Raw genomic sequence first — 144,179 nt, 5'->3', positions numbered from 1 at the left:
GGCAATTAGCCGACAGCTGAGCGGCCAGCCCAGAGGAGAAAGGGCTAAGCCAGCCCTGACACAAATGCAGCCTCACCAGTGCCCATCAATGCAGTCTACCAGCACCCATCAATGCAGCCTCACCAACGCCCATCAATGCAGCCTCACCAGTGCCCATCAATGCAGTCTACTAGCGCTCATCAATGCAGTCTACCAGCGCCCATCAATGCAGCCTCACCAACGCCCATCAAATGCAGCCTACCAGTGCCCATCAATGAATGTTTGCTTGCTTCTATTCATTCAGGAGTTGGGACGCAGTCACACTTTTAACGCAACCACTAAGCATCAGTGTGAAGAGTTCCATAGGATTTAAAGGGATACATATTTCATGCATTTTTGTTCCATATTTAAAACACCGAAAGAACATTAAAAATGGATCAGGGTGGCCCATGACTCCCTTCTTTGGGACCCCGACTGTACATGGAACCAGATTTTCCTGTGGAATAAGGAATATCATAGGTGTCTAGCTCAGGTCCTTCGTGCTGATCCTTCCTTAACGACAGGATCCCCTTCCTGGTTAGCCTCCAGCAATGTGGCTGGAGTGACACCAAGTCTTATCTTACATCCTGACTTATCCTTATATCTTGACAATAGGGTGAAACTTGTCATGCGATTTGGACCAATGCAATGTGACCAGGGGCTTAATCTGGGTTATGATCCATATTTTTATGTCGTTTTTATAGTATGTTGATATTATGTTAACCACTTCCCACCCGGGTGGGAGCTGTCTACTTCTGATAGGACATTCAGGAACGTCCTTCAGAAGGAGCGGGATCGTGCGCGCGCGTGCCCGTGCAGCAGCGCGATCCCGATGTGCTCGTGTCACCCGGACACGGCACATCTCAGATCGGCAGGAGGGCTCTGTGATTGGCCCTCCTGATCCCATGACGGCCGTGTCAATCACGGCCGCCATGTGATGTAAACAAACAGCCGGTTGCTAGGCAATCGGCTCCTCCTCTCCTCACACAGAAGTCATCGCTGAGGAGAGGAGAGCAGATCGCTGCAGCCGGCTGATGATCAGTGAGTATGAGCTGTTTTTTACAGCTTTTTACTCACTGATCACCAGTCTAGTGTAAACACACAACACACCACACAGTATAAACACAATGTCCCCACATATGTTCCCAAAACACACATGTCCCCAAAACATACATGTCCCCAAATAATAAAACACATGTCCCTAATAATAAAAACATGTCCCCCACATATGTCCCACTAAAATCACATGTCCCAATGATTATCACCTGCACACATATGTACATGATCATTTGCGTACATATGTCTGTGATCACACAAACCAATTATTATACACTTACCGGAATTTTTTTTACCAAAAACATGTAGCAGAATACATTTTGGCTTAAATTTATGACAAAATTTGATTTTATTGGATTTCTTTTAAAATAGAAAAAAGAAAATATTGTTTTTTTTCCAAATTTCCGCTTTTTTTGCGCTTATATCGCAAAAAATAAAAAATGGAGTGATGAATGAATAATGAATAAATACCACCAAAATAAAGCTCTATTTGTGCGAACAAAACGATAAAAATTTCATTTGAGTACAGTGTAGCATGACCGCGCAATTGTCACTGAAAGCGCTAGAGCGATGAAAGCTGAAAATTGGGCTGGGAAGGAAGGGGGCGAAAGTGCCCTGTATTGAAGTGGTTAATTATTATTTTGGGCAATGCTAGAGAACGTGGTGTGCTATTTGTATTTTGGTAGTCTGATTTTCTGTTAGTTTTCAATCTGTGTTATTTATTGTTGTATTTTATCTATGTTACCTTTTGTACCACCACCTCCTCCCTTTAGAATGTAAGCTCTACGAGCCGGGCCCTCCTGTATTGTACTGTAATTGTGCTGTCCCCCCTCTACATTGTAAAGCGCTGCTTAAACTGTTGGTGCTATAGAAATCGTGAATAATAATAATAATAATAGTTTAATATTATTATTATATTATTAGTAGTAGTATTTTATTTTATCTATCTTGTATTTTAATAATATGGATAACTTATTAGAGTATAATTTTATTTGGTACTAATTGCTGTTATTGGTAATTTTATTGTGTCCTTGTGTCTTGTTCCATTTGTTATTGTGATCTTGTGTTGTCTTTGAATGTATCTGTATTTTAATAATTTACCTTTGGGATTAATAAAACATTCTGACCTCTTTATAAATGTGCCCCATATGTCATCCAGTTAGGGTTTTACATTTACATTAATGATTTTCTCTGCCAGCAGGGGTTTCACATGCCGGGAGGCGGGGCTTAGGATCATGTGACCACCGTGATTGGCTGTCATTACGGTCACACAAACGGAAATCTCCTGATCACAAGCAGCGATTGGGAGTTTTTCGTCAGACTCCGGTTACCATGCTGGGAGCATGCAGGGCGATCATGCCTGCAAATATGAGGCTGCTCGGCGCCAAGGAGTTAAAAAAGAAAAATATGCATGATTAAAAAATAAAAATGTGTTAGGTAGTATTGAACGGATGCTTCCAGGTACAAGAAATGCGCATGCATATTGTATACTGTCATTATGGTAATGCCTAACGCCAGCCAAATATTTTTTTTTTTTGGTGCGGAAGAGTTAACCTTTGCATCAGGTTTTCATTTCCGTGATCCCAGTGGGGAGAGTTTCCCTCACTTACAAAGCAGATTGTACAGAGATTTCACAATCAGATTGTAGCATATATGGTGAGCTTTACATAAAAATAAAAAAAGGTGGCCATTGGACACAATATGTATGTAATAAAATATCAATCTGTTATACAGAAATTTGACACATACATAGAAAAATTATTTGACATGTCAAGCCAAATGAGTTACATACGTCAGTATAAAATATGCATCAAGCTGATGTATTTACAAATGCTTCACACAGCCAAAGTAATTCCAGTTTAAAAAGGGACGCATCTTCTAACACCTAGTATATATCAGCTTGATGCATATTTTATACTGATATATGTAACCAACCGGCTTGACACGTCAAATCATTTTTATGTGTATGTGTCAAATTCTTGTATACAGTGCCTTGCAAAAGTATTCACCCCCCTTGGCATTTTTCGTGGTTTGTTGCCTCACAACTTGGAATTAACATGGATTGTTTGAGCATTGGCATCATTTAATTTACAGAACATGCTCACAACTTTGAAGCAAATAGGACAAAATAACAGAAAAAGTAAATGTGCATAACTATTCTCCCCCCTAAAGTCAATACTTTGTAGAGCCACCTTTTGCGGATATCACAGCTCCAAGTCACTTTGGATAAGTCTCTATGAGCTTGCCACATCTTACCACTGGGGTTTTTGTCCATTCCTCCTTGCAAAACTGCTCCAGCTCTTTCAAGTTGGATGGTTTGCATTTGTGAACAATCTTTAATGCCGTGTACACACGACCGGAATTCCGGCCAGAAAAAGACCGATGAGAGCTTTTCATCGGAAAATGCGACCGTGTGTATGCTCCATCAGAATTTAGCAGTCCGAATTTCCGCCAGCCAAAAATTGATAGCATGTTCTCAGTTTTTCCAACGGGAAAACTTTCTATCGGAAATTCCGATTGCGTGTATGCAATTCCGACATGCCAAAAATCATGCATGCTCAGATTCCACTACGAAACAGAAGCTATTTGCTACTAGGCTATTGAACTTCCTTTTTCTAGTCCCGTCGTACGTGTTGTACATTACCGTGTTCTAAATGAATGGAATTTGGTGTGACCGTGTGTAGGCAAGACAGCTTGATCGGAATTCCGTCGGGAAAACCATCAGAGCTTCTTTCGATTGTGTGCACACGCATAAGTCTGACCACAGATTATCTATTGGATTGAGGTCTGGGCTTTGACTAGGCCATTCCGGCACATTTACATGTTTCCCATTAAACCACTCAAGTGTTGCTTTAGCAGTGTGTTTGGGGTCATTGTCCTGCTGGAAGGTGAATCTCCGTCCTAGCCTCAAATCACACACAGAGTGCTACAGGTTTTGCTCAAGAATATCCCTGTATTTAGCACCATCCATCTTTCCCTCAACTTTGACCAGTTTCCCAGTCCCGACTTCTGAGAATGATGTGATGTGTTGGGTTTGCGCCAGACATAGCGTTTTCTTTGATGGCCAAAAAGTTAAATTTTAGTCTCATCAGACAAGAGTACCTTCCTCCATACATTTTGTGAGTCTCCCACATGCCTTTTCGCAAACTCAAAACGTGCCATTTTGTTTTTTGCTGAAAGTAATGACTTTCTTCTGGCCACTCTGCCATAAAGCCCAACTCTATGGAGCGTACGGTTTATTATCGTCCTATGTACAGATACTCCAGTCTCTTCTGTGGAACTCTGCAGCTCCTCCAGGGTTACCTTAAGTCTCTGTGCTGCCTCTCTGATTAATGTCCTCCTTGCCCGGTCTGTGAGTTTTGGTGTGTGGCCGTCTCTTGGCAGATTTGCTGTTGTGTCATGTTCTTTCCATTTGGTTATGATAGATTTGATGGTGTTCCTTCCTAGGGATCATTAAAGATTTGCATATTTTTTTATAACCTAACCCTTACTTGCACTTCTCAATAACGTTGTCCCTTGTTTGGAGAGTTCCTTGGTCTTCATGGCCGTGTTTGGTTAGTGGTGCCTCTTGCTTAGGTGTTGCAGCCTCTGGGGCCTTTCAAAAAGATGTGTATATGTAATGACAGATCATGTGACACTTAGATCGCACACAGGTGGACATCATTTCACTAATTATGTGACTTCTGAAGGTAATTGGTTTTTGGTTGTACCAGAGCTTTTTATGGGCTTCATAACAAAAGGGGGTGAATACATACGCACATGCCAATTATCAGTTTTTTGCTTCTGAAAAATAGTTGTATGTATATATTTTTCCAATTTTACTTCACCAACTTAGACTATAGTGTTCTGATTCATCACATATAATTCAGATAAAAAAAAAAACATTGTACTAAAAGACTGTAATGTAACAAAATAGGCAAAAAAAAAAACAAGGGGGGTGAATACTTTTGTAAGGCACTGTAATAGATTAAAATTGTTTTATTTACGTACAGTGGGGCAAAAAAGTATTTAGTCAGTCACCAATTGTGCAAGTTCTCCCACTTAAAAAGATGAGAGAGGCCTGTAATTGTCATCATAAGTATACCTCAACTATGAGAGACAAAATGTGGAAACAAATCCAGACAATCACATTTTCAGATTTTTGAAAGAATTTATTTGCAAATTATGGTGGAAAATAAGTATTTGGTCACCTACAAACAAGCAAGCAAGATTTAGTATAAAAGACACCTGTCCACAACCTCAAACAGTCACACTCCAATCTCCACTATGGTGAAGACCAAAGAGCTGTCGAAGGACACCAGAAACAAAATTGTAGGTCTGCACCAGGCTGGGAAGACTGAATCTGCAATAGGCAAGCAGCTTGGTGTGAAGAAATCAACTGAGGGAGCAATAATTAGAAAAAGGAAGACATAAAAGACCACTGATAATCTCCCTCGATCTGGGGCTCCACGCAAGATCTCACCCCGTGGGGTCAAAATGATCACGGTGAGCAAAAATCCCAAAACCACAAGGGGGGGGGGGGGGACCTAGTGAATGAGCTGCAGAGAGCTGGGACAAATTTAACAAAGGCTACCATCAGGAACACACTACGCCACCAGGGACTCAGATCCTGCAGTGCCAGACGTGTCCCCCTGCTTAAGCCAGTACATGTCTGGGCCCATCTGAGGTTTGCTAGAGAGCATTTGGATGATCCAGAAGAGGATTGGGAGAATGTCATATGGTCAGATGAAACCAAAGTAGAACTGTTTGGTAGAAACACAACTCGTCATGTTTGGAGGAGAGAGAATGCTGAGTTGCAACCAAAGAACACCATACCTACTGTGAAGCATGGGGTTGGCAACATCATGCTTTGGGGCTGTTTCTCTGCAAAGGGAACAGGACGACTGATCCATGTACATGAAGGAATGAATGGGGCCATGTATCATGAGATTTTGAGTGCAAACTTCCTCCCATCAGCAAGGACATTGAAGATGAAACGTGGCTGGGTCTTTCAGCATGACAATGATCCCAAACCCACCGCCCGGGCAACAAAGGAGTGGCTTCGTAAGAAGCATTTCAAGGTCCTGGAGTGGCCTAGCCAGTCTCCAAATCTCAACCCCATAGAAAACCTTTGGAGAGAGTTGAAAGTCTGTGTTGCCCAGCGACAGCCCCAAAACATCACTGCTCTAGAGGAGATCTGCATGGAGGAATGGGCCAACATACCAGCAACGGTGTGTGACAACCTTGTGAAGACTTACAGAAAACGTTTGACCTCTGTCATTGCCAACAAAGGATATATAACAAAGTATTGAGATGAACTTTTAATATTGACCAAATACTTATTTTGTACCATAATTTGCAAATAAATTCTTTTAAAAATCAGACAATGTGATTGTCTGGATTTGTTTCCACATTTTGTCTCTCATAGTTGAGGTATACCTATGATGACAATTACAGGCCTCTCTCATCTTTTTAAGTGGGAGAACTTCCACAATTGGTGGCTGACTAAATACTTTTTTGCCACACTGTATTATGCCTCATTTAAAATCCCATGAGCAAATTTTTTGTTTTCATGTATCGTATCTAGCGAGATGGAGGCACGTGGTCACATTTTTGCTATTTCTATATATTGTCAGTTTTAAGCTCACAACACATTACAATCTGATTGTATAATCTCTTTTAGATCTACTAACAAGTATGTATGTAGTGCAAAGGCCTGCCTGATTGGATACACACTGATTTGATAGTTGAGGTAGGTCCCCCTAACACATAGTTTTGGTACATCTAAATTCTACATTTGATTGTTAAGAAATTGCACAATATGATTGTATTGGTGATCATACACACTTTGATAAATGATCGATTTCCTTTCCAATCGATCTATCTTAATATGAACAATCAGTCTATTGTTGATAAGCCAATTGATCAATATGTCACACATTGGGAAGTGGATTTCAATCAATAGTTGGAAGATATGATCGTAAATTACCCATCACGTCTCTGTTTCCACCATGCAATCTTATAATCTGATTGATCAAAATACGATCACATTCATGACGATTGTAGCTCAGTGCTGCCAATAGATGCTACTAGCTCAGTGCGGCCGATTGACACAGTTTGATCAAATCTGGTCTATATCAATCAGAAGGGTAGTTATGGGGGCTGATGGCTCTTTGGGGGTTTCATGGCACTGCAGACCACTATCAGAGGATGGGAGTGCCATAGAAGCTAGGAGGCACTGTGATAGGTTGGGGGATTGTCAGCTGGCTGGAGGTCCTGTAGGAGGGAGGTGGTGGCCCGGCAGCTAGCCATGGCCCGGTGAGAACCACTGAGTTGGACAAGCAGAGGGCGCACTGCACATGTTTTCAGTTTGGACAGCCTGGAGTGACCAATAGGGGGTGCACAATTCTAGTGACCAGTCAAAGGGCACTGGAGGTTCCAGATGGTGCTTTGCAGGGAGGTCTCTCCCCCCCTCCCATAGCTATAAGTGTAGTGGGAGCAGTGATTGTATCAGGAGAAGCGTTAGTATGTAAAATTTATTGAATATGGAATTGCATAGGCGGATTATCGGAAAACTTTGCAGAAGGTGAACTTACACTTTAAATAGAAACTTTAGTCGGAGGCGTCTTTTAAGAAGGTGGAGGAACAAGGAGTCAAGAGAATGTCAGGCTGTTCCCACAAGGGGTTAAATAATCTCCAGTGCCCAATCAATCAATCGACCCGATCAGACCTAGAGCAGCAGATAAGACAGCCACCCCCAGACCAGCAGGGATCATTAATTATTGATCACAGCTAATGGCTGGTAATTGAGAGCGGAGCAGAGGTGGAGACATTAATTATTCAGTGGGAAGAGTGAAGACCTGATTTTTTCTCTTTATTCCTCGTCCACAAATCCCATCCTATAGAGACACTCAGTATAACTACGCCTCCTCCATCCCCCCCCCCCCCCTGTCTGCGCACATAGGGCTATAAATGTTTAACGGGATAACGAGTCTGTCCTGTAAGCGCCGTTGTTGGCGGGACTCTTCCTGTGTCTTCTAGGAGACAACTGCTGAGCTCAGCATATTACATCTAGCATGGCCCCGTACACAAGAGGTCAGCACACACCATACACAATGGCGCACATTTCAAATGTGGTTTTTAATTTTGAGTTTGCAGTGGACAGAGTTACCCGCCATTGGCCAAGGCTTGTGGAAACCTGTGCCAACGCATCAAAACACATAAATGTGTTTCGATCCACTGCCATGGAATTGTATGGGCTCTAAGATGGGAACAGGCATCACCTTGATTATGAGGACATATAACAAAGTGGTAAAAAAATGGTAAACTTCAGAAATAAAATGAACAAAGCAAATCTTTCTATAGTCTGTACTTACAGTGGGGAAAATTATTATTTGATCGCCTGCAGATTTTGTAAGTTTGCTCACTTACAAATGAAATGAAATTAAGGGTCTATCATTTTTTTTTATCATAGGTGTAATTTAAAGGATAGAGACAGAAATAAGCCAAAAATCCAAAGAACAAAACACGATGCAAATGTTATAAATTGAGTTGCAGTTCGGTCAGTAAAATAAGTATTTGATCCCCTAACAACCAACAATAATTCTGGCTCCCACAGGCTGGCTACAGTATGTGCTCATGTGGTACACAGATTAGTCCTGTCAATTTAAGAAGGTGCTCCTAAGGACAACTCCTTATTTGTACAAAAGATACCGGTCCACAGAATTTCTCTTTCATTCAAACCTCACCATCATGGGCAAGAACAAAGAGCTATCTAAGGAGGTCAGGGACAAGATTGTAGACCTGCACAAGGCTGTAATGGGCTACAAGACCATCAGCAAGAAGACAACTGTTGGAGACATTGTTCGCAAATGGAAGATGTACAAACTAACCACCATCACCCTTGGTCTGAAGCTCCATGCAAGATTTTGCCTCATAGGGTAAGGATGAACATGACAAAAGTGTGGGATCAGCCCAAAACTTCAGGGGAGGAACTTGTGAATGATCTTAACTCAGTTGGGCTCACAGTCACCAAACAAACCATTGGTAACACCATACACCATGGATTGAAATCCTGCAGCGTCCGCAAGGTCCTCCTCCTCAATAAGGCACATCTGAAGTTTGCCAATGAACATCTAAATGATTCAGAGAAGGATTGGGGGAAAGGGCTGTGGTCAAAATTGAGCTCTTTGGCATGAACTCGACTCGCCATTTTTGGTGGAAGAAAAATACTGACTATGACCCTAAGAACACCATCCCTACAGTCAAGCACTGAGGTTGAAACATTATGCTTTGGGACTTTTTCTCTGTTTAAGGTACAGGCCAACTTTGCCGCATTGAGGGACCAATGGACGGGGCCATGTATTGTAAAATTTTGGATGAGAACCTTCTTCCCTCAGCTAGAACACCGAAGATGGGTCTGCCAGCATGACAATGACCCAAAACATACCATCAAGGCAACAAAGGTGTGGTTCAGGAAGATAAACATTAAGGTCATGGAGTGGCCTAGCCAGTCACCAGACCTTAATCCTATACAAAATTTACTGAGGGAGCTGAAACTTCGAGTTGACAAGCGACAGCCAAGATCCTTAAGGATTTAGAGAAGTTCTGTAAAGAAGAGTGGACCAAAATCCCTCCTGAGATATGTGCAAACCTGGTCACCAACTGCAAGAAACGTCTTACCTCTGTGCTTGCCAACAAGGGTTTCTCCACCAAGTACTAAGTCATATTTTGCTTGGGCATCAAAGAACTGCAACTCAATTTATAACATTTGTATCATGTGTTTTGTTTTTTTTCTGGATTTTTGGCTGATATTCTGTCTCTATCCTTTAAATTATACCTATGATTAAAATTATAGAGCCTTCATTTCTTTGTAAGTGGGCAAACTTACAAAATCTGCAGGGGATCAAATAATAATTTTTCCCGTTCTAAGTACACAATATAGAAAGATTTGCTTTGTTGATTTTATTTCTGAGGTTTACCGGTTTTACCACTTTATAACATATGTCCAACTTCCTAATAATCAAGATAATGCCTGTTCCCATCTCAGTGCTTTTTTGCAGAAACGCAGGACGTTATTTTAAACATGGGTTCCTATGGAACACATTCACATCAATGCATTTTTGTGCCTCTGCGTTTTTGTAAATTTCAGGGACTTTTTTCCTGCAACAGGTTACGTTTTGCATATAATAGGCTTTAATGGACCTGCTATGCAAAAATGCAAGTACTGCGTTTTTGATATTTTTTTTAATCTCTTTAATAAACTATGTATAGCCAGTTGTTAAGGAACAGGCTGGGAAGTCGGCTGCCACATCCTTAACAACCTAGAAGTCATTAGCTGTCAGCAGGCTTCTCCGCTGACAGTAGCGTTCACCTTACAGAGTTATTAGTTAGTTATTATTTAAGATTTTCAGGTTTTCGAATTTCCGATTTTTTTCGAACTGCAAATTTCTTTTCGAATTTCCGAATTACCCATTTTGTCAAATTTTTTAGACTTTATGAATTTTTCGAATTTAGGATTTTTTTTGAATTTTTAGAATTTACAATTTTTTTAGAATTTCCCATTTCCCATTTTGTTTCAAATTTTTTCAAATTGTAATTTTTTTTCAAATTTAGGAATTTACGAATTGCGATCATAACGAATGACCCGAAAAATGAAAAAACAAACAAACAAATAAAACGAAAACGAACAAATTTTTCGGCAGTGCACATGTCTATCTTAAATCCCAGGAAGCAGTGGGACCGAGTATCAGACAATTTCAATACTGTGCATGCACAGACAATCCGTGGCCTGACTTGTGACATGCATGCGTGGGCAATCCTGTGCATGTGCAGATAAGCTGCCGGTCTCTGACAGGTGTTGGGGACCTGCCAGAGATTTCTGTGGCATGTGTGCGCATGCCCAGGATGGAAAACCAGAAAGAGGATTTACAAGATGGCAGCTGGTAGTGATGCGCTTGGGTTCTATCAAACATGGAAGGCAGCTGTCATTTCCCAGCCACTCAGTTGGGACCAGAACATTTTCTGCACCACAGGTCAATGATGTCACAAGCATCCCTGTCCACCATTGAACAATCCCCTGTCTGCAACTTAGTGGCCGTAAACTGATAAGTGAATTTCTGGTTTGAACTAAAACTGGAGCTGAACCCCAACTCAACTCTAGCTGCTAATAAGCCAACGCTAGACTCCATGGTGAGTACAATTTTTATTAGTTAGTAAGGTTAAATAAACACACCAAACCATCCAGATCAATGTGTGGGTGTGTGTTTATGTCCCTATCATTTCCCACATCTCTGTATATTGCGTTCGTGGAGATGCCCATCTAAAAGTTTTTTGAAATTATTCACACTCCCCGCAGACACCACCAACTGTGGGAGGGAGTTCCACATCCTTACTGTTTCCAGTTTTGCAGAAACACACTACAGTCCATTTAACATGGTTTCCTATGGGTTACATCTGCGCATTTCATGGAAAGGGCCAAGGACCAGCAGCTTGTGTTTTTGGTTGCATAGACTTCAAAAAAGTATATTGAAAAACGCAAAATGCACCAGCAATATGCATCAACTGCAACCTGCATAGGTGTGAACCAGGCCTAAATGATAATATTATTAGTATTATTATACTGGGACAAGTATTAGAAAGGTTAGGTTTATTTTATTCAGTTAGGGTTAGTTCCTCTTTAACCCCAGGGGGCAAGAAGGATGAAACAATCACATGGCCACTGTGATTGGCTGTCACAGTAGTTACATGATCAGAAGCCGGTCCTGCCGCCTCCTAAACATTATTACGGACTGACAGCTCGGTCTCTGTGCTGAGAGCATGCTCTCTGCAGTGAAAGGTTTGCTGCCCCTTGACACACATGATGGCATTTTTGCTGCCATGCCTATGTGTTACATAGGCGGCAAGAGATCAAATACATTTAACCACCATGATTCAGATATCCTTGTTTTCACCCGGCGATTCTGTGCACCATAAGAACGATCATAGAGGCAGTTCCGCCGCTTGATCGTTCTTACAGGCAACAGGAGAGGACACCCCCTCCTGCCGCCATCCGGTGCTTCTGCAGGCTCTCCCATGCCATCGGGGATACGGAGAAAGAATCGCCTGCCGCCGGATGATGACCATAGAGATCTCTATGACATTATGACGTCACGTCCGGGCCACGGATGTAAACAAAGCCGCGATCATGGCTGGTAAGCGTGAGATCGTGGATTTTTTTTTTTCAATCTCATGCTTTCCAGCCTGGAGGAGAGATGTGGGGTCTTATTGACTCCGCATCTCTCCATAAAGAGGACCTGTCACTAACAATTTATATTACAAGGGATGTTTACATTCCTTGTAATAGCAATAAAAGAGATAAAAAAAAAAAGGAAAAAAATAATAATAATTTAAACCGCCTCTGTCCCTGCGTGCTCGCTCTCAGAAGAGAACGCACAGGGTAGTACTGCCCACATATGTAACGCCATTCAAACCACACATGTGAGGTATCGTCGTGTGTGTTAGAGTGCGAGCAACAATTCTAGCATTCGACCTCCTCTGTAACTCTAAGGCTGCTTTCACACTGGGGCGGTATTCAGGCGTTACAGCGCTAAAAATAGCGCCTGTGTAGCGCCTGAAAAAAAACGGCCCCTTTCCCTCCTGTGTGAAAGCCGGAGGGCTTTCACACTGGAGCGATGCGCTGGCAGGACGGTGAAAAAAGTCCTGCTAGCCGCATCTTTGGAGCGGTGAAGGAGCGGTGTATTCACCGCTCCTATACCGCTCCTACCCATTGAAATCAATGGGACACCGCGGCAATACCGCCGGCAAAGCGCCGCTGCGGCGGCGCTTTGCGGGCGGGTTTAACCCTTTTTCGGCCGCTAGCGGGGGTTAAAACCACCCCGCTAGCGCCGGCAGACCGCCGCTAAAACGACGGTAAAGCCCCAGTGTGAAAGCAGCCTAAATATGTAACCTATAAAAAAAGAATTTAAAGTGTCGCCAATGGAGATTTTTAAGTACCAAAGTTTGGCGTCATTCCATGAGTGTGCACAATTTTAAAGCGTGACATGTTAGGTATCTATTTACTCAGCGTAACATCATCTTTCACATTATACAAAAAAATTGGGCTAACTGTACTGTTTTGTTATTTTTTTTAAATCACGAAACTGTTTTTTTTCCCAAAAAAAAACGCGTCTGAAAAATTGTTGTGTAAATACCGTACAAGATAAAAAGTTGCAACAACTGCCATTTTATTCCCTAGGGTGTCTGCAAAATATATATATATATATATATATATATATATATATATATATATATATATATATATATATATATAATATTTGGGGTTTCTGAGTAATTTTCTAGCAAAAAAAAATATGATTTTTACATGTAGGAGAGGAGTGCCAGAATAGGCCCGGTATGGAAGTGCCTAAAAAAGAAGAAAAAGGCAAAAAAAAAAAAAACACCAAGCACTGCAATGCAGTGTACTGATGTATCACAGAGCGCATGCGCATAGTACGCATAATGCGCACCATAACATGTGCCTATTGGTGTGAGCGGGTCCTTACCTTCCAAGGACGGCTACAAGATTTCCATTCTCTCTAATGTGGTGTACACACGATCGGAATTCCGGCCAGAAAAAGACCGATGAGAGCTTTTCATCGGAAAATGCGACCGTGTGTATGCTCCATTGGAATTTAGCTGTCCGAATTTCCGCCAGCCAAAAATTGATAGCATGTTCTCAATTTTCCCAACGGAAAAAGTTTCTATCGGAAATTCCGATCGTGTGTATGCAATTCCGACACACCAAAAATCACTCATGCTCAGATTCAACTACGAGACGAAAGCTATCGGCTACTGGTTACTGAACTTCCTTTTTCTAGTCCAGTCGTACGTGTTGTACATCACCGCGTTCTAAACTATCGGAATTTGGTGTGACCGTGTGTAGGCAACACACCTTGAGTGTAATTCCATTGGGAAAACCATCAGAGCTTTTTCCGACGAGAATTCCGATCGTGTGCACGCGGCATAAGGCCTGATTCACACCTATGCGTTTTTTGGTGCTTTATTGCAGAAAACGCACTACAGTCCATTTAACACGGTTTCCTAAATCGGACACGTTCACATCTTTTTTTTCAGCTGCTGCATTTTTGGAAAGCGTCAGGGACATTTTTTTAAAATCAAACATGTGTTTTTTTTTTTTTTTGTTCCATAGACTTTAATGGAGAAGCTGCAGAAAATCATGTAGTGCGTTTTTGCTGTGTTCTGCATTTTTTAAATCTGCCCAACAAATTGGGCCAAAAAAAATAAAAGCATAAAAAAACGTAAAATTGCGTGTGCAAAAAAGCAAAACACACAGCAAAATGCACTGTAGAACACAGCAATTGCAAACTGCATGGATGTGAACCGAGCCTAAATGGCTGTCAAGCATTGGACTCTGAGCTAAAATACACAGCCAAATAAAAGGAAAAGAAAAATATTGATTGCATGTTTGATTGCCGTGCGCAGCTTATTGTATCTCTGAAGTGTTACTGCATGATGCGGCTGAACCGCGGAGCCGTACCAATGCAGCAATAGCAGAGACATAGAGGAGACCTGAGCGAAGGATGTTGCTGATGATGATTGAGGGAGAAGAGAGAGCACTGTAATAGGAATGAAGAGCCGAGTCTGGGAGCGTGCGGTGGGGGGAGGGAGCCAGAAGTCTTTAAGAATGCCCTTGGCAGCAAAGGATTCTGGGAGTTGTCGCTCCTCCTCCTCCCCATTTCCGTGCTTGCTGCATTATTAATAAAACTAAATTATTGATGCTGATTATTCAATCTCGGCTATTTAAAGGGTCGGATGAGAAGAGGAGCGACAGCAGGAAAGAGGGGGGCGTTAATGAACGGGGTAAAATCCTTTAAAAAAGGGAAAACTTACAACCTGCAGGCGTCAAGCTGTAAAAGAACTCCAATCCTCGGCATGACATGACTTACAGATCTACAATAGCTTTATGGTCACCACCTGACCTAGAGGACAACCCTCTATACAGTGCCTTGCAAAAGCATTCACCCCCCCTTGGCTTTTTTACTGTTTTGTTGTCTCACATCCTGGAATGAACATGGATTTTATCATTTCATTTACAGAACATGCCCACAACTTTCATGCCGCGTACACACGAGCTGAATGTCTGACAGAAAAAGTCAGACGGGAGCTTTTCATCGTATATTCCGATCGTGTTTATGCCCCATCTGACTTATTACGTCGAAAATTCTGAAGGTCCTAGAAATAGAACATGTTCTAAATATTTCCAAATCCTATCGGGAAAACCGCTCGTCTGTATGCTGTTCCGACAGACCACAAACGACGCATGCTCTGAAGAAAGTACGAGACGGAAGCTACTGGCTACTGAACTTCCTTTTTCTAGTCCCGTCATACATGTTGTACGTCACCGCGTTCTTGACGGTCGGACTTTGGTGTGATCGTGTGTACGCAAGACAGTTTTAGCGGAATTCCGTCGGAAAAAAAAATCGGAGTTTATTCCAATGGGAAAACTGGTCATGTGTACAGGGCATCATGCCCACAACTTTGAAGATGTTTTTTTTTTTTTTTTATTGTGAAGCAAACAACAAAGAGGGCAAAAAAACAGAAAAAGTCAATGTGCATAAGTATTCACCCCCCTAAAGTCAATACATTGTAGAGCCACCTTCTGCGGCTATCACAGCTCCAAGTCTCTTTGGATAAGTCTCTATAAGCTTGCCACATCTTACCACTGGGATTTTTGCCCCAACTGCTCCAGCTCCTTCAAGTCTGATGGTTTGCGCTTGTGAACAGCAATCTTTAATGCTGCGTACACATGACCGGCAGACTAGGTCCGACAGAATCAGTCCGTCAGACAATCCGATTGTGTGTGGGCTAATCTAAACCTTTTTCATAAAAAAAAATACGACAGACCTAGAAATAGAACATGTTTCAAATGTGTCCGACGGACTCAATTTCTATCGGGAAATCTGTTCATCTGTATGCTGGTCTGACAGACCAAATACGACGCAAGGGAAACTATTGGCTACTGGCTATTGAACTTCCTTTTTTAGTCCCGTCTTACGTCATCATGTTCAAAATGAACAGACTTTCAAACGGACTTAGTCCTTGCGTGTGTGGTCAAGTCTGTTCGTTCGGAAAGTCCGTTAGAACTCTGCCAAAAGTCAGTCGGGAAGACCGTCGGACCTAGTCTGACAGAAAGTCCGGTCGTGTGTATGTGGCATAAGTCTGACCACAGATTTTCTATTGGAGTGAGGTCTGGGCTTAGACTAGGCCATTTCAAAACATTTACATGTTTCCCCTTAAACCACTTAAGTATTTCTAACCTCAAATCACACACAGAGTGGTACAGGATTTGCTCAAGAATATCCCTGTATTTAGCACCATCCATCTTTCCCTCAACTCTGACCAGTTTCCCAGTCCCGACTGCTGAAAAACATCCCCATAGCATGATGCTGCCACCACCATGTTTTACTGTGGGGATGATGTTCTTTGGGTGATGTGATGTATTGGGTTTGTGCCAATTTTTGATGACCAAAAAGTTACATTTTAGTCTCATCAGACCAGAGCTCCTTCCTCCATACATTTTGGGAATCTCCCACATGCCTTTTCGCAAACTCAAAACGTGCCATTTTGTTTTTTTGATGAAAGTAATGGCTTTCTTCTGGCCACTCTGCCATAAAGCCCAACTCTATGGAGAGTACGGCTTATTGTCATCCTATGTACAGATGCTCCAGTCTCTGCTGTGGAACTCTGCAGCTCCTCCAGGGTTACCTTAGGTCTCTGTGCTGCCTCTCTGATTAATGTCCTCCTTGCCCGGTCTGTGAGTTTTGGTGTGAGGCCGTCTCTTGGCAGATTTGCTGTTGTGCCATGTTCTTTCCATTTGGTTATGATAGATTTTATGGTGCTCCTAGGGATCATCAAAGATTTGGATATTTTTTTATAACTTAACCCTGACTTGTACTTCTCAACAACCTTGTCCCTTACTTGTTTGGAGCGTTCCTTGGTCTTCATGGCAGTGTTTGGTTAGTGGTGCCTCTTGCTTAAGTGTTGCAGCCTCTGGGGCCTTTCAAAAAGGTGTGTATATGTAATGACAAATCATGTGACACTTAGATTGCACACAGGTGGACATCATTTCACTAATTATGTGACTTCTGAAGGTAATTGGTTGCACCAGAGCTTTTTATGGGCTTCATAACAAAGGGGGTGAATACATACGTACATCCCAATTATCAGTTTTTTTTTCTGAAAAATAGTTTTATGTATATATTTTTCTAAATTGACTTTCCCAACTTAGACTATTGTGTTCTGATCCATCACATATAATTCAGATAAAAAAAAAACATTGAACTAAAGACTGTAATGTAACAAAATAGGTAAAAAGCCAAGGGGGGTGAATACTTTTGAAAGGCACTGTTTTAGGATTTAGGTGCAGTAATATTATAACTCTTGCAGCTCATCTACAACCGCTCTTCTCATCAAAAAGTCCATTGTACATGCAAGACTATGAGGCTAACCATTAGTAGGCTTATCACCTACTTATTTTTTTTGGGGGGCAAATAAACCTCCCCCGTCGCTGGGTTAATCACCCGCGATAGGCCCTATGGTGGGGTATGATCCCAGTCCCCCCCAGTACATACCAGTAGAGCAGCCAGTTTCTCGGGGGCTAAGCTCGGTGTGTTGTGGCCAGTTGTGGAAGGTCCCCATGCGGCTGTTGATTTCCAGTAGCTCGGGGTAGACAGTGGGGTCCTCATTCTCCTTCTCCCTGGGCAGTTGGTGCAGCCTCAGCTCAGTGTCCGTCCGGTATGTCCATGTTGCTGAGGGATGGGGACATTGCTGGGCTCAGTTCCCCATTATTTTTTGTTCTATTTTATTCTCTTCAGAAATTCAAATTTGATTAGAAAACGATTTGAATTTCATCTGATATTTTGATTCATTGTTTCGGATTTGTTTAAATTTGTTACTATTATAAGGCCCCTTTCACACTTGTGCAACCTGAAAGCCATGTGGCTTTGCCGCGTCTTGAGGCAATGCCTGTGTAATATTGAGGTCTATGGACCTCAAGTCGCATCAAAGTAGTGCAGGGGCTACTTTGAAGTCACACAGATATCAACGTTACCCATTGGAAATCATGGGGTACGACTTGTCATGCGACTTTTCAGTCGCACAAGTGTGAAAGTTTTGTTAAAAATGCAACAAAGAGTGTATCTCTACTTACATTTTTTGGGGACAGAGTAGGGAAAAAGTTTCTTTTTTTGCTGCCTGTGCTCCTCTGTAAAGAAAATTCCGTAAAAAGTAAAATGTTATATGACAAATATAAAAAATAACCCACAAATTATTCTCCCTGGTAACAACGAAAGGCAAAGATATGTTGGATAACATTGGAGTGTCAGATGCAAGAATACCCAGTTCCTAGAAAATTGCTTGATCCCTCCGTCAGCATAGCCTGGGTTGCTGGGGGGAATCCCTTCCGCTGCACTATTGTTTTCTGCCAACGGGAGGTTACCCCAGCCACCAGAAAACAATAATCACTGCCAAACGAAAAAAAAAAAAAAATGATAGATTAACTTCAAAACAACCAGCCTGCCCATAGATGGACCACAATACAGCCAGTTACTGCTGAACGGGCCAAATTTCAACCCATCTATGGACAGCTTTCCACAATCAGATTGGAGTGGCTTTAGTATTGTATTGGCTTATTGGAATATTTTTGAAAATTTTTACAAAATATTTATTAAAAATAACATTATTTTGTGATCTAGATAGTCCCTTTATACTCCTCTGAATGTATTTATGAGAAGCCTGTTGTGTAGTCTAAGTAGAGATATATTTAGCTGTCCCGCTACCGTGTGGAGCCCACATGATAAATAATGCAGTTACATAAAAATACAAGGTTGGGCAGATTTGCTGAATGGTATTTTTGAGAGATCTTTGCCTATTTTACTGCTCTATAGAGCTTTTTCTGGGTCTTTGTAAAGATTTCAATGAGCCACTTAAGAGAAGGAGACCAATAGGGACCCGCACCTGCTGCACCAGCGGACAAGTGATGGCTCTTCTGATTATACGGGTTAGTAATACACTCAGAAAACTCTGAGCTCCCTTCTCTCATTTCTTTTGGAAGAGAACTTTAGATCTCTAAATATAACCTTCTAGTAGGTTTTTTCTGATAATACAGTGCCTTGAAAATTCCTACCCATACCCCTTGAAATTTTCCATATTTTGTCATGTTTCGAATTTGTTTAACCAAAAACGTAGATGTAGTTTATTGAGGTTTTATTTGAAAGACCAACACAAAGTGGCCCATAATTGTGAAATGGAAGGAAAATGATAAATGTTTCAAAAAATGCAAATTTTTTTACAAATAAATATGTGAAAAGTGTGGCGTGCATTTGTATTCAGCCCTTCTGAGTCAATACTTTGTAGAACGACCTTTCACTGCAATTACAGCTGAAAGTCTTTTTGGGGATGTCTCTACTAGATTTGCACATCTACAGAGTGACATTTTTGCCCATTCTCACACTCTGTCAGATTGGATGGAGAGCATCTGTGAACAACAATTTTCAAGTCTTGCCACAGATTCTCAATTGGATTTAGGTCTGGACTTTGAATGGGCCATGAATATGAATATGCTTTGATCTAAACCATTCCATTGTAGCTCTGGCTGTATGTTTAGGGTCGTTGTCCTGCTGGAAAGTGAACCTCCACCCCAGTCTCAGTCTTTTGCAGACTAACAGGTTTTCTTCTAAGATTGCCCTGTATTTGGCTCCATCCATCTTCCCTGTCCCTGCTGAAAAAAAGCATCCCCACAACATGATGCTGCCACCACCATGTTTAATGGTGGGGATGGTGTGTTCAGGGTGATGTGCAGTGTTAGTTTTCCGCCACACATAGCGTTTTTATTTTAGGCCAAAAAGTTTGATTCTGGTCTCATCTGACCAGAGCACCTTCTTCCACATTTGCCGTGTCCCTCACATGGCTTCTCTCAATGTGCAAATAGGTCTTTTTATGGATTTCTTGCAACAATGGCTTTCGTCTTGCAACTCTTCCATAAAGGCCAGATTTGTGGAGTGCACAATAGTTGTCCTGTGGACAGATTCTCCCACCTGAGCTGTGGATCTCTGCAGCGCCTCTAGAGTTAGCATTGGCTGCTTCTCTGATTAATGCTCTCCTTGCCCGGCCTGTCAGTTTAGGTGGACGGCCAGGTCCTGGTAGGGTGCAGTTGTGCCATACTCTTTCCATTTTCAGATGATGAATTGAACAGTGCTCCATGAGATGTTCAAAGCTTCGGATATTTTTTTATAACCTAATCCTGCTTTAAACTTTTCCGCAACTTTATCCCTGACCTTTCTGGCGTGTTCCTTGGCCTTCATGATGCCATTTGTTCACTAAGGCTGGCCATACATGGTCGAATTTCGAAATAATTTTCTTTTGAAAATCAGAAATTTCATGCATTTTGTGATCCATTATTGGTTTCAAAATTTGCCCACCAAGCCTTCACTTTCACCTCCTGTTGCTACAGAAAATAATTAGTGGCTGGGAATCTTTCTTTACGGGAATTTTCTTTTCTTGCACATTTCTTTTTCGATTACATTTCGATTACGATTCTCCAATTATTGATTAAAAAATCTTTGTTTTTTCAAATTCTAACAAGGCCGATTACTGAAATTTGATGGTCGCACGAAAAACGGCTGTTACTGCAGCACACTAATGGTACGAAATTCGAACGGCATTTCTTGATAAGATTTTCAAAAGAAAACTCTTTCGAAATTCGACCCATGTAAATTACACACTGGTGGGCTCTATTTATTTATTTGTAAAAAATGTTAAAAACCATTTATCATTTTCCTTCCACTTCACAATTATATGCCACTTTGTGTTGGTCTATCACATAAAATCCCAATAAAATACATTTACGCTTTTGGTTGTAACATGAAAAAATGTAGACAATTTCAAGGGGTGTGAATACTTTTTCAAAGCACTGTATATAAATCAGATGATGTCCTAAAGAAGTTTATACTTCCCAAATGAAACAAATCCTTTTATCTTCATTTGTCCCTCAAGTTGATCCAATGTACAGACTGCTATATAAATGTATTATTTACTTCCCAGAATTGTTATACCACAGCAACATTTTTCAACCAAGGTTCCTCCAGAGGTTTCTAGGGGTTCCTTGAGCAGACGGATCTCCCATCTACACAGACTGGGTAATGTTCTATGCAAATCCTGCTTGCCAGCTGTATGTCTTTGGATAGGATAGTGACCCTCCGGACGTGTATGGGGGAAGAGGTTGGTGTCCTTGAAGAGTACTACGGAATAAGCCTCTGGGGTCTCCTGCAGACCCATGACAGCGGAGCTCTGAAAGTGCAGGTCGATAATAAAGTCCTGGGTGATCTTCCTGACAAGTCACTGGTAGGACAGCTTTCGTATGAGCAGCTCTGGGCCTGTTGAGGTGAGGCTTCTTGACTCTGCTGGTGGCGATAGAGCTCTTGCGGTTGGCTTTTTTGGCCAGGTGCTTGCAGGACGCTTTCCCGTCAGTGGACTTACGAGCAGTCTGCTTGGTTCTTGCCCCACCTGATGCAATGCTTCTACTCTCCAGACCTCTCCCACCTGCACTGGCCACCAATGCCAAAGGGGCAATTTTCCACTAACCACCAATGGAGGGGGTGCTATTACACTGATCACTAATGTTAGAGTTGTAGTTCTCAACCTTAGGGAGACCAGTGCCCGGTAAACTCTTAAAAACCTTCCATGCCCCAACATGTCAGCAATTGATGGGTAGATCTCGATCGACCCCCATTCTAAATCTTCCCTACTTTATCCATAACCCCCCAAAAAACAAAGAAAGTTTGGCTTATAAATACACTTCAAATATAGCTTCTTATGAAAATAATCTGGGGGTGATTCAACAGAACTGAAGAGTAATATGCAGGACAGCACAGTTCTGCCAAGCCAGGCCTTCCCATCTGCTCCTACATCTAGAAGCTAGCAGGAAGTCAGGGCCCAGAAGGAAGCCTGTGGCTTAGTACCCGGCCACAGCCCACTGGTTAGAAAACACAATTATTTACTATGTGTGGTTCTTTTCTTTTATTATTCATTCCATTTCAATATTATTACTGAAAATGATGTTGTATATAGCAAGGGGCTGTTAAATGCCCGCCGTGGGTGTCAAATGCACAAGATACGCCACATTATTTTATTTTATTTAAACCTTTCTACAACTTCAGGTTAATGTTCCATGAGATGTTGGTAATATTATCTTTGGCAGTGGGTCCCCAAGAAAATTTATTTTTAGGGTGCCTCAAAATTGTAACCAACCAAACTACTTTTTGCATTATTATTTATTTATTTATTTATTATTGCAAGCTGTTGAAAAGCCAAGAAAAAAGAAAAGGAAAAGAGGTGATTAAAAATAAAAATAAAAAAATAAGTCATAGTAATCTTCACAGTTAATGAAACGCGTCCCTGTTTCTAGTTGGTGCGTCATATTTACATAGTAGGGGAGGTCGAAAAAAGACACAAGCCCATCAAGTCCAACCTATGTGTCTGATTATATGTTAGTATTCCATTGTATATCCCTGTATGTTGTAGTCGTTCAGGTGCTTATCTAATAGTTTCTTGAAACTATCGCACTGAAACCGGATCACATGTACCATGTGATCTGGTGCGGGCAAACGCACAGCATTTGTGACCTGCATTTGTGGTGTGATTAACGTTGTACTGATACCCGCTGCAGATCACAAGGGCAGTGCGATTTGAATGCGATGTGGAAAACAGGCATGGAATGCAGAATTCCCACACTGCGCGTTTTAGTGTGAACTGGCCTTTAGGATTGGTTTGCACCAGGTACTGTGTGACCTATGACATGTGTGTTTTTTGCACATTCCCGAGTGTCGCATGTAGTGCCCGACTCTTTTCTAAAATTTCTCCGGACTGAAGCAGATGGTGCCGTGGCGCCATGCGGGTTGGTGTGCACATTTGCTGATGCGTGCACTCCCTCGCGATTTTGCCCATGTTCCCAACACATGTAACCAAGCCTTATTCAGGTTCCCTCTTTTTTTAGTTATTTGCTCTTTGTCATCATCCTCCTTTAAAATGGAGCCTAAAGTGATTGTAAAGTAATTCTTTTTTTTTTAATAATAAACATGAGTTACCTGCTCTTTGCAATGGGGTCCCCCACTGGTGCTCCTGGCTCCCCCCTCTTCTCGGTGTGCTGCTTCCTATTGGGGAACACCTGCATGGTCGATCCTGAGGTGCGCTGCCTGGGTCCATAGACAAAAGACAGCTGGGCTCAGCCCTGCCGTCCGCTCCCTCGTCACAGGATTTGGCTGACAGCAGCAGGAACCAATGGCTCCCGCTGCCTCAGCACAGCCTATGAGAGTGGGGAGAGCCGATATAGACAGGCACAGCACTGTCAGCGGAGGTGTATAAGGGGGATTGAGGGGGTATATTGCTACCTGAACATTTTTTTTTCTTTTTTTCAAACATTTTTTTATCTTTAATTCAGTCCCTGCATTGAGTAAAAAGTGTTTAGGCTTTTGAACTACTAAGTTTTTTGTCTTTTTTATTTTTATTTTAATGAGGTAGGATTTTATGGCAGAGGAGACTCTATTCTTCATATATAATGCTTTATGCATTACAAGTAAATAAGCAAAAGAGGTTCCCACACCACCAGCAAAAAGGCAGGTGAGATGCAGTTTTACTGCCAACCCACCTTTTTCCCTTGTGCCGCGTACACACGACAGGACTTTTCTACGGACTTGGTCCGGCGGACAATCCGGCGGACTTTGCAGCTGAGGTCCGCCGGACTTTCAAATGAACGAACTTGGCCACACACAATCACTCCAAAAGTCTGACGGATTTGAATGTGATGACGTAGACTAAGGCCATAGCCATAGCCAATAGCTGCCCTAGCGTCGGTTTTAGTCCATCGGACTAGCACACAGATGAACGGATTGTCCACTAAAAGCCGAGTCCGGCAGACAAATTTGAAGGCAGTCTTATTTCTAGGTCCGCGGGACTTTTGGGAAGAAAAAGTCCACTGGAGCCCACACACGATCTAATTCGACTCTGGTCCGCCTGGAAAGTCCGATAGTGTGTACGCGGCATTAGTGTTACTAAACCCTGCATTCACTATATCTGGTCTCCCACAGTATACAGAACATGGAAATGCAATTATTTTAGTAAAATGTACTGCTAAATACCTTTTCTCATCAGCAGTATATAGCAGTCTTGTGACTTCTATCAGTGTCTGGTTAAAGCTTATAGAAGGAGTTTTCATTCTACTCTGACTGTCCTATGAGGCTGCAGGCCCCCTGACCCTCTGTCTGGACAGTGCCAATTGGCCCTGCGCCGATCACATGCACTCTCCTAAGAAAAAAAAACTCTCTAGCGATGTACACAAACTGAGCATGTGCAGAGTGCCCCCGAGGCTCTGCTCTATCAGGAAATGGATTGGGGACAGTGGAAGAAGGAGAGGATCAGAGAAGACAGGATCAAACAGCCTTTTTTTTTTTTACAATGCACAGGATTAACCCCTTAGGTTCCACAGTGAGTATAATAAGCATTATTTACTGCATATACAGACTGATTTTACTGTTGTGGGTTTAGTAACATTTTAACCTAACAGAGACTGGAGGGGGTTGTACTCATGCCATGGCAAAAATGATACCCCATCACATTTTGATGGACAGTATTCAAATAAGTGGGTATGCTCCACAACCACGTGTAGTGCACACGCTTGTGGTGAGGTGGTACTAGATTTTCAGGGTTAAAACAGGCGTTGAGATATCGCTTTCCACCTGCCCTCTGCAAAGCAATTCACCACATATTGCTTTCAGAGGAGCAGCAAGGGCTGCCGCCAGTATAAACGAGCCCTTTAACCACTAGAGATCCGCGCTATAGCCAAATGACGGCTACAGCACGGACCTCCTTTGCCTGGACTACGTCTATTTACGTCGTCCCGTGCACGAGCGGCCTGCGCGCCCCCTGAGGGGCGCGTGCGGCGCACTCTGTGATCGGCGAGTCTATGAGACTCGCCTGATCACGGATCCGAGCAAGGGGTCGACCCCGACCCCTTACCACGTGATCAGCTGTCAGCCAATGACAGCTGATCATGTGATACAACGGAGCCGGTAATCGGCTATTTTTCCTCCTCGCACTGATAGCGCGAGGAGAAAAAAAAAGAGCCGATCACCGGCGGCCGTGATCGGGACATCAGTCCCGATCACGGCCAGCTTACCAGTGCCCACCTGCCCCCTGCCAGTGCCACCTCAGGAATAAATAAGTGCCCCCCGTCACTGCCACCCAGCAGTGCCCATAGTGCCCCCCAGCAGTGCCCATAGTGCCACCCATCAGTGCCCACAATGCCACCAATCAGTGCCCACAATCTGCCTCAACAACGGTGCTGCACCCCAGTGCCACATATCCGTGCCCATCAGTGTCATCTACCAGTGCCCATCAGTGCCGCCCATCAGTGCCACCTGTCAGAGCCACCTATCAGTGCCCATCAGTCCCATCTTTCAGTGGTACCTATTAGTGCCACCCATCCATGCCATCTTATCTGTGCCCATCTTTGCCCATCAGTGCTGCCTTTTCTGTGCCCATCAGTACTGCCTTATCTGTGCCTATCGGTGCCACCTTATCTGTGCCTATTAGTGCCGCCTTTACTATGCCTATCAGTGCCCACCAATGCAGCCTATCAGTGCCGCCTCATCAGCGCACTTCAATGAAGGAGAAAAATTACCTGTTTGCAAAATTTTATAACAAACTATTAAACATGATTTATTTTTTGCATCTTTTTTTGTTTGTTTAGCAAAAAAATAAAACTCCGAGCTGTAATTAAATACCACCAAAAGAAAGCTCTATTTGTGGGAAAAAAATGATAAAAATTTCATTTGGGTACAGTGTTGTATGCCCGCGTAATTGTCACTCAAAGTGCATCAGCGCTGAAAGCTGAAAATTGGTCTGGGCAGGAGGGGGGTTTAAGTGCCCAGTAAGCAAGTGGTTAATGTTTAATTTTGACTTAGGTGCACTTTTTTTTATAAACATATATTAAAATCTCTGAGATTGAAGCTAAAAGCTGCTTCCCAGGACACCAGACACCACTATTGGCTGCTATTTGACTTTCCACCAAAAATGCCAGTTGACTGGCTGCCTCTGGCTCTAGTACCTTCTGAATGCCAGAGCTGCAATTATCATATAGATAGGGATCTCATGAAGAACCCAAGCCTTTGGATCAGCATGAGAGCCAGTTTACGAGCATTTTCTAAACAGGAATTTCAACAAGGGCATTCTACATGTTTCTCTCTGTTTTCCTTAAAGGCAATCACTAAAAACGAATTGAAGAAATATTTTAACATCTGCTGCTGGAGATCTTACGCTTCCTTCTATCGGGAGACAACGCTCTGTCCCTGTCTACCATTTGCACACCTGTGTTGTCACCCTGTCCTATGGGCTTCCGAAGGTGGGCTATTATAATGGACATTTTGCAGGTTGGGTCACTATTGTCACATTGGGTACCTCCCTGAGAAATGGCATGCAGCCATTACTGTAATGCATGTAGACTGGAAGTGGCTGCAAAGTGGGGTCGGGAGACCAGCAGCACTGAGATTCAATAAAGAATGGAAAAACAAATGAAAGCAAGGGCTTTAATGAAAAAAAAAAAAAAAAGGGGGCAATAACCGTGCTAGAAATCTATCCAAACGCCATTATTTTAATATGTTCAGATGTGTTATGATCTAGTTAGCTTTGCAGCGTACTTTATTTTTTAATATAAAATCAATGAAAAAAAAAAATTGGTATGATCATTTTGCAGGTACTGCTTGCACTGTGCTCCCACCCCCAGGCTGCCATCCACGCAGATAATGCGTTTCCACCGATAAGTACGCTTTGCCCTTTCGCAAAACGCATGGCTGCACCTTCATTACAGGCTGCTTTTATGAATGCGCAAAGGACGCAAAAAAGGGGTGGAGACACGACGCCTATATTTTTTTGGTTTTGGTTGGAGGGTGGAAGTCCACCGAAACTGTACCAACCTGCTAAACGATCAGACACCTTTTTTGTATATTATTTTGGGGTAAGAAAAAAATGGGACACTATGGGAGGCGGTTAAATCATAAAACATCTAAACATGATTTAATAAATGGTGTCCGGAGTTCAGCTTTAACAAAAGACTTGATCAGCACAGAAATACGCACAACAGACGGCTAATAATTGTATTGTGGCATAGCAAACGTAAAGCAATACTAAATATTGCCAACCCAGAAATAATGCAGTCACAATGACCAGGAGAAAGAGGAAAAAAAACAGATTTCTACATCCCATAATCCCCTCCCTTCATCCATTTGCTTTCTATCAAAACCTCCTTTTATTGTGCTGTAGCAGCACGTGGATTGCAATTATAATGAAGTGTGCTTGTTCTGCCTAAGCCTGCGGCGCCCTCTGCTGGGCACATAGCATAGATGTACATTATACATTATAAAGCAGACAGGTTATGGTAAAGCAGGCCAAGAGGGTCCAGAAATCCTTCCTGTGAACCATTGTGAAGCACAGAAGTCCCTTAATAAAACAAATAGGCATCTGCATGGCAAATGAGGTTCAATGTAGAAAAATGTAAAATAATGCATTTAGGTGGCAAAAATATGAATGCAATCTATACACTGGGGGGAGAACCTCTGAGGGAATCTAGGATGGAAAAGGAGCTGGGGGTCCTATTAGATGATGGGCTCAGCAATGGCATGCAATGCCAAGCTGCTGCTAACAAAGCAAACAGAATATTGACATGCATTAAAAAGGGGATTGACTCCAGAGATAAGACGATAATTCTCCCGCTCTACAAGACTCTGGTCCGGCCGCACCTGGAGTATACTGTCCAGTTCTGGGCTCCAGTCCTCAGGAAGGATGTACTGGAAAAGGAGCGAGTACAAAGAAGGGCAACAAAGCTAATAAAGGGTCTGGAGGATATTAGTTATGAGGAAAGGTTGCGAGCACTGAACTTATTCTCTCTGGAGGAGAGACGCTTGAGAGGGGATATGATTTCAATATACAAATACCGTACTGGTGACCCCACAATAGGGATAAAACATTTTCGCAAAAGGGAGTTCAAAAGGATTCGTGGCCACGCATTAAAATTAGAAGAAAAGAGGTTTAACCTTAAACTAGGTAGAGGGTTCTTTACTGTAAGAACGGCAAGGATGTGGAATTCCCTTCCACAGGCGGTGGTCTCAGCGGGGAGCATCGATAGTTTCAAAAACTATTAGATAACCACCTGAACGACTACAACGTACAGGGATATAAAATGTAATACTCACATATAATCACACACATAGGTTGGAATTGTATCTTTTTTCAAACCCACCTACTATGTGCATATCTTACTTCCATCACAAATCCCAAAAATAAGGACCTTATTTTTCATTTTAGGGCAGTAGGCACTGTTATGATTCCACTGTGCTGCTGGCCACTTCTGCATCTAGAAAATCTGGTTTATATTACAGGTGTAGCGTAAGATTATAAAGTCCTATATTTCAAACTGTTTTAGTCTTGTTAGTCATCCTCATCGCAGTGTATGGAAACCGTGGCTTTTATAATAAAGTATAAGCAGACCGGTAATGAAAAGGTAGGGGCGGCAGAGTGGCTTAGCGGTCACTACTTCTGCTTTGCAGCACTGGGATCCGTTGGTTGGGGGTCTTAGCCAGGACACAATCTGCTTGGAGTTTGCATTGTCACCCTGTGTTGGCATGGGGTTCCTCCAGGTTCTCCAGCTTCCTCTCACATTCCACAGACATGCTGGTAGGGTAATTGGCCCTAGTATGGGTGTACAAATGGGTTATGCATGTGTTATCACATTCTGCATGGCAGTCTGAAGCCAAGCAATTGAGGAGAGTTGAGGAAAGACCTGGCGCAAAAAATTTGCCAAGACATTTCTATGGAAAAAAAAAAAGCTTTCAAGAGTTTTTTTAGGCATAGTAACAAGAGAGCTGTCTGAGAGACAAATACAACTGAATGTAAATGTACAAGCATGGTGGTGAGGCACCAAAAGGTTCTCCGGTGAAAAGCATAGCACAGCATGTAGATCTATCTTCTATTATTATACAGAATTTATATAGCGCCAACAGCTTACGTATCACTTTAGAACTTGAGGGTAGACAGTACAAATACAATGCACTTTAATACAGTAGGAATCAGAGGGTCCTGCTCCTTAGAGTTTACAATCTAAGAGGGCAGGTCAAGAGATACAAGAGGTAATAACTGTGGGTGATGTGCTGATGGAGAAGATTAATGTACAGTTGTTAGGTGGGGGCCAGATAGGCTTCTCTGAAGAGATGAGTTTTCAGGGATTGTCTGAAAGTGGATAAAGTAGGAGAAAATCGGACGGATTGGTGTAGAGCATTCCAGAGGATGGGAGAGGCTCTGGAGAAGTCCTGAAGGCGAGCATGGGATGAGGTGACAAGGGAGTTTGAGAGCAGGAGGTCATGGGAGGAGCGAAGAGAACGATTAGGTTGGTATTTTGAGACTACATTAGAGATGTAGCTGGGGGCCAGGTTGTGGATGGCTTTGTAAGTCATAGTTAGTATCTTGAATTTAATTTGGTGACCGAGTGGCAGCCAATGGAGGGATTGGCAGAGGGGTATAGCAGATGCTGAGCAGTTTGTAAGGTAGATGAGTCTGGCAGCAGCACTCATGATGGACTGAAGTGAGGATAGCCTATTTAGAGGTAAGCCAATAAGGAGGGAGTTGGAGTAGTCGAGGTGGGAGATGATCAGGAAGTGGATTAGAAGGTTTGTGGTGACATTGGTTAGGAAGGGGCATATCTTGGAGATGTTGTGGAGGTTGAGGCGATTTATTCCTTATTTTAGGAGAGGGGTTGATGTCAAACAAAAGGATGGCTTGGGGATTTTCAGCTTCCGAAGATTGCAGTATGGATATGGTGGCTACCAGAGATCATGGGGTGGGGGGATACCAGAGGGCATAGCGTGGGGCAGGGGATACCAGAGGGCATAGCATGGGGCAGGGGGATACCAGAGGGCATAGCATGGGGCAGGGGGATACCAGAGGGCATAGCATGGGGCAGGGGGATACCAGAGAACATAGTGTAGGGTGGGAGGATACCACAGAGCATAGTGTGGAGTGGGGGGGGGATACCAGAGAGCATAGCGTGGGGTGGGGGGATACCGGAGAGCATAGTGTGGGTTGGGGGGATACCAGATGGCATAGCGTGGGGTGGCGGGGATACCAAAGGGCATAGCGTGGGGAGGGGGATACCAGAGAACATAGCATGGGGTGGGGGGATACCGGAGAGCATAGTGTGGGGTGGGGGGGATACCAGATGGCATAGCGTGGGGTGGCGGGGATACCAAAGGGCATAGCGTGGGGAGGGGGATACCAGAGAACATAGCATGAGGTGGGGGGATACCGGAGAGCATATTGTGGGTTGGGAGGATACCAGAGAACATATTGTGGGGCGGGGGGATACCAGAGAGTATAGTGTGGGGTGGGAGGATACCAGAGAGTATAGTGTGGGGTGGGAGGATACCAGAGAACATAGCATGGGGTGGGGTGGGTGCAGGGCTGCCATCAGGGGGGGTACAACCTATACAGATGTAGGGGGCCCGGGCATCCCGAGGGGCCAGTCTCTTGAGACGCTCGGGTCCCAAGTTGGCACCTCACCTTTGTTCCTTTCCTCCCCTACACCGACAACTAGTCCCGACTCCTGCTGGTGCCACCCGTTGCACTGGCTCCTGACTACCAGCCTTCCAGTGTCAAAATTATTGGTTGCTAGGACTGCCTGGCATCCTAGCAGCCAATCATGTGCATTGACAGGCCCCGGCAGAGGAAGAGGAAGCAACTTCCTCCTCCCTTTTCCACCGCATGCTAGTGCTCTGGCTCCCAGCTTCCACCTTTCGTCCTGCTGCTGAGAATGGAACTGGGACTCTGGTGAGGGGGACCCTCAGAGCGATGCGTGGGGGATAGGAGAGGCAGGTTCTGCTGAAGTGGGAACAGCTGTGAGGGCTGAGCAGGGCTTGGAGTGTGCTGCGACTGCCTCCTTGCTGGATGGAGATGCCTCTTTGGGGATATGGGGATGTGTCTTTGAAAAGGAAGTGCAGTTAGTGAGTGTAGGGTCCTACTCTACTTTGTCATGGTGGCATGTTTCATATTTTTTTGGGCAAAAATACAATTTCTTACTGTTGAAAAGCAATGATGACTTTTTATTTTTATGTATTAAGTTTTAAGTGTTAAAATAAAAGTAGGTGCACTGAAGGACTTGGGGCGGCCTGTGGGATACCAGAGAACATAGCGTGGGGTGGGAAGGATACCAGAGAACATAGCATGGGGGGATACCACAGAACATAGCGGGGGGGGGGGTTACCAGAGAACATAGCATGGGGGGATACCAGAGAACATAGCAGGGGGTGGGAGGATAACAGAACATACCGTGGGGTGGGAGGGGGGTACCAGAGAACATAGCGTGGGGTGGGGAGTATACCAGAGAACATAGCGGGGGTTTGGAGGATATCAGAACACATAGCGTGGGGCGGGGGGAGGGTACCAGAGAACATAGCGGGGGGTGGGAAGATACCAGTAGGCATAGTGTGGGGTGGGGGAATACCAGTGAGCATAGAGTGGGATGGGGAGATATCAGAAAACATAGTGGGGGGATGCCAGAGAACATAGCTTGGGGTGGGGGGGATGTCAGAGAACATGGGGGGGGATACCAGAGAACATAGTGTGGAGTGGGAGGACATCAAAACATAGCATGTGGTGGGAGGATCACCAGAGAACATAGCTTGGGGTGGGAGGATATCAGAATATAGCGTGGGGTGGGGGGGTACCAGAGAACATAGCGGAGGGTGGGAAGATACCAGAGGGCATAGTGTGGGGCGGGGGATATCAGAGAACATAACGGGGGGTGGGGGGAATACCAGAGAACATAGCGTGGGGTGGGAGGATACCATAGAACATAGGGTGGGGGGATACCAGAGAACATAGGGTGGGGTGGGAAGGATACCAGAGAACATAGCATGGTGTGGGGAGTATACCAGAGAACATAGCGGGGGTTTGGAGGATATCAGAACACATAGCGTGGGGCGGGGGGAGGGTACCAGAGAACATAGCGGGGGGTTGGAAGATACCAGTAGGTATAGTGTGGGGTGGGGGAATACCAGTGAGCATAGAGTGGGATGGGGGGATATCAGAAAACATGGTGGGGGGATGCCAGAGAACATAGCGTGGGGTGGGGGGATACCAGAGAACATAGTGTGGGGGGGGGGGGGATACCAGAGAACATAGTGTGGGGGGATACCAGAGAACATAGTGTGGGGGGGGGGATACCAGAGAACATAGTGTGGAGTGGGAGGACATCAAAACATAGCGTGTGGTGGGAGGATCACCAGAGAACATAGCTTGGGGTGGGAGGATATCAGAATATAGTGTGGGGTGGGGGTGGTACCAGAGAACATAGCGGAGGGTGGGAAGATACCAGGGGGCATAGTGTGGGGCGGGGGATATCAGAGAACATAACGGGGGGTGGGGGGAATACCAGAGAACATAGCGTGGGGTGGGAATATACCATAGAACATAGGGTGGGGGGATACCAGAGAACATAGGGTGGGGTGGGAAGGATACCAGAGAACATAACATGGTGTGGGGAGTATACCAGAGAACATAGCGGGGGTTTGGAGGATATCAGAACACATAGCGTGGGGCGGGGGGAGGGTACCAGAGAACACAGCGGGGGGTGGGAAGATACCAGTAGGTATAGTGTGGGGTGGGGGAATACCAGTGAGCATAGAGTGGGATGGGGGGATATCAGAAAACATGGTGGGGGGATGCCAGAGAACATAGCGTGGGGTGGGGGGGGGGGAGATGTCAGAGAACATAGGGTGGGGGGATACCAGAGAACATAGTGTGGGGGGGGGATACCAGAGAACATAGTGTGGGGGGATACCAGAGAACATAGTGTGGGGGGGGGGATACCAGAGAACATGGGGGGGAGGGGGATACCAGAGAACATAGTGTGGAGTGGGAGGACATCAAAACATAGCGTGGGGTGGGAGGATCACCAGAGAACATAGCGTGGGGTGGGAGGATCACCAAAGAACATAGCGTGGGGTGGGAGGATATCAGAATATAGTGTGGGGTGGGGGGGGTACCAGAGAACATAGCGGAGGGTGGGAAGATACCAGAGGGCATAGTGTGGGGCGGGGGATATCAGAGAACATAGCGGGGGGTGGAGGGAATACCAGAGAACATAGCGGGGGGGGATACCAGAGAACATAGCGGGGGGGGGGATACCAGAGAACATAGCAGGGGTGGGGGATACCAGAGAACATAGTGGGGGTGGGGGGATACCAGAGAACATAGCGGGCGGGTGGGGGGATACCAGAGAACATAGCGGGCGGGTGGGGGGATACCAGAGAACATAGCGGGCGGGTGGGGGGATACCAGAGAACATAGCGGGCGGGTGGGGGGATACCAGAGAACATAGTGGGGGGGGGGGATGTGTCTTAATTTCCCAACAAATACTCAGAAACAATATTGTAGAAATAAATATATTTTAATATAAACATGGTAGTGGACTAGCGCTCATAAGTGAGGCAAATACTTTCCCCCATGGAGGGCAAGACAGTAAGGAGACAGTTCTGAATAAAAGAAAAAAAAAGACAGGATAAAAAAGTGGCGAATGCTTAAAAAGCACCCGTAGCTTATACAAACAACGTTTTGTTACTTGGACAATATGTCTGAGTCCACAGCAGTCTATCCATTTCCTAGGCCAGGGCTTCTCAACTCCAGTCCTCAAAGCGCCCCCAACAGGTCATGTTTTCAGGATTTTCCTCAAATAAAACAGCTGTGGTATTTACTAAAAGGCAGTGAAACTGATCAAATCACCTGTGCAAAATAATGGAAATCCTGAAAACATGACTTGTTGGGGCACCTTGAGGACTGGCGTTGAGAAACGCTGCCCTAGGTACTAGGGTTCACCGATTCCTACAGCTTGGGAAGGATGGGTAATGGTTCAGGTCACAAAGAGGTTGCCTCTTGCTGGTTAAACACTTCAATGTCACACTTAGGCGAGTCGGATACTGGAGCTTCAGAAGCCCTGGTTCACACTGAATGCGGCTTTGAAATTGCGCTACTTCAGAGCGATTTCAAAGTCGCTGATTTCATGTTCGGCTTGCCGACGTCTGTGCAACTTCATGCCCAGATGTAAATGCAAGTCGCACATGAAATCGCCAAAAATAGTGCATGAACCTTTTTCAAATCGGTGCAAGTCTGAGTCGCAGTGGTTTGAACAATAGGCACGATTAGGGTGCGACTTGCCAATTCGCATGACAAGTCACATTGATGTGAACAAGGGCTGAGACGGATTATCAGCTCCATAAGCGTATGTCACATACATGGTGGTGTGCATACTGTCCTCCATCTATGTAGTCACGTACATGTTCTTAAAGGGGGCGGCACTCACCACGTGCACATCATCAAAGTCAGTGGAAAGGATTGTTCACATGACCACTGAATACGATTTAATAAAACTTTTTTTGTCCCATCATTATCAGCTCCCTCCAGCAGTCTCCTGCTGACGCATTTCTCACTAGTATAGCCCTAAACATTGAGGTGGAGCTTAGGTCCAATACCAGGGCAAAACGCATATGAAGAGAAAACCGTCTAGTGAGGTTATACAGATGAACAATAACATTTTATGGTATCTGGAGATCATGTGGCCAAGCCTTTTCTCTGGTTTCTGGGACTACTCCTGTGTGAGGTTGGTGCCCCTGTGGCTGGTCCTCACAGATAGGTGCTCCTCCAAGGGCGGAATGATGGTTCGTTATGTACATCATTACTAATACACTATTTGGCCAAATGATTGTGGACACCTTACCATCACACCTATATGAGCTTCTCGGTCAACCTATTCTAAAATCATGTGTATTAATATGGAGCAGGCAGCACTTTTGCAGCTCCCCCTTCCTTGGAAGGATTTCAACAAGGTTCTGGAGTGTTTCCTGGAGGAATTTGTGCCCGTATCCCAAAAAGAAGAATTGTAAGGTCAGGTACTGATGTTGGATGAGAAGACCTGACTTGCAATCAGTGTTTCCATTCATCCCACAGCTGTTAAACCACTTCAATACCGGGCACTTTCACCCCCTTCCTGCCCAGGCTAATTTTCAGCTTTCAGTGCTGTCGCACTTTGAATGACAATTACGTGGTCATGCTACACTGTAATAGAGCTTTCTTTTGGTGATATCTTATCACCACCGCTGTTTTTTTTTTTTACAATTTTTTTAAGTGTTTCTTTGTTTGTTATATTTTGCAAATAATCTTTCTTCATAAATTTAGGGCAAAATGTATCCTGCTACATTTCATTGATGAAAATAAAGCAAATCAGTTTATATTATTTAGTCTGTGGGGAAGTTATAAAATCCACAAACTAGGGTGTGTGTGTATGTGTGTCTGTGTGTGTGTCTGTGTGTGTGTCTGTGTGTAAATCAATCCTGATCCATCTCATTTCTTAAGACCCGAAAAAAATGCTAGGGCAGTACAAATATCCCCCAAATGACCTCTTTTTGGAAAGTAGACAGTCCAAAGTAATTAGTAAGATGCATGGCAAGTTTTTTGCAGTTGTAATTTTTTGTCACAAATTCTTGGAAAATGAAGACATACTGTCACCAGTGCAGTACAGCGTCATCATATAACTGGTGAACTGGTGTGTCGGTGATCAGGGACACTGACTTGTGACAGTATGTAAAAAAAAAAAAAAATTGCAAATATTTTGCTTTCTTTTTTTTTTATACCATTTTTTTTGTTACATACTGTGGCCATAGTAACACTGTACTACTATGGGGAAGCGATCAGGATTTTTATTTTTTTTACAAACTATGATTGCTTATAACAGTGAATTTCAGTGTTATAAGCAGCCTTTTTTTTTTCAGAAAGAAACCCATTCATTCAGTGTTTACCATTGTGATTAGCCACAGCTAATCACATGGTACAGATGGGCTATGATTGACTCTCCCTGTCTGTACCATGTGGACCAGTCACAGAGATCAACACAACAGTACACAAAGAATGGTATGAATTGTGTACAATTGTGTACAATTGTGTACAATTGTCACGTCATCTGCTGTGATTGGTCACAGTGATCACATGGTACCAGCAGCGGGTCGGTATGCTGATCCATCATCAGCTGCATCATATGAGGCCCACCCAGAGCTAGAGGACTCCCACTGGGTGGGAAACGGTTAAATAAGGTTGAGGTAAGGGGTCCGTGCAGGATACACAAGTTCCTCCAACATGTCTTTATGGAGCTCATCAGTTCTCAGGAGAAAGGGGTAAAATAGCCTCTCATCCAAAAAGTCAAAGTTAGTTTTATTGAAACAAGCTGATACACAGACATCACCTTTCACTAATAAACAGAGCTTAACCGTACAGTCTGTGATTATGTTCCATTTAGGGGTTAAATGTGTTAGGGTTGGTTGCACTTGGTGAACTTGTCTATGCATCAGTTTGTTTCAATAAACCTAACTGGCTTTTACAGAGTGGCCGTTTTACCCCTTTGTTCTGAGGACTGATGTGCTGGCTATGGAGCGGTTTATGACCACGGGGAGCCAGCTCCTGATGCCAGGTGACTGAAGATGAGAGGGAAGACGGCAGCAGAACATTGACCTTCTCAGCATGTCTTTATGGAGCTAGGCACAGTCATGCTGAAACAAAAAAGGGTCTTCCCCAAACTGTTACCACAAGGTAAGGAGCGCACAATTGTCTAGCATATCTACCTATGCATTAACATTATCCTTCAATGAAAACACCTGAACTCAACCATAATGAGAGGTATCAACATACTTTTGGCCAGAGAGTGTACTAGGAACTTAAACCTTAGACTGTGCCTGCATGGGTTGGAATAGTCCAGACAAGTTCCTTTACATAATAAAAGTTGAAGCACGGCAGTTGCAATTTCTATGTAGTGTTACCAATAAGAACCTGTTCACATTTGTGCTGTTTTAGGGTTGTTGGGGGTGCAGGGAGTTGGGGGAAGTCCCACTAGCTTTCCAGCAAAATGCACTTCCACCAAGTTCCATGGTAAAGCATGCCAAAAGTGTCTGAAATGGCGCAGTAATATAAGAAATTCAGAAATGTGAACATGGCCTTGATACACAAGTCCTCTTTAGAGAGCGATTAGTTCCTTTATGGTCGAAGAGTCTTTGCTGGTTGCTGTGTCTCCTGGCAATCACCAATGGATGTTCTCTCCACACTACCCCCTACTAGAATGGAGCACATTCGTTTGACAACGTACCCTCAACTCTCTCCACAGTGTGACATAAATAGGTATCAGTCAGCTGATACCACCCCTCCACCCCAATGTACCATGTCACGTGACCTCTCCTTCTGGATGGCTCTTTAGTTTGTGGAATTTGACGCTCTCGCGTTTTTCAAAAAGCTTGCCGCAATGCTCGCAGGAGAAGCTGTACTGGATCTCCGAGCCGTGCTTCTTCATATGCCAGTTCAGAGAGGCACGCTGCCGGCACTGGTACCCGCAAACTTCACACCTGTAAGAAGACATGCCATTAATGTATGGTTGGAAGGAACATATTCATACCATGCACCAACCTCACCTCCATAATAACCTACAGATATATGAAAAATATTATCTAAAGGGTGATGGTGAACCGCACAAATCATATAAAATGTTTTGAAGGCAGAATTACCCTATAAAGGTCCCAGTATCTGACTCTTTTGGGAGCTTGTAACTCTGCAGTGACCCCATTATTGATTGCAATGCTTAGGGCTTGGAACCTGGAAAGGGTTAAACCCGCCTAGCCATTGATCTTGATTAAAGCCCAACCCTGGGTAACTAAAAAAAAAAAAAAAAAAAAAGGATCTCTTGCAGCGGGGCTGGGCCTGCAGCGAACAGACTGTTTGTTTTGGTCTGAGGCAGGGGCCTCCAAACTTTGTAAGTAAGTCCTGGTTCACAACAGTGCGGTTTTCAAATGGTGCTACTTTAGTGTGATTTCAAAGCCACAGATCAGTGCGATTTGCACCTCCGATTTCATAGCGGCTTGTGACTTAATTTAACAGAAGTCTATGCAAGTCACAATAAAAAAAAAATTAAAACTAAAAATAAAAAACCATCGGAAAAAGGTAGTGCAGGTACCTTTTTCAAAGTCGATACGGCAAGTTGAATGGTTCCATTGTTAGGAATGGGGTGGGACTTGTCAGCCAATTTGGAACTGTCAAATCGCATTACAAATCACACTGATGTGAACAAGGGTTCATGGGCCAGTTTGCTATCTTTCAACCTTTGGGGGGGTCCAGACTGTGGCCAGTGGGAGGGAAAATGTCCCATCATTGGTTTTCTAGTTCAAGAATTGTATTGAGTTTTGCATATGCCATCCCACACAAGGCCATGTGGGAGGACCTGTGCCCCATATCAATGGTGTGAGGAATGGTGCTCCATATCGCTGGTGTCAGTAAGAGGAACGGTGCCCAATATCGTTGGTGTCGATGAGAGGAACGGTGCCCCATATCGTTGGTGTCGATGAGAGGAACGGTGCCCCATATAATTGGTGTCAGTGAGAGGAACGGTGCCCCATATCGTTGGTGTCGGTGAGAGGAACGGTGCCCCATATCGTTAGTGTCGGTGAGAGGAACGGTGCCCCATATCGTTGGTGTCGGTGAGAGGAACGGTGCCCCATATCGTTGGTGTCAGTGAGAGGAACGGTGCCCCAAATCGTTGGTGTCAGTGAGAGGAACGGTGCCCCATATCGTTGGTGTCGATGAGAGGAACGGTGCCCCATATCGTTGGTGTCGATGAGAGGAACGGTGCCCCATATAATTGGTGTCAGTGAGAGGAACGGTGCCCCATATCGTTGGTGTCGGTGAGAGGAACGGTGCCCCATATCGTTGGTGTCGGTGAGAGGAACGGTGCCCCATATCGTTGGTGTCAGTGAGAGGAACGGTGCCCCATATCGTTGGTGTCAGTGAGAGGAACGGTGCCCCATATCGTTGGTGTCAGTGAGAGGAACGGTGCCCCATATCGTTGGTGTCAGTGAGAGGAACGGTGCCCCATATCGTTGGTGTCGATGAGAGGAACGGTGCCCCATATCGTTGGCGTCGATGAGAGGAACGGTGCCCCATATAATTGGTGTCAGTGAGAGGAACGGTGCCCCATATCGTTGGTGTCGGTGAGAGGAACGGTGCCCCATATCGTTGGTGTCAGTGAGAGGAACGGTGCCCCATATCGTTGGTGTCAGTGAGAGGAACGGTGCCCCATATCGTTGGTGTCAGTGAGAGGAACGGTGCCCCATATCGTTGGTGTCAGTGAGAGGAACGGTGCCCCATATCGTTGGTGTCAGTGAGAGGAACGGTGCCCCATATCGTTGGTGTCAGTGAGAGGAACGGTGCCCCATATCGTTGGTGTCAGTGAGAGGAACGGTGCCCCATATCATTGGTGTCGGTGAGAGGAACGGTGCCCCATATCGCTGGTGTCAGTGAGAGGAACGGTGCCCCATATCGCTGGTGTCAGTGAGAGGAACGGTGCCCCATATCGCTGGTGTCAGTGGGAAAAATGGTACTCCATATCGTTGGTGTCGGTGAGAGGAGCAGTGATCCATATAATTGGTGTCGGTGAGAGGAACAGTGACCCAAATCATTGGTTCTCGGTGAAAGGAATGGTTCCCCATATTGTTGGTTTGAGGAATGGTGCCCCATATTGTTGGTGTCGGTGAGAGGAACACCGATGTAGTGCATGTGCTGTGAAGAAACGGACCTCTGTCTCCGTTTCTTCACTCGCAAGTGCTGTGACTGACGGCTCCTGCGCGCATGCACAGAAGTGACGTCAAGCGGCTTCGGCAAGTCACAGAGCTGGAGTCTGCGGCCCCCGGAAGGAAGAGGGGCGAAGATGGATGCGGCCTGCAGCTGAGACGGCGTGGGCTTTGTTTGCAGGTAAGTGCCACATAATGGGCTAGTATTACTTTGCACGGGAATAAAGAGGAAGTAAAACCCATCAGTCCTCTTTAAAGTGATTGGGTAAAGTACAGGTAAAGTACAGTACAACTACAGGTAATAGAGATTATTTTTTTCCCCTCCCTACCTTGAAATGACATATCCTCTGTCATGAAATCATTCACATATCCTTTATTATGGGATTTGGATTTCCACTTCAAAATTTGACAGATGACACCCCATTCAAAACAGTCGCACTGTTACGCAGACCTGAAACTGTAGCCCAGAGATCTCAGCACTGATAAACAGGATAACTATACATTGTTGCAACTCACCAGTATTTACTGAGAACTGAAATAGGAGTTTTGGATGGATGCATCCTTTAAAAAAAAGCGATATGACCAAGAATATCAGGGCTGTCAGCAGGTAACAGGGAGTGTAGGAGCCCTAGCTTTAAAGCCTCGTACACATGATTGGACTTTCCACCAACAAAACCATGGACTTTTGTCCAAAGGGCGTTGGCCCAAACTTGTCTTGCATACACACAGAAACACAATTGTTGGCCAACAAATACGAACTCAGTGACGTACTATGTTGTTTTTCAGCTCTTTAGCGCCACCCTTTGGGCTCCTTCTGCTAATTTCGTGTTAGTAGAAGTTTGGTGAGTGTTGATTCGTGCTTTTCTTTTTTCGCACTTTTCAGTTTGTTTCTGAACATCCGTTCGCCAACCAGCCATGTTGTCGAATCGGAGGCGATAGGTGTTATTTTTTATTGGTCTTGGAGTTATTGCTTTGACATTATTTTTATGGTTGAATAATGATTTGATTTGTTATATTTTCTATATTTTTGGATGCTTAGAATGCACTTTTTGGTTAAGTTCTATTGGCAGATAGCATGTCTAATTTTATTTGTTTTCTTTTTTTAATGCACAATAAAAAAAAAATGTGTAGAATAATACTTGGCTATGTGTTTTACTTGCAATGTGAAATGGACAAGGGACACCAACATAGTTGTATATTTCATCTTAAAAACTACAGGATAATGGTGTTGTGGTAACTTGCCCAAATAAAAAATTAATAAAAAATAAATAAATTAAAAAAAAAAGCATAATAATAATTCTTGATATCACTAATAAAAAAAAAAAAGCCTTTGAAAATTTGTTTGCAATAACTCCATCAGTATCACCAGCAAAGCAGCTTCATTATTATCCCATTAAAGAAGAAGAGAATTGTGCGCTGCATTTCAAGATTTCATAATTTGCCGCGTCAGAAATGTTAATTCTCCATTACAAATGCTTGTTTACAAAACCGACCGCTTCTGCTTCCAAGCATGCGTGTTTGTACTTTGGACTTTTGTCCGACGGACTTGTGTACACACGAGCGGAAAATCCGACAACACACATTTGTCCGCAGGAAAATTTATAAACCTGCGATCCAACATTTGTCCATGAAAAGTTGGCCCACAATTGTTCCGATGGATCGTACACACGGTCTGATTTTCTGCCAACAGCCTGTCATCACACATTTCCCTTTGGATAATCCGATCGTGTGTACGAGGCTTTAGTGAGTATATTCTGGATTTTCAACACAGTAAAACAGTGCAGTGCAGCTGAAGTGATCCCTACAGACCTATGCACTGTGGTAACGCATGTTCCTGCAAAATGCTTTGATGCGTGGCAGTTTGTGTGCTGTGTTGCACAGCAAGTGCGCTGCGGTACGTTGCGTTCAAAGTCAAGTTTGTTTTTTTGGTCCGAGGCCATGTGTTGGCAGTCTATTCAAAATGAATGGCCTGCCTTACCGCAGCACAAAATGACTGCGGGCACTAATGCACTGCAATGGACCTGAATAGTGTTATAGGTATTTAACTGATCCCCCTGCAGCACACACACTGATGGTGGGCTGTTATTATAAGAGTATACACCCAACAACTGACAAGCCTGAAAAGCTGTGCTAATAGTGTAACAAGAAACTCCATAAAAAAATAAAATAAAAAAAATCCATACAGCAATACCACGTCGTAAACATATCTCTTTACAGCAGCATTAAACCCAAAGACACCCATTTATTATATTGCAGCTTACCAATTCTTAGGCCGCGTACACACGCGCGGACTGTTGGCCCAACTTTGTCCGTCCAACAGTTTGAGCGAACAGTCCGCTCAAACTTAGCATGGACGGACATGGCCACACACGACGAACGAACAGTTTGCTGAAACCGTGCGCGATGACGTGAACGGCACGTACGACGGGACGCAAAATACGACGTCCTATACACTGCATTATAACTTTCGGCTTGAAAATCCTTTCTGAGCATGCGCGCAACTTTGTTTGACGAACAAGCCTACACACGGGCGGACTGTTCGTTGAAACAAGGTTTCAGCGGACAGTTTTTCGGAATTTCCGTAAAACCTTGTCCGTCCAACTGTCCGCTGAAAGCCCACACACGAGCGGACTGTCCGCCCAAACACTGTTCAGCGGACAAGGTTGGGCCAACAGTCCGCGCGTGTGTACGCGGCCTTAGATGTGATGACTGCATTAGATTCCTTTGTTAGGCTTTCTTTGTTTTATTTTTGTCAGGTGATCCAGCCAGCAAGTCTTTTTTTTCAAAAGCTCAAGCTCTTCAGCAGAATGTATCAGTTTAGCCATTTAACACTGGCGGGGGGGGGGGGGGGGGGTAAAATATGATCAGATTTTATTTATTCATGTAAAACCTTTATTCCAAAAAGGTAAAAACTGTTTGCGTTAACAACTTGCTGACCGCCTCACGCCGATACATTGGCAGAAGGGCACGTACAGGCAGAATCACGTACCTGTATGTTGTCCTTTAAGAGGCGGCGGGGGCACGAGCGAAACTCTGTGAGTCGGGTCGCGGACTCGATCGCCTCAGGGATACCTGCGACCGCCTCATGGAGAGGAAGTACGGGGAGATGCTAAACTAAACAAGCATCTCCCCGTTCTGCCTAGCAACAGTGTCACTGATCTCTGCTCCCTGTGATTGGAGCAGAGATCAGTGATGTGTAAAACACAGCCCCCCCCCCACACACTTAGCTGCCCCTAGGACACATTTAACCTCTACACTGACACCTAGTGGTTAACCCCTTCACTGCCAGTGTCATTTACACAGGAACCGGTGCATTTGCTGTATAAATGACAATGGTCCCACAAATGTGTCAAAAATGTCCAATGCGTCCGCCATAATGTCGAAGTCACGTTAAAAATCGCTGATCGCCGCCATTTAAAAAAAATAAAAATATTAATAAAAATGCCATAAAACTATCCCGTTTTTTTAAACACTATAACTTTTGCGCAAACCAATCAATAATCCCTTATTGCGATTTTTTTTTTAACAAAATATGTAGAAGAATACGTACCGGCCTAAACTGAGGAAAAGAAAAGTTTTTTTATATATATTTTTGGGGGATATTTATTATAGCAAAAAGTAAAAAAGAATTGTGTTTTTTTCAAAATTGTCACTCCTTTTTTTGTTTATAGAGCAAAAAATAAAAACCGCAGGGGTGATCAAATACCACCAAAAGAAATCTCTATTTGTGGGGTGAAAAAGGATGTCAATTATGGTTGGGAGCCACATGGCATGACCAGTTAAAGCAACGCAGTGCCGAATCGCAAAAAGTGCTCTGGTCAGGAAGGGGGTAAATTCTTCCGGGGCTGAAGTGGTTAACTGATTATCAAGTGTAAGCTGGGGTTTGTTTTCAATTTGTTCGTGTATTTAAATCTGCTAAGATGTTTAACACTCCCCTGCCCCTCAGATTAACCACGCTGCTGTCTGCCGTGCCTCCTATTACTATTCCTCCAGAGTTGTGATTCCCGAATACTGGAGATGTGTTACTGGCCAGATCACCAGGTGAAAACAGAAGGAAAAAAAAGACAAAGAAAAGCAAACGAATGCAGCCACCACATTTAATGATTAGTAAGCTGTAATATATTACATTTTTGGTTTTGGGTTTATATCCTTTTTAATTTAACATTTACATTTTCACTGAGTCCCAGGAGCATAACTATCACTATACTTACAGTGCCTTGAAAAAGTATTCATACCCCTTGAAATTTTGCACATTTTGTCATATTACAACCAAAACACATAAATGTATATTTATTGGAATTATATGTGAGAGACCAGCACAAGATGTGAAGTGGAAGGAAAATGCTAAATGGTTTTCACATTTTTTTACAAATAAATAGGTAAAAAAATAATGAAAAGTGTGGTGTGCATTTGTATTCAGCCCCCTGGGCCAATACTTTGTAGAACTACCTTTTGCTGCAATTACAGCTGCAAGTCTTTTTGGGGATGTCTCTACCAGCTTTGCACATCTAGAGAGGGACATTTTTGCCCATTCTTCTTTGCGAAATAACATGGAGAGCGTTTGTGAGCAGCAATTTTCAAGTCTTGCCACAGATTCTCAATCGGATTTAGGTCTGGACTTTGACTGGGCCATTCTAACACATGAATATGCTTTGATCTAAACCATTCCATTGTAGCTCTGCCTGTTAGTTTAGGGTTGTTGTCCTGCTGGAAGGTGAATCTCCGCCCCAGTCTCAAGTCTTTTGCAAACTCTAAGGCCTCTTTCAGACAAACGATCCATTCAGGTCCACCTGTCAGTTTTTTAGGCAGACCTGAACAGATGCTCCATAGACCTCTATGTAGCATCGGATGTGAGCGGTGACATGTCTGCTGACATCCGACCTGCTACGATCCGAAAAAATGTGACAGAGGAAAAACCTACCGTATTTATCGGCGTATAACACGCACTTTTTTCCCCTTAAAATCAGGGGAAATTCGCGGGTGCGTGTTATACGCCGATCCTCCGTGATTTTTGAGCCTCTGGGTGGCTTTCAGCTGCCTTTGGCCCTTCTCGCGGCTTTCGGCCACCTTCGGCCGTTCTTGGCGGCTTTCGGGCGCTCTCGGTGGCTGAAAACCGCCGAGAAAGGCAGAGAGTGGCCAAAAGCTGACGAGAATGGCCGAAAGCCGACAAGAATGGCCGACGAGAATGGCCGAAAGCCAACGGACTCGCCATTTTTTAAAATAAAATCTGAAATTAACACTGACAAGGGGACAATGATGCACAAGGCTGCAATGATAGACAGGCTGCGATGGTGGACAGGCTGCAATGGTGGACAGGCTGCAATGGTGGACAGGCTGCATGACAAGGCTGCAAATGACACTGATAAGGCTGCATTGATGGGCATTTAAATGTAAGTTTTTTTTCCTTAAATTGCCCTAAAAGTTTTTTCACGTAAAATTACCTCCTAAACTTGGGGTGCGTGTTATACGCCAATAAATACGGTACTTTTCCATCCGTCTGCGGATCAGATCGGGTGACGACGGACTCTGCGGTCCGCCGTCACCCGATCTCCCATGGGGGAGAGCGCCTCTCTGGCAGGTCCGTCCCTGTGCAGTGTACAGAGACGGACCTGTCATCTTCCTGCTCAGCGGGGATCGACGGAGCGATCCCTGCTGAGAAAGCGGGTGTCCACGAGGCGGATCATCACGGATCCACCCCGTGTGAAAGAGGCCTAACAGGTTTTCTGCTAAGATTGCCCTGTATTTGGCTTCATCCATCTTCCCATCAACTCTGACCAGCTTCCCTGTCCCTGCTGAAGAAAAGCATCCCCACAACATGATGCTTCCACCACCATGTTTCACAGTGGGGATGGTGTGTTCAGGGTGATGTGCAGTGTTAATTTTCCACCACACATAGCTTTTTGTTTTTAGGCCAAAAAGTTACATTTTGGTCTCATCTGACCAGAGCACCTTCCACATGTTTGGCTTCTCGCAAACTGCAAGCGGGACTTCTTATGGCTTTTGTTTCAACAATGACTTTCTTCTTGCCACTCTTCCATAAAGGCCAGATTTGTGGAGTGCACGACTAATAGTTGTCCTGTGGACAGATTCTCCCACCTGAGCTGTGGATCTCTGCAGCTCCTCCAGAGTTACCATGGGCCTCTTGGCTGCTTTTCTGATTAATGCTCTCCTTGCCCGGCCTGTCAGTTTAGGTGGACGGCTATATCTTGGTAGGTTTGCAGTTGTGCCATACTCTTTTCATTTTCGGATGATGGATTGAACAGTGCGATATGTTCAGAGCTTGGGATATTTTTTTTTAGAACCTAACCCTTCTTTACCGTTCTCCACAACTTTATCCCTGACCTGTCTGGTGTGTTCCTTGGCCTTCATGATGATGTTTGTTTACTAAGGTTCTCTAATAAACCTCTGAGGGCTTCACAGAATGGCTGTATTTATACCAAGATTAAACTGCACACAAGTGGACTCTAGTGACTTGTTGACTAATTACAGTGGCGTCATGTGCATTGTGGGCACACGGGCGCCGCCCTCCCTTTCCATGTGCCCGGCCCTTTCAGGACGGAGGACACATGAATTAAAATGGAAATTAAAACGAGTGTGTATTTTGAAGCACCTGATTAGAACCAAAGGCTCTAATAGGCTTCAAAACAGGATGGGCTTGGGGCACAGAGAGTGCGCCCTGATCCCACCTTGGCTCCTCCTCCTCCTTACCTCTGTGTCTCCTCCATGCCTCCACTAGGTAAGGTGATCGCTGCTGGCTGTGTCTCCCACCTGCGGGGTGATTGGTGGTGGATGTGTCAGTGTCTGGGGGGTTGCTGCGGGGTGATCACCGCTGGCCGTGTCCATGTCTTCCGCACACGTGGGGGGGGGGGATTGGGGCTTGCCGAGGGACGGGTGCTGGCTGTGTCTTTGTCTTGGGGTAGTTGTGTTGGTTGTGCCATTCCCCCAAAAATAGTAGGCACCAGCCGCCACTAATTAGGTGATTTCTGAAGGTTCCACTACATTTTAGTTAGGGGTATCGGAGTAAAGGGGGGCTGAATACAAATGCACGCCACACTTTTCACATATTTATTTATAAAAAATTTGGAAAACCATTTATCATTTTCTTTCCACTTCACAATTATGTGCCATTTTGTGTTGGTCTATCACATAAAATCGCATCGCAATAAATATATTTACGTTTTTGGTTGTAACATGACAAAATGTGGAACATTTCAATGGGTATGAATACTTTTTCAAGGCACTGTATGGTGCTCTGATACTAGAATAGCTGTAGCTCAGTGAAACAATCAGTTGTAAATAAGAGACCAGTCCATGATCTGACATGCACCTCATTGGACTTAACACAGAGTAAACCAGCACAGAAAAAGGCTGAATTCCTGCAGTTCAGTTTGAACTCTCTCCTTACCAGTGTCATTAACATCACTTCCATATGCATGTGGATGCCTCCAGCACTGACAGTCACTTACTGTAGAGGGGTCTCCCCTGTGTGGGTTCTTCTGTGCACCTCCAGGTGACTTTTCCTTTTGAAGGATTTGCCACATGTCTCGCAGATGAACTCACGGATACCTAAAAACAGACAGGCAGACGTTACACATACAGAGTGCAGAGAAATCCCAGGCACCTCTAGAGAGATCACATTGGTGTTTACCTGTGTGTATGATCATATGGCGCCGCAGGTGGTTGGACAAGTAGAATTTTTTTCCGCAGCCAACCTCTGGGCACACCTTGGTCCTGCCTTTTCTGTGCACCAAATTAATGTGATTCTGTAAGCAGAATTATGGATTCATTTTAGAACTGAACATAAATACAATGGATACAAATTCATACTATTTTTTGTAAACATCCTGTAATCTAAAGGGCAGAATATTGGTCAGCATCAGCCAGGTCAATAGAAACTGGTCGACATTCGGCCCTGTGTGTAAGGCAGCCGGTCTGACAGACAAACATCCAAAGGGGCAAGACTGAAAAAGGTCTGCTGATCGTTTTGGCAGGGGTGCAGTCCCCCTGTCAGAACACAATAGCTCAAGGGGGGGGGGGGAATCGATGTACTAACATCTGATAAATAGTACAGGATCTCCTCCTGAGCTCTTCAGTTTTTTTTTTGTTTTTTTCAGCCTATTGGGTTGAAAAAAAAAAAAAAAACTGATGGTGTGTACCAGGCTTAAGGGACAAGTTCACCCCTAGGCTTAAGGCATGATGCACCCATAATTATGAACAGACAAGTAAAAACTGTTAATTTAATTTATATATACACATGCACTCCGGGCATGGACATAAAAAAAATCTATCATGTTTACATAGATATTGGATTCACGGTATGGGCCCTTTCGCAGGTGCAGACCATTCAGATCCACCATCCGTCTGGCGGATAGGATGAAAGGTGGTCCGTAATCATCTGATCCCCCCATAGAGGAGAGCAGAGATCTGACAGGTCCGTCCCTGCACAGAGTGCAAAGACGGACTCGTCATCCGCCGGCTCAGCGGGGATCAACGGAGAGATCCCTACTGAGCAAGCGGATGACTGAATACGGATCTGCATGTCTGAAAGGGCCCTAAAGGATATGAAATGAATTGATAAGTAAATGTTTGTTGTAAATTCATAAATATATACAGACATGTCATCTGGGCGGCACATTGCAATGTTATAAAAGATATGTATACATTGTAAACATCATTGGTTGTAGATAGTGGGTCTAGATGGATTCCTATTGGCAGGCATATGACTGCATCCTAAATTCTATGTCTGTCTTCACACCGGTCCATTGCACTTCCATTGTGGTGTTAAAAATCCTGCTTGCTGCATTTTATGGTCAGTTAAAAAAAAAAGTACAAAAAAAAAAAGAAGTACAAAAATATAAATAAATAAAATAAATGAACCTCCCGGTTCAAACGCATTGAAAACGCAGCAAGAACACATCATAAAACTGTTTTTGATGCAGTTTTTGAGTCACATCAAAAAAGAAGGCTTCCCCCTGAGTGGGTGGGATTTTAAATGACCATCAACTCCGGACACAAATGGACACAATAATATACAATTTTTATTCATAAATTACACAATGTACATAATATTACCAGGAAGTGCAAATGGGCTAAACAATGTCCTCCTGGTATATTAATAAACAAACAAATATATACAGAACAAAATATGATTAAAATAATGCTTGTCCTATATCACCCACACCCGACGCGTTTCCAGTTGCTGATAATTCAGAACCTTCATCAGGGGTGAACAAACTTGATGATATAGCAATCTAGTGAGGTGTAAGTTCGAGGATCAAAATGCCTGCCATTTAGAAAAATATAAGTATGTCTGAAGAGTACTTCAAATACTATCGAGATGTCAACCAAGTACAGGATGTCCTGCAAATTACTTCCAGATCAGTTAGACGGATTCTATGGCAAGGGAGGTTTTTGTTTCTATGTGAGACATTAATTGGAACAAACAATGGCTATCTGGATGTTTCAAGTCCACCTTCATGTGTGTGTCAAGCTGAATTAGCATGTATATGACTTGCACCCAGGGTTGCCTTGTCCCATTCCCAGGAAATAAGCCCAAAAGGAAAACTGGAAGCTGTAGTCCAACCACAAATTACAAACAGCAAAGCAGTCCTCTATGTGCAGCGTATGGATAAATAAATAAAATAAATGCACCTCCCAGTTCAAATGCATTGAAAACGCAGCAAGAACACATCATAAAACAGTTTTTGATGCAGTTTTTGAGTCACATGACCCATGAAAAATATACCATAAGCACAGAAAATTAGTGCAAAATCGCAGCGAAATTGCTGCAAATTTGCGTGAAATCGCCGTAAATTGGGTGCATTTTTGGTGCCATTATTGGCACCTTTTTCTCTTATCGGCCCGATGCCGATAACACCATTTTAGGCTGAAATGTTTCAGCGGTTGACATTTCATTGCATCTCTACACCCCGTATCACTGCTGAAACACAACAGTGCATACGGCATGACGCTGAACAATGGATACAGGGAGGGAGACCAGAAAAAACATCTACAAAGTGGGGGAAGAGGAAAGGTGTATAGGCAGTAGGGCTGCGATTTTTTTTAAATAAACTCGATTTACGATTCAAATCGATTTTAACTGCTAGGAACTGATAACATAAATCACAGCTGCAGGCAGGATTATTAAGGCGAGGCCGTGGCTTCGGCCTAGTCCGCGACGGCTGGCATCGCGGGTGGCTGACTGACAGTTCAACTTCTCCCCTGCACACGGTCACACACCGGAGAGGCTAGGGGACACAGGAGGGTCGTGTGTGGGCGATAATAGGAGGATTGCGCCAATGGGAGCTCAGAGCCTCAGACACAGTGCACATGTCTGCTCAAGTGCCATTCTGGACACGCCCCCTGCTACGGAAACTCTGAAAGGAAAAAAAAAAATCTAAAACGATTTTCTTCAAATCTGAATTGGTTTGAACTCAACTCGATTCAAGATTAAAATTGATTTTTTCCCCAGCCCTAATAGGCAGCCTACTATAGTCATACCTGAAAGCTGGCAAGAGCCGTGTAGACCTGGACGCAGCCCTCGTAGGGACAGTGGAACATCTCCAACACTCCATCAGCATCTGCAGCCCGGGAGTGCCGATTCTTCTTCCTGATACACACAGAAGGGAAAAAAGCGCACACTGCGAGTTTTAGGTATGTGTGGGTTGTAAATGAAGTGCTTGTTGAAACATTACAGCTTCGCTTTCAGGTATATGGAATACCCGCTTCCCCCTCCACATGCTCTGGTTTCTCCCACTGGCTCCTCCTACAAGACATGCAAGCCAATGAGGGAGCCACAGCGTGCGGCAAGTATTAAAAAACCCACCCAGTCAAATACTTGCAGCAGCAACTGGGTGCCTCTGCGACCAATCAGAAATTACCAGCGCTGTCATGTGGCAGGAAGGAAAATGAACAAATTCACAGAATCCTTACATACCGGTAGTTACATACAGTAATCAGGTTTAAAAAAAAAAAAAAAAAAAACACACAAGTACATCTTGTTCAACACAAAAATAAAAGAAAAAGCACAACATGAACAGAAAAGCTTCCTATACAGTACAATACATTAAAGCAGGGGTCTCAAATTGGAGGCCCTCCAGCCTTTGTGAAACTACATGTCCCATCATGCCTCTGCCTGTGAGAGTCATGATTGCAACTGTCAGCCTTGCAGTGCCTCATGGGACATGTAGTTTTGCAACAGCTGGAGGGCCACCAGTTTGAGAACCCTGCAGTAAAGCATGGTCTAATTTGCTCATCTTTCCTCATAGCAGAGTTTCTCCATGCTTATTTTTGTTTCCCTTGTACGATATCCCTTTTTCTGAATTGGTGCCCAAAACTGAACTGCATATTCCAGATGAGGTTGTACTAATGATTTGTATAGGGGCAAAATTTTTAATTCTATTGTATTCCTTACAGCTATAAACCTAAATATTCACCAGTGCTATGGTGAGCCATTGATAGAAAGAACCATCAGAGTAAAAAATATGGGGCATTTATTCCACTTGAGCCCTAGAACGATTTACCCTTTTAATGACAATTGCGCGGTCGTGCGACGTGGCTCCCAAACAAAATTGATCTCCTTCCCCCCCCACCCACAAATAGAGCTTTCTTTTGGTGGTATTTGATCACCTCTGCCGGGTTTACTTCCTCTATAAACAGTATACACATTTGTAATGTTTTACATAGCTATACCTGCAAAAGGGGCCAGCCTGAAGTCATCAAGCAGGACTTAATTTTCTGACTAAAGTTCCACTTTAAGTATTTTAGGAAGGGGAGCAAGTCAAATGCCTCCCCCAGGCCTGGAACTTAAGTGATTGCAGACATCGCATTCCTGTGAACATAGTTACATAGTAGGTGAGGTTGAAAAAAGACACAAGTCCATCAAGTCCAACCTATGTGTGTGATTATAAGTCAGTATTACATTGTATATCCCTGTATGTTGGGGGTCATTCAGGTGCTTATCTAATAGCTTCTTGAAACTATCAATGCCCCCCTCGGAGACCACCACCTGTGGAAGGGAATTCCACACCCTTGCCGCTCTTACAGTAAAGAACCCCCTACGTAGTTTAAGGTTAAACTTCTTTTCTTCTAATTTTAATGAGTGGCCACGAGTCTTGTTAAACTCCCTTTTGCAAAAAAGTTTTATCCCTATTGTGGGGTCACCAGTATGGTATTTGTATATTGAAATCATATCCCCTCTCAAGCGTCTCTTCTCCAGAGAGAATAAGTTCAGAGCTCGCAACCTTTCCTCATAACTAATATCCTCCAGACCCTTTATTAGCTTTGTTGCCCTTCTTTGTACTCGCTCCATTTCCAGTACATCCTTCCTGAGGACTGGTGCCCAGAACTGGACAGCATACTCCAGGTGCAGCTGGACCAGAGTCTTGTAGAGCGGGAGAATTATCACTTTATCTCTGGAGTCGATGCCCTTTTTAATACATGCCAATATTCTGTTTGCTTTGTTAGCAGCAGCTTGGCATTGCATGTCATTGCTGAGCCTATCATCTACTAGGACCCCCATGTCCTTTTCCATCTTAGATTCACATGTGATGTCTGTGCAATGCAAATTCAGCCGTACAGTTTTTGTATGGCTGAAATCGCATTCGTACCGAGATGGTGCAGGAGCCCTTTTTTTTGGTCCGCACTGGAGTCGGATCACATGGGTTTCCAGACCCATGCGATCCCATTCCACAGTTCGCACTGTGTTCTGCGAACCGATTTGGGGATGTCATTAACTTTATATTGACACCTGCAGCGGTTCGCAGAACGCAGTGTGACCTGCCTTTTAATTCAGATGCGCAGAGGAATCACTGTGGTTCCCGCACCGCATGAGTGTGAACCCAGACTCAAGGTAAATTCTTTAGAACAGTTTATGGTTTTAGCAAATAATAAATCAGATATAAAAACACTTTTGTTCTAGGAATTCTGTTAGGAAACATAAGGTTGTTTGGGAGAACACACAAAATGAGGGAATACCAGCAATAAAAGTATCTATACCTATTGATGATAGAAAGAAGATGACCCACATACTAGGATAGAGAGGCGAGAGCTGGTACTCACTTCTCAGGTTCTTTTGGAACCGGCACTGTGTTCTCTGCCTGATAGTCCACACTAACCATAGGTCCTGGTCCAGATGGTTCCTCCATGGAGTCCACATCAGGTAACTGAGAACTGAGCACCAGTCTGGGAACTTCGCATTCCTCCGGTTCCTCTTGTAGGGTGTACAGTGTATCCTCATCTAGGATAAAGTACAAGGACACAAGGTCAATCTGGCCATCTTCTAATATACAATATCACTGATACCATGTGGTAAGAGAACACGCTATGCCACACATTCGGCTTCTATTGGTTTTGAAGGAAAATCATCTCCAGCTACCAAGTGATGCCAATCTGGGCAGCAAGTGCTTAAAGCGTTTGTGACCCAAAAAAATACAAATAAATTGATTCTGTTCCCTTAAAGCATGTTATGCAGCACAGTGCTTGTGCTGTGTCATTTGGCCCCCTGTATCACCTGAAATACCTGGCTGATCCTGCCTGGCTATACCCTCCCCCCTGTAAAGTGACCACGGTATATCATGGCTGCTGAGCCCTAACACCATGGTCAGTTTACGTGCTTCCGTCACCCGCAGCCCTGCTCTCCTGTGTCTGTGTCCTCCTCTCCCTTCCCTTCCCTGCCTGTCAGCTCCGCCCACTCCACGATCCTCCCCTCCTGGTGCAATCATATCTATACTACAATCATGCCACCCCCTCTGTTATATAACGTTATGTGTCCCTGTGTTACATAAAAAAAATGCTGATTATACCGTATATATCAGAGCGGCTTAGGGCGCTCATGTGACTCCTCGACTCTCTCCTCTGCCCGGCTGACAGCTATAGGGGGCAGGGTCGAGCACTGCCACTGACATCAGCCGGAGAGAGATCCGAGGTGCACGTGAGTGTCATTAGCGGCTCTGATATATATATTTTTTATGTATCAGAGTGGCACCCGGCACTCACGTGACTCCTTGGATCTCTCTCCTCTTTGGCTGATGTCAGTGGCAGTGCTCGTCCACGCCCCCTAAAGCTGTCAGCCAGGCAGAGGAGAGAGTCGAGGAGTCACGCGAGCGCCGGAAGACGCTCTGATATATATAGTATAATCAAAAAATGTTTTATATACCACAGGCACACGGACACATAGCTTTATATAACAAGGGGAATGGCATGATCATAGTATAGGGAGTTACCAACCACTTTAATGCGGACCTAGCAGCAGATATATTTTTTCACACATACACTTAATGCATAAATATAAAACTTTCTGGAATTTATTACCTCTCACAGATACAGCTATCTAAGCCCTTGTACACACGGTCGGAGATTCCGACGGAATGGGTCCGATCGGACCGCTTTGTCGGATATTCCGACTCTGTGTGGTCTACATCTCCGACGGACCAAGTTTTCTACCTTGTTGGTAACATTTTCAGACAAAATGCTCCGATCGGACATACTCCGATCATGTATAGAGAATTCTGATCGGACAAAGTGCCACGCATGCTCAGATCAAATTCCTACATCAAAGCTATTGGCTACTAGCCTGAACGTAGTCCCATCATAATGAAATAACGTCGGATTTTCCGACAAATTTGTCCGACCGTGTGTATACAACAGTTTCGGACAAAATCCGACGGATTTGGTTGTCGGAATCTCCGACTGTGTGTACAAGGGCTAACTGTTTCACCAGAAAGATGGAGCCAGCTTTGTTCAGGCATCATCCAGGTTCAACATCTACTTCCTGGACTGAGATACTGGCTCAGAGATCACACAATCATGTATACCCCGGTGCTACTACGGCCCTGGGCATTAACCCTCCCCCCCCCTCAAACCACACATATATATTAGGGCATGAAAGGTGTGGATCCAGGGTTTGGCATGCCTTGGCCTAGTTAAGGTACATGCTTCCTGGTGGGCTTGCTCAGGTAGGTTCAGACTAGGACACTCCTGAGCTCATCTCTACTTGTTATTGGTTGCAATGAGCAGTCTGATCCCTGGGGGAGAGGAGATTGAGGAAATGCTTCCTTTTGTCTGCAACAGACTGATGGCATCATCTCAGCCTAAGACTGAATTTAAAGATGAATGATGGTGTCACTGTATATTACAGATGAGGTCATACTAATGATTTGTATACGGGCAAAAATAAAATGTTATATATTCCCTACAGCTATAAACCTAAATAATCACCAGTGCTATGGTGAACCATCGATACATATCACCATCAGAGTAAAAAAAAAAAAAAAAAATACTAAATGTTATCAGCACCCTATTAGGATACAACATGGGGCATTTATTAACCACTTCAGCCCTGGAAGGTTTTACCCCCTTAATGACCAGGCCATTTTTTTTTTCGGTGCGGAACTGCTTTTTAACTGACAATTAATTGCGTGGTTGTGCGACACTGTACCCAAATAAAATTGTCCTTTTTTTCCCCCCACAAATAGAGCTTTCTTTTGGTGGTATTTGATTACTTCTGCGGTTTTTATTTTTTGCGCTATAGACAAAAAAGTGCGACAATTTTGAAAAAATATTTTTTACTTTCTGCTATAAAATATATCCAATGAAAAAAAAAAAGTCTTTATCAATTTAGGTAAATATGTATCCTGCTACATATTTTTGGTAAAAAAAAAAAAAAAATCACAGTAAGTGGTTTGTACAAAAGTTATAGTGTCTATGAAATTTTTTTTTTTACTAGTAATCAGTGACTTACAGCAGGACTGTGATATTGCGGCAGACATCCGGGGCACTGACACTTTTCGGGACCAGTAACACTAATACAATGATTAGTGCTAAACATATGCACCGTCACTATATTAATGACACTGGCTGGGAAGGGGTTAACATTACGGGCGATCAAAGGGTTAGATGTGTGCCTAGCCAGAGCTTTATTACTAAATTGTAAAAAAAAAAAAAAAAAAAAAAAAACTACTGACACAGTCCATCAGTGCTGCATATTAGTGCCACTGTCACATGACATAAAAAAAAGTATCGGCGAGTACTTGAAAAAAAAAAAAGTATCGGTACTTGTACTCGGTCTTAAAGCGGGAGTCCGCCGTTTTTTTTTTTAAAAAGCCAGCAGCTACAAATACTGCAGCTGCTGACTTTTAAAATAATGATACTTACCCGCCCAGCGCGCCCACGATGTCGGCACCCGAAGCCGATCTCTCGATCGTCTCTCGGGTGCTGCCGCCGCCATCTTGGGAATGGGAATCAGGAAGTGGAGCCTTTCGGCTTAATTTCCCGGTTCCCTACTGCGCATGCCCGAGTCGCGCTGCGCAATAAGGATGGTCCCCGCTGTCTCTGGGATCCGTGTGTTTCCCAGCAGGCAGCGGGGGACCTTCGGAAAGGGGCGTAGATTCTGCGGAAAGAGCGTACCTTCTGCAGAATCTACGCCGGAAGTGGGTGCAGATACTGTACAGGTACCTGCACCCCCTCCCCCCTGAAAGGTGCCAATTGTGGCGCCCAAGGGGGGGGAGGGTTCCAATGAGCGGAAGGTCCACTTTAGGGTGGAACTCCACTTTAAAGAGGAAGTAAACCCTGATGGGTTTACTTCCTCTTTGTCTCCCTGCAAAGGTAAAGCATAATGGGCTACTATGCATTTTCCGGGTATCGCTGCTAAGGCCACTCACAGCGGCGGAGCAGCGATGACGTCATGCCGTATCGCCGTTAGCAACCGCATGCTCAGTGTGCTTGCGCCGTAGAAAGCGGCGCCTGTCTTTTTCTAAATATCTCCTAAACCGTGTAGGTTTAGGAGATATTTCTTGGATCTACAGGTAAGCCTTAATCTAGGCTTACCTGTAGGCCAAAGTGGTTTGTAAGGGTTTACAAACACTTTAAAAAAAGTGGTATTGGTGCAACCCTTATAAAAGCCCAATTGTGGAAAATGTGATAAAGGGAGCCTAGGTTCACATCATTGTGACATGCGTCCTGCGTATAGGCAGAAATTGACCTTTTTTTTTTTAATCACGCCGCAAAGAACTGCATAATTTTTAATGGCATTTCCAGACATCGCGGGTGCATTTGCAGCGAATAAAACACTTAGTACCCCAGTACCATGTGGTTTTGTACGGCACCATTTTAAAAATCATGGCGGCAGTACTTTGGACATGTTCCTGTGCGTTTGGCAGCTCATTGAAATGACACTAAATACACTATACACTAAAAACAAGGTTGCAGAAAAGTTCCATGAAGCGATTAGACTCGGCTATAAACTTGATATAAAATGTTGAGGGGAAGACACAGTCTTATCATGAGTAGAATTATTGAACAGCCTCTACACGTTCCTTAAAAAGGATGTATAGTTTATTGGGATAAACCATTAAAAACTTACATGAAAGCTGTCAAAACCGAGTGCCAAAGTATCAATCCACAGATGTCCATGTGGTTCTGGATGGAAGGGTCCCAGATGTGTCACTGTGCGCCAATGGAGTTGCTGTTGTTTGTGGTCAATGGTCACAACCACACGAAAGATGGACAGTTGAGGAACCCCCTTTCCCTTTTCTGGATGGACATAAAGCCTTACATCCATCCAGAAAATGGAAAGGGGGGTCCTCAACTGGCAGAACCACATGGACCAACTACATCTGTGGATTGATACATTGGCACTCGGTTTCGACAGTTACCATGTACGTTTTTAAGGGTTAGTATGCAACAATATATACACTGTTTCAAGTATACCTGCTTGTTTGGACCACCATTTATGTGAACCACTGTAAACATGTTTTGTATTAAAGTTTTTTAACTTTGAACCTATTGAAAATTATAAAATGAACTTTTGTATTATTCTCAGTTGGAATTTCATTATATGCATCGGTAAAATCCCTTGTCCTCTTATCTCTACTCATTGTCTATTTCTGGGATGTGGTGCTAATCCTTAAGGGTGTTCTACCTACAACCGGACCAAAATCCATGTTTGCGTACATTTTTAACGGTTTATCCCAATAAACTATACATCCTTTTTAAGGAACGTGTAGAGGCTGTTAACTGGTTCTACTCATGAGAAGACTGTGTCAACATTTATATCAAGTTTATACCAAAGTCTACCAGGGGTCTCAAACTGGTAGCCCTCCAGCTGTTGCAAAACTACAAGTCCCATAATGCCTCTGCCTGTGGGAGTCATGCTTGTAACTGTCAGCCTTGCAATGCCTCATGGGACTTGTAGTTTTGCAACAGCTGGGGGGCCACCAGTTTGAGATCCCTGCAGTAAAGCATCGTCTAATTTGCTCATCTTTCCTTATAGCCGAGTTTCTCCATGCTTATCATTTTTGTTGCCCTTCTCTGCACGACATCCCTTTTTCTGAATTGGTGTCTAAAACTGAACTGCATATTCCAGATGAGGTTGTACTAATGATTTGTATAGGGGAAAAATTTTAAAATTCTATTGTATTCCTTACAGCTATAAACCTAAATATTCACCAGTGCTATGGTGAGCCATTGATAGAAAGAACCAGAGTAAAAAAAAAAAAAAAAAAAAAAAAAAAAAAAAAAAGAAAAAAAAAAAAAAAGGGAAACACATGTTATCAGCACACTATTAGGCTACAACATGGGGCATTTATTCCACTTCAGCCCTAGAACAATTTACCCTTTTAATGACCAGCCCATTTTTTGCAATACAGCACTGCGTCACTTTAACCGCTTCAGCCCCGGAAGATTTTACCCCCTTCCTGACTAGAGCACTTTTTGAGATTCGGCACTGCGTCGCTTTAACTGACAATTGCGCGGTCGTGTGACTTGGCTCCCAAACAAAATTGATGTCCCCCACAAATAGAGCTTTCTTTTGGTGGCATTTGATCACCTCTGCCGTTTTTATTTTTTTACTCTATAAACAAAAAAAAAAAAGCAACAATTTTGAAAAAAAAAAAAAGCACAAATAATTTTTTACGTTTTGCTATAATAAATATCCCCCAAAAATATATAAAAAAACATTTTCTTCCTCAGTTTAGGCCAATATGTATTCTTCTACATATTTTTGTTAAAAAAACTAAAATAAAAAATAACTAAAATTCGCAATAACCGTTTGGTTTGCGCAAAAGTTATAGCGTTTACAAAATAGGGGGATAGTTTTATGGCATTTTTATTAATCATTTTTTATTAGTAATGACGGCGCTCTGCGATTTTTATTGTGACTGTGACATTATGGCGGACACATCGGACATTTTTGACACATTTTTGGGACCATTGTGATTTATACAGCAATCAGTGCTATACAAATGCACTAATTCCTTTGTAAATGACACTGGCAGTGAAGGGGTTAACCACTAGGGGGCAGGGTAAGGGTTAAGTGTGTCCTAGGGGCGTGTTTCTAACTGTGGGGGCTACGTTCTGGGACTTGTAGTTTCACAACAGCTGGAGGGCAGCCAATTTGAGACCCCTGGAAGTGCTTTGTGGAACTTTTCTGAAACCTTGTACCATTTCCTCTCCTTCCCAGGAGTGATCCTTAGCAGCTAAGACTCTGTGGACTAATACCATCTTCTTCCATAGGGGCTCCAGCAGGCGCCTGAACATTTTTGTTGTATTTATGCACTAAAATGCATGCACTAGGACACACCTTTTATGGTGTGAACCGGCCCTAAGTGTGCAGTAAAAGGATCTGACACTGAGATATCTGGTGCCATTACCTATGACACTATTCCTATAAACATGATCCTGCAGGATACCTGTCATGGTGGTCACAGCACCACTCTGCTCCTCTTCTTCTTCCTCAATCTCCGTCTGTGTGAATGCGGACACGGCCTCAAGTGCTGTCCCAGTGCCCTCCTCTTCACTGCTCCCATCCGCCATGTCCAGCTGGATCCCCTCTGCTGCCAATGCCTCATACCCAGGTCCGGCAATGATGATGACTTGCGAGGGGCAGCCAGCAGACACCACCTGCCCCAGAGCTTCCTGAGTCACTTCTTCAAAGAGTCCTCTGGCTGTGGGGACACACACCACTGTCTCTGCATCATCCGTGCGCGGAGCCTCCCCCTCTGTCACATTCTCAGAAGACTGAGAGTACAGAGCGTCCACCGGCTGCTCCAAGGTTTGGCATGGTTCTATGGACAGGGTCACCGGGGCGGACCTGGAGGAGGAGTCATCTGACTCGACTCCATCTTCATACCCTGTGAATGTTGAACCAAAGAAATGTAGTCACAATAAATACTGCAGTAAATTTGCATAATGACAGGTTTTTTAACATGTCTTTAAATTATTAGGGATGCACCGATACCATTTTTTTTACGAGTAGTAAAAACTTTTCTTTTAGTACTCGCCGATACCAACCGCAACCGTTTTGTTTTCACTTTAGCTGTCAGCTAGCGGTATAAAGCATTCAAAAGTTATTTACAAATTAAATAAATTGATTTTTGTTTTTAATTTTGCGCTTTTTCAATGTGAAATGTGTAAATATATGTTACTATATATGTGCAAAAGAGAACAGAAATACGTTTTAATTGTAGACATAGACATAGACATGAAGAAAAAAAAAAAAAAGCAGGAAAATAATTAAATGGAGGAGAATAGGGGGTTAACTAAGGCTGATTAGAGTAAATTAAGGGATAATAAGGGGTTAAAACAGAGGAACGTTTGTTCATCCCTTTGATCTGCAGATGAAGAAACAAAGATACAAAAAGAAATGTTTCTTTTTATTTTAGTGTTTCAGGGCTGAGCAATGTTGTTAATAAACATTGCTGGCTGCTTTTTTTTTTTTTTCCACAGCTCCAATGAACGGACTTCTTTAAAATGGTTGTAAACCCTTTACAACCACTTTAAGCTACAGGTATGCCTAGATTAAGGCTTACCTGTAGGTGCTTGAAATATCTTGCAGACCTGCACGGTCTAGGAGATATTTGCATATCGCCGTACGGCGATTTCTTCTGCGCATGCTCCGGAGTTAGAAAGGGCACGCTGCTCGGGTCATGCCGTTAAAGGCGGCATGCGCAAGAGTGACGTCACGCGACTCCAGCCAGTCACAGAGCCTGAGTTCACGGCCCCGGAAGGAAGAGGGGGGGGGGGGGGGAGAATGGATGCTTGCTTCTAGCGAGGAAGATGGGGACATCGCTGGCTTCTCCTGCAGGTAAGTGTCACATAATGGACTACTATGCGATACATAGTGCCCATTATGCTTTACCTTTGCAGGTAAACAAAGAGGAAGTAACAGGGTTTACCTCCTCTTTAACACTTTAGCTGTCAACAGGGGAGACCCACCGACAACTCAAAGAACCGAGCCTGAAAGTATCAGTTTCAGGGATCGGTGCATTTGCATGAGTACCGATACTTTAGCAAATAGTCGGTATCGGCACCAATACTAGCATCGGTGCAACCCTAATAATTATAAAAAGGTGCAGAAGTGCCTGTGTTGAATGCTGAAAATGAGCAACTTGTGCATATGAGCAGCGTCTTGTAATAAAGACCAATCACTGCTGATCTCTCTCTCCTTGTGCAGGGTGACTGGTCTTGTCTCCGCCCCCTCCTGTAGTTTTCTGCAGGAAGCCTGTAGTACGAGGGGCCAGCTGGGTCCCTCCCACAGCTCTGCTCAGGCTATGTACAGCACAGGGATGACTTTTCTACTACTTTTTAAAAGGTAATATCTGGCTTGCTAAGGTATTTTCTGCACACAATGTAGATTTATATCCTTTTGGCTATTGAGAAATGTATTTTAACCACTTGCCTACCGGGCACTCCACCGCCCCCCCGGCCAATTTTCAGCTTTCAAGGCTGTCACACTTTGAATGACTATTGCACGGTCATGCAACATTGAACCAAGATAGTCCAATTGCCCCATTTTTTTGGGGACACCTTGTTGGGGACTAGGCTTCTGACCCCTTATCTCTAATGTTCTGGATGATGGTACAACCTTCTACACATTATTTACTGACTGCTTGAATTTTTGGATAAAAACCAAGGCCATTAATCGCCATTAAAGTGGGAGTCCGCCAGAAGTTCCCGCTGTTTTTTTTTTTTTTTTAAAAGCCAGCAGCTACAAATACTGCAGCTGCTGACTTTTAAAATAAGGACACTTACCCGCCCAGCGCGCCCGCGATGTCGGCACCCGAAGCCGATCTCTCGATCGTCTCTCGGGTGCTGCCGCCGCCATCTTGGGTATGGGAATCAGGAAGTGGAGCCTTTCGGCTTCATTTCCCGGTTCCCTACTGCGCATGCGCGAGTCGCGCTGCGCAATAAGGATGGTCCCCGCTGTCTCTGGGATCCGTGTGTTTCCCAGCAGGCAACAGGGGACTTTCGGAAAGGGGCGTAGATTCTGCGGAAAGGGGCGTTCCTTTCTGCAGAATCTACGCCGGAAGTGGGTGCAGATACCTGTACTGTACAGGTACCTGCACCCCCCTCCCCCCTGAAAGGTGCCAATTGTGGCGCCAGAGGGGGGGAGGATTCCAATGAGCGTAAGGTCCACTTTAGGGGGGACCTCCGCTTTAATTGTAATGCATTGCGGAATCAAATCTTTGACAGGATAGAGAAATAGGAAGGAGGGAGCACCCACAATGCCACATCCGTAATGTATCAAGGGAAAACAAAGAAGATATCAATTAGATATCAACAGGTCGGACTTTTAAGGCATGGAAGAAAATAGGAAAGTAGAAAAAAATATATACTTTATTGAAAAATGCAATATCATAACAGTGTTCAAAACAATATAAAAATTATATGAAATTATATAATTTGTACATTGAGTGGTGTTCCTGCCAGGCCCTCTGATTTCCTATCAAAAATCAGGGTTGATAAAAATCGATGATTTAAAAAAATAAAATAAATTAAAAAATTAATAATAATAAATCAGATTTTTTTTTAATCATTTTTTTTTTTTTTTATAAAATGCCTTTCGAGTAAAAATCGATCTAAAGATAGTTTTCTATTTAACCGCATCAGTCCCAGAAGATTTGACTGCTGAATGACCAGGCCATTTTTTGGGATTCGGCACTGCGTCGCTTTAACTGACAAGTGCCCGGTCATGCGACGCTGTACCCAAACAAAATTGACATCTTTTTTTCCCCACAGAGATTTCTTTTGGTGGTATTTGATCATCTCTGCAGTTTTTATTTTTTGCGCTATAAACAAAAAAAGAGGGCCAATTTTGAAAAAAAAAAAAAAAAAAAAAAAAACACAATATTTTGTACTTTTTGCTATAATAAATATCCCCATTTAAAAAAAAAAATAATAATTTTTTCTCAGTTTAGGCCGATACGTATTCTTTTACACATTTTTGGTAATAAAAATCGCAATAAGCGTATATTGATTGGTTTGCGCAATAGCGTCTACAAAATAGGGGATAGATTTATAGCATTTTTATTATTTTTACTAGTAATGGCGGCGATCTGCGATTTTTATCGGGACTGCGATATTATGGCAGACACTTGACACATTTTTGGGACCACTGGATTTATACAGCGATCAGTGCTATAAAAATGCACTGATTACTGTAAAAATGTCACTGGCAGGGAAAGGGTTAACACTAGGGGCAATCAAGGGGTTAACTGTGTTCCTTCTCTGTGTTCTAACTGTAGGGGCGATGGGCCTGACTAGGGGAGATGACAGATCGCTGTTCATACTTTGTATGAACACACGATCAGTCTCTTCTCCCTTCAGAGAACCGGGATCTCGGTGTGTCACAAGCGATCGAGGGAGCCCGGCGGTCATCGCGCCCGCCGGGCACTGCCATTGGCTCCAGGGGAGAGCAGCGGCCTAGTGGCCACAGGGTGAAGTGACATAACATAACGTAGTTTCGCCCCCAGTCGTGCCATTCTACCGCAGTAAAACTGGAGCGGCTGGTCGACAAGTGGTTAAGATACATTAATAATTTAGTTTATTCAACATGAAATGGAGCTTAGTTATGTAACATGAGGCTGTATATTCTGTAGCAATATTTACATATTTGGTAAACTCATTCAATGAATCCAAGCTCTGCAAGCTGAGATAACATGCACTGCATTGATGCATTCACACAATTTCACAGTAACCATGAGATAAACCAACGTTCAGGAATATTCCTTTTTTTTCATTGTTTTACAAATCTACTGTGTGTACACTACAAAGTGTAAGATTAAATCAGTTCTGATATCGCTGTTTTACAAACCTGGCAGCTTATTATTCTAAATAGGAAACCTTCATTTTGTTTGCATATATTCAAGATTCTAACTACCAGCTAGGAGTCCATATATTTAAGAGCACCTGTCATTTCAGATCCATCATGGCAGCGTCTGTTAGCGGGCATCCACTCACCTGCTGTCTCCACATCCCTCACCTTGTTGTGTCACTGCCCCATCACCAGCCGTCCCATTTAAGTGAACGGGACTGTCGTGAGTCAACAGCGGGTCAGAGGAGGAGCCACTGCCGGACAGAGATGACAGTTACTCTTTAAAAATTAAGATTTAAATCGAGTTGATTCAAATCAAGCCTTTTTACTAGTAATTTAAATTGACTTGATTTAAATCAAATCCACCCTGTCGAAAACTGACCACACTAAGCTGGAGAACACAGCATGGTCAGTTCTCTAGTTGTGCCGGGAATCAGCCTGTTCTCCTCCAATAATAAGACTTGTCCTGACTGCAGCAATAACTGGGAAGCTCAGTGTCCTGTTGCTTCTCCTCCCCCCAGCTCTAATGCAGCTGAGAACAGAAGGAATGTGATCACTTATAGAAAATGAAACATTTTTAATATTTATATACCAATGGTTTTCATTTCTATTTTAAACTGAATGGGTTGTTTTACAAGGAGAGCGTTTACAATCATTTTAACATATTGCATTTAAATGACAGTTGCAGTAAAGTCTACCTTACCCATTTGGTTTAGGGCCTTCAATGGACATCGCAATTCCTGGTAAAAGTGGTGTCCTGCCTGGCACTGCCACACAGCCGTGGTATACAGAACATCACTAGCGTTGAGCTCCGACAGGCCAGGCTCGTGAGGGCAGTGGCTCTTGTGATCACAGTACCAGGTCACCAAACTGAGCAGATTGTTCACACAGCCTCGCTGTCCTGCTGACAAAAGATGGAGAATCTGTTACTTATCACCTGTCTGGCAGCAGCTTATACAACTATACTGACATTAAACTTATCTAATTCCAAAAACAAACAGTTTAGTTATTGCATTTTACCTGTCCTCAGATGTGGTGGCTGCATTAGGTTTCTTATTTCAGGTAATTTTTCCTTTACTTTCACCTGGTGACCATGTTCACTCCCTATACCTATACTGTAATCATGGAGGGGCAGGAAGACAGGAAGTGTGTCAGGACTACAGAACATCTCTCTCCATACCATTGGAGGAGAGGAGGGGTCTGTGGTCCACAGAAGGGAACTGGGAAGGCTGTGCACAGCATATTACAAGCACACTGGAGTTCTTACAGGACCATTTTTTTTTCTTTTACTTGCAGAAATCACACTTGGTCTAAAAAAATTAAAAAAAGTGGGCATTTCCAGCGGCCCCCCTGGATATCAGATATGGATACATACATCGAGCCAAGCTGGACCAATGTAAGCATGGGAAAAAGATCATTCCTGGATTTATGCTTTACGTGATGTCATGGCCGGTGCTTACCTATTCCGTGCCCTAGGCAAGACTGACACTCAAACCCCCCCTTAGTCTTACTTAGGTTCATGCAGGATCAGAGAGTGGACTCACTGAACTGCAGCTACATCTCCACCTCAGTTGTGCCCGCTGCCTCCTCTTCTGCGCTGACCTCATGCCCGGCGACTTCTCTGCCTCCTCAGTTGTGCCCGCCGCCTCCTCCTCCTCAGCAATGACCTCATGCCCAGCGCCTCCTCTGTTGTTCCCACCACCTTCTCCCAGAACCTCATGCCCAGCGCCTCCTCAGTTGTGCCCACGGCCTCCTCCGATGACCTCATGCCCTCGGCCTCCTCAGTTGTGTCCGCCGCCTCCTCCTCTATGCTGACATCATGCCCGCCGCCTCCTCGGTTGTTCCCACCACCACCTTTGCCGACCTCATGCCTGGCACCTCCTCAGTTGTGCCCACCACCTCCTCCACTGACCTCATGCCCAGCGCCTCCTCCGCCTCAATTGTTCCCACCGCTTCCTCTGCTGATCTCATGGCCGGCGCCTCCTCAGTTGTGCCCACCGCTTCCTCCGCCAACCTCATGCCTGGTGACGCCTCCTCAGTTGTTCCCACCACCTCCTCCACTGACCTCATGCCCAGCGCCTCCTCCGCCTCAATTGTTCCCACCGCTTCCTCTTCTGATCTCATGGCCGGCGCCTCCTCAGTTGTGCCCACCGCTTCCTCAGCCAACCTCATGCCTGGTGACTCCTCCGCCTCCTCAGTTGTTCCCACCAACTCCTCCACTGACCTCATGCCCAGCGCCTCCACCACCTCATGTCTGGCGCATCCTCTGCTTCCTCAGTTGTGCCTGGTGCCTCCGCCTTCCCATCCTCCACCTCGTTTTTCCCATGTTCCCCAGCCATGCTAATTTGGAAGTCAGCGGGCCGTGGCTGTGCCCCTTAGGCAGCAGAGAACCCTAGGTGGCTGCCTAGTGGAAGCACCTGCCCTGATGTCATATGCAGATCACACCACTGATCTACATATCAATGAAATAGTAAATACAATGAAATAACGCATCGAACAATATCGCTGTCATTCCCATCAGTTTTTTCCATCTGTGTATCTTTTGGTAGATTTCCTTTCACTTCCTGTCCCATAGCCAAAACAAGAAATGAGAGGAATACCCTCCAAAGTGAGAGAATCCCTGGTTGTCACCAGAATCCCTGGTTTTCCCCACTGGAAGATATCCCCACTATGAAGACAACCCAAAATTTGGGATTTTCTTTCACATTCAATGATAACTGTAAACAAGACAAATAGAAAGGGCCAATCTCCCTAACGGGAGCAAAAGCAGCAATAAACACCTGACAGATGTTCTAATCCCTTTCCACTCCATCCAAAACTGAAAAAATAAAAGTTTTGCCTTTAGTTATAGTTTGAGTGATGGCAAAGCTATCGCCAAATACACAGACCTATAGTTTAAATTTAAAAAACCATAAGAGGTGTACAAGTACAAGAGCTGAAGTAGTTAATAGGACTCTATTAAAAATCTGTCCTGGGTACCCTCAAATTATAGCAAATGTGGCAATGTGATCAGGAGCTCTGCGTGCCACATCCACTGCAAATCTATGTAAATGGAAGCAGATAGAATCCAAGCTTTTTAACCACTTCAATACCGGGCCTATTCTGGCACTTCTCTCCTACATGTAAAAATCATCGTTTGCTAGAAAATTATTCAGAACCCCAAAACATTATATATATATATATATATATATATATATATATATATATATATATATATATATATATATATATATATATATGTGTTTTTTTTTAGCAGACACCCTAGGGAATGTAAACATCCCTTGTAATAGGAATCTATTGTGACAGGTCCTCTTTATGGAGAGATGTGGGGTCAATAAGACCCCACATCTCTCCTCCAGGCTGGAAAGCATGAGATCGAAAAAAAAAAAAAATTCACCGATCTTATGCAGACAGCCGTGATTGCGGCTTTGTTTACTTACGGGAACCCGGACGTGCCTCCGACTGTCATAGAGATGACAGGTGACCATCTGGTCACCGGAAATATCTATTGTCGTCATCCAGCACCGGCCGATTCTTTCTCCGGGTCCACAATGGCACAAGAGAGCCCTGAGAAGCACTGGATGGTGGTGGGAGGGGGGCGTCCCCTTCAGTCCCCTATAAGAATGATCAAGAGGCGGAACTGCTGATATGATCATTTTTATTGTGCACAGAATCGCCGGCTTGACAAATGATATCTGAATGATGCCTGTAGCTGCAGGCATCATTCAGATATCCCCACTCAATGTCAAGGACATCATATAACGCCCTAAGGTATTGAAGTGTTTAAAGCAGACCTTCACTTAAAAGTGTAATGAAAAGACCGGGGAAAACCCGGCCCGGGGTGATGACAGCGCTGGATGCCTTGACTGGCAAGTGCCTGTTTCTTAAGGCTGGGTTCACACATGTCCGATGAAAATTGTATGTCCGTTTTCACTGCCAGTAAAAAATAAAAAATAAATAAAGTGTTTTTTCAGCGGTTCATCTGCTTTTTTTATGCAAATTTGCAAGGCTCAGGATGGGATTTTTGTCATAGCTGTGATTTCAATGCTGGCCAATACATTGTAAATGTAGTAGTAGTAGTAGTAGTAGCAACCCATGCTAAAAACCTGAACATGTGTGATTCAGAAGCATTCCCATAGAACTCAATGAGATTGGAATTTGCACCTGAACTGCACCGCAGTGCACAGAAAACGCACAGGACTCTTTTTAAATTTGCACTGCGGGTGCACCGCATATATATGTGAACAGCTTCAATGAACATCAATGTTCTTTCACATGTCATGCAAATCGGATGCAGCTCAAAACACATCCAATTCACATATGTGTGAAACAAGCTTAAACGTCAGCAGCTACAGTATTTGTAGCTACTGGCTTTATTTTTATTTTATTAAAACAACTGGAGTTCCTCTTTAAAGCGGAGCTCCAGCCCCCCCACCAAAAAAAATTAAAGTTAGCAGCTACAAATCCTGCAGCTGCTGACTTGTACAATTTAGGGCTCTTACCTGTCCAGGGATCCCGCGGTGTCCTCGCCCAAGCTGATTGTTGAATCGACTCTCGGGTGCTGGTGCTGCCATCTTGGGTAAAGGAAACTGGCAGTAAAGCCTTGTGGCTTCACAGCCAGTTTCCTAATGCGCATGCGCAAATCAGGCTGCACTTTCTCAATTGGCCGACAGCAGGAAGTAGGAGCGGGCACCTGTCAAACCCAGGTACCCGCTCCCCCTACAAGGTGCCAAATGTAGCATCGGAGGGGGTGAGAAGGCAGACAAGTGGAGCTTACACTTTTGGGTGGAGTTTCTCTTTAACTACTCCCCCTAATTGCCCAGGCTAGTGAATACGTACGATTCCTGTGCTGCGAGTCAGACTGGCGATCCTCACATGACTTCCTGCAATACAAAACAAGAGAAAAGAGAACAAGGTGTAAATAAAGTTGGATTGTCCAGACATTATGTACACATACACATGCCAACATATAATACATTTGGACCGAATAATGATAACATGGACATTTCGAAATTAGCCCAAATACTGCCATGTAGTTGTGTCCTAAGAAAATGTGTTTGATTTATGTAGACGGCCCGAATGTTACCGGAAACTTGTCCAAAATATTAAGAAATGTTAGCTGGAACTGAGCTTTAAATTTGTTTGTCAGTGAATTAGTTGCCCTGCACTGGGGCCAGTGCATTTTCCATGCATTTTTACCGCGTTCCAGTTCAGTTCTGTGCAGGAAAAAAGTGGTCTGTTGTACTTTTTTTTTTTTTCTAGAACGGAAAAGCGCTGGTGTGAACTACGCCATTGGAACCCATATTCTTTTATTTTCTCCTGGTGATCCTACCAGTAACAAACTCCCTGTCCCAGGGGAACAACATTCTCTCCATTGTAGTGTACCTATGGAAGCGTTGTCACACTAGAACAGGGAGGTATGTTAGGACTATAGAACACCCCCCTCTAAAGCTTCACAATTAATCGTTATCGCAATTTTTTTCCCCTTGCGATCTTGAAAAAAGTATTTCCCGATTCTTTCTATGCAGAGAATTCTCTCTGCTCTGCTAAAGCTGACAGCTGTCAAAAGAAAGGAAAAAATAAATAAAAAATGGGCAGCCTGCCAAGAATCACAACATTCTTTAGCAATGGAACTTAAGTAGAAACATTGTAACAATTTGTCCTTTAGATCAAAGGAATACATTTTGGTGTGAAAATGAGGAAATGAGGGAAGTTTAACCACTTAAACACTAAACCTTTTTCTGGCATTTGTTGATTTCAAATTAAAATAATTTTTTTTTTTTTGCTAGAAAATTAGAACCCCCAAATATACATATATAATTTTTGTAGAGACCCTAGAGAATAAAATTCTGGTTGTTGCAATATTTTATGTCACACTGTATTTGCGCAGCAGTCGTTCAAATGCAATATTTTGGGGAAAAATTACACTTTAACCGGTTCCCAACCGGCGCACGCCGATGTACGTCGGCAGAATGGCACGGCTGGTCAAATGGGCGTACCTGTATGTCCCTTTGAATTTGCCGGTGTCTAGTCGAATACTGTCCCCCATCGGATAGTGTCCGCCCTATACTGCGCTTGCGCAGTACGGAGGACAAAGGAGATGCCGAAAGTCTCCGAAGGTGAACAACTGATCATCAGCTCTACACGGCGCCTGCGTACTAAGTCAAGTGGACATAGAGTTAGAATAAAAATACGCTGAGCGCAGCGAGGCCGTGCCCGAAGTGTGGCGAGCCCGCAAGGGGCCCTGTTACAAAGCGGTGACTATTAAGTCGGCAGGCGCCGTGTACAGCTGATGGTCAGCTGTTCAACTTCGGAGACTTTCAGCGTCTCCTTGTCCTCAGGACAAGGGGGACACTATCCGATGGGGAGGACCTTTCTCGGCAGAACACCAGCGCGCCATCGCGTGTGCGCCACTCCGTGAGTTGGGTCGTGGGTCCTGCGGACTCGATATCCGCGGGGATACCCGCGATCGTCTCACGGGGAGGAAGAACGGGGAGATGCTAATCTGTATAATAGATAATCTGTATAATATGTTATATAATAAGGAACAATAATCTGTATAATAAATTATGATAAGATATACAAATTATAATCTACTGTATATGCTAAAAATTGATAATCTATATAATAAAGAATTATTTTCTATGTAATATTCTATATAATAAAGTATAATAATCTATATAATAAAAGTATAATAATCTACTTTATAAACGAATGATAGAATATAATTCATTAGATTAACAATTGATAGTATATAAAGTAGATTATTATAATCTAAAGAATTATATTCTATCGTTAGTATATAAAGGAGATTATTATACTTTATTATATAGAATATTACATAGAAAATAATTCTTAATTATATAGATTATCAATTTTTTGTATATAGGGTAGATTATAATTTATTATATAGATCATACTTTATTATACAGATTATCATTCCTTATTATAGAGTTTATCAGAATCATTCTATATAATTCTTTATTATATAGTTTATCAATTTTTAGTATACACAGTGGATTATTATTTATTATTATAGTAGTAGAGTATAGTAGATTATTAGACTTCATTATATAGTTGATCACTCTTTATTATAATATGAATTCTTTATTATATACACTATTGAACTTTATCACATAGATTATTATTATTATGTAGGATTTCTTTATATATAATATTAATATATCGATTAGCATTCTTTATTTTATAGATTATTATACTTTAATAAATTATTCTGTATTGAATAGAATATTATTCTCTATTCTTCCTCTGTACAGTATTAATCAGCCTGCAATCAATGGGCACCCACATCTCCAACTAATTGGTGCATAATGATGATGATGGTGATGTGGACAGGATGTATTCCCAGTATCATCTGGCTCCCCTCCCCTCCCCTCCCCTCCCCTCCCCTTGGTGTACACACTGGGTGATGGGCAGTGATGGGTCTCTCTCGCAGTGCATGCCGGGACACTCTCAGGTACTCTCACCCTCCTCGCGCCTCCAGCTCCATCAGGTGAGCGGCCAGCTTGGCGTCAGTCCAGGCCCCGCCCCCGCTCTCCGCCCCCTTCTCCCTCCGCTGCACCCAGGCTCCGTGCGCCTCTCCCAGGTACACCCGGCGGCAGTCGTACTTCTTCCGAGACTCCAGGCGGCGGCGCACACGGTCCGTGTCCGTGAGCCGGGGCCTGCCCCGCACCTTCCTCCCGCCGCTGTCTTCATCGTCCTCCGAGGAGGGAGCCTCGGTCGCCGCCGGCGTCGCCATCTTGCTACACCCGCGCTGACGTCATCACAACCACTCCAGCAAACTTTATCAATACTAACACTACAGGGACAATGGGGGGACAGCTCTTGGTTTTATTTGGACTATATATCACCAGATAGTCATAGTATGGAAGCTGAACTCCACACACACATAAAAAAACACAATAATACAATGATTACTATAATCATTACATTTATATAGTAAATACAAACAGTGCAAAAGTACCTGAATGGGACCTTGTGTCAGCCTTCTGAATTCTTCTATACAGCGGGGCACAGAAAGGGGGAGGGAGAAGCAGCACATAGAGCCAATCAGGTGGGTTGCAGTGCAAGGAGCATGCTGATAGGGGAGTGCATTTTCCGACCAAAAGCTCTCATTCATAGGTCTTTTGCTGTCCGATTTTCCGATCGTGAGTACGTGGCATTAGAACACCCAAACATTTTCTATATATATATATATATATATATATATTTATTTAGCAGAGACCCTAGAGAATAAAATGGTGATTGTTACAATATTTTATGTCACACAGTATTTGCGCAGTGGTCTTTTAAACCCAATTTTTTATTTTATTTTTTGGTAAAAAAATAAATTGTAATGAATTAAACAAAAATAATACATACAAAAGTTACCCCAATTTTTTGTATAATATAAAAGATGATGTTATGCTGAATAAATACATACCTAACATGTCACGCTTTAAAATTGCGCACACTCGTGGAATAGTGACAGACTACAGTACTTAAAAATCTCCATAGGTGACATTTTAAAAATGTTTACAGGTTACCAGTTTAGAGTTACAGAGAAATTCTCAGGCTAGAATTATTGCTCTCACTCTAACGATCGCGGTGATACCTCATGTGTGTGGTTTGAACACTGTTTACATATGTGGGCGCTACTAATGTATGTGTTTGCTTTTGCGCACGAGCACGGCGGGACGGATCGCTTTACATTTTTTTTTATTTTAGTTATTTTACTATTTATTTTTACACTGTCAATTTATTTTATTTTAATCACTTTTATTCCTATTACAAGGAATGTAAACATCCCTACGTAATAGAAATAAGCATGACAGGTCCTCTTTATTAAGAGATCTGGGGTCAAAAAGATCTCAAATTTCTTATTTACCTTTAAAAGAAAAAAAATATTTTTTTTTTGCATCTTTACTTTAAAAAAAAAAAATTAGTTTTGGCCCAAAAACCGGATGTGACCTCAGAGGTCACTCCGGTCCTCCAAGGGCATAGAGACGAGTGTGGGCCATCTTGTCCTTCCTCGGCTTCCTGGCCAGCAAACGGGCACATCGGAGGGGGGCACCCTAACTGATCCCATGGTGAATGCGCCCACAGGACCACCTTTATCTCACGCAGAATCGCCCATAGTTAAAAAAAAAAAAAAACCCATACCAGGGTTATGGCAGCTAGTTTCTGCCATAACACCCCTATTTAACGTCAAAGTAATGACGTATTTTTACTATGGGCCGGTCAGCAATAGACATGTGCAATTCGTTTCTTCTTTCTGAATTTGATTTTTAATGAGTTTCAACAAATTAGTTAATTCGGAAATATGCAAATTAACAAAAACCTGTATAATGAATTTTTCTGATTATTCGAAAATCGTAAAAAAGAACTAACCAATAATAACGTAACTATTACTAACTATTAAAATTATAGGTATTGGAATTTCCTTTTAAATTTGGCTATTAGTGAACGTAAAGAATACGAATTCTTAGTATCCGGGTCACGGCACCAACAAAAAAAAATATATATGAATTCATCCGAAGTTACACATTATCTGAAATAACGAATGCTGTATCTAAACAAATTGAACATAACAAATGAATAATAATAAATAACAATAATAATACATCTTTTTATTATTATTATTATTATTAATATTTATTATTAATTTGTTCCATTCCATTTGTTTAGATTCGTTATTTCAGATAATTTGTAACTTCAGATAAATTCATATTCGTTACGTTCTCTAATAGCCAAATTTGAAAGGAAATTCCAATACCTATAATTTTAATAGTTTATTATTAGTTATTCTTTAAAATTTTCGGATTTTCTTTCTTTTTTTTGGATTTACGAATTGCAATCATAACAAATGACCCAAAAAAAGTAAGAAAAACAAAACAAACACATTTTTCGGCAGTGCACGTCTAGTCAGCAAGTGGTTAAATGTCAGGACTGGATGGACAGAAATACAAATCCTTTGGCAGGTAAAACAGTTCTATGTATTTCATCCGTGTATTTAGCGGTTTGCCTGTCATTGATTTGGAAGTCTTATCTGGCCTGCAGACCTTTGATGGTGTTCCACAGCAATTCTAATTGCAACAATGTAGGTCGCCTGGCTCCCTCTGACTTCAGAGGCACTGAGCTCCCAGTCTACAAATTTGTTATAGATCAGTGGCCCAGAGGATCAGCGTGACATCCAGGCAACTGGCTTTTTCAGAAGAACTGGTTAGAAATAGTAGTGTGCTTATTTCACTCGCTACTTTTTTAAGTAATGTGTAGTAGTTATTTTAGATTTGTTCTTTGTTTTTTGTGATCAGTACTAAAGCTCCGTACACACCGTCGGAAATTCCACCAGCAAAAGTCAGATGAGAGCTTTTGGTCGCTATTCCTACCGTGTGTATGCTCCATCGGACTTTTGCTGGCGGAATTTCCGCCAGCAAAAGAATGAGAGCAGGTTCTTTATTTTTCCGACGGAAAAAGTTCCGATCGGAAATTCCGATTGTCTGTAGCAATTTTGAAAAATAAGAAATAGAAGCTTTAAAAGCAGAATTAAACCCAAAAGCAAACATTTTTTTTCACAACTTTTTTTACTGCAGCTTAGCAGTTCTTAGATGTGATGGCTGCATTTGTTTTCTTTTTTAGGCTTTCTTTCTTCTATTTTCATCTGGTGATCTGGGCAGTAAGTCTGTTTTCCAAAAGAACATGCTTTCCAGCAGAGTGTATCAGTTACAGGGATAACACAAACCATTTACCCCTGACAGGGGTGCTTGCATTGATCAACTTTTATTTATGTAGAACCTTTATTCCAAAATGATCCTCTTCACAGGGCTATCTTTATGTGTTGACAGAGTACTATAGCTCAAACTGAAATCTACACACACACACACCTAGCTTGACTGTCCTTAGCCCATCCCTTTCATACTTTGGATTTCAGGTCTGAAGTGAAGTCCTTGAACTCAATGCAACATGTAATCTTTGGCTTCCTTCCAAGGTGGATCTCAGGCTTGCATTCCCTGGTTCACACATTGCCATGCAGGGGCCTCTCCATAGTTTGCTGGATGTTGACATTGTATTGTAGGATATGTGGAGGACAGTGGCCCTGATCCACCGAGGGAAAGTGTGCAGATGATGCAGAAACAAATCCAAGACTGCACAGAGCCACAGGGTGCACTAGATGACATGGGGTGCAGTGGAGTCGCAGGGTGCACTTGTAATCACTGGATGACATAGGGGGCAAACTGGACTCACTAGATGACCCAGGGGAGCATTGGAGTTACTGAATGACACGGGGTGCACTGGAATCACTAGATGGCACGGGGTGCACTGGAATCACTAGATGGCACGGGGTGTACTGGAGTGACTAGATGACCCAGGGGCACACTGTATTCACTAGATGACGGGGGGGGGGTGCACTGGAGTCACTATATGACACGGGCTGTACTGTAGTGACTAGATAACCCGGCACACTGGATTCACTAGATGACCCGGGGAGGGCACACTGGAGTCACTAGATGACCCAGGGAGGGCAACCTTGAGTCACTAGATGACCCGGGGGGCACACTGGAGTCACTAGATGACCCGGGGAGGGCACACTGGAGTCACTAGATGACCCGGAAGGGGGGGGCACTGGAATCACTAGATGACCCAGAGGGAGGGGCATTGGTGTCACTAGATGACCCGAGGGGGGGGCACTGGAGTCACTAGATGACCCGGGGGGGGGGGGGCACTGGAGCCATTAGATAACCCGGGGCGCAGTTAGGTTGCTAGATGACCCAGGGACGCACTGAACCGACTAGATGACCTGGGGGCACACTGAATTCACTAGATGACTGGGAGGGGGGTGCATTGGAGTCACTAGATGAACAGGGGGGGTGCACTGAAGTCATTAGATGACTGGGGAACACACACTGGAGTCACTAGATGACCTGGGGGGGGGGCACTGGAATCACTAGATGACCCGGAGGGAGGGGCACTGGAGTCACTAGATGACCCAATGGGGGGGGGGGGGGCACTGGAGTCATTAGATAACCCGGGGCGCACTGGAATCACTAGATGACCTGGAGGGAGGGGCACTGGAGTCACTAGATGACCCAATGGGGGGGGGGGGCACTGGAGTCATTAGATAACCCGGGGAGCAATTAGGTCGCTAGATGACCCAGGGACGCACTGGAGTCACTAGATGACCAGGGGGGGCGCACTGGAGTCACTAGATGACCGGGGGGCACACTGGAGTCACTAGATGACCGGGGGGCACACTGGAGTCACTAGATGACCGGGGGGGGGGGCGCACTGGAATCACTAGATGACCGGGGGGCACACTAGAGTCGCTAGATGACCGGGGGGTGCACTGGAGTTGCTAGATGACCGGGAGGGTGCACTGGAGTCACTAGATGACCGTGGGCACACTGGAGTCGCTAGATGACCAGGGGGTGCACTGGAGTTGCTAGATGACCAGGAGGGTGCACTGGAGTCGCTAGATGACCAGGAGGGTGCACTGGAGTCACTAGATGACCGGGGGGGGGGGCGCACTGGAGTCGCTAGATGACCGGGGGGTGCACTGGAGTCGCTAGATGACCGGGGGTGCACTGGAGTTGCTAGATGACCGGGAGGGTGCACTGGAGTCCCTAGATGACTGGGGGGGGGTGCACTGGAGTCACTAGATGACCGGGGGGGCGCACTGGAGTCGCTAGATGACCGGGGGGTGCACTGGAGTCGCTAGATGACCGGGGGGTGCACTGGAGTCGCTAGATGACCGGGGGGCGCACTGGAGTCACTAGATGACCGGGGGGCGCACTGAAGTCACTAGATGACCGGGGGCACACTGGAGTCACTAGATGACCGGGGGCACACTGGAGTCGCTAGATGACCGGGGGGTGCACTGGAGTCGCTAGATGACCGGGAGGGTGCACTGGAGTCACTAGATGACCGGGGGCACACTGGAGTCGCTAGATGACCGGGGGGTGCACTGGAGTTGCTAGATGACCGGGAGGGTGCACTGGAGTCGCTAGATGACCGGGGGGTGCACTGGAGTCGCTAGATGATCGGGGGGGCGCACTGGAGTCGCTAGATGACCGGGGGGTGCACTGGAGTCGCTAGATGACCGGGGGGTGCACTGGAGTTGCTAGATGACCAGGAGGGTGCACTGGAGTCACTAGATGACCGGGGGCACACTGGAGTCGCTAGATGACCGGGGGGTGCACTGGAGTTGCTAGATGACCGGGAGGGTGCACTGGAGTTGCTAGATGACAGGGGGGGGGCGCACTGGAGTCACTAGATGACCAGGGGGCACACTGGAGTCACTATATGACCGGGGGCGCACTGGAATCACTAGATGACCGGGGGGGGGCGCACTGGAGTCACTAGATGACCGGGGGCACACTGGAGTCCCTAGATGACCGGGGGGGTGCACTGGAGTTGCTAGATGACCGGGAGGGTGCACTGGAGTCACTAGATGACCGGGGGCACACTGGAGTCGCTAGATGACCGGGGGGTGCACTGGAGTTGCTAGATGACCGGGAGGGTGCACTGGAGTCGCTAGATGACCCGGAGGGGGTGCACTGGAGTCACTAGATGACCGGGGGGGGGCGCACTGGAGTCACTAGATGACCGGGGGTGCACTGGAGTCGCTAGATGACCGGGGGGTGCACTGGAGTCACTAGACTGGGGACAGACACTGAGGACACGGGATGCTGATAATGAATCTGCACCACCACCTGTCTCAGCTAATGTGTAATCTCACCGATGAACATCTTCTCACAGTGACATATATGATAACTAGTGTGCTTCATATTCTAGGTAATCTCGATTTCTCTTCATGCACTCCTCTACCTGTGAGGAGGAGTTGCTATAAGCTTGACCTGAGCCTCACATTTCTTCCAGGAAGACCTTGCTTGCTGTAGAGCTGAAGGCATTTGTTCCATGCCCCAGAAGCACCACAAAGCCAACCCTCCTGAAGTCCACCTTATTTGCATACAGCGACCGGGACTATGCAGCCCCTCCAGAGTAGAAGTGCTCAAAAACTTGACCAAGGGCTCATTCACACTAGCAGTTGAAGAACGGTAAAATACGTAAAAAGTAAAAAGCGTTTTTACTGCTTCACTTTAGCTGCAGCCAGGGGTGTAAACATGCCACAGCATTTTGCTTGTGGATGCGGCAGGAATTACACCCCTGTTGCTTTTAGCAGGCATAGCGCCCATTGAGCACAACCCATTCAAGTGGATAGAGCCGCTTTGTAAGCACCCTGCGGCCCACTTATGTGGGGTTCAAGGGGTTAATGCAAGCTGTGAGGAGGCGATGCAACGCCTCCTCGCAGCTTACCAAATGCTCTCCAAAGTGCAATCGGAACATGGATCACTCTTCAGAGATTAAAGCACATGGGAATGAGCCCATGTTTATTATTTGAAAAGAGAGAAAAAATAAAAGCATTTATACAGGTCAGTCTTAATACCTGCCGTGATCCAATCACAATCTTTATTAAAAGATTGCACAATTCTCTTAAGGCCTACTTGATGAATTCCATACGGCAAGATTTTCATGTTTTCCCAAAGCTACGCTGATCAATAGGACATCCCATCGGCACAGATCTTAATATAGATAAAGTGTAACAGATAGTACTCCCCTCCAGTGTCATGGAAGAGATTCTTAAAGGATAAGTTTACCTTTGGGAACATGATCCCAACGCTGCAGCCATTGCCTGCTACCCTCCTTCCCTGTGGCAGTAGTATGGGGAGAAGTTTCCTCTACTAGCTGTCACTTTTTAAAATCAGCGTGGCCATGTGAGAGTGAACTACAAGCCCCGACATCCTTGGCTGCTGTCGGCTTACAGTTCTCAATGAACTACCTTCTGATTTCTTCTTGATGTCAGTGTATCTGCCTGCCTGTACAGGACGTGCAGCACACAGATATACTCACAGATCTGAAGGAGACCTGCATGGCACCAGCAATCTGCTGATCTCTGGTGTAATGCTTTACAGGCTCCAAAAAACGTAATAATAATAATTATTATAATAGGTTCACACCTCCGACTAATGTGGCTCTCAGCAGGGGTCCGGTGTGTCCCTATTTTGCCTGAATTTGTCCCTGAAACGGAGACAAAGATGCTCAACGTTCCTGAGCAAGCCGCAACAGAGATATCTGGACCGGCTCCATAGATAGTCAGTCACAATCTCCTGTCTTGCAAATAGGATACGGTGAAACCCACATCCAATTCGCATAGGTGTGAACCCAGCCAGTGATTGTAAAGCTTTGATCATTTAAAACAACAAAGAAAACATATCATACTTACCTCCACTGTGCAGCTCGTTTTGCACAGAGTGTCCCCAAACACCGTCTTCTGGGGTCCCTTGGCGGCTCCTCCCTTCGTCAGATAACCCCCTAAGAGAAACGCTCTCCCAGCGGGTTACCTTGCAAGTGCTCTCCCAAGTCCATCATTCGGTGTATATAGCCACCGAATGTATGACCCACTGCGTCATTGGATATGACAGCAGCGGGAGCCAATGGCTGCACCGCTATCAATCTATCCAATCAAGTGCAGAGAACCCTGGGCAAAGAGATGCACATCCCTGCCAGGTCAAGTTCCAGGGCTCAGGTAAGTAAAAAGAGATGGGCCGGTCACTGGCAGATGTTTTTTCACCTTAATGCATAGGGTGCATTAAGGTGAAACAAACCACGAGGGTTTACAACCCCTTTAAAGTGGAAGTAAACTCACCCGCCTTGCATGTAAATAAACATTAGGGCAATAGGTGAAGTCCCTACAATATAAATCGCTAGCAGAAACTTCTAAATATGTTATTTTCTTCTATTTTTTGCTTACTTTTTTTCAGATACCTGCAGAAGCCAGCGCCACATTAACTCCTGTCTTCCAATCTCAGCTTGGTATCACTTCCGCCCTCTTTCTTTGCCACTGGCCTGTAATGTCGTGTATGCTCAATAAGATGTAGCCAAGCCTCGTTTTCCTCATCAGTTGCTATAGGAAGGAACATAGCCCTGTATAACTAGTTCCAGCTCCAAGGACGGGCAAGCATCTGCAGTCTTGCGATATTGGGCTGCGATGCTGCAGATGACAATAGGATGGCAGGGGGTGAGTTTTAATTGATGGCACCCAGATCATGCCGTGAATGACGGAAGAATTGCGCATGCGCCGGTGACATTACTAAAGATGAAAACGGGCTATATCTTTTGACAGGTAGAAGTGCCAATGATATGAAAAGCATGGCACAGTAAGTTGCTACACACTGTATATATTGAAAGAAAAAAAAAAATATGGATATTGAGTTTACAACTACTTTAAAGTGGGAGTAGATTCCCAGGGATGATTTTTACCTTTAGGCAAGTCTAGAATAAGGCTTACCTATAGGTACAGTAAAGATCTCCTAAACCTGCACCACTTAGGAGATATTTACTTGTGAAGCCACTGGTGACATCAGCGGTGCATACACTCCGAAGGAACGGCATACCGCGCCATTCCTGCAGAGCCCTGTGTCATGAACAGCGGTGCATGCGCAGGAGTGACGTCATCATGGCTCTTCCAATCAAAAGGACTGGAGCCCCGCCAACCCGGAAGGAGGACTGGGTGAAGATGGAAGCCATGTCAACGGTGGCAGCGTGCTGCTGGAGAGCTTTGTTTTAAGGCAATTTTTACACAATGTACTAGTATGCCATGCATACTAGCACATTATAACTTTGCCTTGCAGATTAAAAAAAAAAAAAAAAAAAACAACAACGGTGGTTTACTACCGGTTTAAAAGTCAGGCCATGCCTTGTCTGATCAGTGTGGGAAATGCAAGGATTTGAAATGATTCCGCCAAATGACCTTTAAAGCGTTTTGTCCCAGTAAAAATGTCCTATTTTAGGTCTCCAGCCAAAACATTTATTCTAGTTTTGTATAGAATGGAGAAAGGTCCGAACAGAAGAAGGTCTTCTTAATTTGCTGTCTATGTGCATATTGGGGAGACCTTCTCTCACATCCTGTCCCGGAAACGCAAGTGGAAGGGAGAAGAAATCCCCCCCTCCTCCCGTTTGATAGATGTCTGATGATCAGGTGTCCGCGATGAGCGTTTCGCACTACGAGCTATTTTTTTTAAATCCTGACTCGGTTTGCGAGCGTTGTCTTGCAAGACGAGTAGGATTCAAGCCTCTGGGATGTGCAGTTGGAGACGCTCCGTTTCCGAGTGTCTCCGAGTGCTTTGGATTACAAGCATTCTTCTGAAACAAGTTATGTTCGTAATACAAGGTACTACTGTATAAGATTTACTCTAGTCTTCTGATAATAGCCACCAGTAAAAAAACAAAAAGAAACACTTCCTAATATTTTACATATTTTGCCAAAATTAGGAAAAATGTCATAAATAAAAAAGGTTTGAGCTAGAGGTCTACATGAAACTTCCTCTCACCGCCTTTATGGAAAATAGCCTAAAAGAACAACTAGTAGTATTAACTTATTTAGCTCGACTTGGACTTGTTCTATACAGTAATGGTTTTTAGCCTCTGCCAACCACTTCTTCAGTTATAAAGAGTGTCAGGAGCACAGCTCAGCACTTACATCCACACAGGTAGCACAGGCACCTTAGTCCCCTACATTTTTGGCAACAATTCTCAACTTCAGCCGTGTAAATCAAATCAACCCCCACCAGTATTTACATGTACAAACAACCATGATACTTTGATGCTACACTAGCTACTCATTCTCCAACACATTTTTTATCCCAGTATTGTTCTACATCCTGGCTCTTTTTGTGATTCTTTGGTTGGCGTTAGCGTTTTTTTGTCTCACAATGGGAGCTGTGATGTGTACAAAGGGAGGCTTTTTGTGTCTCCCACTGTCCCCATCTGCTTTTGGGCAGATGGGGACACCTATACCTCGGCGCCATGTTCAGACGCCAGAGGCGTGGCGTCTGTGATTGCACAGACGTCGGTGCAGCTGGACGCACTACATCATCCGATGGCTTGGGGATGTGTCCGCATCTGCGTGCCTCCCTATGACGGTGGGCACCTCCTGCATTCACATATCAGCCATCCACACATGGTGCTGGGGGCGGAGCCTCCTGGGCTCTTCCGGGGTTAAATTGGAGGTCAGGCATGGCTTGGATTTCAATCTCACTCTTCACTGAGGACACACAGCTGTGGCCTGCTGTGTTCCATTACTCTTATACTTTAGATCAGCCATTCTCAACCAGGGTTCTGTGGAACTCTGGGGTTCCTCCAGAGGTTGCAAGGGGTTCCTTAAGCTTTGGCTGATGAACCACCTTTTTGATGGTGCCTACAGAGTTCAAGATTCAGCATCACTTAGCAAAGCCAGCAGCATAACACCAAATATCTTTTTAGCTGTCTTTAAGAGGGGCATTCTGAGCACCACTTTAAGGGGGACATTCTTCCTTTTGGCCTCCAGTATCATGGGCATTGTTCCTATTGACCCCTGATAAATTGGTTTTAGTAAGGGTTCCTCAAGACCTGAAAATAATTTTTAGGGTTCCTCTAAGGTTAAAAGGTTGAGAAAGCCTGCTTTAGATATTCACCATACTCCGGTACTTGCTATATGCACCTTTTGATACTTACTTCATTTAAGCACAATTACATATACTATACACAGTTTATTTTTTGAGCACTTACTTTTATTTATTTTAGTTTTTTAGTCCACTTTTCTCTTGTCTCTTTCTCATCCTGCCACTTGCTTGTATACCTTTGCTATCCTATGCTTCTAACCATCTCCATGTCCCTACCATCTTTGGCCCAGGCCTTTCATTCATGCATATATATCTTTATGCTAATACTTATTGATACTACTTTGGATGCCTGACAAACATACCTATGTTCACAGCCTATACTCTTTATGGACTAACGAGGTCTCTAGGGATACATCACTATACCCATGCCATGCCTGCTCTCCGTTTGGCCTCTAGTGGGGTCCCATCTGACTCCACCCCCTCAGTTCCCTGGTGAGGCACCTGCTGCCGCCATCTTGGAGCTGCACACTTGCAGCCATGGTCAAGCTCAGTGGTGAGTATGGGGACCTCTAACACCTCCTACCTGGTGTCTTTATAATCAATACTGTGCCATATTGCCAAAAATATATACTTTTTCATCCTAGGTACATTGTTACACACATTCACCACTGAAGAGGGAGCTGGATCTCGCAAAACTAGTCAGGTAGTATGATGTCCGTGTACTATGACTACTGTTTTATTTATGTACCAATATTCCTGGTTCATGTATCTTTTTTAAATTGGCAACTGTTGGTGATATCTATGCTTTTAAACAGTTTTTACTTGAATAAACCATATACTGTATTTATTTACTACTGTTATGTTTTCTGGCGGAAACGGAACCCACTTAATTTAAAGTCCCACGGCGAATCCTTCATTTTATGACTTCAGCCATGTAAATCAAAGGATTAACACCAAGGCAGGCTTTCTGGCACCAAGGGTGGTAGTATATAACTAGGACTGGGCGGTCCCACAATTTTTACACCTGTCCTGTTCTTGGACAACCAACATCTACACATTCTATGGTGATTAGGTTAAGGTGTGATTATCAATGTTTGGGTATCTGTCAAACACTCATTAGAACTGAGGAAGAGGCATGGTGGAGAAGCTATGACGCATCCTCAACACTACAGTTGAATGCAATTATTGCTAGATATGCCATGACCCAGATAAATGTGAACATTCACAGACAACACTAGAAGTATTTCCATGGTGTATGGATGCCAACGCATGTACCGGAAGTAAAGAAACAGCTTGTCTGGAAAAACAAGAGCACAGGACATGGGAGGACGGGTGAGCAGGTTCAGTGGGGACTTTTATGGGTTAGAAGATGGGATTCCACACACTTCCACTAAGAACCAATCTCAACACCTGACAGCGTTGTCTGACATGTCTACTATCAAAGGTCTTGGTATGCAAATAAAGCAAACAGCCATTTTCAGTTCTTGTCCTGGTCTTTACTGGATGCATCTTGGGTGTAAGCTGGTGTGCACGACTCAAAGTTTATACTCAGTTCTGAAAGCATCCCTCCATTGCTGTATTACCGCTCCATCCTGAGCCTTTCCTCCTGAGTGCTCTCCTCATCACTCTCTGGTGGTAAACTCTCCTTTTCTTGCTCTTGAACGCTCAGCTCGTGTGGGCTGGAGGTCAGTCGGAAAAGGACGGGCACCTCCCCAAGGATCGGATTAGTCTCTTGCATTCCCTGAATCCATTTGACCAGCAGCTTTTCATCTCCTGCCATGCACATAGCGTAGACTGGGCCTTCATCCACTGTAGGCCAAGGAAAAGATGTCATTTTACATTCACTCATACAATGCCAAAATAAGCATTAAAGTGGTTCTAAAGGTAGAAGGTTTATTACTTTAGTGCAATTTATGCATTAAAGGGAAAAAAAAAAAAAAAAACACAAGCAGCTCCCCTCCAGCCCCCCATACACTTACCTGGGCCCGATCTCAATCCAGCGATGTGCATGAGTGCAGAGGCTCTCTCTGCTCCCTCTCCCTCCTCATTGGCTCAGACACAGGAGTGGGAGCCATTGGCTTCCACTGTTGTCAATCACAGCCAGTTAAGGGGGGGGGGGGGGGTTAGGGCAAAGCCATGCTCTGTGCATCTTATGGACACACAGACCTGGCTGAGGAGTGAGCATTCACAAGTGCCCCCATAGCAAGCGGCACTATGGAGCACTATGCAAAAGGGAGGGGCCAGGAGCACCAGCGGGGGGACCTGAGAAGAGGAGGATCGAGGCTGCTCTGTGCAAAACCATTACACAGAGCAGGTAAAGTGGTTGTTAATCCACTTCTATTAAACACTCCTATCCGCTCTGTACCATTATAATAGCTGTCCACGTGTCTGTGTTCTGTAAAAAAAATCTGCCCGATTGTACCGATATAAGCTCCGCCCTGAGTGCTCGGCTGATTCCTCTCTTCGGCTCATGGCTGCAGTGGGTGGGGCCGAGGCCTCCCGCTGACGTCAGCCGGGGAGAGAGGAGCGAGAGAGCTGACAATCAGCTGAGCGCCGGGAGCCGTGCTCATATATGTACAATCGGGCCGATATTTTAGAACACAGGCACAATTATTATAATGGTACAGAGTGGATAGGAGTATTTAATAGAAGTTATGAGAGCAGCAGGAGCGCGGAGGCGGTCATTTGGGCACTGGTACAAGCAGAGACAGGCGGGGAGGGGAGGGGAGGAGAAGGGAGGGGAGAAGGACACAGGAGACAGATAGCAAGCTGCGGCGGCTGACGGAATCACGCAAACTGACCACGGTGTCAGGGCTCAGCAGCCATGATTATTATAGTCAGTTTGCAGAGGGGAGGGTATAGCCAGGCAGGATCAGCCAGGTATTTCAGGTGATACAAAGGTCCAAATGACACAGTACTGTGCTGTATAACATGCTTTAAAGGAACAGGATTTGTATTTTTTTTTGGTTTAAACTTTTTCAGTACATATTTGTTATTTTAAAGAACAAAAACAAACAAAAAACATTTAGAATCACTAAGTATCAAGCAGACCTTCACTAGAAAATTAAAGCGGGAGTCCACCGGGACTCCGCGTTTTTTTTTTTTTTTTTTAAAGCCAGCAGCTACAAATACTGCAGCTGCTGACTTTTAAATAGTGACACTTACCTGTCCAGCGCGCCCGCGATGTCGGCACCCGAAGCCGATCGCTCGCTCGTGCCGCCGCCATCTTGGGTATGGGAATCAGGAAATGGAGCCTTTCGGCTTCATTTCCCGGTTCCCTACTGCGCATGCGCGAGCCGCGCAGCGCAATCCGGACGGTCCCCGCTGCCTCTGGGAGCTGTGTGTTTCCCAGCAGGCAGCGGGGCACTTGCTGAAGGGGGCGGGCGCTTGCGGAAAGGGGCGTAACGTACGCCCCTTTCCGCAGAGAGCTAGCCCAGAAGTGGGTGCAGTTACCTGGATTATCCAGGTAACTGCACCCCCCTCCCCCCTGAAAGGTGCCGATTGTGGCGCCGGAGGGGGGGGGATTCCGATGAGCGGAGGTCCATTTTAGGGTGGACCTCCGCTTTAAAATGGTTTTATATCCAACACAAAAAATTTAATATATTGCAGCTTACCAATCCTTTAGATGTGGTGGCTGCATTACTTTTATTTATTTTTTTCTCTCCGTTTTTACCTGGTGATCTGACTAGTAACACAACTCCTGTATTAGAGTGCCTCCACCCTGCATGAATGAGCACAGGGGGCAGATTTGGGCAACAACATTGTTAATCAGGGGGGGGGGGGGGGGCTTGGGGTGTGTTAGATGTACTATCAGGTTTAAATATAGTAGCAAATTGAAGCCAAACTCAACCTCACACTGCAGTTACAGCAACAGTTTTGTTTTTCTTCTAAGATGAAGATTTTACATGAATATATAAAAGCTGATCATTGTAAGCACTTCTGTCATTGGTAAATGGTTTGGCTCAACACTAACTGCTACATTTGCTTGTTATGTTGAAAAACTGCAGATTACTGGCTGAATCTTAGGATGAATATAAAAGAAAAAAAAAAAAGCATAAAAAAGAAAAATAATGCAGCCATCATATCTAAGAATCAGTAAGCTTGTAATATAAAAAATGTTTGCTTTTGGGTTTAATACCGCTTTAAACCATTCTCATTCCCTTTCCATAATTTGTGATTGTGGATTTTTTTTTTTTTTTTTTAAGGTGGGGAAGAGATAGACCCCTTTCACATTTTAGGGGCTTTAGCGCTGGAAATAGCCTCTGCCAAGCGCCTGAAAACCGCTTCCAATTCATTCCAGTGTGACTTTTCTCACTGGGACGGTGCGCTTGCGGAACATCGCTAAAAGTCCTGCAAGCAGCATTTTTGGGGCGGGTTTGGAGCGCTGTATTTAGCGCTCCCAAATAGCACTGCCCATTGGAATGAATGGGCAGTGCGCTTGAAAAGCGATTTGGAAGTGCCGCAACACGGGAGTTTTTAACTCCTTCTTTGGGGTTAAAAGCGCCCCGTTAGCGGCCGAAAAGCGCAGCTTAACCACTTTCCCCCCGCCATATAGCAATATGACATTGGCAAAGTGGTTCTGTTATCCTGACCGCACGTCATATGATGTGATCAGGATAACAAGGGGGCGCACAGCGCAGCGAGATGAGGTGATGTGTGTCAGTCTGACACACTGCATCTCCGATCGTGGTATGGAGCCTCTGACGGAAGCTTTTTACCATGTGATCAGCTGTGACCAATCACAGCTGATCATCGCATGAACCAGGAAGTGCCCGTAAACAGCTTTTCTCAGTTCACGCTGACAGGGAGAGCTGATCGGATTGATTACCCGTGCAACCCCCATCAGCGTTGCCCATCAGCTGCCAGCCTGTGCCCCATTAAGAACGCGTGTCAGTGCCCAAAGTGCCAATTAGTGCCCATAAACGTGGCAGTGCCCCATCAGTAATGCCTGTCAGTAGCTTATCATCAATGCCGCCTATCATTGCCCATCAGTATTTTTTTTTTTTTTAATTCCGGTCTTTTTTAGTTTGTTGCGCAAAAAATAAAAACCCCAGTGGTGATCAAATACCACCAATAGAAAGCTCTATTTGTGTGAATAAAATATAAAAAATGTAGTTTGGGTACAGTGTTGTATCATTGCGCAATTGTAGTTGAAATTGCGACAGCGCTGAAATCTGAAAATTGGTATGGGCAGGAAGGGGGGGGGGGGGGCATGCCCAGTATTGAAGTGGTTACACAGCGCTAAATCAGCGCTTTAGAGCTAATGCGACCCCAGTGTGAAGGGGGTCTTAAAGTGCCACTGACAATCCAAGATCGTGTGAGATCCACCACCAGAATAAAGCTTTGCCTCAAAAAATTATACAAGAATAATTTGAGTAGAGGTGCATAACCAAGCAATTGGCAGGCTATCCCCCTTCAGTCTATTATGAATGCTGCTGCTACACCTCACTAACCGATCCATGACTGCTGCCCCTCTCTGCCAATCCCTTCACTGGCTTCCCCTACCCCACCGTGTAAACTTCAAAATGCTCACCACAACATCCAAGGCCATAACATCGCCCCCAGCTACATCACCAACCTCATCTGCAGATATCACCCCAATCGTCCCCTCCGCTCCTCCCAGGACCTCCTGCTCTCTAGTTCCCTTGTTACCTCCTCCCATGCTTGCCTTCAAGACTTCTCCAGAGTCTCTCCCATCCTCTGGAACTTCCTGCCCCAGTCTTTCCGATCAGCCCGTAACCTGTCCACCTTCAAGGAGATCCCTGAAAACTCACTTATTCAGGAAAGCCTATCCCACACCCACCTAACTGTCCCCGAGCCACCCCCATCAAATCATTCTCTACAGCCATTACCTTTTGTACCACCACCCCCTCCCTTTAGAATGTAAGCTCTACGAGCAGGGCCCTCCTATACCTTTTGTATTGTACTGTAATTGTGCTGTCCCCCTCTATACATTGTAAAACACTGCGTAAATGTTGGCGCTATATAAATCGTGAATAATAATTGTAACTATCATGGCTCTGAAAAATGTCCTGGTAACGAAGAGGTATATACAGACTAGTACTAAAATGGTGAGTTAGGATGGAAACCAACACTTCCGGGAGTGTCAATCTCCTGGGTCCTCCACAGCTCCTACATGTTTCTCCTGCAGACCTCTCCACATCATTACAGGGGAGCAGCGATTTGGAGGTCAGCAGACAGAGCCTGTAAGAGCTGCGGGGGATCCAGGAATGCAATACTTCTGGAAGTGTCAGTTTCCTGGAAGAATTCCCAGGATTGGAGTGGTGCTCTGTGGCACATGCAGCAATAAGCCCTGCTTCACACTGGTGTAGCTTTGAAATTGCGCAAATTCAGCCCGATTTTAAAGCCGCAGATCAGTGCGATTTGTACCTCCAATTATTTTGCGGCTTGTGACTTCATTTATCAGAAGTCTATGGAAGTCGCAATAAAAAAGAAAAAATAGGAAAGTAGTACAGGAACCTTTTTCAGAGTTGTGGCTATTTGAATGGTTCCATTGCCGAAAATGGGGTGCGACTTGTCATGCGAGTTGGAACTGTCAAATCGCACCGGTGTGAACGAGGGCTAAAGGTGACTGCCTACACTCTTTCTTTTTACAGGTATGGCTTGGTTTAAAATTGTTCATACAGCAGCAGCATCACTATAAGGAAAAAAAAAAACGCATGTAAATACGTGAACAGTAGCTGTAGTAGACAAAAGGGATTCATCTGCGGGGTAAGCACCCTATTGTATTGTCCAGCGTATGTTTTATATATACATATACACATACATACACTTCTTATATATTGTAACCTGAGTATTGTTCTTTATTTTGTATATACAGTTTTCTGATATATTACTGTCATAGTTTGCACAGCCCCTGAAGAAGCAACATAGCGAAACATGTCGGGCTAATGTGAAATCCTTATTTTCTATTTAACCTGCTTGTCGTTACCACCACATTCATGAATTGACGCTTTTTGTCTACTACGGCCACTGTTCACATAGTTACATGTTTACTATTAAAAAATTGTTAAAATAAAAAAATCTTTTTGTACTAATAACAATTTTTTCTCATTACTATTTATAATATTTTTTCTTTACACCAATAAAATCCATCTCTCTCCCCCCCATTCCTAATTTACATAAAATTATTTAGGGATGTGGTGCCAATTATACTGGGTGTTTCTCCATTAATCGGACAAAACTCCTATCATTATAAGGACTTACAGGAAGAAAACAGAACATATTTTTAAGTATACACACGTGCACCATCAATTTACCAAACACCTTACCTTCATCCACATCGAAGGTGTGATCGTCCCCGAGGTCTCGCTCCAGGTCCAGGTCCAATTCTATTGGGTAATATAAACTCCTTTCAGGGCCTAATGTTTTCTGAAAACAGAAGACAGACGCTGAAATGCACATCAGAACCCCGATTTCAGGTTACAAGTTGGCTGACTGCAGAGAACTATAAATAGGGAGAATCTATAAGCCAGTAGATACTGAGTAAGAGAAATATGGTACAGCAAGCATGTCACTGTGTTAAAAGTTATTTTTAGGGCACGTTCACACTATAGTGTTACGTTGCGGTTTGTTAACACGCGCTTCCTAGGGCACATTTTTACTTGTATGAACGTGCATTGCATCAAAAAGCGAAATCCACCTTTATAAGCCTGTTTTTATGTCACATCCATATTTAACCACTACAGCCCCCTTCCTGACCAGAGCATTTTTTGCGATTCGTCACTGCTTCGCTTTAGCTGACAATTGCGCAGTCGTGCGACGCTGTACCCAAACAAAATTTATGTCCCTTTTTCCTACAAATAGAGCTTTCTTTTGGTGGTATTTGATCACCTCTGCGTTTTTTATTTTTTGCACTATAAATAAAAAAATAGCAACAATTTTGAAAAAAAAAAAAGCAATATTTTTTACGTTTTGCTATAAATATCCCCAAAAAATGTATAAAAAAAAATAAAAAATGTCTTTCTAAGTTTAGGCCGATATGTATTCTACATATTTTTGTAAATAAAAAAAAAAGAAAATCACAATAAGCATATATTGATTGGTTTGCGCAAAAGTTACAGTCACTACAAAATAGGGGATAGTTTTATGGCATTTTTATAATTTTTTTTTTTTATTTATTAGTAATGGCAACGATCTGCAATTTTGATCGTGACTGCGACATTATGGCAGACACTATTTTGGGACCATTGTCATTTATACAGCGATCAGTGCTATACAAATGCACTGATTACTGTGTAAATGACACTGGCAGGGAAGAGGTTAAACACTAGGGGGCGATCAAGGGGTTGTGTCCTAGGGAGTGATTTTAACTGTGGGGGGAATGGGCTACCACTTACATGACAGCGATCAACGCTCCCGATCACAGGGAGCTACTGCTCCCTGTCATTTCAATAGGCAGAATGGGGAAATGCCTTATTTACATAGGCATCTCCCTGTTCTACCTCTCCACACCACAATCGCGGGCCGCCGGCGAACATTGAGTGCCCGGGACCTGCAGCATGCTCCTGTGGCATGCGGCGCTCGCGAGCCCGATAGGCAGAAAATTTAAAAGGGAAGTATAGGTACGCCCATTTGCCTGCCTGTGCCATTCTGCCGACGTACATCTGTGTGCGGTGGTCAGCAAGCGGTTAAAGTATAACATAAAAAACATGATTCAAATCAGTTTACCCTTACCGAGAGGGGGGGAGGGGGGTCCTCCTCCCTGCCGCCTCCTGTCAAATTTATTACTGGTGTGGCTCCACTTCCAGGCTTTATTGTAAAGCGTGCACCAGTTTTAGTAACTCTCCCACCATGGGACTCATCTGCCATAACGGCAGAGAGACTTCGAGTTCTCAATGGAGCGCCAGTGCGGTGACATCACTGTAGTCCACTGGCACTTTCTCAAGGCTCTGTAGCCAAAAGGTCTATACCTTGGTATGCACACCCCCTGGAGGGATAGTATGCAGAGCCAGAGCATTTGTTTCCCTGCAAAGCAGGGAATAAAAGCCAGCACATCTCTTAGTGAAAAATCAGCTCACAGTATAGCTATAAACACTGGTTAGGCACACGTTTAACCCCTTGATCGCCCCAGATGCTTAACCCCTTCCCAGCCATTGTCGTTCGTTCAGTGACAGTGCATATTTTTAGCACTGATCACTGCGTTAGTGTCACTAGTTCCTACAAAGTGTAAAAAGTGTCAGCTTGTCTCCCGCAATACCACAGAGTCCTGCTATAAGTCGCTGATCACTGCTAATTACTAGTATACAAATAAAGATTCTAGTATACAGTGGATATAAAAAGTCTACACACCCCTGGTAAAATGTCAGGTTTCTGTGATGTAAAAAAATGAGAAACCATTTCAGAACTTTTTCCACCTTTAACCGCTTTCCGCCTGCTGGCCGTCAAATGACAACGGGGCGTCGCGGCTCTTGTTCTGAGTGGACGTCATATGACGGCCCTCCAGAACGACCACTCTCACACGCCCGTGGGGTCACTTAGCGGCGATCGGTGGTGCGGTGTGTCAGTCTGACACAGCGCTACACCAATCTCGGTAAAGGGCTTCTGATGGAGACTCATTACCACGTGATCAGCCGTGTCCAATCAAGGCTTATCACGATGTAAACAGGAAGAGCCGTTGATCGGCTTTTCCTCACTCGTGTCTGACAAACGCGAGTAGAGGAGAGCCGGTTGGCTGCTCTCTTGGGGGGGTTCTGTGCTGATTGTTTATCAGCGCAGCCCCCCCTCAGATGCCTACCCAGGACCACCAGGATGCCCTCAGGACCACCAGGGATGTGCCACCCTAAACTACCAGGGAAATGTCAAACAATGCCTGCCAGTGCCATCAGTGATGCCTATCAATGACATCAGTACCCATCAGTGCAGCCTTTCAGTGCCTAGTGTTGCCTATTAGTGCCAACCATGAGTGCCCAGTGCCGCCTATCAATGCCCATCAGTGCTGCATATCAGTGCCGCCTACCAGTGCCCATCGTCGGTGCCGCCTTATCAGTGCAAGAGAAAAAAATGTACTTATTTACAAAATTTTATAACAGAAACAAAAGAAATACTTTTTTTTTTTCTTCAAAATTTTTGGTCTTTTTTTATTTGTTTAGCAAAAAAATAAAAACCACAGATGGGATCAAATACCACCAAAAGAAAGCTCTATTTGTGGGAACAAAATTATAGAAATGTTGTTTGGGTACAGTGTAGCATGACTGCACAATTGTCATTTAAACAGCAACAGCGCTGAAAGCTGAAAATTGGCCTGGGCAGGAAGGGGGTGTACGTGGCCAGTATTGAAGTAGTTAATGTGACCTATAAACTGTACAACTCAGTTGAACAAACTGAAATGTTTTAGGTGGAGGGAAGTAAAAATATAAAACTAAAATAATATGGTTGCATAAGTGTTCACACCTTTAAACTAATACTTTGTTGAAGCACCTTTTGATTTTATTCCAGCACTCAGTCTGTTTGGGTATGAGTCTATCAGTGTGTCACATCTTGACTTGGCAGTATTTGCCCGCTCTTCTTTGCAAAAACACTCCAAATCTGCCAGATTGCGAGGGCATCTCCTGTGCGCAGCCCTTTTCAGATCACCCCCCAGATTTTCAATCAGATTCAGGTCTGGGCTCTGGCTGGGCCATTCCAAAACTTCAATCTTCTGGTGAAGCCATTCCTTTGTTGATTTGGATGTATGCTTTCGGTGGTTCTCATGCTGAAAGATGAAGTTCCTCTTCATGTTCAGCTTTCTAGCAGAAGCCTGAAAGTTTTGTGCCAATATTGACTGGTATTTGGAACTGTTCATAATTCCCTCTACCTTGACTAAGGCCCCTGTTCCAGCTGAAGAAAAACATAATGCTGCCACCACCATGCTTCACGGTGGGTATGGTGTTCTTTTGGCGAGTGTCTTTTGTGCAGTGTTGTTTTTGCACCAAACATATCTTTTGAAATTATGGCCAAAAAATTCAACCTTGGTTTCATCAGACCAGAACACATTTTCCCACATGCTTTTGGGAGACTTCAGACGTGTTTTTGAAAAATTTAGCCGGCTTGGATGTTTTCTTGCCACTTTACTCCATAGCCCAGACAAATGAAGAATACAGGAGATTGTTGCCACATGTACCACACAGCCAGTACTTGCCAGATATTCCTGCAGCTCCTTTAATGTTGCTGTAGGCTTCCTGGCAGCCTCCCAAACCAGTTTTCTTCTCGTCTTTTCATCAATTTTGAAAAAGACGTCCAGTTCTTGGTAATGTCACTGTTGTGCCATATTTTCTCCACTTGATGATGACTGTCTTCACTATGTTCCGTAGTATATCTAATGCCTTGGAAATTATTCTGTACCCTTCTCATGACTGATACCTTTCAACAATGAGATCCCTCTGATGCTTTGGCAGCTCTCTGCGGACCATGGCTTTTGCTGTAGGATGCGACTAAGAAAATGTCAGGAAAGACCTACTAGAACAGCTGAACTTTGGGGTTAATCAGAGGCGCCTTAAAATGATGGCCGGTGTGTACTGACTCCTATTTAACATGAGTTTAAATGTGATTGCTTAATTCTGAACACAGCCACATCCCCGGTTATAAGAGGGTGTGCACACTTATGCAACCACATTATTTTAGTTTTTTATTATAACTCCCCCCCTCCCCCAAAAGATTTCAGTTTGTTTTTCAATTTAGCTGTACAGTTTAGAGGTCACATTAAAGGCGGAAAAAGTTATGAAATTATTTCTTTGTCTCATTTTTTTTTACATCACAGAAACCTGACATTTTAACAGACTGTATATACACCATAGTTTGTAGACGCTGTAGCTTTTTACTAAAAATATGTAGCAGAATACATATTGGCCTAACTTTATAAAGAAATAATTTTTTCTTTCTATTTTTATTGGATATGTTTTATAGCAGAAAGTAAAAAATATTATTATTTTTTTTTTTCCCCTTTTTCAAAATTGTCGGTCTTTTTTGTTTATAGTGCAAAAAAAAAAAAAAAACACACACACATGAGGTGATCAAATATCAAATTCCACCAAAATAAAGCTTTATTTGTGTAAAAAAAAAATGATATAAATTTCATCTATATACAGTGTTACATAACTGTGCAATTGTCAGTTAAAGAAGGCCTGGTCATGTAGAAGGGTAAATCTGCTGGAGGTCAAGTGGATATATATGTACATACACTATACCATGTTGCTTTGAATTGTGAATGTAATCTACTATATGTTTTTGGTAAAAATAAAAAAATAAATCCCAATAAGTGCATATGAATTGGTTTGGGTAAAAGTTATAGCATCAACAAACTATGGGATATAAACTGGAATTTTTTATTTTTATTTTTATACTAGTAATGGCGATGATCAGTGACTTCTAGTGGTACTGCGATAGTGTAGCGGGCAATCTGACACTAAATGGGAACTGACATTGACATCACCAGTGACAATAATACCAGTGCTAATACAATACACAATGAGTTTACTGTGTGCTGCTTTGTACTACAGATTCATTTATTTTTTTATTTTCCCTGCTTAGCAGGGAAAAGAAACAAAGCGATCACTCTCCTCTGTATAGAGCTCTGTGTTGTTTATTAGGACAGAGCTCTAGGGACAAAGCCAATCAGCAGGTCCTAGCCATGAATCACTGGCCGGGATCTGTTGATGAACTCTCACTGTATCAAATCACAGGGGAGTAGGCGTATAGGGGCGAGCGCCCCAAACCCGTAGAAAGAAGGCTACGTACCAGTACACTGCTCTGCCTGTAGCTGCTGCAGTAAAAGGACGGTGGCGGGTCGGCAAGTGGATAAAAAATATGCTATGTATTTTTACACACAACTACTCATCAAGTGCTCATCCAGTCCCAGTGTTAGAGGCTAGCAGTGCAAACTGCAAAGATCAGAGTGAGTAAAGCTCCCCTGAATACAGAAACGTTAAAAATCAGCATGCTGGGAGTTGTAGTTCTGCAGAAGCTTGAATTTCACAAAGTGCCTGTGGCTCACATACTGTAAACAGAAGTACTTGCTCACCTCCCTTTTATTAGCATCAGGTTCAGCGCGTAAGACGTAATAATTGACGCATGTCTTCTTCAGCCATAAAGGAAATGGACCTTCAACTAGGACAGGGTAATTGTGATCATGTTCTGCTAGAAGGGACATCTGGTCCGTTGACTGGATACCTGTAATAAATCACAAACAGCAATGAAAGGTTTCTCTCTGCCTTTTACTTCCTCTCCACAAGGTGGCAGCAGCTCACAGATCTGTTTGTAAACCTGGCCATAGACAGCAATGAGCAGCCAGACCTTCAGCTATAATCCAACACTGACATCCATACAGGCTAGCATCTTTTCAAAAGTACTTGTACTGGGGAGATCTGATAGCTGCCACTGCTAGCCTATGAAGATACATGTTCCCTGGCTGCCATGCTCATCCAACGGCTTATAAGTGAGAAAAATCAAATGTCCTCAAAATATGTAAATATATTAATTAGGACAAGTTGTAAAATTCTACTGATATGATTGATAATCTCAAAAAAGATCCCATAAACTGCTGTCCTATATGGGTCTGTGTTGTTATCCAAGGACCAGTGCACCTCCCAGCAGACATATTCACTGGAAGTCTTCCAGCACAAAACCTGGAAAGGGGTGGCAGAGCCAAGCAGGGTCAGGAAATCTGTTCCCACCTGTGACTAAAATCATTTGCCCCAATAATGGCAGGACCCAGAAGGAGGCCAGGGCAGGGGGTTCTGCAGAACAGTTAAGTATACAGGAGCTTCCTATCCAAGATATCCATTTCTTGATTTCACCCCCAACCCCCCCCCCCCCCCCCCCCCCCCACACACACACACACACCTATCTAGCATTCCCATATTTCTAGTCCAACTCTTTATTTAATATTCCCTCCGACCTCTTTATCTGTCCCCCTATCTAATCTCCCACCACCTCTATATAATCCCTACCTTCTCTCTATCCAATCCCCCACCACCTCCCCACCGCCGCCTCTATCTAATCTCCCCCATCACCTCCTCCATCTAATCTCCCCCATCACCTCCTCCATCTAATCTCCCCCATCACCCCCTCCATCTAATCTCCCCCATCTAATCTCCCCCGCCGCCTCCTCCATCTAATCTACCCCGCCGCCGCCGCCTCCTCCATCTAATCTCCCCCGCCGCCTCCTCCATCTAATCTACCCCGCCGCCGCCGCCTCCTCCATCTAATCTCCCCCGCCGCCTCCTCCATCTAATCTACCCCGCCGCCGCCGCCTCCTCCATCTAATCTCCCCCGCCGCCTCCTCCATCTAATCTCCCCCGCCGCCTCCCCCATCTAATCTCCCCCGCCGCCTCCTCCATCTAATCTCCCCCGCCGCCTCCTCCATCTAATCTACCCCGCCGCCGCCTCCTCCTCCATCTAATCTACCCCGCCGCCGCCTCCTCCATCTAATCTCCCCCGCCGCCTCCTCCATCTAATCTCCCCCTCCCCGCCTCCTCCATCTAATCTCCCCCTCCCCGCCTTCTCCATCTAATCTCCCCCTCCCCGCCTTCTCCATCTAATCTCCCCCTCCCCGCCTTCTCCATCTAATCTCCCCCTTCCCGCCTCCTCCATCTAATCTCCCCCTTCCCGCCTCCTCCATCTAATCTCCCCCTCCCCGCCTTCTCCATCTAATCTCCCCCTTCCCGCCTCCTCCATCTAATCTCCCCCGCCCCGCCTCCTCCATCTAATCTCCCCCGCCCCGCCTCCTCCATCTAATCTCCCCCGCCCCGCCTCCTCCATCTAATCTCCCCCGCTGCTTCCTCCATCTAATCTCCCCCGCCGCCTCCTCCATCTAATCTCCCGCGCCTCCTCCTCCATCTAATCTCCCGCACCTCCTCCTCCATCTAATCTCCCCCTCCCCGCCTTCTCCATCTAATCTCCCCCTCCCCGCCTTCTCCATCTAATCTCCCCCTCCCCGCCTTCTCCATCTAATCTCCCCCTCCCCGCCTTCTCCATCTAATCTCCCCCTCCCCGCCTTCTCCATCTAATCTCCCCCTCCCCGCCTTCTCCATCTAATCTCCCCCTCCCCGCCTTCTCCATCTAATCTCCCCCTCCCCGCCTTCTCCATCTAATCTCCCCCTCCCCGCCTTCTCCATCTAATCTCCCCCTCCCCGCCTTCTCCATCTAATCTCCCCCTCCCCGCCTTCTCCATCTAATCTCCCCCTCCCCGCCTTCTCCATCTAATCTCCCCCTCCCCGCCTTCTCCATCTAATCTCCCCCTCCCCGCCTTCTCCATCTAATCCCCCCCTCCCCGCCTTCTCCATCTAATCTCCCCCTCCCCGCCTTCTCCATCTAATCCCCCCTCCCCGCCTTCTCCATCTAATCTCCCCCGCCGCCTCCTCCATCTAATCTCCCCCGCCGCCTCCTCCATCTAATCTCCCCCGCCGCCTCCTCCATCTAATCTCCCGCGCCTCCTTATCCATCTAATCTCCCGCGCCTCCTCCTCCATCTAATCTCCCCCGCCCCGCCTCCTCCATCTAATCTCCCCAGCCCCACCTCCTCCATCTAATCTCCCCCGCCGCCACCTCCATCTAATCTCCCCCGCCGCCTCCTCCATCCAATCTTCCCCGCCGCCTCCTCCATCCAATCTCCCCCGCCACCTCCTCCATCTAATCTCCCCTGCCCCGCCTCCTCCATCTAATCTCCCCCGCCCCGCCTCCTCCTCCATCTAATCTCCCCCGCCTCCTCCATCTAATCTCCCCCGCCCCGCCTCCTCCATCTAATCTCCCCCGCCGCCTCCTCCATCTAATCTCCCCCGCCGCCTCCTCCATCTAATCTCCCCCGCCGCCTCCTCCATCTAATCTCCCCCGCCGCCTCCTCCATCTACTCTCCCCCGCCGCCGCCTCCTCCATCTAATCTCCCCCGCCGCCTCCTCCATCTACTCTCCCCCGCCGCCGCCTCCTCCATCTAATCTCCCCCGCCCCATCTCCTCCCTCTAATCTCCCCCACCACCTCCTCTATCTAATCTCCCCACTACTATATAGCTTTGCCCCTTTATCGTTCTTGCCAATCTCCCCATCTCTATGTCTGAAAATTACCATGTCTTAAGCTCTCTCTATTCTTCCTACCTCTATATCGAATTTCTCCAAATCTCCATCTGATCTTCCCTCCTACCTATTTTGATATTTCTTCACTTAAATGTCCTCACCATCTGTCTGCCTAATATATCTCATCTTTCCACCTCTCTAATCTCTACCCCTATCTTTCTCTTTAATCAATCCATCAAATCCATCTCTTTCTCTATTTAAACTGTGTAGGATATGGAGAACACACTATGGAGATGTTAGACGTACAGAGAACAGGGTACTGCAGTATCCATAAACATGACTATATGAAACACACCTACTTACCCACAAGATGTGCGTGCTCTTTAACTGTCCCATCTTCACACTGTTCTGTTGATGGGAGCTGTAAAAGGATTATAAGGCAAGATCAATACACATAGACAAGAAATATGCTGAACATATGCAAACTAGGGTGGCACAGATACCACTCTTTTTAAGACCGAGTACAAGTACCGAGATACTTTTGTTTCCCAAGTACTTCCCAATACCGGATTACTGATACTTTGCATAGTGCATAGTGTCGGTGTTTTTTTTTTTTATTTATTTCTATTTTTTCTATTATTTTTACAATTTTATGTTTAAATATTTATTTATTGCAATTTTTCCTCTCTTTTTTTTGGCTTTGATGAGATATCAGAGGTCTAAGCAGACCTTTGACATCTCCCCTTTGAGACAGGGAAATGGACTAAGGACACAGATTCCTCAGTCCCATTCTTAGCAGCCTCAGCTGCACTGAAGATGAATGGAGAGGAGAGAGAAGCTCCTCTCCATTCATAAACTGAAGCTTTGTAAACACAGGTTACGATGCTCAGTTATGAATGGACAGAGTCGGTGATCACTGATTCTGTGCATTCTGAAAAGGAAGCAGCTGGTAAATGACAGATTTACCTGCTCCTTCCTCCACTCTCCATCCTGGCAGATCTGGGACAAGGGGGAACCTGAGGAGGACCCGGGGAGGACATAGGGGATGATCGGTGTGGCGGTTGGGGCAGTTACAGACACCAATCTCTCCGACAGCTGTGGGAGGGAGAGGAGGAGAAGCGACTGTCAGAAAAGCTATACAGGGAGATTGGTGCTTGTAACTGCCCCCATTGCCGCACTGATCATCTGTGATGCTGGCCGGTCCCCCCTACTACACTGAGGGTGCCGGGTGTATTGGCCTCCTGCCAGGTATCTGGTCAAGCATTATAGCATTTGCACGAGTATAAGTACTCGTGTAAATGCTCGGTATCAGCACAGATACTGGTATCATTGCAACCCTAATGCAAATGAAAACCACGATCATAAGAAACGATGGCTGCCCAGGAAAACGGAGAGCTGAAAACTGTACTTATCTTGGTTGTGCCGTTGACAAGACTGGTTGAATCATAATGGCCATAATGATATCAACAAATGCTGGCACACTGACAGACAGAATTTAAAATTTCAGCCAGTGAGCAGGACATTACTGAAAATTCATATAAAGGATTATTGTTAATTATATTTAGGGAAATATAAAATGAGATTGGAAATATTTCAGTGAATTAAAGATCTTGTGTATACACAAGATTAGTGAAGAGCATGCCCACCATAAGGCCTTGTTCACACGGGGTGTACACCTGTGGAGGGCCGTGTTTGCCCACAGGGATCTACATGCATCCCCATGCAGGCTGTCCCATTGATGTCTATTGGGACACAACAGCTGCACGAACATCGCCGCTGCTTCCAATCCAACATGCGACATGTGAACGGCTCCAAACACACAGTATGCATTTGGGGCTGTGCACCTGCATAGATGTAAAATTGGGAGCAGCGGCAATGTTCGCGAAGCCGTTGTGTCCCAAAAGACATCAATAGGACAGCCTGCATAGGAATACATGGAACGCCTGTAGATAGCCATGTGGGTAAACAGGGCTCTGCACGGGCATATGCCATAGTTACAGAACATTACTTCTCAGGTCTGTAAGGGATATACACAGAAATGCTGAAAGTGGACTACAAGAAGAAGCGTGGTGGATGATGGCTCCAGAAGCAACTCTCACCTGGTACACTGTGATACGGGCGTCCTTGTCAGCTGCCATACGTTCCAGGCACAGTTTTGACATAGAGACGGGGTCGGCCTCAATACCAGCTACAACTGGATAAGGGTTGGTGTTCTTGAACCGGGGGAACCAGTACATTATCCTCTGGTACTTCTTCATAGGATGGCTTAGTTTTCCAAATGTTTGCATGAGCAGGAAACGGGTGTTCTTGTCAGGGATGACGCCTAGAGGAAGAGAGAGCTTGTTAAGCCAAATGAAAGGGACCAATCAGATTGCAGCTACCTTTTCTCCAATTCAGAAAATTAAAGCAGTCATATGATGTTTTTACATATTAGACCCTGGAAGAAGAAATTAAGCCCATCCACTATCAGGCCTTTTTGTGTCACCTTGTGGTGGGAGGGACAGACCCCATGTCACATAGCTCCTCCTTTCTGTGTCACCCTGTGGTGGGAGGGACAGACCCCATGTCACATAGCTCCTCCTGTCTGTGTCACTCTCTGGCGAGAGGGATAGACCCCATGTCACATAGCTCTTCCTTTCTGTGTCATCCTGTGGTGGGATGGACAGACTCCATGTCACATAGCTCTTCCTTTCTGTGTCACCCTGTGGTGGGAGGGACAGACCCCATGTCACATAGCTCCTCCTGTCTGTGTCACTCTCTGGCGAGAGGGATAGACCCCATGTCACATAGCTCTTCCTTTCTATGTCACCCTGTGGTGGGATGGACAGACTTCATGTCACATAGCAGCTCCCCGTCTGTGTCACCCTGTGGTAGGAGGGACAGACTCCTTGTCATATAACTCTCCGTCTTTGTCACCCTGTAATGGGAGGGACAGACTCCATGTCACATAGCTTCACCTGTCTGTGTCACCCTGTAATGGGAGGGACAGACTCCATGTCACATAGCTTCCCCTGTCTTTGTCACCCTGTAATGGGAGGGACAGACTCCATGTCACATAGCTTCACCTGTCTGTGTCACCCTGTAATGGGAGGGACCGACTCCATCTCACATAGCTCCTGTGTCACTCTGGGCATTATAATTAAAACAGTGGACACCACATTTTACCATTTGTCTCCATCTGGTCCAACACCTTGATGGCGCACTCTTGCTGCCGGGGATAATGGTTGAACATTGTTTGGATTAAGTTTCGGGGCACAAAGACCTCTTTGGGGAACACATCAAGAATTTTGTTGTAAACCTCCAAGTCTCTCTCCAGCCCAAATTCTGGCATCCATTTAAGAGCAGCCTCGATCATCTCCACATGTCCTCTCCTCCGGACATCCCGGCCACAGAACACATCCAGCACCTGGACAAACGAGGCCTTGTCCTTCTGCTGTTTGAAAAAGTGCTCCTCAAAAGGTGTCAGCGCTTTGGGTGCATCATTGGCTTTAGGTGGGGCAGGTATGGGTGATGAGTGGACCATACGCACAAGATGTACCTGCAGGACGGGATACAAAACAGTTAACTAGTTCCCCTTTGGAGCATTTTTTCATTTTTTTGCATATATGTTCAACTGTTTATCAAATATATATTTTCAGGAAAAAAAATACAATGAATTTTACACAATTGAATCCCAGTATTCTTGTACAAAGTAATAAGTGAAGCGATGTAGCATAAATAAATACCAAAATGTGTCAAGTATTAAAACTGCCTGTAAAATAGTGAAAAAATCATATTACTCAAAATTATCAATAGGTGGCGCTTCAAATAAAGTCAACTATAATTAAAGCGGGAGTCTGCCAGGAGTCCGCCGTTTTTTTTTTTTTTTTAAAAGCCAGCAGCTACAAATACTGCAGCTGCTGACTTTTAAAATAATGACACTTACCCGCCCAGCGCGCCCCCGAAATGTCGGCACCCGAAGCCGATCTCTCGATCGTCTCTCAGGTGCTGCTGCCGCCGCCATCTTGGGTATGGGAATCAGGAAGTGGAGCCTTTCGGCTTCATTTCCCGGTTCCCTACTGCGCATGCGCGAGTCGCACTGCGCAATAAGGATGGTCCCCGCTGTCTCTGGGATCCATGTGTTTCCCAGCAGGCAGCGGGGGACATTCGGAAAGGGGCGTAGATTCTGCAGAAAGGGGCGTACCTTCTGCAGAATCTACGCCGGAAATGGGTGCAGATTCCTGTACTGTACAGGTACCTGCACCCCCCTCCCCCCTGAAAGGTGCCAATTGTGGCAACGGAGGGGGGGAGGGTTCCAATGAGCGGAAGGTCCACTTTAGGATGGACCTCTGCTTTAATGGCCCTAGAATTATTGCTCTCACTTCAACGTTTGTGAGTTTGCATTTGCTGGTTGCTTTTATTTTTATTGAACTTAATTAGAATTTTATTCAAATTGTTTCTTCATTTAAATAATCCTATCACAAGGGGGCTACGAAGCTCCCTTTTTGGTAACATTGGGCAGGTGAGAGGTCCTCTCTCTTTATTAAGATATCAGGAGTCTATTAGACCCCTAATGTCTCCTCTGCCCTCTACTGCAGATAATCAAGCACAGATTGTGTTTTATTTTCCCCAGGAACATCATATATATATATATATATATATATATATATATATATATATATATATATATATATATATATATAAATATAAAATAAGTCCGCTCACCTGTGGTTTGCACGGTTCTATCCCAGACAGCCATCTTGCTGAAGCACACAGATTCTGAGCCGATACCAACCAGCGTAAAGTCCTCATGATCACAAGTCTCTGCAGTACAAAGAAACATGTTATTACACATTGAAATAGTATGCAAACCTCTCATAGTTGCCAACAGTGGTGGCTGGTGCTCAAAATGTTATTGGGGGGGCACAAAAAAACTGAAAAATTCAGAAAAAAAACCCCATCAATTGCAGCCACTGTGCCCCATCAAAAGTTAACACTGTGACCCCATCCCCACCAGTGGAGATGCGGGTGATGGCGGCGAGCTGTGTCCTCCATGCGTCTCCTCCCTTCCTCCTGATAGGCGCCAATCACAGCGCCTGTCCTTTCAGCCAATCAGGTGACGGGTAACACACACGGTTCCTGATTGGTGGAGAGGCGGTTCAGTGTTAGAACAGCGAATATTAGTTTGCGGTTCTAACACACCTGGCTGATTGCACTTGCAGTTCACGTTTTTTGAAGCCTATTAGAGCCTATGGCACAGCCACATTCTCGGCTATCCTGATTAGCCTATGGCTCTAATCAGGCACTTCAAAAATACACCATGGCATGTATTGGTCATGGATAGATTGATGCCATGCATGAATCTATCCATTATTCATATAGGGGGTGGCTGGAGAGAGGGGGTGGCACCCTTAATGGACAGGCCGCCACTGGTTGCCAAGCTAAAACAAAAACAAATCCAGCTACAAAGTCCAGATGGTATACAAAGATCTGTGAATTATGTTCACCCTCCCCTCCTCCAATCACAGACTACCTTGCATTCAGTGAAAAAATACAAGATGTTGTATGAATGGAGGAGGTGGAGTTTGAGCAGAACACAACGCGCCACTGTACAGTATGTGCTGTATGGCAGTCAGGACTGCAAGTCTCAGCACTGGACGTTAAATCCTTACTGTACAGTCAGGTATAAATGATATCCCCACTCTGAAAAAAGGGCAAAACCTTTTTTTAGGATAGTGTAAAAGGAGGCTTATAACCCCAGTTTATTTTTTTTACTTCCTGCCTCATAGCCACAACAGGAAGCGAGAGAAAATCCCGGTAAAGTATCCAGGTTGTCACCAGAACTAGTGTCCCCACTGGAAGATTTCCCGTCTATTCCTGTTCTGGTGACAGCTCAAGATATGGGATTTTCTTTTACTTTCACTTTTAAAGATAACAGTAAACAGGACAAATAGAGAAGGTGACTCTCCATAACGAGGACACAGACGGCAATGAAATCCTGACAGGGGTTCTAATCCCTCTCCAATCTATCCAAAAAAAAAAAAAAAGTTTTATCTTCACTTCACTTAAATCAGGTGGGCTCTTGCATTACATAGTTGATGGTAGATGTAAATGATGAGATTTACAATCTGATTGTATAGCGTATGATCAGTCTTAAAGTAGAACTTTTTGTTTTTGTTTTGGACAGAGTGAAGAGGGATTAGAACCCCTGTCAGTTTATTTTATTTTTTATGTGCCCCCGTTAGGAAGACTGTCCCTCTCCATTTGTCACCGAGAATGAAAGTGAAAGAAAAGCCCAACTTTTGTGTTGTCACCAAAATAGGAACAGAAGGGAAATCTTCCAATGGGGACACTAGTTCTGATGACAACCAGGAATTCTCTCTCACTTCCTGTTTGGTTATGGGACAGGAAGTGAATGGAAATCCCCCTCAATGAGACACATGGCAAAAAATAAAAAACACCTGACGTGTGTTCTAACCACTACAATACCAAGCACTTTCACACCTTCCTGCCCAGGCCAATTTTCAGCGTTCAAATTTTTTCACTTTTTAAATGTCAATTGCGCGGTCATGCTACACTGTACCCAAACGAAATGTTTATCATTTTGTTCCCACAAATAGAGCTTTATTTTGATGTTATTTGATCACCTCTGCGTTTTTTTTATTTTTTACTAAACTAATAAAAAAAAGACCGAAAATTTTGAAAAAAAAAAAAAGTTTCTTTGTTTTTGTTATGAAATTTTGTAAATAAGTACGTTTTCTGCTTCACTGATGGGCGCTGATAAGACGGCACTACCGATGGGCACTCACAGGCACTTATGGGTGGCACTGAAAGGCAGCAATGATGGGCACTGATGGCTGACACTGATAGATTTCACCGATAGGCATCACTGGTGGCACTGGCAGGCATTTTTCTTTGGCACTGATTGCCATTTCCCTGGTGGTCTAAGGTGGCATTCCTGGTGGTCCAGTGTGGGGGCCATCCCTGGTGGTCCTGGGTGGGCATCCAAGGGGGAGCCGCACTGATAAATAATCAACAAAGACCCCCTCCCCCGCCAGAAGAGCAGTTGATTGGCTCTCCTCTACTTGTGTCTGTCAGACACTCACTGATGGGTATTATGGGTGGTACTGATAGGTGGGCATGGATGGGCACCAATGGGTGGCACTGTTGGCCATTGATGGGTGGCATTGCTGGGCATCACTGATTTTTATTGTGCCATAGAAGTGCCAGTCAGTGCCCATTTGTGGGCACTGATTGGCATATGTTGGGCATTAATTTTCACATGTGGGTGGCCATGGGGGATGTACCTGGCCATCTACATGTTAGGTGTTTCCCTGGTGGTCCAGTGCGGGCGTCTGAGGGGGGGGGGGGGGCCTGCGCTGACAAACAATCAGCACAGACCCCCCCCCCCCATCAGCAAAGCTGCTGATCATCTCTCCTCTAATCGCATCTGTCAGATGCAAGTGAGGAAATGCCAATCAACAGCTCTTCCTGTGTCCAATCACGGCTGATCACGTGGTAAAGAGTCTCTGTCAAAGACTCTTTACCTAGATCGGAGTTGCAGGGTGTCAGACTGACACAACGTACCACCGATCGCCGTGATGCTCGCCCCCCCCCCGGGGGCCCGCAGAAGCTTAATATCCTGAAAGACGTCATATGACGCCCAGTCAGAATATTGAAACCACTTTGCCGCCGTCATTCTGCTATTTGGAGGGTGGCATGTGGTTGAGCCTCCCCTACAAAATGAGAAAGAAAAAAAAAGGGAAATTTTACACTTACCTTTCCTTTCCTGGTGCCTGTCCAGGGCAGCGTATGCGTATGCTGCCATGAAGGCAACAGGAAAGAGAACGCAAAGCCCTTAGTTCTACTTTAAGAAGATGATTGTATAATATTGTACAATCAGTAAACTTGTACAGTGTATGCTCAGATTGTTTACATGTTGTTTACATGTTGTTCAGTATTATTTAGTGCACTCGCCGTTGAATCCTGCACCACCATAATGGGGTTGATACAGAAAATCTGCATCAAAACTGCAGCAGTCTCCCACAACCGCCAATCAGCTCTCTAGCTGACCACCAGTGACTACAAGTAGTCTAACCCAGCAATGTGATCACACGTGGTCATGACTGCACACCGAGCTCACGTGTGCCCCCCTCCGGCCTGTGTACACAGCACACACCGTACACTGTATACGCCGACCTCCCATACACACCGATCATCCGAACACAGGACCTCTGTACTGCGGGCTCAGTGTCATTCTCGCTCTCTGGGCGCCGCCATCTTGCCGGAGAGTGACGTCAATCCGCTCTTGTCACTAGAGGCAGAGCTGTCCCCTCTCCTGCTCTGTAGTCTGGTCTCCGGGAAAATGGCCGCTGCTAAAAGCTGCAGAGACCTGTCATTTTACCTGGTGTGTGAAGTGCCATTTCAAGCATTGATGAGCAACAATGTGATGGCATAGCTCCCAAATGTCCCTGATTTCGAGGGACTGTCCCTTATTTGGAGCAATGTCCCTCTGTCCCTCATTCCTCCTCATTTGTCCCTCATTTTGGTCTGATCTATAGTTGTATATAAAATGCACTTTTTATCTTTCAAAAAGTGTTTCCCAGCGCTAAACCTTTCATCCAAATTCTAAATTGCTGCATTTTTCAATTTTAAAAGCCAATATAAAGGAATAGTAGTGGTAGAAAAAAGCAACTGTGGATTTAATTCATTTTGTTTGTTAATTTCCCCTTTAAAGGGGTGTGGCAAGGGGTGTGCCCTATGCTTACATATATTTGCTAGTAGGTGTTCCTCATTCCCATATCAAAATGCTGGGAGGTATGTGATGGCATGGCATGTGATTTCGAGGGACTGTCTCTGATTTGTCCCACTGTCCCTCATTTTGGTTTGATCTTTATAATTGTATAAAACATACACTTTGTATCTTTTAGAAAGTGTTTCTCAGTGGTAAACCTTTCACCCAGCTTGTTTCATTTGTACATTTCCAAAGCCAATATAAAGGAATAGTAGTGGTAAAAAAAAGCACTTGTGGGTTTAACTAATATTTTTTTTGCTAAAATGTTCCTTTAAGGGGGCGTGGCAGTGGGTGTGTCCTATGCCTACATACTTTTGCTAATAAGTGTCCCTCGTTCCCATTTTAAAAAGTTTGGAGGTATTTGAGAGAGGTGTCAGCTTTAATACATTTGTTATCAATCAAGTATAGGGGCTGAGATTACTGACCTCCTAATGAGGATTATAATTCTCGCCTGGCTTTTAAAGCCCAAATCCTGCCAAAAAAATCAAAGTGGCTCCTCAGATGCAGCAACATGGATCACAATCCAGGAGTTAAGGAGGTAATATGTCACCTCGTCACCGTCTGTTTCAACCCTGCTGCACCACTTAGTCGATGGTATTATCCACTGCACCACTTGAATGAGTCGTGTTCAGCGGTGGTATTACCCATCACACCACTTTAATAGGATGAGCTCAGCTGCAATTTTACCCATCGCGCCACTTGAATGGGACACATTTTATGGCGGTATTATCAACAGCACAACTTGAATGGGTTGCGTTCAGTTTCATTATTATCCACTGCTCCACTTGAATGGGTCACATTTTGCGGTGGTATTACAGATCACAGCACTTGAATGGGTCATATTCGACAGTGGTATTACCCATCACACCACTTGAATGGGTCATATTCGACAGTGGTATTACCCATCACACCACTTGAATGGGTCATATATGACAGTGGTATTACCCATCACACCACTTGAATGGGTCATATTCGACAGTGGTATTGCCCATCACACCACTTGAATGGGTCATATTCAACAGTGGTATTACCTATCACACCACTTCAATGGGTCATATTCAACAGTGGTATTACCCATCACACATCTTGAATGGGTGACATTCGGCGGTGGTATTACCCATCATACCACTTGAATGGCTCACATTCGGCGGTGGTATTACCCATCACACCACTTGAGTAGGTCGCGTTCGGCGATGGTATTACCCACTGCGCCACTTGAACAGGTTGTGTTTGGCTGTGGTATTACCCACTGCGCCGTTTGAATGGGTTGGGTTTGTTGGTGGTATTTGGTATTTTCCACTGGACCACTTGAATGAGTCGTATTCGGCAGTTGTGTTACCTATCACACCACTTTAATGGGTTTGCGTTCAGTGGCAGTATTACCCATCACGCCACTTGAATGGGTTGAGTTCGATGGCTGTATTATCCACCGCGCCACTTGAATGGGTCACGCTCGGCGGGGGTATATATTAACAAGACGCACTTTAAAAATGTGGATCGTAATAGTTATCTACCAATTAAAAGTTGACATCATAGCAACTGGCTCTTCAACATTCCCAAAGGCCAAATTATGCGACTGAGACATACGGTAACTGCACTAACGTAGGAGATTTTCTCGCACAAACCAATATGATAGGGGACAGATTTTTACAGAAAGGACATAACAAGGTATTTGTAGAAGAGAAAATTGCCGAAGTGGCACAAATGGATAGAGGGGGACATGATCAGAGATAGGATATCACAAAATGGCCAACAAGATTGTACTGGATTTCAATATCCAATACAAAAAGATAGAGAAAATAATTAAGCGGCATATAATACAGACTGACAAACACCTTCAAGATATATTACCTAAGATATATTACCTAGAAGAGCCCCTACCATTCATGATCAGTTGGTGAAAAGTGTTGTACTCCATTCTATCACATGTGTCTTGAACTGAGCACCCAAGGCATGTCTAATCTGCAAATATCTATAAAAGGAATGATTTGAAATACAATACTCCCTCCTCAAACCTGAGAATGATTTTAAAGTACTATCCTCATATAAATGGGCAAGACGGCTTATACCCTTGTTTTCCCATTCCTTAATCTTCCCCATTGACTGGAGCTCTTGAATGTTCTAATTATTCCAAAGGGGGAAATACTCTGTTAACCCCCTGTACCCCATTAGTGTCTTAAAGCGGTTGTATACCCGCTAATGTTTTTTTTTTTTTTGCCACCTGCAAAGGAAAAGGCATAATGAGCTAGTATGCACCGCATGAAATACTTACCTTAGAACGAGGCCCCGACATCTGGCCCGATCCACGCCGAGGGAGCTGACATGCTCCCTCTGCGTTTGTTCTGGGTATCGCGGCTCCGACGCTGTGAGTGGCCGGAGCCGCGATGTCGTCACTCCCGCGCATGCACGCGGGAGATTTCATCCCGGCAGGGTCCGTCGACTGCCGGGCTTTCAGCCGAGAATCCCCTTGTGCGCATGCGCCGCTGCAGTCAGCGGAGCATACCGAGGGGAATATCTCCTAAACCGTACAGGTTTAGGAGATATTTTTCTTACCTACAGGTAAGCCTTATTATAGGCTTTCCTGTAGGTAAAAGTAAAAAAATTGACTATACAACCACTTTAACTGATTCCCAGACTTTTGTGATCATCCTTAATGTTGGGTTCCTAAAAGATAAAGAATCTGCTTCCATCACCTCCACTACTGTGTTAGGAGGGCCTTTAAATAACATCATTCTACTGCTTGCACCCCCCCCCCCTACATGCTGCAACTGTGCCACCAAAAAGTAACTCCAGGGGTGTGGTATGGCTAGTCCGCCCTCGTTTGTTTGTAATTGCAAAGTACATAAACGGATTCTGGTCGGACCTTTCTTCCAGATTAATTCTCTAAAAAGAGTGTCAATCTTTTAAAACCATTTTTTGTATATCCTAACTAGGGAGTTATGAAGCAAATACAATAGTTGTAGCATCCATATCATTTCAGACAAATTACATCACCCCGCCACTGATAAAGGGAACCGACTCCAGATATCACCTTTGCGATTTAGTCAGGAGTGATATTATATTATCAATGATGTATTGTCTGGGGTCCCTTGTGAGATGCATACCTAAATATTGGATTGTCTCCACTACTTCTAATTGAGGAATTTCAGCCAGTAAAGGGTTTCTAAGTGGGTTCACAGGCAAGACTGCAGATTTCTCCCAGTTTATAACTAGGCCCAAAAGCCACCCGAACTCCCCAACTATATTCATTGCAGTCACTAGGGAAAACTGAGTATCCCCCAGAAACAGCAATACATCAGCTGCATACAATGCAATCTTTTCCTCTCCTGTCCTCTATCTGAAATCCATGCATACCCAAGGACGACTTAATCGCTATTGCCAATGGTTCCATTGCGAGGGTGAAGAGCAAGGGCGATAGAGGGCAACCCTGTCTCGTCCCCCTCGTGAGCAGGATCCTTCCAGAGTATTCATTGTTAATTATAACTTTTGCACTTGGGGTGTTATAAAGTGTTTTTTTCCAACCAACAATGGCGGCCCAAACCCGATTTCCTTCAGAGCCCGACAGAGATAATGCTACTCCAGGCTATCAAAAGCCTTAACTGCATCCAAGGACAAAATGGACCTTGGGCCCTCATTCTCCATCAGGATCTGCAGATTCAGATATACCTTCCCAATGTTCACACTAGTAGATCTCTTGGGAATAAACCCAGTCTGATCAGGATGTATTTGTTTCTGGATACTTTTATTCAGCCTAGTCGCCAGCACTTTTGACAATATTTTTACGTCGGCGTACAATAGAGATATAGGCCTTTACGAGAATGTATCCAACGGGTCCTTCCCCTATTTATGTAAAACAATTATGGTAGCCTCCATCATTGAGGAGGGTAATTTCCCCTTTACCGCTGCCCAATTCAGCACCTTTAATAACTCCTGGAGCAACACTTCCCCATAATATTTATAAGTCTCCACCGGGAGTCCGTCTGGACAAGGAGACTTTTGGTTAGCCATCCCAATCACAGTGTGTTGCAATTCATCTAAAGATATGGGGGCCTCCATGTTTTCTCTTTCCCGATATCTCCAATCTCTTAAAAAAATGATACCCCTCACTTTTAATTATCTATTTTATATTGGGTCCCGATCTATTTTAATATTTCTCTTGTCTTCCATCTGTCATGTCTTCAAGTCTTGAGGTGTTATTATTATGTTTATACAGCACCTCCAAGACTCCTCTTTTATGGCAGCCATGATGCCATCATATGAGAAAAACCATGGGAAAATGGCCACAATGATATAATGCCCCGTACACACAATCGGATTTTCTGACAACAAATGTTGGATGTGAGTTTGTTGGCAGAAAGTCCGATTGTGTGTATGCTCCATCAAACATCTGTTGTTGAACTTTCCGCCAACAAATGTTGGCTAGCTGGTTCTCAAATTTTCCGCCAACAAATTTTGTTGTTGGACTTTCTGATCATGTGTACACAAGTCTGTCGCATAAAAGTCCACGCATGCTCGAAATCAATGCTCACCGAACACAACATTAGCAGAAGAAGCCCAAAGGGTGGCACATGACTACTGAACTTCCTTTTTATCGGCTCGCCATACATCTTATACGTCACTACACTCGTAATTGTTGACCAACATTTGTGTGACCGTGTGTATGCAAGACAAGTTTGAGCCAACAACCTTTGAACAAAAATCCATGGTTTTGCTCTTGCAAAGTCCAATTGTGTGTACAAGGCATTAGCCTATGAGAGACCATGGTAAAATGGCCAATGTAATGTATTCCAGTGGCGGTCTACATTAAAATGGCCAGCGGTATTCATTTCTATCAAACTATTTAAAGACATCACAATAGCCTATCGTCATTCCCTGATGAAGTCACAAGATGTGACGATACGCGTCGGGATTGGAGCAATAGGAGTAAACCGGAAGTAACGCAAGTGGACAAGCTTGCAGCTTGTGTAGCTTTACTTGAGTAATTTTTAATACAAGTGAGTGTATCTATGTTAGGTTCTTGAAAAAAATTGAATATTTTAGTGGTATTATGCTATTCTGAATCTTTCTTCTACCTACACCATCCCTACTGAGTTAACTGGTGAAGAGGCTGTATCCTAAGGATCCATTGCCCTATCCATCTAAAGAGGGACTATCGGAAGACCCCGACCTGAGTCATTATACTTAGTTCATGCTGTAACCTTACAGCAGTAAGGTGAGGGGCTAGTATACATTAATTAAGGTGTCACCACAGTGGACTAGGCAGGCATCGGACGTTTTTTATTTCAGGGTTCACGGTAAAGGGAATATCACAGATTTACTAGCGTTTTTACTGTTTTAGCACTTCACTGAAGCAGAAAAATGAATTCACATTTTGGGACCGTTGTTTATTCACTATTTGAGCCCTGAGGTGGGTCATTGGAAGTTTTGTTTGAGTCACATCCATCTTAATGTTGTTTATCACCATTATGTGCTAATTGTTTTCCTTTTCATCCAGTGTTGCACAATATTTCCACCTTATTTGCACTATATGTTATTTTCTTGTTTTCTATATAGGTCATTTGGATTTGCACTTTATTACAGACCTTGTTCAACATATATGTTTGATATTTACACTGCCACTATTGCATTTGCACTTTATTTTAGTTTATTTTTTTTTAGTTTATTTTTAGTTTACACCCATTTCAGAGTTCACAGCGCAGCACCATAATTATTCATCACACCAGTTGAACAGGTTGCATTTGGCTGTCATATTACCCACTGCACCACTTAAATGGGTCCCATTCGGCGGTGGTACTGCCCATCACACCAATTTAATGGATTGTGTTAATTGGCGGTATTACCCATCACGCCACATGAATGGGTTGAGTTTGAATGCAGTATTATCCATTGCACTACTTGATTGTGTCACATTCGGCAGTGGTATTACCCATCACACCACTTGAATAGGTTGCGTTGAATGGGTTGTGTGTGGCTGTGGTATTACCCACTGTGCCCCTTAAATGGGTGATATTATCCACTGCAACACTTGAATGAGTTGCATTCGGTGGTGTTATGTTATCTATCACACCTCTTTAATGGGTTGCGTTCAGTGGCGGTATTACCCATCGCGCCACTTGAATGGGTCGAGTTTGATGGCAGTATTATCCACTGCTCCACTTGAATGGGTCATGCTCGGAGGTGGTATTACCCATCGCACCAGTTGAATAGGTTGCGTTCAGCAGTGATATTACCCACTGCACCACTTGAATGAGTCACATTTGGCGGTAGTATTACCCATCTGGTTACTTGAATGGGTCAAGTTGAGTGGTGATTATACTTACAGTACCACTTGAATGGGTCAAGTTCGGTAGTAGTTTTATCCACTGCGCCACTTGAATGTGTCATGTTTGGCAGTGGCATTACCCACCGCACCTCTTGAATGAGTCACATTTACCTGTGGTATTACCCACTGTATCACTGGAATGATTTGCATTTATCGGTGGTATTATCCCCCTCACCACTTGAATGGGTCAGGTTAGTCAGTGGTATTATCCACTGCACCACTTGAAAGAGTCAGGTTCGGTGGTGGTATTACCCATCACACCACTTAAATGGGATTCATTCAGCAGCAGTATTACCTATTGCACCACTTGAATGGGTCGAGTTTGGTGGTGGTATTATTCACAGTCTGAATGAGCACTAACAGTATATAGTAAAAGGCTTACCTTTCTCCGGGGTGGGTTCCATGAACTGTTTGTCCTGCCACGTAACAATATGGAGTTGTAAGGGGGTGTTAGGAGGTGGTAGGAAGGTTGTTCATATTTGATCCTGGGTTATGGGGCAAGGAGAAATTCCCTGCCTTATCACTAGATGTTTCCATTTGCCAGACTATAAATAGGCAGAGTGCAAGATAGAAGAGAGAGTGTACAGGTTCTATACAATGACAGCAGTAGAACAGGAGTTCATGGTTTGGCCCTTAATGGATCTTGAGGGTCTTGAAGAGTAGGGATGTAGGACTCTGTGTAGATGGCTTTCCCCAGCTGGTTAACACTGTGACATCATCTCGAATAGTTGGGCTCACAAAGGCTGCGGGAAAGCTGACAACTACAATTGGCATAGTTGACAGAATAGGTCATTACAGTGTAGAGTTCCAGAACTTTCCATTATAGTCTAGACGAAAAGATGACTGCCTATACCGGGATAGAAGGCACGTTGGTGGATACTGGGGTGGGGTTTGAACCCTGTGGTGAACTGGCATTTTAGAAATCTGGGGATGAGCAGATGCTGTTACCTATGTACCCTGATTGCCAGGAAATCTTCCAATCCATGCCATGGTGTAGGAATTGCCATTGTTTCCGCATGTCACTAGAATAAGGGGAGCGAATGGACTTACAGCTGCCCTTCGACACTGAGCGATTGCCCCGGAATGAATGGTTTTCCAGGAGGTGTTGTTGTGCTACCCTCTCAAGGTTGGCTGTAGTTTAACCAGTACTTTCCCAAATTAGTGTAGTGGCAGCCAGTCATACAGCTACAGTGCATTCACTGTGGCTTATTAAACAGTCTAGTGAATGTCTTTTTGAGGTTTGTTGCTTGAATAACTTTAACATGAGAGGGATAGTGGGGCATGGGATACTCTAAAACGTTTAAGCGCAGTTAACAGAGGACACTCTTCTCTCAGTAAAAGTAGCACAGTCTATCTCTCACAGCTGGGAACCATAAGTTGGTTCGCAGAACAGTCTATTGCAGGGATCTGCAATTAGCGGACCTCCAGCTGTTGCAGAACTACAAATCCCATGAGGCATAGCAGGACTCTGACGGCCACAAGCATGACACCCAGACGCAGAGGCATGATGGGACTTGTAGTTTTGCAACAGCTGGAGGTCCGCTAATTGCAGATCCCTGGTCTGTTGACTCACAGCTGGGGACCATGAGCTAGTTTGCAGAACAGTCTATTGGCTCACAGCTCAGGACCATGAGCTAGTTTGCAGAACAGTCTATTGGCTCACAGCTAGGGACCATGAGGTAGTTTGCTGAACATTTAAAATCTCTACTTACAAATCTTAGAGCAGATACATCCGCAGGCTCGATCCCTTGGCAGTGAAAATATAGCACCCAGTCCTAAAATGCCTCAAGGGCAAGTAGCCCATTGAAGCTTACTAATCCATCCCTGATGGAGGGAGGAGACCATTCTGCCCAGATTCCAGCCTATATACCACCTCTCTGACCACCTACCGTGCCCACCTCCACATTGGCCAAAGCATGGTAAATATTCAAACTGGCCATCCGAATTTCCCGACCTAAGCTCCAGAAGCTTCTCTCTGAGGAAGGGGGAAACAACTCACAGCTTGTGAAACAATGAGCAGACCAAGGCAAAGCATCACTGCTCCTCTGATTACAGAGCAAGCCAAAAACTACATTTTACCTAGCATCTAATACTAGTGTAGTGCACCCCCTAGGGAGCTGCAAGTAGAATGGGATCCCCCCACCCTGCAAAAACAGGCACACCAAATTTTCACAGTCTCCCAGAGTAAGAAACCAGTCCAGTACTTTATGTTATTTATTGAGGGATTGGGAAAATTATTTCCTATATACAGTCTATATACACTCCTTCTCTTCCTCCAGCACTAACCTGCTTACAGAACACCAGCTGGCACACTGATGGTTTATTCAAAAAAATTTTGAAGCAATAGCCTTTTACAAGCATGGACCCGAGGTCCATGACCCATGAGTATTTATGAGGTGCCTGCCCCCTGCCATCCTACTTTGCTGGGGATTGACTGGGGCCCTCATCAATACTTCAAGCAGCTCCCCCCAGACTCCACCCTCTACTTCTGGAAGTTTCTAAAACATTCCAGAAAGCAGGAGGAATTACCAGAGGTGCTGCTTACTGAGTCATCCAGCCTCCCTAAATCACTCAGACCCAGATTCAACCCAGGCTTGGCTCTCAGCCAAGCCAAATTTACCTACAATACAGCTTACAAAAAAACTGTCTACATCTAGCACACTCGAGTGTGCTACACTAGAAGGGTGCTACATGTCTACAAGTGGTGGGTATAGGCAAGGAGTATGGCTGTTTTTGAAGACTTTGCTTTCTGGATCTCCCCACTTCTCCAAGAACTGGAGTATTCCCTGGTTAGAAGTTTGCCATGGAGATATGCCAATTTTTTTATTTTTTTTAATGAATGCAATTGAGCTTGCACTGTGTTACTGTACAAAAAAAGTTGTGTGGTCTCTCAGCACTTGTCCATGTTAGGTGGTATGGGGATGTGCTGTCATGTACCTGGTGGAGATTGAGCTGAGGAGGGGGCTCCTTTTGCACCCTTGTCCAAAACCCCTGGTAGTGGTGACAGGACATGTGAGGATACAGAGTTGCACCAGGGCTGATGTAGAAGGCAGTGCCAGCTGTTGGTCGCAGGATACAGATAACCATGGGTCACTATACTATGACAAAAAGTTAGAACACGATGACACTGGAACATCAGACAGGAGCGAAGTCAGGACACAAGCTAAAAGGTCATCAACAGCAAGGTACATGAACATCAGGCAGAGGCAGAGGCGGGATACAAGCCAAGATCAGTTCACAGCTCGGCATCAAAGCTCAGGAACATAAGGCAGAAGTGGAGTCAGGGTACTAGCCAAGGTCACATTATGTAGGCATGAATCCAAAGACGGGTCAGAGGCAAGCTGGGTCATGCACACAGAGGCAATGATAGCAGGTCAGGACACTGGTTAAGCATGAACTAGCTGAGGACCACATAGCAATTTGCTCATTTCACAATCCAGCATGCTAATAAACATCTTGCAGTGAGCCTTTGCTCAGGATTATAACAATGAGCATGTATCAGTCTTCTTGTTCTGATGCATAATGAGATTTTCTTACCCGTGCCATGTAGAATGGGGGATGGGGTGTAAGGGGGTGTTGGGAGATGGCTGGGAGGTTGTTGTTGTTCATTCTTGTTCCCAGGTTGGGGGGGGGGGGGGGGGGCAAGGAGTAATTCCCTGCCTTACCACTAGATGTCACCATTTCCCATAAACTAATTAAGCAGAATTTCAGGTAGAAGAGAGAGCATGCAGTTCTAAGCATGGACAGTAGTAGAGTTCCTGGTGTGGCCCTCATGGGGTATTGTGGGGACTGGAGAGCAGCAACGCAGAACTCCATATACAGTAGATTAGATGGCTGACCATGAGATCCTGTCCCCTTGTCGGGCTCAGCTTAGGAAGAAAGAAAACCTTTTTTCTGAGCAAAGCTGATAACTGCTAACAGGAAAAATAACTTTTTTTGATTACTGTTGCAAGCAAGTAAACTTTTGAAAGCATCCTGAAGTATGGACTCGTCTTTTGTCATGTATTCCTGTCAGTGACCTATTCTGGAACAAGCACCTGACTAGACCAGGAGGAGCAGGGCGATGAGCGAGGTGAACCATGTGAGGGAGTATGACTTAGTAGAGACCCTTCCTTTATTTCTCCCTCAGGAAGTGGAGCTCATACCAGCAAGAGCTGGTGGTACCTGTAGTTTGAATGTACAGTTGTGCTCATAAGTTTACATACCCTGACAGAATTTATGATTTCTTGGCCATTTTTTAGAGAATATAAATGATAACACAAAAACGTTTCTTTCACACATGGTTATTGTTTGGCTGAAGTCATTTATTATCAATCAACTGTGTTTTTACTCTTTTAAAATCATAATGGCAACAGAAACAATCCAAATGACCCTGATCAAAAGTTTACATACCCCAGTTCTTAATACCGTGTATTGCCCCCTTTAACATTGATAAGGTAAATGGTTTTGGGGTTTCCCTATCAACATCAATGACAGCTTGAAGTCTTTTGTGGTTTTTGTGGATGAGGCTCTTTATCTTCTCAGATGGTAAAGCTGCCCATTCCTCTTGGCAAAAAAACTTCCAGTTCCTGTAAATTCTTGGGCTGTCTTGCATGAACGGCACATTTGAGATCTCCCCAGAGTGGCTCAATGATATTGAGGTCAGGAGACTGAGATGGCCACTCCAGAACCTTCACTTTATTCTGCTGTAGCCAATGACAGGTGGACTTGGCCTTGTGTTTTGGATCATTGTCATGTTGGAATGTCCAAGTACGTCCCATGCACAGCTTCCTGGCTGATGAATGCAAATGTTCCTCCAGTATTTTTTGATAACATACTCCATTCACCTTGCCAACAATTTTGACCAAATTTCCTGTGCCTTTGTAGCTCACACATCCCCAAAACATCAGTGATCCACCTCCATGTTTCACAGTAGGAATGGTGTAGCTTTCATCATAGGCCTTATTAACTTCTCTCCAAATGTAGCATTTATGGTCATGGCCAAAAAGCTCAATTTTGTTTTTTCAACTCCATCTTTCTTTAAGTGCCTCCTTATTGTGCATCTGGAAACAGCCACACCACATGTTTTCAGAAAGTCCTGTATTTCACCTGAAGTTATTTGTGGGGTTTTCTTTGCATCCCAAACAATTTTCCTGGAAGTTGTGGCTGAAATTTCAGTTGGTCTACCTGACCGTGGTTTGGTTTCAACAGAACCCCTCATTTTCCACTTCTTGATTAGAGTTTGAACACTGCTGATTGGCATTCTCAATTCCTTGGTTATCTTTTTATATCACTTTCCTGTTTTATACAGCCTAAATTTACAAGTGGCATGTTTGTTCCAGGTCAGACACTCAGAAAGTATTGAGGCCAAAGCCAACCACACAGCTAATATTTTCATAGGGAGCATGTTTTAGCATGTTGCAGCGACAATCATTTTGAATGACACCTCAACTCTTTAAGGCAAAGGCATTGCATCCATATTCCCATTGCACCCCTTTGGATAGTAAAACATCTTTTTTTTCCTGCCAGTAAATATCTTATACAGCCCCCTTACTGTTTCTTGTCTGGTAAAAAGCCCATGCACAGCTCCCTCTCTCACTCTCCTGAGAGTTTGCCAGGAAGGGAGGGGGGACGAGTCATAAGAAGGCCAAAGAAAGCAGCAGGGCTCGGCTCCACACACGCTTCCGTGTGTCTGTGTAAATCCAGGAAGTGAACAGGCAGCAGCTTCAGCTGCCCACAGTTAAAATGGATGCAGCCAGACTTAGTGAAGGGAGATTTCTGCAGCATATTTGGCAAGTATAGAATCACAGTATATATAAATGCTTGTTTACATCGGCAAGTGTAGAATCATGGTATATATAAAGTAATATGCAAAGTGCTTGGAGGGAAGCTTCAGAATGGCAAAGATGTTTTTTATTAGAAATTATGTGAGCAGACTGCAGTTCCTCTTTAAAGCGGGGTTCCACCCTAAAGTGGAACTTCCACTGATCGGAACCCCCCCCCCTCCGGTGTCACAATTGGCACCTTTCAGGGGGGAGGGGGGTGGAGATACCTGTCAAAGACAGGTATTTACACCCACTCCTGGGCACAGACTCCCGTGGGAGTCTATGCCTCTTCCTGTCCTGCCGCGCTGTCTGACACACATGGGTCCCAGAGACAGCGCGGACAATTCCTATTGCGCTGTGCGACTCGCGCATGCATAGTAGGGAACCGGGAAGTGAAGCCGATTCGCTTCACTTCCTGATTCCCTAGAATGGTGGCGGCAGCAGCCGAGAGCCGAGCGATCGATCGGCCTCGGCTGCCGGCATCGCTGGACCCCGGGGACAGGTGAGTGTCCATTTATTAAAAGTCAGCAGCTGTAGTATTTATAGCTGCTGGCTTTTAATATTTTTTTCCCCAGCACAGTCCCGCTTTAACTTTATGCAACCCACGTTAATGCATGACATAACACGCCTTAACGTATGTGCATTAACTCACCACACAAATATAACTGGGCCCTTAAGGTGGAACTAAGCTGGTGTGGGAGAGGTTGCAGGAACACTCACTTTAACATGCAGGTATGCATGGCTGACTCATGCCAATATATGTCGGCAGAAGGGCACATACAGGCAGATTAACGTACCTGTACGTTGCCCTTTAAGAAGTGGTTTGCGGTTGCGATCGTCTCACGGAGATACCCACGGTCGTCTCACGGAGAGAAAGGGGAAATGCGGGGGAACGGGGAAATGCTTGTTTACATCAGCATTTCCCCGTTCGGCCTAGTGACAGGACACTGATCACAGCTCCTTGTAATCGGCAGCGGTGATCAGTGTCATGTCACACATAGCCCCTCCCCCCCACAGTTAGAATCACTCCCTAGGACACACTTAACACCTACAGTGCCACCTAGTGGTTGATCCCTTCACTGCCAGTCACATTTACACAGTAATCAATGCATTTTTAATTGCACGGATCGCTTTATAAATGTGAATGGTCCCAAAATTGCGCCAAATGTGTCTGATCTGTCCGCCATAATGTCGCAGTCACAATAAAAATTGCTAATCAGCACCATTACTAATAAAAAAAAAAATTAATAAAAATGCCATAAAAATATCCCCTATTTTGTAGATAATAACTTTTGCGCAAACCAATCAATAAACACTTATTGCGATTTTTTTTTTACCAAAAATATGTATCGGCCTAAACTGAGGAAAAAAAGTTTTTTTTACATATATTTCTGGGATATTTATTATAGCAAAAAGTAAAAAATAATGTGTTTTTTTTTTCAAAATTGTCGCTATTTTTTTGTTTATAGCGCAAAAAATAAAAACCGCAGAGGTGATCAAATACCACCAAAAGAAATCTCTATTTGTGGGGAAAAAAGGACGTCAATTTGGAAGCCACCTCACACGACCGTGCAATTGTCAGTTAAAGTGACGCAGTGCCGAATCGCAAAAAACGCTCTGTTTTTTTGCCAGCCAAATGGTCCAGGGCTTTGGTGGTTAAGGCAAACTTACCTCTTTCCTTCTCCAAAAATGACTTCCCCATCGGGGCTTTGTTGCTTCCATTTTCTCAGATTTTTCTTCTAGACCTGGGTTTTTTCCTTTTTGGCTATTGGGTGGTTATTGAGGATGCAACTCCCGTGCAATGCGTGCTGGAAATACATTATTTTGCCAATGGCTGATCTCTTCACTACCTCCCAGACACCAAGAGTGTTGTCTCCACTGCACGTATGCCTTTTATACATAAAAATACTGCTAGCTAATAGGGAAAGCTTTTTTTGGCATATAAAACATACTAATGTCTTCTTTAGCTAAAAAAAAAAAAAAAATCTACCCTCTAGCATTTTTATATTTCTTTTTATTTTTTGTTTTAAATATTGCAGCAGTATACTGTAAAGCATAAACACCGCTGAGTCAAGGCCATAACTGTCATCTAATTTGCTCGATTTTAATTTCTTTCAGGAATTCATATCCTCCTCCCTTCTTAGCTTGGTGAATATACAATGAAATGTTATCTTTCCTGGTTGGCACCTCACCCATTGATTATGGAGAACAAGTTACTGTCTGTCCTGTCCAACCTGCTAAGTCAGTTCATGTGGCGACCTGTGTTATATTCCCTGACCTGATCTTCAAGCTTATGCTACCAACTCCTGCTAGGAAACTCTTGTCTTCTGTTTGCAATTGATAGGGGTCTAAGCCCTTGTACACACGGTCAGACATTCTGACAACCAAATCCGTTGGATTTTGTCCGACGGGTTTTGTCCGAAACTGTTGCATACACACGGTCGGACACAGTTGTCGGAAAATCCGATTGTACATAACGTGATGACGCTATTTCATTACTAAGGGACTACGTTCAGGCTAGTAGCCAATAGCTTTGGTCTAGGAATTTGATCTGAGCATGCGTGGCACTTTGTCCGTCGGAGTAGGCTACACATGATCGGAGTATGTCCGATCGGAGCATTTTGTCTGAAAATTTTACCGGCAAGTTGGAAAAGTTGGTCCGTCGGATATTCCGACAGAAACAGTCCGATGGAGACCACACACAGTCGGAATATCCGACAAAACGATCCGACCGGACACATTCCGTCTGAATCTCCGACCGTGTGTACAAGGGCTAAGATCAGCCAAAGCAGTTATTTCAGTTTTGGATAGACATAGAAAGACATAGAACAGTGTATGACAACACACAAGGTATAGGAAGCCTCAACTGCGGCTTCTGGCATCAGCAAAAGGGTTACAAATAATGTTCAGCATACATAATGCTAAAGAGAACTGTCAGGGACTGCAGATGTACAATGGAAAATGATGGCAGAGACTGTGAACATGCTATAGCAGCCTTTTTTTAACCCAAGGGAACCCCTAACATAATTTGCAGGTCTTGAGGAACACTTATAAAAAACAATTATTTGGGGTCAATAAGAAAAATTCACTAGGGTAGTCTGTAGGAAGAATGCAACCCTTATGCTGTGTACACACGACTGGACTTTCTGGCAGACTAGGTCCGACGGTCTTCCCGATGGACTTTCGGCGGACTTCTGACAGACTTTCTGGATGAATGGCCACACACAATCACACCAAAGTCCAACGGATTCGACCATGATGATGTACGACCCGACCAGACTATGGAAGTTCATAACCAGTAGCCAATAGCTGCCCTAGCTTCGCTTTTCGTCCGTCGGACTAGCATACAGACGAACGGATTTTTCGACCGGACTTTAGTCCGTCGGAAAAACATGTTCTAAATCTAAAGTCCGTATGATTTTTCGACAACAAAGGTCCGATGAAGCTCATACACGATCGAATTGTCTGCCGGATTCGTTCCGTCGGACCTTTGCTGTCAAAGTCCAGCTGTGTGTACACGGCATTAGAGTAGGGGTCAGAATACTACCTACTACAGACTATGGTCTAGTATCATGCTGTTGGCTTTGCCAAATGACGTTGGGCAGAACTAGGCAGATGCCACCAAATGGGAGGTCAATCAGCCACAGCAAACTCTGGAGGAGCCCTAAACTTCAATGGAACCCTGGTTGAGAATGGCTGTGATATAATTTTTTATTTTTTTTATTGTTTATTGTTTACTGTTGTTTGTTAGTTGTGATAACACAAAATACAGAACAACATACAAGAGGTGGCCCTTCCAAGGGACACGTTATCTGGTATTCATTCATACAAGGTAGAACAGATAGCATGGGTCACCATAATAATTGCAACAGGCTGGCTCCTGAGGTGAGAGTTCAGCACAGGCCTTAAATGCATAAACTAAAACAGAAGTATATGACTTGCACTAGCTATGGTGTATCTTAAATGCAAAGTTTACTTTAGGGTACATCAGAAGCTGTGGAGGGTTCCACCAGCCACTTGGACCAGACCTTGACGTATTTTTGAGGGCAGCCCCTATTAGCATACGTATCTTTGTAGAGAGGTAAGCTGTTGTTGACTAGTTGTTTCCAAAGAGAAAGGGGGGGGTAGGTTTGCAGGCATAGAAGAGAAGTAAACCAACTATAGTGCATTCCGTTACTGTGGGGATCAGTTGTTCTATCAAGTCCAGCATGCAAATTGACATAGTAGGTTGTAATGGTATGGTGGTGACCTGGGTTATGAATGTCAATACCTCTTTCCAGTACTCAACAATAGCCAGGCAGGTCCAGAAAACGTGGGCAAAGTCTACAGGAGTCTCCCCACAACGCCAGCACCCAGGGGGGAAATCCGGATTCATTTTGTGTAGTCTGTGTAGGGTAAAATATGCATGGTGAAGCATCCTGAACTGGAGGTCATTACCAAATGAGAGTATAGCTGAGAAGTGGGCTTCTTCACACAGTCTGATCTGAGGAGGTTATCCAGTGCAGACTGGACCACCGGGGGGGGGGCAGGGGATTGGCAGCTGAAGGCATGGGAGAGCTGGAGGTAGTGAAAAAATTAGGACTGTGGGACGTTAAAAACAGAAATCAATTTAAAGAGCAGGGCCAGGGATTGTTTGGAGACTACCTGGGCCATTGTTTTAGTGTTAAATTTAGTCCAGGCGTGGGTCAGGTAATTTATAGATATGATCAAGAGTGGGGTTTAACCATACCACTGGGAGAGATTGCATGTATCATGGGTATCGTTCAATTTTGAGACCAGTCCCCCACACACTCAGTGTAGTGTGCATGGAGGGTATCAATATATTTATATTTATTATTAAAATATTTATAAAGATCGGGACATACCAGGCCTCCCTGGGAAGTCGAGTGCACTTGTGTGGACCATCTGTAGCGAGGGGACTGGGGTCCCCATATAAGAGAGGTGATGCAGGCGGATGAAAAAAGTTTTAGGGGTTCATTTTTGGGGAATGACAAAAAAAATGCAAGTGTATTTAGGCAGGATTTTTATTTTTTATCAAATTTATATGCCCTAATAGTAATAGGGGTAGCGACTCCCATGCCTTCAGCTTTAGCCGAACCTCTTGATACACCGGGGATAAATTTGAAGATATGAAATCTGAAGTCTGTCTGGAGACCACCACCCTAAGGTATCTGAAGCTCCCATTGCAGGGGAAGATCAGGAGGAGCATTGGTGCGGGATGCGGGACCTATAGGGAACAGAAGGGACTTTGCCATTTTGACTTTAAGGCCTGTAACAGAGGAGAATGAATGAAGGACCTGTAGTGCACCCCTGAGAGATGATTCTGCATTGTTAAGAAAAGTAGAAGGGCATCTGCGTACAGGGCAACCATCTCCTCCAGCTATCCAATACGCAGCCCCTTGATGTGTAGAAGGGTGCGAAGGACCTCCGCAATTGTTTCCTTTGCGACAGCAAATAGTACCAGAGAGAGAGGGCAACCCTGCCAAGTGGAAGAGGGAAGGACTGTGACATCCCCCCCCCCCAGCTTAATGGCTGATGTGGGATTTTTGTAGAGTACTTCCAGCCATTTAATTGAATGTCAAGGGGAACCCCATTCTACGGAGGACCTCCCAAAGAAAGGGCCATTCCACAGTATCAAAGGCCTTTTTGATGTCTAGGGAGGCGACTACCCTAGAGCCCTCATTCAGGTGTTGTGCATGTTTGTTGGTGAACAGTCGTCTCAAATTTACGCTGGTTGCTCTATGGGCCATAAAGCCCGTTTGGTCAGTCTCAATAACAGTTGGTCGTAGGGGCTGTTCTCTCATGGTGAGTAGTTTGGTGAGGATTTTGAAATCCACAGGGAGTAAAGCAATAGGCCTATATGAGGCACAAGAAGTAGGGTCTTTGGGTGCTTTGTGGATTAGAATCACGTGCGCATGACTCATGGAGGCTGGGAGGGCACCTTCAGCCAGACACTGGGAGTATAGATGGGTCAGTTTAGGGGCAGGCAGATCCCCATGAGTCTTGTAAAACTCCATGGAAAGGCCATCTGGGCCTGGAGATTTCCCAGTAGGGAAGGACCCGATCGCCTTCAAAACCTCCACTGGGGTAATCAGTCTCACCAAGTTCTCTGTCTCCTCATCTGAGAGCCAGCCGAGTACCAGTGGGTCCTGCCAGGGCGCAAGATCCCGGCGCTGGAAATCCAAAGGCAGCACGGAGGCATAGAGGGAGCTATAATATTGGCGAAAGGTATCCAGAATATCTGGTAGGGAAGAGACCGACTCTTCCGAAGGGGACACAGTGTTGAGTATCACGGTCAGGGGCTGATCATGCTGTGCCAACATCGCCAAGAGGTGACCATTACGGTCTACCTGTTAAAAAAATCTCTGTTCTGGTAAAGGTCTAGTCTGGTAACCTCAGTAAGGTGGAGATGCAGGCCTAGCTTTGCTACGCTAAGGAAGTCAAAGTGGGGTCAGTAGTATAGGTTTCTGTCTGGGTTTTCACAGTGTCTTGTAGAGCAGTCGTAGTAGCGGCTTGTTCTCTGCGGATCCTGGCAATAAAGTAAATGTACTGCCCTCTGGTAAAAGCCTTGAAGACATCCCAAGTGACTTCTGGGGAGGAGGACCCTGCGTTGTGGTCCCAGGACTCTGCAAGGCGAGGCGGGATGGTATTTGTCAAATCAGCAAGGGAGAGCCAATGAGTCCCCAAACGCCAAATGGCAGAAGTTCGGGAAGAGGGGGAGTGAATGTTTAGGAGTAAGGGACAGTGATCAGAGAGCCCACTGGGTAAGTACTTGGCATCTAAAATGTCCGACATTATGGTCAGGTTTACAAAGGCCAGGTCAATACGAGAGGACGTTTTGTATGTGGTGGAGAAACAGGAGTAAGCTCTGACTGTAGGATGTTTCCATCTTCAGACCTCAGTAGCCTGGGCCCTGGTGAGCAGATCCATAGAAAATTGTTTGGGGGGGGGGGGGAGGCAGGTCTATCTAGATCTGGAGCCAGAATGGCATTAAAGTCGCCCATGAGTAACAGCCTGGCAGGGCAGTACAGAATCCTTTTCAGAACAGTGTATAAAATAGTTGATGAAAAGGGAGGGGGGATGTATATATTCAATACAATATAACGAATGCCCCATATAGTGAACACCACTATCACATATTTTCCCTGGGGGTCTGTGTGAACCTGTTTCACCACACATGGGAAAGATTTACTCATTTATATAGACAGCCCCCTGGCAAAGGTGGAATAAGAGAAATGGAAGGCTTTCTGGATCCATGGTTTTTTCAGTGCGAGGAGTTTGCTGCCCATGAGGTGCGTTTCTTGTAGCAATATCATATGAGGGTAGTGAAATTTGAGGTATTTGAAAAGCACCACTCTTTTAAATTTGGAATTGAGCCCCTGGACATTCCAGGACAGTATATTAAAATTGGGAATATCATGTGAAGCCATCGTATGCGTTTAAATAGATGAGAATAGGAAGGAGCACATTCGGCCTAGGAGTACATCTCAGGAGCAGCATGGACCCAGAGAGCCTATACCAGATAGAATCATAGCCAATGTAAAACAAAATGAACAAAAAAACATGTACATGCACACCTAGTATAAACTGTACCCATGGTGACAACAAAGTGTCATTCCTGCCCTTGTCTGATGTCATCCCTAAAAACTTGGGTGTGATCAGACCAGGCCTATACCCAAAAACTCAAACTATAACCGGCAATAGTCCAGTGCTATGCGCTAAAACCTGTGGAAGTCCTCTGGTTGGTAAAACTTCCTTCCTAGCTCCCTGCACCCTTGTGGCTACTTTTGCAAGAAATTGTCACCTGCGGAGTGCAATTATGAGATTGGTGACAGAGCCCTGTTGGCGATCATTTAGCCCTGAAAGAATGGAGACATCTCCTCAAAGGTACCACTGTGCCCGTTGTCATTCTTACTGACCATAAGAATTTCACATTCTTGTCTAAGGCTAAACGCCTCTCTCCCAGAAGGGCACAATGGGCTCTTTTTTTGTCAAGTTTCAATTACATCTCATTATTACCGGGTTCTAAGAATGTAAGGGCTGACGCCTTGTCACGACAATTTTCCTCCACTTCCAAGCTGGAGTCGGTTCTGGTTCCTGTGATTCCTCCTGATCGTATTCTGGCTACGGTTCGCACCAGTCTCACTTCTCCTTTGGGTGACAAAATTCTTGCTATTTAGGTCCATGCTCCTCCTGAAAAACCTTGTGACCGCTGCTTTGTCCCAGAGAGTCTCCATACTGCTGTGCTCCAGACTTACCATTCTCCCAAGGCTGCTGGCCATCCTGGGAAGAATAAACTCTTTTGGGCCATTTTCCAACAATTCTGGTGGCCTAGTCTAATATAACCGCCTTTGTAGCTGCCTGTTTCTTGTGTGCTTAGAGTAAGACTCCACGACACCTTCCAGTGGGCCTCCTACAACGCATACCCAATGGAGAGAGGCCCTGGACCCACCTGTCTATGGATTTCATTGTGGAGTTACCCAACTGCCAGGGCAACACAGTTATCCTTATGGTGGTTGACCAGATCTCAAAAATGTGTCATTGTATTCCACTAAAGAAGTCACCCACTTCTAAGGTACTGGCTTCCATTTTTGCTTCTGAGGTCTTTTGCTTACATGGTCTACCCCATGTAAGGTGATTGTCTCGGACAGGGGTAGTCAGTTTGTGTCCTGGTTCTGGTGAGCCTTTCGTGCACAGTTGGGAGTTCAGCTTGCTTTCTCCTCTGTGTATCACTCGCAGTCTAATGGGGCTGCAGAACGAGCCAATCAGTCCTTGGAGCAATTCCTACGTTGCTTTATTTCTGACCATAATAACAACTGGTCAGACCTATTACCATGGGCAGAGTTTGCTCACAACAGAGCTTTGAATTCTGCTTCCGGATTATCCCTGTTTATGGTGAATTATGATTTCCAACCTTCCATGTTGCCTGACTCCTTTGTTTCACAGAGAATTCCTGCGTTAGAGGAGCATCTCCGTGGTCTTCCTTCCACTTGGGCACAAGTCCAGGAGGCTTTGCATCATTCTAATGATAGGTACAGACTCCATGCTGACCGCAGATACCTACCTGCGCCTTCCTTTCAGGTTGGGGACAGAGTCTGGCTGTGCGTGGACATATATAGAAGCACCTGTAAGGGACAAGTTGTCTTTGTAGTCTCTGAAGAAGGGGTTACGTCACTGAAATGCGCCAGACGTTTGGCATATCCTTTCACCCCCATAACATCTGATCCGGGTTGCCGGTGGTCAGAGACGCTGTTTTATCATTTTATAAGCTTGAATTGCTTATTTGTTTGTGAGTATAAACATTGGTTTTATACTTGATATTAAAAACTTGCCATTGGTACTGCACAAAGTCGGTGCACCCTCCTTTTTTTTTCTTACTAGCACATTATGCCATTGCCTTGCAGGGTTTTTTTTTTGTTTTAAATGCTGTAGTTCACTACTACTTTAACATAATGCATGTCAACGCACATAACATGCATTACAGAGTAAGCATCTAAGCAAGTGGGATGAGCTCAGGCATGTTTGGATCCTAGTCTGAACCCACCTGAGCTATCCCACCAGGAAGGTGTCACTGGACACCGCCAATCCTAAGCTGCCGAGGCATTCCTCGCCCTTGGCAATTATAATTGTGGGAGACAGCTGTGTGGCAGTATAGCTCAGGTGCATTCAGGCTAGGATCTGAATATGCCTGATCTCATCCCTGCTAAACAAGGAAAACAATTTGCTGCTGGGGCCCGAAAGCCATTTGTATAGCCATCTGTATAGCTCTTGGCCCCTGGTGCAGGTTGGGCATCGGAGCTGTAGTGATCCAGTAGATTCAGCATTTAGTCACTGACTTGGAAACATGCTGGTATCTCAGAGACTTAACTTTCCTTATCTGCCTGCTTGCTTAAGGCCAATGACTCAAACAGTACTGAAGAGATAACTTGGTAACTAGCATTTAAGGTCAACAATGACAGCCTACATGTTTCCTTATGTACATGGAGCTATCTAGCTTCTTCACTTGTAGAGACATAAGTGTAGAATTTATAATGCAGGAACACCTTTGTCCACAAACCATAGGAAGCACGCGTACTCTTGCCACACTGTTGGTTATACTCCAAACAGCCCCAGGACATTTCAGACAAGCAAAAACAAACAGGGCATTAATTCTTCATGTACAGTAGACACAAAGAAAACCTGTGCTAAGTGGAATGTGAAAGTTGTCATTGCTGTCCTTCTACTGACAATGCTTGCTGCCTGGCTTTCTCAGGTCCCAATATGCTTTCAGCCATTGATCTGGAAAAGTGAAGCCTTGATTGTTCAGTGTTCGGGAAAACATTCATTCGGACACCTGAAATTCCCACCTAAAAAAATGACTAATCCCTTGGACACATTAATGCTTTTATTCGTTTTGCTGCCCATACCACCTAAGCTCCTTTATTATATTAATGCTTTGGAAATAACCAACATGGTAATATAAAGAATGGACTCTTGCAGAAAGAGGAATCCATCAATTTTGGTAGGTAAATAGTACATTTATTTATATAGATCTAGAGATACAGCGCCTTGAAAAGTATTCATACCCCCTTGAAACTTTCCACACTTTGTCATATTACAACCAAAAACGTAAATGTATTTTATTGGAATTTTATGTGATAGACCAACACAAAGTGGCACATAATTGTGAAGTGGAAGGAAAGTGATAAATTGTTTTCAAATTTTTTTTACAAATAAATATCTGAAAAGTGTGTATTTGTATTCAGCCCCCCTGAGTCAATACTTTTTAGAACCACCTTTTGCTGCCATTACAGCTGCAGGTTTTTTTGGGGATGTCTCTACCAGGTTTTCACATCTATAGAGTGAATTTTTTTGCCCATTCTTCTTTGTAAAATTGCTCAAGCTCTGTCAGATTGGATGGAGAGAGTCGGTGAATAGCAATTTTCAAGTTTTGCCACAGATTCTCAAATGGATTTAGGTCTGGACTTTGACTGGGCCATTCTAACACGTGAATATGCTTTGATCTAAACCATTCCATTGTAGCTCTGGCTGTATGTTTAGGGTCGTTGTCCTGCTGGAAGGTGAACTTCCGCCCCAGTCTCAAGTCTTTTGCAGACTCTAAAGCCCCATACATATGATCGGAATTTTGGTCTGAAAAAGCTCTGATGGTTTTCCCAACGGAATTCCGATGGGATTTCACTCAAGCTGTCTTGCATACACACGGTCACACCAAATTCTGACCGTCAAGAATGCGACATACAACGCGTACGACGGGACTAGAAAAAGGAAGTTCAATAGCCAGTAGCCAATAGCTTCCATCTCATAGTTAAATCTGAGCATGCGTGAGTGTTTTCCCGTTGAAATTGCATACACACGATCGGAATTTCTGATAGAAATTGGAAAAATTGAGAACCCGCTCTCAATCTTTTGCTGGCGGAAATTCTGGCAGCAAAATTCTGATGGAGCATACACACGGTCGCATTTTCCGATGAAAAGCTCTCATCGGTCTTTTGCTGGCCGAAATTCTGACCGTGTGTATGCGGCACAACAGATTTTCTTCTAAGATTACCCTGTATTTGGCTCCGTTCATCCTCTCATCAACTCTGACCAGCTTCCCTGTCCCTGCTGAAGAAAAGCCTCCCCACAATATGATGCTACCACCACCATGTTTCATGGTGGGGATGGTTCGTTCAGGGTGATGTGCTGTGTTAGTTTTCCCACCACACATAGAGTTTTGCTTTTAGGCCAAAAAGTTACATTTTGGTCTCATCCGACCAGAGCACCTTCTTCCACATATTTGTTTAGGTGGACGTCATGTCTTGGTTTGCAGTTGTACTATACTCTTTCCATTTTTGGATGATGGAACAGTGCTCTGTGAGATGTTCAATGCTTGTGATATTTTTTATAACCTAACCCTGCTTTAAACTTCTCCACAACTTTATCCCCTTTCTGGTGTGTTCCTTGGCCTTCAGGATGCTGTTTGTTCACTACGGTTCTCTAACGAACCTCTGAGGGCTTCACAGAACAGCTGTATTTATACTGAGATTAGATTACACACAGTTGGACTCTATTAACTAATTAGGTGACTTTTGAAGACAATTGGTTCCAATAGATTTTAGTTAGGGGTATCAGAATAAAGGGGGCTGAATACAAATGCACGCCACACTTTTCAGATATTTATTTGTAAAAAAAAATTAAAACCATTTATCATTTTCCTTTCACTTCACAATTATGTGCCACTTTGTGTTGGTCTATCACTTAAAATCCCAATAAAATACATTTAAGTTTTTGGTTGTAACATGACAAAATTTGGAAAATTTCAAGGGGTATGAATACTTTTTCAAGGCACTGTATTATCTAAAAGAGGGATACGTATCTGGAACTGAGGATGTGGGTTTGAACTTCTTCCTGTGAAGTCATTATTCCAAAGAGGGACAGTTGGGATCTATGTATGTAACTGATCTAGGCTTGAAAATTCTTACATGAACATAAACACAGAGGCTAGGAGAAAATACAGGAGTCAAGGTCAACGACAAAATGTCATAATCAAGTACAAATGGCCAGGGGGAGGAGTGGTCGAGGAACGGACCAAAATCATCATCAGCAGGTCAGGAGCAATGGGTAAACCAAGTTGGAGGTGGGTCAGCTTCAGGAATGCAAAACAACACAGTAGAGTCCTGCAGCTGTCCTAAAGAGGTGAAAGCTCCTCTTTACTTTCTTATGTGCAGTAGATGGGTGGAGGTGGGCTTCCTTGTACTTTAGAAGACTTCATGTTGGAGAAGATCCAAAGTTAAAGCGGAGGTCCACCCTAAAGTGGACCTTCCGCTCATTGGAACCCTCCTTCCCTCCGGCGCCACAATTGGCACCTTTCAGGGGGGAGGGGGTGCAGGTACCTGTACAGTACAGGTATCTGCACCCACTTCCGGCGTAGATTCTGCAGAAGGTACGCCCCTTTCCGCAGAATCTACGCCCCTTTCCGAAGGTCCCCCGCTGCCTGCTGGGAAACACACGGATCCCAGAGACAGCGGGGACCATCCTTATTGCGCAGCGCGACTCGCGCATGCGCAGTAGGGAACCGGGAAATGAAGCCGAAAGGCTCCACTTCCTGATTCCCATACCCAAGATGGCGGCGGCAGCACCCGAGAGACGATCGAGAGATTGGCTTCGGGTGCCGACATCGCGGGTGCGCTGGGCGGGTAAGTGTCCTTATTTTAAAAGTCAGCAGCTGCAGTATTTGTAGCTGCTGGCTTTTAAAAAAAAAACGGCGGACTCCCGGCGGACTCTCGCTTTAAAGATCAGTTATGAGGACTTCACAAAAGACAGACACATAAAGAATGTATTCCTTTAATTTGTTTATTTATTTTGAAGTCTACTTTCACTTCTTGTCTTGAGGCAGGAAGTAAATGGAAATCTCCCCGATTGGACACAGACAGCAATAAACATTCCCTGCTCTATCCAACACAAAAACGTTTTTGCTTTTAATATACCTAAAATGCTGGAATAATGGAATAAAATGTAGTAGTAAACAGTGTTCGATTTAGTTTTAGTCATAGTGTTTTGAGACGATTTCGTTTTTAGTTATTTTTTTAGTCGATTAAAATCTGCAGTACATTTTAGTCAACTAAAATCTCCAGCCATAATTATAGTCCCGTATATTCTATCTGGTACTTACATTAGTATTTGTTAGAATGATGCCCCCTATGGACATATTCTTTTTATTTCTATTCTTTTATCGATCCTACATACCCTGTTTCCCCTAAAATAAGACCTACCCTGAGAATAAGACATAGAAGGACTTTAACTAGGGCTTATTTGGGGGGTAGGGCTTATATTGCAGCCATCGTCGACAATCACGCTAGGTCTTATTTTAGGGGAAACAGGGTACTAGAGATGCGCCGATACATATCAAGCAAAAATGGTGTGTTCTGCATTTTGCCGATAAAAAAAAAAGGTGCCGATAATGGAGCCGAAAAAACAATTTTACCGCAATTTGGCCCTGATTTTACTGTGATTTTACCATGGTTTTACTGTGCTTATGGTGTGTTTTTCATAGGTCATATGACTCGAAAAACCCACATTAAAAACACAACACGGGTGCATAATTGATTCGTTTCCAATACAATTCAACAGGGAGGTGCGTTTTTGGTGTGGTTTTTTTAACTGACCAAAAATGCATCAAGCAAGATTTTTAAAAGGACAACAGAAGCGCAATGGACCAGTGTGAAGACATACATAGAATTTAAAGGGATGCATTTTTCTTGAGCTTTTCTTGTGATAATAATGGCCGACAATGAAGTCATATTCACTAAAATTTATGATATTCATATATACTATGAATATTAAACAGTTATATATAAAAATATTTTTTTTTTTAACCGGTTCCCGACCAGCGCACACCGATGTACATCAGCAGAATGGCACGGGCAGGCAAATGGGCGTACCTGTACGTCCCTTTAAATTTGCCGCCCTGCCCGTGTGCCCGTCAGGACCCCCGTGAGTCCGGTCGCGTGTCCGGCGAACTTGATCGCCGCGGGCATACCCGCGATCGTCTCACGGGGCAGCTGAATGGAGAGATGCCGTTGTAAACAGCATCTCCCTATTCTGCCTAGCGAATAGTGACGCTGATCTCTGCTCCATGTGATTGGAGCAGAGATCAGTGTTCACTAAATGAAAGCCCAGCCCCCAACAGTTAGTAACACACCCCTAGGAACACTTAACCCCCTACACTGCCACCCACTGGTTAACCCCTTCACTGCCAGTGTCATTTACACAGGAATCACTGCATTTATATAGCAGTGATTGCTCTATAAATGACAATGGTCCCAAAAATGTGTCAAAAATGTCCGATGTGTCTGCCATAATGTCGCAGTCACAATAAAAATCGCTGATCGCCGCCATTACTAGTAAAAAAAAAAATTATTAATAAAAATGCCATAAAACTATCTCCTATTTTGTAAACGCTATAACTTTTGCGCAAACCAATCAATAATCGCTTATTGGGATTTTTTTTACCAAAAATATGTCGAAGAATACGTATCAGCCTAAAATGAGGGAAAAAAAATGTTTTTTTATATATTTTTGGGGGATATTTATTATAACAAAAAGTAAAAAATAATGCGTTTTTTTCAAATTTGTCGCTCTATTTTTGTCTATAGCACAAAAAATAAAAACTGCAGGAGTGATCAAATACCACCAAAAGAAAGCTCTATTTGTGGGAAAAAAAGGACGTCTATTTTGTTTGGGAGCCACGTCGCACGACTGCACAATTGTCAGTTAAAGCGACGCAGTGCCAAATCGCAAAAAGTGGTCTGGTCTTTGACCAGCAAAATGGTCCGGGGCTGAAGTGGTTAAAAACTGTCATTTTTGGTTTCGGCCAAGTGCATCGTTAATTTTCGGTTTCGGCACCAACATTTCCATTCGGTGCACCTCTACTGCAGACATACATTTTGATTTAACGTCCATAGATACTTTAGAATGAGAGCTCTTTAGCTAAGATTTCCTTGTCCTTGTTTCTTCTTTTTCCATACCATTATTATTCTGTTTGTGTTACAAAGGAGCGCATAATCTCTGGTAGGATTTGCGCCTGTGCCATTTTTCTGAGCTATGGGAATAGGGTTGGCCATTTAATCTTTAATCTGCTTGCTGAAAGCTGCAATCCTTTGCACACTGCCCCTGCTCAGCTGTCTAATCTCATCACAAACGCTTCATTCTGGAAGGAAGAATGAGAACTTCCAGAAAGATTGAGGAGATATGGAGCAGGTCGTGGAAAAAATGTACAATTATGTAAGAATGAAAGGAAGAAATTACCAAGAGAAGGATGCAGTTGTGTATTTAGTGACTTGAGGATCCTGGTGTGGATGGTATTGGCAGCTGTCCCTTTGAACTCGATGGAGGTTATTGCTTCACAGGAGCAAAGAGCAAACTTCCATGCAATATTTATCTTAAAGATACACTTCGGTCAAACATGGAGATCTTCAAAAGTCACTTAGGGACACAACGTGACTGCTAAATGCTTCTAATATTCATTCTGACCTTTATCTTTTACAGTTGACTGCTCTGCTCGATAAATCCCTCTGCAATCCTAATTTTCCTTTGATTGCAAAAGTGCCAGCAACATGAAATCTCATGTAGAGCTATTAAAATAAAATCTAAACCCAGTCAATAAAATCATATATAAGCTTTAAAGCCCAAATTAACTTTTAATTTAAATCAGCCAAATACATTCCACATACATCAAAGCAAAAGGTGTTCTAAGTCTAACAGTTTGTTGCCTTTAAAAAGCTGCCAAAGTCTAATGCCGCGTACACACATTCGTAATTTTGGTTGGCAAAAGCTCTGATGGTTTTCCCGACGGAATTCCAATGGGATTTTACTAAAGCTGTCTTGCCTACACACGGCCACACCAAATTCCGACCGTCAAGAACGCGGTGACGTACAACACGTACGATGGTACTAGATAAAGGAAGTTCAATAGCCAATAGCTTCCATCTCGTAGTTGAATCTGAGAATGTGTGAGTTTTTGCACGTCGGAATTGCATACACATGATTGGAATTTCCGATATAAAAACTTTTTCCGTCTGAAAAATTGAGAACCTGCTCTCAATCTTTTGCTGGTGGAAATTCGGCCAGCAAAATTCCGAAGGAGCATACACACAGTCGCATTTTCCGATGAAAAGCTCTCATCGGTCTTTTGCTGGCTGAAATTCTGACCGTGTGTACGCGGCATAAGAAGAAAAAAGCCTGTCCTCTGACAACATTCGACAGAGAAGGGCCCTTACTTCCTGTGTAGAAAACAACAGTCTTCATGAGTGTAAGCAATGGTCCCTCTTATTGGAAGCAATGGTCTCCCTGAGTGGAAGCAATGGTCTCCCTGCATGGGTCTGCTACATTTACTCACGCAATAAAATAATTAACTTTTTTTTTTGCTGACACAACACAAAAAAATTTACTGACAGTTCAAAAAGTTAGCCAAAATGACAGTTTTCAGTGCAGATATGAATATTTAAGCTAAAAACATGTCGTTAGTGTGATTAGCAATGTGTTTAAAGCAAAAAAAAAAAAAAAGGCAAAAAAACATAGCTCTCCTTTTACATGAAGGTCAGGGTACAGATGCAGCACAGAGTTCTTCCTTACATCAGAGTCTGTAGGGTTCTCCTTTACAGTTCAACGGGTACTTTGCAGACCCTGATGTAAAAGGGAACTCTGCAGACCCTGATGTAAAGCAGAACTCTGAACTCTGTAAGATGGTCACCAGAGCCCCCCTCATTTTAAAGTCTGCAGCGTTCCCCTTTATATCAGAGTTCCCATTTCCTCCTTGCATTGTGAGGGGGAGTCCTGCAGACTCTAATGTAAAGGGAAAGTCTGAGGATACTGATTTAAGGGGGACTGCTGGAAGCTCTGATGTGGGAGGGGGACCTTGGTGACCACAGACCACCCTCCACAGAGGTGTCCTATATAAGTGTCCCCCCTTATCTTAGTGTATTCACTCCGCTTTATATCAGTGACCCCCCTATAGGCTTTGTGTGGCCTGTCTGGAGCTGTCACTGACCTCCTTCACTGCTTGCTCATGTGCAGGACAGTCAGAAGTGGTCCATGGGGCGCCTTGCTGCCTCCTCTTGTTTGATCCTCATTACCACCTCTCCTCCTCCAGACCACCAGTCCTCCACAAATAGTCCCAGGAGTTGGCAAAGCACCCCATACTCATTCACATAGGGTGGGGGGTCGGTATCTGGGGGCCCCCTTATTAAAGGGGGCTCCCGGATTCCGATAAGCCCTCCGCCCGCAGACCCCGACAACCAACGGCCAGGGTTGTTGGGAAGAGGCCCTTGTCCTCATCAACATGGGGACAAGGTGCTTTGGGGTGAGGGGGCCACAGGGCCCCCCTTCTCCAAAGCACCCCCCATGTTGAGTGCTCGTGGCCTGGTACGGCTGGGGGGGGGCGCTCGCATGTCTCCACCCCCTTTCCTGACCGGCCGGGCTGTGTGCTCGGATAAGAGTCTGCTATGGACTTTGGGGGGTCCCCCATGACGTTTTTTCGGCATAGGGGTTCCCCTTTAAATCCATACCAGGTGACAGGGCCAGCGAGGTGTCAATCTCGCCAATGGAGGCAGCGACATTGACTTCCTTCACTAGTCCCGGCTACCTGGAGCCACGTTTAAAATGAACGGACTTTTCTCCGTGTGGGCAAGTCCGTTAATTTCAAAAGTCTGGAGGACTAGCACACAGATGGGTGGATTGTCAATTTTGAGTCAAAACTTCTTTCTAAGCCCTTGTACACACGGTCGGAGAATCCGTCGGAATGTGTCCTAGCTATCGGACAGTGTTGTCAGATAATCCGACTGTGTGTGGTATGCATCGTACTGATTCCGTCGGAATATCTGTCGGACCCAATTTTCCAACACGTTGGAAATATTTCCCGACCAACTGGTTCGATAGGACATACTCCGATCGTGTGTAGAGAATTTTGATCGGACCAAGTGCCACGCATGCTCAGATCAAATTCCTACATCAAAGCTATTGGCTACTAGCCTAAACGTAGTCCCATCGTAACGAAATGACCTCATCACGTTCCAAAAGATCGGATTTTTTGACAACTTAGTCCGACCGTGTGTATGCAACAGTTTCGGACAAGATCCGACGGACAAAATCCGATGGGCAAAATCCAACGGATTTGGTTGTGGAAATCTCCGACCGTGTGTACAGGGGCTAAGGATTGCCCGCCGGATAGTCCAATCGTGTGTATGTGGCATACGTTTCTCCAAGTTTCTATCCCACTCCGATCTATGCAATGCACACTCCATTGCACTGCATGGCCTGGAGATGCCACTGGGGAGAGCTCCTAGTCCTATGTCTACCACTGGCACGCTCACCCCGAACGGTCTGGCTTGCCGATCACCACTCTTGTGGACTGCGCAAGCGTGCCCGGGCGGTGATTCACGCGCATCCTGCTATGGCCAAGTCAGGTGATGCGGAAGCCCTGCACCACACACCTGATTGGGGCGTGTATATAATGCACTTTTACTCCAAAATCCTACTCGGCTAGGGATGTACCTATTTTGTCTACTTAGCATTTGATAGCACTATCAGGACTTTCAGATTATTTACTGGAGACATTTCTATTTCTACAGATTGTGTGGATCTGACCGTCTTTGTGCTTTTTGTCTTCAAACTTTAGCAGTATACTCTAAAAGACTCCCTTATAATGCAAATCTCCTTGGGTTTAGTACTGGTCCAGTTTTATTGATACTGGCATTACCTCTAAATACTGAGTATAATTATTAGGTGAGACTTATTTTTACAGTCATACATTGTGAACTGCTCTCTTTTAGAGCCATTCTCAATTTGATTTTATATTTCATAGATGGCATGTTTTAGCCACTAAGCACAGATAAAGCCATAATTGAAGATCCCAGCTACATACCACAGATCAAATCTACACTTACCGATTGTTCATACCAAGGCAGGCCTAGATCAGATCCTTTGCACCCTAATGCATAATACTATGCGGATTTGCCTAATTATTTACATAATTTATTTTCCTTCTTCCTTTTTTTTCTGTGCCTACATAGTTTAGGTGTTGCACGCATGTGTACACACATGTCCACATTTTCCTACCTGGCACGCCCCCACATATTGCCCACACATGTTGCACGCCTGTTGCACGCCACATGTTGCATGCTGCCACATGTTGCACACCTTGCATGCTGTGTGTCCATTCGTTTGCTCCTGGGTGCAGTCTTGGTTCTCTTTACATACCCTGAGACTACTTACTTATCTACTATATAGTTCTATTTTGTTATAATTGTTGGTTGTCTCTCTCAATCCTTAGAATTTATATACAGCTCCTAAAGAAGCGTTTTTCGTGAAACATGTAGAGCTTATTTGATGTTACAATATAGTTTAGTCACACATGTCTACCATGACATGTTTTTGACATCTATGACCAACATTGGAGAGGTCTAGCTGCCACTGTAGTAACACTGCAGTATTTTTTTATCTCTATGTATTAATCGCTAATAAAAAATGTATTGTTTATTTATGATTGGTGCCTGGAAAGTTCATTTTTTCACCTTCTTTATTTGACCTAAGTTTCTCCAAGGATTTACAGAAACAGAATCAGGAGCCAGGCCAGGGGTCATACACAGTAGATCAGTCAGTAGCAGATTTAGGTAGTAGCAGAACTGGAACAAGGGGTCACACACAGTTAAACGGATAGTAGCAGAGTTGGTGAGCCAAGTCAGGGTCAAATACAATGAAGCAGGCAAGAGCAGAGTTAGAAGTACAAATCAGAGGTCAAACCAGGAGATCTGGACAAGCAGGTTAAGGAAGGCCTGGGTGGTAACGGGAGGTCCAAGGATCAGGATACACAGAAGCGCAGGAAACCCAGGGGAGCTGATGTTAATCCAGAGATCTAGTGCTCACTATGGCAGCAGGTCTAAATAGGCCAGTGGGCACCAGGGTCTGTTACGCCGCTCATACGCTATTGCGCACGGAAGTTTGCCAGATGCGACCATTATGGATATTAGCAACATCGCCAGTTCTTCTACGGCTATTTCCCTGACACCTACTTTTATTAAAGTGCTAACTTCAGCTGGTACACGCTAGTCTGAAGTGTTGGAATGAGTGGAGTGATTATTGAAGCTGACACTGACCCAAAACAAGGTACAATCTCAGCCATATTGCTTTGTACCTTGGACTAAAATGTATAATTGACATTGTTGTGTAGCACTGACCCCCGAAGGAGCGGATGATTTGCTGAGCTTACCGTTACCTTCTTGACCTCGTGTACGTCTAGGGGCTTCCCGAGGTAGATGGCCCAAAGAATTGTAGAAACTGACACTGGATGCGCTTTTGTGATTTTTATTTGCAAAAAGGAGTAGACAAAACAGTCTCTCAATGACGGTTAGGCCGCGTACACACGGGCGGACTGTCTGCCGAAACTAAGTTCGTCAAACAGTCCGCTCAAACTTTTGAATGAACGAACTTGCCCACACACGGCACTTTTTGAGCGGACTAAGTTCGTCGTACTAAGTCCGCGCAACTTTTGAAATGAACGGACTCGCCCACACACGAGGAGGACAGTCCGCTCATTTCGAGCGCGTGTCAAGGTAGGCGGGGCCCGCGACGGAGACGTTGCGGGCTCCGCCGCCTGGAATGGACTTAAAGGGGAACCCCAACGCCGAAAAAAATCGGCGTGGGGGTTCCCCCAAAGTCCACAACAGACGCTTGTCCGAGCACGCTACCCGGCCGGCCAGGAAAGGGGGGCGAGCGAGCGCGCCCCCCCTCCTGAGCCGTACCAGGGCGCGTGCCCTCAACATGGGGGGTGCCTTGGGGAAGGGGGGGCCGCGCGGCCCCCCCACCCCAAAGCACCTTGTCCCCATGTTGATGAGGACAAGGGCCTCTTCCCGACAACCCTGGCCGTTGGTTGTCGGGGTCTGCGGGCGGGGGGCTTATCGGAATCCGGGAGCCCCCTTTAATAAGGGGGCCCCCGGATACCGGCCCCCCACCCTATGTGAATGAGTATGGGGTACAATGTACCCCTACCCATTCACCTGTAAAATAAAAGTACCCAAAAAAAAACACAACACACGAGATAAAATATTTTATTGCACAGCTCCGGGGGTCTTCCGTCTTCGGGGGTCTTTTCGCCGGACTCCTCCGCTATCTTCTTGTAGCTCTTTTGCTAGCGGAGGAGTCCGGCTTTCTTCCTCCCCGCCGCCGGCCTCTTCTCCCGACTTCGGGGGTCTTGTCCCCCTCTTCGGTTCTTCTGCCGGGCCACCGCGCCTTCTTATAGCTCTTTTGCAGGCGGTGGCCCGGTCTTCTGTCGCCGCTGTCGCCGTCGCCTTCCGTTCTTCTTCTTCTTCTTCTTCTTCTTCTCCAGGAGATGTGGACACGTCGCTCTCTCCGGCCGGAATGCCAGAGCCGCGCTGCGCGGCCACTTATATAGTGACAATGGGGCGGTGTCACATGGTATATGTCACATGGGTTGGTCACATGGGTTGATGTCACATGGGGATTATGACATCGTAAGGGGGTGGGGTCACCATGTGACCAACCCATGTGACATATACCATGTGACACCGCGAACAGTCCGCCCGTGTGTACGCGGCCTTAGAGGGTTTAGGTAGAAAGTTCAGGTAATCTTGGAACTACTCAAAATAGTGTAGCTCTTACCCCCAAAGGAGCGGCTGGTTTTATGAGCTTACCGTTACCTTCTTCACCTCGATTTGCGTCTAGGGGTTTCCCGTGGTAGATGGCCCAAGAACTATAGAGACTGACGACAGATCCGCTAAAGGGATTTTTATTTGCAAAAAACTTAGTTAACAAACAGTCTCTCAGTATAGGATCAGAGGGTTTAGGTGAAAAGTCCAGGTACTCTTAATGTCAAAGACAGTATAGGAGAACTCTCTTACTTTGAATAAATCCAGAGAATAGCCATTCACAGCTGGATCTTCACCCTAATTGGATAGTCCTTCTCTCACCAGGTCTAGCAGCCAACAGGGTGCTTGAGTCAGCAACAAGTTTCTGCCACAAACTTTATGATAGAACATGTGTAAGGAAACTTCAAACTTGTAGAACGCTCGTGTTGTACCAGTATCTTGCAGCCGGTCCGGCGATACCGCACAAGATTGAATTTGCTTAGGTCCTTCAGCTTTACCAGGCTCTTGTTGAGAAGCCAACCCTTGCGTGGCCTTCTCCCAAAGAGTCCTCCCCTGGATAACTTCAAAGTTGCTGGGCCTCTCCACAACCTGAGATGGCACCGGACCACCTCAGAATCCCTCCTTTCGTTTCCTCGCCTCGGGCTGCCCAGCCATGAGACGTAAAGTCGGGTGGATCTGCACCCCAGGCTATAGGTGTCCTGGGGGCTGGTCAGGAGGACCAGGACCATGCAGTCAGGACATACTTCTGGACCGGAACCCCGAAAAACATGATGTGCGCTTAAGTACCCTCTCCCAGAAGGCACAGCAAGAGTGACACTCCCACTGGGCTGACTCAGAGAGAAAGCAACCTTAAAGCACCCAACCAGACTGTGTTATAATGCCTGCCAGAAGTGACAGTGCCCCCCCCATGGCCAGGCAGAACAACTTGTAGTCTAGTCAGACTGATGCTGAGGTCAAAATTTGGAGTAATCAAACCCAAACCAAACTGCGGTTTAGATTAAACATTAAATTTCAAAAACCCATAGCGTGTGCTCTTCAGGAGCCGGCGCTACAATAGGAAGTCTCTCCCTATAGAAATCCAGAGAATAGCCACTCACAACTGGATTCTCACAGCTACCAGATAGACCTCCTCTCACTAGGCCTAGCAGCCGATAGAGTGTCCAGATAAAGCAAAGCCTCTGCCACAGACTTGCATATGGAACGTTTGAATAAAGTCTCTGCCACAGACTTGTTGTAGAACACTTGTAGTAAAGTCTCTACCACAGACTTGTTGTAGAACACTTGTAGTAAAATCTCTGCCACAGATTTGTTGTAGAACACTTGTAGTAAACTGAAGGATGTAGACCAATTTAGAGAGCCCTCATACGGTACCAGTACCTTGCAGCCGGTCCGGCGATACCGTACGAGTGTAGATTCACTTGGGGTCTTTCGACTAAGCCTCCAGGCTCTTTCTGAGAAGCCAGCCTTCAGCGTTGCCTTCTCACGAAGAGTCCTCCCCTGGTTGCTTCCTCAGTTGCTGGGCCTCTCCACAAATGAGACAGCACCGGACCACCTCCGAATACTCCCTCCAGTTACTTTGCCTCGGGCTAGCCAGCCCCGAGACTCGGAATTGGATAGTTCCACACCCCAGGCCATGAGGCTGGTCAAGAGGACCAGGACCAAACAGACAGAAAGATTTTCTGGACTGGAACCCAGAAGCACGTGATGTCAGTACCTTAGGTACCCTCTCCCAGAAGAATGCACAGCAGGATGACACTCCCACAGGGCTGGTTCCCGAGAAAAGTGGCACTCAATGCGCCCAGCTGAACTGCGTTCTCACACTTGCCAGTGATGACAGCGCCACCCGTGGCCAAGCAAAACACAGTGCAATCCAGTTAGACTGGTACTGAAACCATAATTTGGTATAATTAAACCCAAAACCAAACTGCGGTTCTAGAAACTTTAAATAGAAAAAAATACATAGCACGTGCTCTTTAGGAGGCGGCGCTACAGTTGTTTTTATGGCTTGTCAGGACCTATCTGTTGCATAGCATTAAAAGTGTGAGAAGAATTTTAGCACCATGTGCGGGACATTCCATTATCTATCTTACATCATCTGCCTGGCCTGGAGGGACATAGACGTCACACCATTACTCAGCTAGAGAGTGTCACACAGCCAGCTCAGACCTGTCTGTAAGATGTAGCAGGTTATTGGAATACAGACTATGGTGAGGCTTTGTGGCTTTGTGTTATGTTCCTGTTTATTCAGAATAACCACTCATCACATGACTGAGGGTGCAGGGATCACTCCTTCATCTCCTGATCGGTGACCTTAAATAGTCCTTTCATCCTGCTTGGCAGTGGTAGATGACGGGACTTCCATGTAAAGAGCTCATGCATTCATGCTTAGCAAATTGTATTTGTTATGTCGCAGTCGTTTAAAGAACTTTTTTAACCACTTGAGCTCCTGCAGCTTTACACCTTATGTACCAGAGCACTATTTGCTTCTTAGATATTGGCCTGATGATTTTTGTAATATTAAAGTTGTCTGTACTTGAAGTGAACCCATGCCTAGGCTGTACGAGCCAAAGTTTTTACATATTCCAAACAGCAAAAGAACTTTAAGTAAGCTTCCACTCACCTCTGTAGCTACAGGCATTGTAGAGAAAATAATCTTCAAAGTTTACAACAGAGGCACTATAATCTTATAAATTCTCCTAATATTTTCTATTACAACAGAATCCTGGCAACCTGCCAGTCTAAACACTCAGCAGGTGTTTCTAAGCTGTTATAACCTAAAACTTTAGTCTTTGTTGTGATCTTTGAGAATGAA

At 44.5% G+C, this 144,179-nt stretch overlaps 2 protein-coding genes across 5 annotated transcripts; both read right to left on the bottom strand.

Moving 5' to 3' along the window:
* Nucleotides 1–33,579: 33,579 nt before the first annotated feature.
* ZNF653 (zinc finger protein 653) lies at nt 33,580–71,667 on the bottom strand. 3 transcript variants are annotated; one of them, XR_013270424.1, is made up of 10 exons: nt 71,376–71,667; nt 68,728–68,771; nt 64,592–64,792; nt 59,486–59,926; nt 52,860–53,037; nt 50,301–50,409; nt 47,449–47,563; nt 47,267–47,366; nt 36,879–37,586; nt 33,580–36,833 (listed from the first exon to the last, which is right to left on the bottom strand). XR_013270424.1 is itself a non-coding variant. In XM_077470344.1 (9 exons), the coding sequence occupies exons 1-9, from the start codon at nt 71,645–71,647 to the stop codon at nt 37,409–37,411; spliced, it is 1,638 nt and encodes a 545-aa protein (XP_077326470.1). In that variant the 5' UTR covers nt 71,648–71,667; the 3' UTR covers nt 33,580–37,408. The 3 variants fall into 3 exon arrangements, 2 of the variants coding, with proteins under 2 accessions (XP_077326470.1, XP_077326471.1); XM_077470344.1 differs by having other exon boundaries at nt 33,580–37,586; XM_077470345.1 differs by having other exon boundaries at nt 33,580–37,586; nt 64,592–64,789.
* An 11,985-nt stretch (nt 71,668–83,652) lies between these two features.
* Nucleotides 83,653–106,650, bottom strand: ECSIT (ECSIT signaling integrator). Of its 2 annotated transcripts, none has more exons than XM_077470339.1 (8): nt 106,521–106,650; nt 103,034–103,132; nt 101,495–101,867; nt 100,429–100,652; nt 98,693–98,750; nt 95,344–95,492; nt 89,618–89,717; nt 83,653–84,134 (listed from the first exon to the last, which is right to left on the bottom strand). In XM_077470339.1, the coding sequence occupies exons 2-8, from the start codon at nt 103,118–103,120 to the stop codon at nt 83,905–83,907; spliced, it is 1,221 nt and encodes a 406-aa protein (XP_077326465.1). In that variant the 5' UTR covers nt 103,121–103,132; nt 106,521–106,650; the 3' UTR covers nt 83,653–83,904. The 2 variants fall into 2 exon arrangements, with proteins under 2 accessions (XP_077326465.1, XP_077326464.1); XM_077470338.1 differs by having other exon boundaries at nt 106,488–106,529.
* Between the last annotated feature and the right edge of the window lie 37,529 nt (nt 106,651–144,179).

The sequence above is a fragment of the Lithobates pipiens genome, unplaced genomic scaffold (assembly GCF_037356315.1).
Source record: "Lithobates pipiens isolate NorthernLeopardFrog02 unplaced genomic scaffold, aLitPip1_a1.2 Scaffold_8, whole genome shotgun sequence".
In the NCBI taxonomy this organism is placed as follows: Eukaryota; Metazoa; Chordata; class Amphibia; order Anura; family Ranidae; genus Lithobates; species Lithobates pipiens.
The sequence above is the reverse complement of the archived record's forward strand: the minus strand, read 5'-3'. Positions and strand labels throughout refer to the sequence as shown.

Bases quoted from the DNA above. Each gene is read 5' to 3' on its own strand.
- ZNF653 (XM_077470344.1), bottom strand. From the start codon at position 71,647: ATGGCGACGCCGGCGGCGACCGAGGCTCCCTCCTCGGAGGACGATGAA. The intron at 53,038-59,485 runs GTATCCTGCAGG...ACTTTATCCTAG, and splicing joins TGCTGTGACCACCATGACAG to ATGAGGATACACTGTACACC. The intron at 50,410-52,859 runs GTGAGTACCAGC...TGTGTGTATCAG, and splicing joins GTTCCAAAAGAACCTGAGAA to GAAGAAGAATCGGCACTCCC.
- ECSIT (XM_077470338.1), bottom strand. From the start codon at position 106,514: ATGGGAGGTCGGCGTATACAGTGTACG. The intron at 101,868-103,033 runs GTGAGCGGACTT...CCCGTCCTGCAG, and splicing joins TAGAACCGTGCAAACCACAG to GTACATCTTGTGCGTATGGT. The intron at 98,751-100,428 runs GTGAGAGTTGCT...ATCCTTTTACAG, and splicing joins CCCGTATCACAGTGTACCAG to CTCCCATCAACAGAACAGTG.